This window comes from Protomyctophum bolini (genome assembly GCF_963924005.1).
Source record: "Protomyctophum bolini genome assembly, chromosome: 9".
Classification (NCBI taxonomy): domain Eukaryota; kingdom Metazoa; phylum Chordata; class Actinopteri; order Myctophiformes; family Myctophidae; genus Protomyctophum; species Protomyctophum bolini.
This window is the reverse complement of record NC_137870.1, coordinates 10,562,020-10,706,198: the sequence shown is the minus strand read 5'-3', so window position 1 is coordinate 10,706,198 and position 144,179 is coordinate 10,562,020. Positions and strand designations below refer to the sequence as shown.

General features: G+C 42.7%; 2 protein-coding genes and 1 long non-coding RNA gene across 4 annotated transcripts in view; 1 reads left to right on the top strand and 2 right to left on the bottom strand.

The window, feature by feature from the left end:
- Positions 1 to 1,776, bottom strand: part of LOC308320845 — a 2,031-nt gene extending 255 nt beyond the window's left edge. Inside the window, exons 1-3 of the long non-coding RNA XR_013964565.1 lie at positions 1,702 to 1,776; positions 755 to 815; positions 1 to 501 (exon numbers count right to left, since the gene is read on the bottom strand). The exon at positions 1 to 501 is cut by the window's left edge and continues 255 nt beyond it. This is a non-coding gene — a long non-coding RNA (uncharacterized lncRNA). The remainder of the gene's footprint in view (positions 502 to 754; positions 816 to 1,701) is intronic.
- Positions 1,777 to 40,996: 39,220 nt separating this feature from the next.
- On the top strand, positions 40,997 to 123,494 carry mtnr1ba (melatonin receptor type 1Ba). 2 transcript variants are annotated; one of them, XM_080771490.1, is made up of 5 exons: positions 40,997 to 41,761; positions 92,471 to 92,589; positions 93,343 to 93,687; positions 95,810 to 96,193; positions 123,229 to 123,494. In XM_080771490.1, exons 1-5 carry the CDS (start codon positions 41,518 to 41,520, stop codon positions 123,250 to 123,252), a joined length of 1,116 nt encoding a protein of 371 aa, XP_080627616.1. In that variant the 5' UTR covers positions 40,997 to 41,517; the 3' UTR covers positions 123,253 to 123,494. The 2 variants fall into 2 exon arrangements, with proteins under 2 accessions (XP_080627616.1, XP_080627615.1); XM_080771489.1 differs by lacking the exon at positions 123,229 to 123,494 and having other exon boundaries at positions 95,810 to 96,341.
- Positions 94,554 to 94,964, bottom strand: LOC308320811 (large ribosomal subunit protein eL27-like; the record flags this gene model as incomplete). The annotated part of the gene is made up of 1 exon (XM_080771491.1): positions 94,554 to 94,964. One exon carries the CDS (start codon positions 94,962 to 94,964, stop codon positions 94,554 to 94,556), a length of 411 nt encoding a protein of 136 aa, XP_080627617.1.
- Positions 123,495 to 144,179: the final 20,685 nt, after the last annotated feature.

Here is a 144,179-nt window from a genome sequence, read left to right as displayed (position 1 = left end):
GTAGGGACCCACAACCAGGTAGCCTTCATGATCATCTGACAAATACAGGAGGACAGTGTTGGCAGGTATGTTTTTTTATTCATTATTATTGTATCATATATGGAAGCTTTCTGTGTTCTGTTTGTTTATCTGTCTGCATGCATACTCCTGCTATACAAGTGTATGAAGATCTAAGTCAAGATGTAAAATTATAGGATGGACCTGTACTGATCAATTTGGTTCCATTTGTATGCTGGAAGTTGGATACATACTTGTAAATCAAACCTTTCACACATGAATGCAATATTTTGAAAATCTATTATTTTTCTAGGAATGGCAGTGGCTCCTTTGAAGTCATCCCTTTTGATGTTGACAAGCCACCTTGCCCTCAGTTCAGCATTAGCTGGGATGGCATGGAAACTGAGCGAACAGACTGAAGCTGATGTAGAGCAAAGAGGGACTGAGCAAAACTCTGCAGAACCACACGCCCTCTTCATATACTTTACAGTGCCTTTCTTCATCCTGGAGCAAAAAACGAGGCGCATATAGACAATTAGATTTTATAAAGAATCAGTCTTTTGTGAGAAACACAGACACAAAAATGCTGCATTCTTTAGGTACAGTGTCTTGACCAATACACATATGAGTACATAGAAGCACGGCAGGAATTCATTAAGATGTGTGTTTGGGAGAGGAGAGCGAGACCAGTGGATAACTGCACCGATCAGACAGATGTGGTATGATACAATAATACAAATGAATAAAAAAAACATACCTGCCAACACTGTCCTCCTGTATTTGTCAGATGATCATGAAGGCTACCTGGTTGTGGGTCCCTACACATAGAAACAGGGTTATTAATATTTGAATAATAAAAAAAATATCTACAAGACCACATTGCATTGTGACTTGTGAGCATGTAGATAGCCCAATTTCACCTTTTGTCATGCAATAATAAGAGTATGTAGGCCTTATAATATGAAAAAATAATAATAAAGTACAGAGTGTTTGTACAGATAAATACATTTATCTGTGATCAGATGCAGGCAGTGGTGGAAAAAGCAGACATACTGAACATATTTGGCATAACATTATAAAACATCACAAACACAAACATAATTTATCATTATGATGAATTGATTGAATTCACAGTTAACAGTTGTTGTATTGAGTTGTGCTTGAATGTACTGTAATTATGCAAACCGTTTATTAATGGCTATATGAGAGATTGGCTTCAGACGGAGCTAATCTGTGATGCTAAATGTCATGATGATGATGCTAATGTTGCTAACGTGTTCTTTGTCATTATCAAACGAGTCTAGGTCTAACAAACGTGATGATGTCTCATGATGATATGCTGTATATGCAGTATGCACAAACAAATTAAACCATCATAGGGTGCTTCCCCAAACGGGTCCTTGCTCTAACAGTAAACGTTTATTTTGATGTATATTTATTTATACATTAAATAAAGCCCCAAAAGCTTAAAAGACACCACTGATAAAAACACTTAACAAACGTTAGCTTATTAAACAGATTGTAGCATAATAAAAGGTTTACCTTAGAATCTACAGTAGCAGTGTGCACAGCCAACTAGTAGCAATCCACATCATTTCGAATGAACACATTTTTGGAAATAAACACACGATAAAACAATTCCGATAAAAACGAAAGGTATATTAATGAACCATACAAATAAAAGTAAATTTTAAACGTACCTACAGAATTTACCAGTGACGAGAAAATAATAATATTGTCCGTAGAAATGCAGCGAAATCAATGCACTGTGGATGGGCCGGAAGTGAAGAGACGGGGGATACAGAACCAGGAAGTCCCGTCTACTACATTGTGCAAGAGGAGAATAGCCCATATCGTACGGCATACTATAGCGCGCCGTTTTTCATCATTTTTGAAGATTTGAAAAAAATGACGAAATGACAAAAACGAAAGGTTATAGCCCATGTTTTTTTAAATTTTGAAAAAAAAAGTTAGCCTCGTTTCTCATCATTTTGGACCATGGGCTATAGCCCATATCGTACGGCATACTATAGCGCGCCGTTTTTCATCATTTTTGAAGATTTGAAAAAAATGACAAAATGACAAAAACGAAAGGTTATAGCCCATGTTTTTTGAAATTTTGAAAAAAAAAGTTAGCCTCGTTTCTCATCATTTTGGACCATGGGCTATAGCCCATATCGTACGGCATACTATAGCGCGCCGTTTTTCATCATTTTTGAAGATTTGAAAAAAATGACGAAATGACAAAAACGAAAGGTTATAGCCCATGTTTTTTTAAATTTTGAAAAAAAAAGTTAGCCTCGTTTCTCATCATTTTGGACCATGGGCTATAGCCCATATCGTACGGCATACTATAGCGCGCCGTTTTTCATCATTTTTGAAGATTTGAAAAAAATGACGAAATGACAAAAACGAAAGGTTATAGCCCATGTTTTTTGAAATTTTGAAAAAAAAAGTTAGCCTCGTTTCTCATCATTTTGGACCATGGGCTATAGCCCATATCGTACGGCATTCTATAGCGCGCCGTTTTTCAGCATTTTTAAAGATTTGAAAAAAATGACGAAATGACAAAAACGAAAGGTTATAGCCCATGTTTTTTGAAATTTTGAAAAAAAAAGTTAGCCTCGTTTCTCATCATTTTGGACCATGGGCTATAGCCCATATCGTACGGCATACTATAGCGCGCCGTTTTTCATCACTTTTGAAGATTTGAAAAAAATGACGAAATGACAAAAACGAAAGGTTATAGCCCATGTTTTTTGAAATTTTGAAAAAAAAAGTTAGCCTCGTTTCTCATCATTTTGGACCATGGGCTATAGCCCATATCGTACGGCATACTATAGCGCGCCGTTTTTCATCATTTTTGAAGATTTGAAAAAAATGACGAAATGACAAAAACGAAAGGTTATAGCCCATGTTTTTTGAAATTTTGAAAAAAAAAGTTAGCCTCGTTTCTCATCATTTTGGACCATGGGCTATAGCCCATATCGTACGGCATACTATAGCGCGCCGTTTTTCATCATTTTTGAAGATTTGAAAAAAATGACGAAATGACAAAAACGAAAGGTTATAGCCCATGTTTTTTGAAATTTTGAAAAAAAAAGTTAGCCTCGTTTCTCATCATTTTGGACCATGGGCTATAGCCCATATCGTACGGCATACTATAGCGCGCCGTTTTTCATCATTTTTGAAGATTTGAAAAAAATGACGAAATGACAAAAACGAAAGGTTATAGCCCATGTTTTTTGAAATTTTGAAAAAAAAAGTTAGCCCCGTTTCTCATCATTTTGGACCATGGGCTATAGCCCATATCGTACGGCATACTATAGCGCGCCGTTTTTCATCATTTTTGAAGATTTGAAAAAAATGATGAAATGACAAAAACGAAAGGTTATAGCCCATGTTTTTTGAAATTTTGAAAAAAAAAGTTAGCCTCGTTTCTCATCATTTTGGACCATGGGCTATAGCCCATATCGTACGGCATACTATAGCGCGCCGTTTTTCATCATTTTTGAAGATTTGAAAAAAATGACAAAATGACAAAAACGAAAGGTTATAGCCCATGTTTTTTGAAATTTTGAAAAAAAAAGTTAGCCTCGTTTCTCATCATTTTGGACCATGGGCTATAGCCCATATCGTACGGCATTCTATAGCGCGCCGTTTTTCGTCATTTTTAAAGATTTGAAAAAAATTACGAAATGACAAAAACGAAAGGTTATAGCCCATGTTTTTTGAAATTTTGAAAAAAAAAGTTAGCCTCGTTTCTCATCATTTTGGACCATGGGCTATAGCCCATATCGTACGGCATACTATAGCGCGCCGTTTTTCATCATTTTTGAAGATTTGAAAAAAATGACGAAATGACAAAAACGAAAGGTTATAGCCCATGTTTTTTGAAATTTTGAAAAAAAAAGTTAGCCTCGTTTCTCATCATTTTGGACCATGGGCTATAGCCCATATCGTACGGCATACTATAGCGCGCCGTTTTTCATCATTTTTGAAGATTTGAAAAAAATGACGAAATGACAAAAACGAAAGGTTATAGCCCATGTTTTTTTTAATTTTGAAAAAAAAAGTTAGCCTCGTTTCTCATCATTTTGGACCATGGGCTATAGCCCATATCGTACGGCATACTATAGCGCGCCGTTTTTTATCATTTTTGAAGATTTGAAAAAAATGACGAAATGACAAAAACGAAAGGTTATAGCCCATGTTTTTTGAAATTTTGAAAAAAAAATTTAGCCTCGTTTCTCATCATTTTGGACCATGGGCTATAGCCCATATCGTACGGCATACTATAGCGCACCGTTTTTCATCATTTTTGAAGATTTGAAAAAAATGACGAAATGACAAAAACGAAAGGTTATAGCCCATGTTTTTTGAAATTTTGAAAAAAAAAGTTAGCCTCGTTTCTCATCATTTTGGACCATGGGCTATAGCCCATATCGTACGGCATACTATAGCGCGCCGTTTTTCATCATTTTTGAAGATTTGAAAAAAATGACGAAATGACAAAAACGAAAGGTTATAGCCCATGTTTTTTGAAATTTTGAAAAAAAAAGTTAGCCTCGTTTCTCATCATTTTGGACCATGGGCTATAGCCCATATCGTACGGCATACTATAGCGCGCCGTTTTTCATCATTTTTGAAGATTTGAAAAAAATGACGAAATGACAAAAACGAAAGGTTATAGCCCATGTTTTTTGAAATTTTGAAAAAAAAGGTTAGCCTCGTTTCTCATCATTTTGGACCATGGGCTATAGCCCATATCGTACGGCATACTATAGCGCGCCGTTTTTCATCATTTTTGAAGATTTGAAAAAAATGACGAAATGACAAAAACGAAAGGTTATAGCCCATGTTTTTTGAAATTTTGAAAAAAAAAGTTAGCCTCGTTTCTCATCATTTTGGACCATGGGCTATAGCCCATATCGTACGGCATACTATAGCGCGCCGTTTTTCATCATTTTTGAAGATTTGAAAAAAATGACAAAATGACAAAAACGAAAGGTTATAGCCCATGTTTTTTGAAATTTTGAAAAAAAAAGTTAGCCTCGTTTCTCATCATTTTGGACCATGGGCTATAGCCCATATCGTACGGCATACTATAGCGCGCCGTTTTTCATCATTTTTGAAGATTTGAAAAAAATGACAAAATGACAAAAACGAAAGGTTATAGCCCATGTTTTTTGAAATTTTGAAAAAAAAAGTTAGCCTCGTTTCTCATCATTTTGGACCATGGGCTATAGCCCATATCGTACGGCATACTATAGCGCGCCGTTTTTAATCATTTTTTAAGATTTGAAAAAAATTACGAAATGACAAAAACGAAAGGTTATAGCCCATGTTTTTTGAAATTTTGAAAAAAAAAAGTTAGCCTCGTTTCTCATCATTTTGGACCATGGGCTATAGCCCATATCGTACGGCATACTATAGCGCGCCGTTTTTCATCATTTTTGAAGATTTGAAAAAAATGACAAAATGACAAAAACGAAAGGTTATAGCCCATGTTTTTTGAAATTTTGAAAAAAAAAGTTAGCCTCGTTTCTCATCATTTTGGACCATGGGCTATAGCCCATATCGTACGGCATACTATAGCGCGCCGTTTTTCATCATTTTTGAAGATTTGAAAAAAATGACGAAATGACAAAAACGAAAGGTTATAGCCCATGTTTTTTGAAATTTTGAAAAAAAAAGTTAGCCTCGTTTCTCATCATTTTGGACCATGGGCTATAGCCCATATCGTACGGCATACTATAGCGCACCGTTTTTCATCATTTTTGAAGATTTGAAAAAAATGACGAAATGACAAAAACGAAAGGTTATAGCCCATGTTTTTTGAAATTTTGAAAAAAAAAGTTAGCCTCGTTTCTCATCATTTTGGACCATGGGCTATAGCCCATATCGTACGGCATACTATAGCGCGCCGTTTTTCATCATTTTTGAAGATTTGAAAAAAATGACGAAATGACAAAAACGAAAGGTTATAGCCCATGTTTTTTGAAATTTTGAAAAAAAAAGTTAGCCTCGTTTCTCATCATTTTGGACCATGGGCTATAGCCCATATCGTACGGCATACTATAGCGCGCCGTTTTTCATCATTTTTGAAGATTTGAAAAAAATGACGAAATGACAAAAACGAAAGGTTATAGCCCATGTTTTTTGAAATTTTGAAAAAAAAAGTTAGCCTCGTTTCTCATCATTTTGGACCATGGGCTATAGCCCATATCGTACGGCATACTATAGCGCGCCGTTTTTCATCATTTTTGAAGATTTGAAAAAAATGACGAAATGACAAAAACGAAAGGTTATAGCCCATGTTTTTTGAAATTTTGAAAAAAAAAGTTAGCCTCGTTTCTCATCATTTTGGACCATGGGCTATAGCCCATATCGTACGGCATACTATAGCGCGCCGTTTTTCATCATTTTTGAAGATTTGAAAAAAATGACAAAATGACAAAAACGAAAGGTTATAGCCCATGTTTTTTGAAATTTTGAAAAAAAAAGTTAGCCTCGTTTCTCATCATTTTGGACCATGGGCTATAGCCCATATCGTACGGCATACTATAGCGCGCCGTTTTTCATCATTTTTGAAGATTTGAAAAAAATGACAAAATGACAAAAACGAAAGGTTATAGCCCATGTTTTTTGAAATTTTGAAAAAAAAAGTTAGCCTCGTTTCTCATCATTTTGGACCATGGGCTATAGCCCATATCGTACGGCATACTATAGCGCGCCGTTTTTCATCATTTTTTAAGATTTGAAAAAAATTACGAAATGACAAAAACGAAAGGTTATAGCCCATGTTTTTTGAAATTTTGAAAAAAAAAAGTTAGCCTCGTTTCTCATCATTTTGGACCATGGGCTATAGCCCATATCGTACGGCATACTATAGCGCGCCGTTTTTCATCATTTTTGAAGATTTGAAAAAAATGACAAAATGACAAAAACGAAAGGTTATAGCCCATGTTTTTTGAAATTTTGAAAAAAAAAGTTAGCCTCGTTTCTCATCATTTTGGACCATGGGCTATAGCCCATATCGTACGGCATACTATAGCGCGCCGTTTTTCATCATTTTTGAAGATTTGAAAAAAATGACGAAATGACAAAAACGAAAGGTTATAGCCCATGTTTTTTGAAATTTTGAAAAAAAAAGTTAGCCTCGTTTCTCATCATTTTGGACCATGGGCTATAGCCCATATCGTACGGCATACTATAGCGCGCCGTTTTTCATCATTTTTGAAGATTTGAAAAAAATGACGAAATGACAAAAACGAAAGGTTATAGCCCATGTTTTTTGAAATTTTGAAAAAAAAAGTTAGCCTCGTTTCTCATCATTTTGGACCATGGGCTATAGCCCATATCGTACGGCATACTATAGCGCGCCGTTTTTCATCATTTTTGAAGATTTGAAAAAAATGACGAAATGACAAAAACGAAAGGTTATAGCCCATGTTTTTTGAAATTTTGAAAAAAAAAGTTAGCCTCGTTTCTCATCATTTTGGACCATGGGCTATAGCCCATATCGTACGGCATACTATAGCGCGCCGTTTTTCATCATTTTTGAAGATTTGAAAAAAATGACGAAATGACAAAAACGAAAGGTTATAGCCCATGTTTTTTGAAATTTTGAAAAAAAAAGTTAGCCTCGTTTCTCATCATTTTGGACCATGGGCTATAGCCCATATCGTACGGCATACTATAGCGCGCCGTTTTTCATCATTTTTGAAGATTTGAAAAAAATGACGAAATGACAAAAACGAAAGGTTATAGCCCATGTTTTTTGAAATTTTGAAAAAAAAAGTTAGCCTCGTTTCTCATCATTTTTGACCATGGGCTATAGCCCATATCGTACGGCATACTATAGCGCGCCGTTTTTCATCATTTTTGAAGATTTGAAAAAAATGACGAAATGACAAAAACGAAAGGTTATAGCCCATGTTTTTTGAAATTTTGAAAAAAAAAGTTAGCCTCGTTTCTCATCATTTTGGACCATGGGCTATAGCCCATATCGTACGGCATACTATAGCGCGCCGTTTTTCATCATTTTTGAAGATTTGAAAAGAATGACGAAATGACAAAAACGAAAGGTTATAGCCCATGTTTTTTGAAATTTTGAAAAAAAAAGTTAGCCTCGTTTCTCATCATTTTGGACCATGGGCTATAGCCCATATCGTACGGCATACTATAGCGCGCCGTTTTTCATCATTTTTGAAGATTTGAAAAAAATGACGAAATGACAAAAACGAAAGGTTATAGCCCATGTTTTTTTTAATTTTGAAAAAAAAAGTTAGCCTCGTTTCTCATCATTTTGGACCATGGGCTATAGCCCATATCGTACGGCATACTATAGCGCGCCGTTTTTCATCATTTTTGAAGATTTAAAAAAAAAATGACGAAATGACAAAAACGAAAGGTTATAGCCCATGTTTTTTGAAATTTTGAAAAAAAAAGTTAGCCTCGTTTCTCATCATTTTGGACCATGGGCTATAGCCCATATCGTACGGCATACTATAGCGCGCCGTTTTTCATCATTTTTGAAGATTTGAAAAAAATGACGAAATGACAAAAACGAAAGGTTATAGCCCATGTTTTTTTAAATTTTGAAAAAAAAAGTTAGCCTCGTTTCTCATCATTTTGGACCATGGGCTATAGCCCATATCGTACGGCATACTATAGCGCGCCGTTTTTCATCATTTTTGAAGATTTGAAAAAAATGACAAAATGACAAAAACGAAAGGTTATAGCCCATGTTTTTTGAAATTTTGAAAAAAAAAGTTAGCCTCGTTTCTCATCATTTTGGACCATGGGCTATAGCCCATATCGTACGGCATACAATAGCGCGCCGTTTTTCATCATTTTTGAAGATTTGAAAAAAATGACGAAATGACAAAAACGAAAGGTTATAGCCCATGTTTTTTGAAATTTTGAAAAAGAAATTAGCCTCGTTTCTCATCATTTTGGACCATGGGCTATAGCCCATATCGTACGGCATACTATAGCGCGCCGTTTTTCATCATTTTTGAAGATTTGAAAAAAATGACGAAATGACAAAAACGAAAGGTTATAGCCCATGTTTTTTGAAAATTTGAAAAAAAAAGTTAGCCTCGTTTCTCATCATTTTGGACCATGGGCTATAGCCCATATCGTACGGCATACTATAGCGCGCCGTTTTTCATCATTTTTGAGGATTTGAAAAAAATGACAAAATGACAAAAACGAAAGGTTATAGCCCATGTTTTTTGAAATTTTGAAAAAAAAAGTTAGCCTCGTTTCTCATCATTTTGGACCATGGGCTATAGCCCATATCGTACGGCATACAATAGCGCGCCGTTTTTCATCATTTTTGAAGATTTGAAAAAAATGACGAAATGACAAAAACGAAAGGTTATAGCCCATGTTTTTTGAAATTTTGAAAAAAAAATTAGCCTCGTTTCTCATCATTTTGGACCATGGGCTATAGCCCATATCGTACGGCATACTATAGCGCGCCGTTTTTCATCATTTTTGAAGATTTGAAAAAAATGACGAAATGACAAAAACGAAAGGTTATAGCCCATGTTTTTTGAAATTTTGAAAAAAAAAGTTAGCCTCGTTTCTCATCATTTTGGACCATGGGCTATAGCCCATATCGTACGGCATACTATAGCGCGCCGTTTTTCATCATTTTTGAGGATTTGAAAAAAATGACAAAATGACAAAAACGAAAGGTTATAGCCCATGTTTTTTGAAATTTTGGAAAAAAAAGTTAGCCTCGTTTCTCATCATTTTGGACCATGGGCTATAGCCCATATCGTACGGCATTCTATAGCGCGCCGTTTTTCATCATTTTTAAAGATTTGAAAAAAATTACGAAATGACAAAAACGAAAGGTTATAGCCCATGTTTTTTGAAATTTTGAAAAAAAAAGTTAGCCTCGTTTCTCATCATTTTGGACCATGGGCTATAGCCCATATCGTACGGCATACTATAGCGCGCCGTTTTTCATCATTTTTGAAGATTTGAAAAAAATGACGAAATGACAAAAACGAAAGGTTATAGCCCATGTTTTTTGAAATTTTGAAAAAAAAAGTTAGCCTCGTTTCTCATCATTTTGGACCATGGGCTATAGCCCATATCGTACGGCATTCTATAGCGCGCCGTTTTTCATCATTTTTAAAGATTTGAAAAAAATTACGAAATGACAAAAACGAAAGGTTATAGCCCATGTTTTTTGAAATTTTGAAAAAAAAAGTTAGCCTCGTTTCTCATCATTTTGGACCATGGGCTATAGCCCATATCGTACGGCATACTATAGCGCGCCGTTTTTCATCATTTTTGAAGATTTGAAAAAAATGACGAAATGACAAAAACGAAAGGTTATAGCCCATGTTTTTTGAAATTTTGAAAAAAAAAGTTAGCCTCGTTTCTCATCATTTTGGACCATGGGCTATAGCCCATATCGTACGGCATACTATAGCGCGCCGTTTTTCATCATTTTTGAAGATTTGAAAAGAATGACGAAATGACAAAAACGAAAGGTTATAGCCCATGTTTTTTGAAATTTTGAAAAAAAAAGTTAGCCTCGTTTCTCATCATTTTGGACCATGGGCTATAGCCCATATCGTACGGCATACTATAGCGCGCCGTTTTTCATCATTTTTGAAGATTTGAAAAAAATGACGAAATGACAAAAACGAAAGGTTATAGCCCATGTTTTTTGAAATTTTGAAAAAAAAAGTTAGCCTCGTTTCTCATCATTTTGGACCATGGGCTATAGCCCATATCGTACGGCATACTATAGCGCGCCGTTTTTCATCATTTTTGAAGATTTGAAAAAAATGACAAAATGACAAAAACGAAAGGTTATAGCCCATGTTTTTTGAAATTTTGAAAAAAAAAGTTAGCCTCGTTTCTCATCATTTTGGACCATGGGCTATAGCCCATATCGTACGGCATACAATAGCGCGCCGTTTTTCATCATTTTTGAAGATTTGAAAAAAATGACGAAATGACAAAAACGAAAGGTTATAGCCCATGTTTTTTGAAAAAAAAAGTTAGCCTCGTTTCTCATCATTTTGGACCATGGGCTATAGCCCATATCGTACGGCATACTATAGCGCGCCGTTTTTCATCATTTTTGAAGATTTGAAAAAAATGACGAAATGACAAAAACGAAAGGTTATAGCCCATGTTTTTTGAAATTTTGAAAAAAAAAGTTAGCCTCGTTTCTCATCATTTTGGACCATGGGCTATAGCCCATATCGTACGGCATTCTATAGCGCGCCGTTTTTCATCATTTTTGAGGATTTTAAAAAAATGACAAAATGACAAAAACGAAAGGTTATAGCCCATGTTTTTTGAAATTTTGAAAAAAAAAGTTAGCCTCGTTTCTCATCATTTTGGACCATGGGCTATAGCCCATATCGTACGGCATTCTATAGCGCGCCGTTTTTCATCATTTTTAAAGATTTGAAAAAAATTACGAAATGACAAAAACGAAAGGTTATAGCCCATGTTTTTTGAAATTTTGAAAAAAAAAGTTAGCCTCGTTTCTCATCATTTTGGACCATGGGCTATAGCCCATATCGTACGGCATACTATAGCGCGCCGTTTTTCATCATTTTTGAAGATTTTAAAAAAATGACGAAATGACAAAAACGAAAGGTTATAGCCCATGTTTTTTGAAATTTTGAAAAAAAAAGTTAGCCTCGTTTCTCATCATTTTGGACCATGGGCTATAGCCCATATCGTACGGCATACTATAGCGCGCCGTTTTTCATCATTTTTGAAGATTTGAAAAAAATGACGAAATGACAAAAACGAAAGGTTATAGCCCATGTTTTTTGAAATTTTGAAAAAAAAAGTTAGCCTCGTTTCTCATCATTTTGGACCATGGGCTATAGCCCATATCGTACGGCATACTATAGCGCGCCGTTTTTCATCATTTTTGAAGATTTGAAAAAAATGACGAAATGACAAAAACGAAAGGTTATAGCCCATGTTTTTTTTAATTTTGAAAAAAAAAGTTAGCCTCGTTTCTCATCATTTTGGACCGTGGGCTATAGCCCATATCGTACGGCATACTATAGTGCGCCGTTTTTCATCTTTTTTGAGGATTTGAAAAAAATGAAAAAATGAAAAAATAAATCCGCAATTTCCGCAATATCCACAATTTCCATTTCCGCAAATTCCGCAATTACCATTTCCTCAATTTCCTCAATTTCCGCAATTTTGAAAAATATATAAAAAAATGAAAAAAAAAATGATGAGAAACGAGGCTAACTTTTTTTTTTTTAATTTAAAAAAACATGGGCTATAACCCATCGTTTTTGTCATTTCGTCATTTTTTTCAAATCTTCAAAAATGATGAAAAACTGCGCGCTATAGTATGCCGTACGATATGGGCTATAGCCCACGGTCCAAAATGATGAGAAACGAGGCTAACTTATATGCAGGCTTGATGTTTACGATAAGGGCCAAGAACATTCAGCATGAAATCATATTGCATCAAAACTATATTAATTTATATAATGTGTCGACTGTACAAAGTGAGTGCTTTTTAACTGCTTTTTCTTTGTTGTTTTTTTTAATTCAGTGCGGAAAATAAAATAAAAACTGTTCTTGATCAGCCTCGTCAATCGTCAATTTTCTATTAAAAATGTCAGCTCTTTTCCTGCTTACAAAACATAATTATGTTCATGCATGCTTCATGAGTTATACAAGGTAATTGATTAGACCAGGGGGGAAAGCAGCTTTAGGCATAGATTTAAACAAAAAAGAAATTTCCGCAATTTCCGCAATTTTTCAAAAAAATGAAAAAACATGGGCTATAACCCATCCTTTTTTTTCTAACACTCCGCAATTTGCTAATATTTCCCATCCTTTCCGGTAAATACAACACATTGAGCAGGGCACTGCAGGGAGTTGAACCCTGTTCCGGTAAACCAGAAGTCTGACACCAGTGCCTTAGTTTTTGTGTCGCTATAGAATGCCGTACGATATAGGCTATTTTCATTTTTTCAAATCCTCAAAAATGAAAAACGGCGTGCTATAGTATGCCGTACGATATGGGCTATAGCCCATGGTCCAAAATGATGAGAAACGAGGATAACTTTTTTTCAAAATTTCAAAAAACATGGGCTATAACCCATCGTTTTTTTTATCTTTTTCAAATCCTCAAAAATGATGAAAAACGGCGCGCTATAGTATGCCGTACGATATACGCTATAGCCCATGGTCCAAAATGATGAGAAACGAGGATAACTTTTTTTTCAAAATTTCAAAAAACATGGGCTATAACCCATCGTTTTTTATTTTTTTTTAATTTTGTCAAATGTAAAAAAAACGGCGTGCTATAGTATGCCGTACGATATAGGCATATTTCAAAAAACATGGGCTATAACCCATCGTTTAATAATATGAACACAATGTTTTGGGCCGATCAAATAATTTATAAGAAGAAAAACAAAACAAATCCAACTCGGATCGTGACAAATCATGACATATTATGTCATGATTTGTCACGATCCGAGTTGGCTTTGTCCGCGGCGTAACCGTCTTTAAATAAATACTTTAAGAAATGCCTATGGGAAAAATGCATTGGGATTTATTTCCTGGGCCACTCGTTGTTCTGAAAGGGGGAGGGACTGCGACGCTCTATAGTAGACCTTGACATGAAAAGGGTTGATAACCCTACCTCCCATGGACAACAGTTGGGAGGGACCATATGACTAAAGTAGGGATAGAATGCAAAAATCTATCAATCAATCATATTTTAATTAACAGTGATATAGAAAATGTAAACACAACTCAAGGTTATATGTGCCTTTAATCTGTGTAAGCACTGCTGAGCGTTCTTATGAATATACATTGCTGTGTACTATAACGATGGTGCCTTGCTGGTGAATTATTCAATGCATCATCTCCATAAATCACTCTAATTACATCACTGGGCACACATGTTTTATTCACACCAGGGTGATGTGCGTACATGTGATTAACCTTGTCAACATCCTGTGTAGGCTGTGTACACTGCAGTGTATGTGCATGCATATATACTGTGTGCACTGTCTGTCTGTGTGAGTAAGAAAGAAAAACACGTGACAAATCTCAGCAGGGAATACCAGAGCATGACCCTCCTAAAGGGAGGTCAGCCACAACATTCACCTCTAAATGCCAGTGATACGCTTCCTGCATTAAACGGATCACAAAAAAACCTTGTCCACAGAGGACCATGAATGTATAGTAGTGTACATGTGGCATTTATACAGTACAGTAGTGTTTCTCAACCTTTTTCAGGCCGGTCGTTGGCTCAGGGGTAGAGTGGCTGGATGGTAACCGCAAGGTTGCCAGTTCGAGCCCGAGCTCCCCCAGAGTTAGTGTCGAAATGTCCTTGAGCAAGACACTGAACCCCTAATGAAATTGTTCCTGATGTGCTGGTTGGTGCCTTGCATGGTTTCCGCCGCCATCAGTGTATGAATGTGTGTGTGAATGGGTGAATGTAATGCACAATCTATGTAAAGTGCCTTGGATAAAGGCGCTATATAAATGCACCATTTACCATTAAGGGCCAGTGCCCCCTACCCAATATATCCAGGTTCTTCCCCCCACATCCAATTAAAATATAACCTATATGTTGTAGTATGAATTGTGTCGCTTATATCATTTAACTTTTTTTTTTAATCTCATCGATTTCCAAATATTAGATTTGTTTTACATTAAACAGGATGGTTGTTTAGTATGTGATTAATGTTATGTTAGTCTACCGTATACTTCCCAGGGAGACAAAAAAAGAAGCCTGTTACGAAGTCGAATTGTATGTGGAATGTAGATACTAGTCTCATCAGGCCCCTCTCACGGCACTGAATGTTCAGGGCTGATTAGTCCAGGCAGAGTTGCATTTCCAGACAGACTAATTAAAATATATTTTTTACCCAGGGTAACTGGACTAAGCTCAAGAACGTGTTCACAGCCAGGCCCTGCTCATAGAACATTACATGGTAGAGGTTCAATGCCTTGTTCCGCAAACCGTTCGGCCACCGCGCTGACAGACAACACTCTCACAGGAGAGCAATCGGGTCACAATGGCATCATCAATGCAATTACATGCTTACACCTAGAAACCCCATTCAAACCTATTTAGGTGCATCTTACAGTGGACATGTTTGCCTGAAAAGGAATCTTTGAAATGTTTCATAGTTTTAGAAATATAGTGCTTTCAAATTTGAGACATTTATAATGGGGCCCAATGGCAGCTCTATGGCACATGTCACGGGTTGCTCCCATGGCTCGCTAATTAACAACAATATAGGAGCTACCCTGACCTAAAAGAAGTGGATGGACGTGTGTGCGTGTGAGCGTGCATGTGTCGTGATGTTGTATGCATGTGTCAAACTAAATCAAAAGCGGCACCGTCCCCTGTATCAACAACACCCCCCGGTCCACTCGACTCACCTGCTGGCTACGGCCAGCTCTGTCGTTGGCCCACAGCCGAAGCGAGGTGCTGGATCGGTAGTCGTTCAGGTGCGGGGATAACAACCTGTGTAGGTATTATTGTTATAGCTTTAGTTTGTTTTCTTCTTTTTTTTTCTTTTTATGTATTAGTCTTTGCACGGCGCCGACACAGGATGGCAACAAGGGACCGTCAGTAACCTTCCTCCATACGCGAAGCTCCACTACTACTCTCAACCCACCTGGGAACTATAAGCTAACGGACAGCGCTAAGTATCCATCCGTTGCTACTTGCTACTCAAGGCTTATCTTCTGGTCCAGTGCAGTTGAGCGGTGGCCTCCGTGTGTATGGGTCGGTAACACTGAGTAGGCTAAACACCATGCTTAATTATTTTCTCTCGGTTCTGTTTACCTTGTGTCTGCATGACTCAGGGGCCCCTATTTTGTGTGGCGTCTTATGCCTTATGAGTAATCTAATTAGGCATTTTGGTAACATTTTACTCTATGTACAGTATAAGGCTTCATAACACTCTTTATCAGTGTTTATTTTATCATGCATAACGTTTAGAAAGAATTGTTGCATTACATATTGAGACACAATTTACGGAGCCACGAAGTGGCCATTGACAGGATAAAAGTGCCCTCGAAATATTGACTCAAAATAGTTAATTTGAGTGCACAAAATAACTATTTTGTTGGTATTTTTTCTGTCAATGGCCACCCGAGGCTCCGTAACAACTTAGTATTACATCTCAAGAAATAACATACAATACTAAATACCGTATATTTTATTCTGCACTATGGGACGTTCGGAAACTATTTGAATACAATCAATCTTCTACATGAATCAGTCCTTCATGTGTACAGCTACAGCCTACAGCATATCTCAGAGACACAGTGTGCGAGTGTGTGTCTGGGTGTGCTTATGTGCATGTACTTTGTTGTTTTTCTGTATGTTGTTTCTGTATGTTGTTTGCCGATCTAATCTGCCAGCAAAGAGCCTGAAATGTATCCACTCCTCTGTTCACCTCCCACATGCCCTGTTTGCTTTCATCGAGGGCTTCTGCGACTTTTCTGCGACTGAGTTGCGGAGTGACTCATTTTCCTCAACTCCTCTGTACAGGTTAGAAAAAACAAGAAAGCAAGACAGGCAAAAACAAAGAAAAAAACAGATAATACAAGAACACATAACATTATAATGCATAACAAATGCAAAATTTAAAAAATGGGGCTAAAAGCATTTCAAATTACACAATCAAGCAGTGTTGAATGCCACAGTGAAGAAATCGGTCTTTAATAAGGACTTTAATGCATCTAATGAGGGATCCAGTGCCTCCCTGCTTGGCACTCAGCAACAAGGGTTGGATTGGGGCTAAGTCTCTGCGACATACTAGCTCATGTCCAGGGGGTGTACTTGTATATCAAGCTGCCTCACGCTACAGAAACAGGAGATACTTTAGGCTCCTGCCCCCTATGGGACTCATGGCTCAGTAAAGCTTACTATGATATGATATGAAGGGGCAGGTTGCTGCAAAGGCCCGGTCACCTCTGGTCTTATAGCTAGTGTCTCAGTCAAGAGTAACTGGGTCAGCTGACCTTAGTTCTAAAGAACCAGAACAAATCTGAGAAAAACAGACTTCAGCATGTGTACCCCTTATGTAAGGAACAAATGTCAGGTTGGTTTGACACTGGATCACTATATTCCCTTGGATTTTATGCTGGAATAGCCATAATTATACATTTTAAACTATGCTTACAGTGTTTTGTAAACCGTATTTTTGTAAATGTTCCTTTCTGTAAACGCAGGGCACTATAAAAAGAGACATTGGTCCCAATGGGTTTCCCTGAAATAAAATGAATTTTGGCAGCTCCCTGTGGTATTATGGAGGTGGAGAAATGGTAAATGGTGCATTTATATACAGTAGCGCCTTTATCCAAAGCACTATACATAGATTATATTCACCCATTCACACACCGATGGCAGAAAAATATATTGTTGTGTACTGTACATGCAAAAAACGTGATTTTAAAGGGCAACTGGTGCGTTACTGCGTTCCATTCTATTAAAAGTCCCTAGCGCCCACAAAACATCAGTCCTGTTTTCTCTAGGGAGATCAAATATTGACTGGGAATGTGCCTCAGTGTAAAAAATTGCAATCAACACTGAATTGTATTTCCCTCCATTAGTACTGAGCGACAGATTATAAATTCAGGATAGACCACCTTGGATTCTAAGGCTTGGAACTTCCTCGTAACACCTTCTGTTAATACTAATGGATGTGTGGATATGTGACCTTGTGTCCCATCAATACAGTAGGCCTACATTGTTTTTATAGACCCGGTTTGTCTGTACCTCTGTCTCTCGAGTCTCGATATCCATCTCTGTCTCCACAAAAGTCGACCAAACACAGCGAACCACACAGCTCAGATTACACCAGACACCAAATACAGCTCACCTCTCGCTGCTATACGTGCATATAGTGAACCACAGCGACCCGGGTGACCACAAGCCGAGCACCGTGGCTTGTGATGCTTAGTACACAAAGCTCATCATCATATCACCAGTGGTGCTTTGTTTGTTCACAAACTGCACACATTATTGTAACGTGCTATCCATAGCTATGAATTGCTAAAGTGTGAGAAACGGATTGAATGCTTGTAAATGTGGAGGTGATTGGTTAAAGAGGGGAGGACGAGGAGGAGAAAGCTGGAGAAAGCTATCCTGGCTTCCAGATGTTGTTTGCATGCTGGCTTGTTCATCTTCAACACGTCTGAAAATGTACTGAAAACTGGCAGAAATCTGAAAGAATTCTAAATTTTGCTGATATGTAGCTTATGCGCCATTCCGTGTATTCAATAAAAACAACAACAACAAAAAATCCCCCCAGAGAACCTTTGAAACCAAGCAATCGTATATGATGTTATGAGTGCCAACAGAAAAGACGTTGCTCCAACTCCCATCAGACCCATAATTATCAAGACCTTGATCTGAAAACCTCTAAATCATCCAGTTACAACCAACAGGGCTCCAGTTACACTGGCCAGTGCATCATCAGAGGCATGGGCTGACATTGAGCCTGACCTCCCAGGGTTGCCTAATGCCTTAAAGCAGGTGTTCCCAAACTTTTTTGGACCAGGTACCCCTTTTGGGGTAGATATTTTTCCAGGTACCCCTGTATCACATATACAGACGTCTAAATGTAGACGTCTAAATGTAGACGTCTAAATGTGTACGTCTAAGTGTAGACGTCTAAATGTGTACGTCTTCTCTTATGGGGGTCCCTGGCATATCTTTTCAAATGGGGGTCCACGGGCTAAGTAGTGTCAATTTGGGGGTCCTTGACATGAAAAAGTTTGGGAACCACTGCTTTAAACACTTTAGCACTTTATGAACATGAACAAAATAGATGGGTCCCCCCTGGAACTCCCTCGGGTACCCCTGGGGGTCCCCGGACCCCACTTTGGGAACCACTGCCTTAAAGGACCACTTCACAACCTATCTTGGTATAAATGGTCCTCACTAATAAGATACAACACTTTGTTTGAGAGGAGGAACTGGAGCAGCTCAGACAATTTAGGCCCTTTCTTTATTAACAGGGTGCAGGTAAAAAGCGACAACGTTTCGATGTTTCAGTTACCTGATGAAGATGTAACTGAAACATCGAAACAGGTACGTAGGTTTAATAAACAAAAAATAGATTTAAAAAAATATATATATATAATATTTAGATTTGTATTGCATTGCATTGCAACTGAAAAGTTGCAATACAATAATGGATAATGGTGCTATTTTATCATGATCATTAAAGGAGCATTCAGTGATTTGGGTGATTTGGAAAAAACCCCAGTCCTCCCCGGTAACAAGATGTGCACATGCACACGACCTTTCTCTGTCCCCCCTGTGGGGGACAGACAACAGGCCAACAGCATGTGCACCAAGGCCCGCCCCCACTCGATCATGATTGGAGGAAGCCCCCTCTCATCCTGATTGGATGAAGCCTGGCTAACCCTAGCCAAAAATGAATCCTACGGTTTTTTGACCCCAGGGGTTAACTGTGGACAGAGAGGATATACTCCTTATATGGTCAGCACAGCATAGTAGGTAGTATTATTATTTTTTAAATATTTGAATTAAGTGAAATCACTGAATATACCTTTAATGAGGACCAATTAAATGAAGATACGTCAAAAAGTGGTGAAGTGGTCCTTTAACTTAACACTGTTTATCCATGCTTAGGGATCTGATGTGATGTCCCACCGACAGCGACAGACATTTAGAAGGCCAATGAACCTTTGACCCACTGTCAATCACCTTGTCATTAGAAAACTATGGAATGGACTATGGAATGAACCTTTGACCCACTGTCAATCACCTTGTCATTAGAAAACTATGGAATGGACTTGGAATGAACCTTTGACCCACTGTCAATCACCTTGTCATTAGAAAACTATGGAATGGACTTGGAATGAACCTTTGACCCACTGTCAATCACCTTGTCATTAGAAAACTATGGAATGGACTATGGAATGAACCTTTGACCCACTGTCAATCACCTTGTCATTAGAAAACTATGGAATGGACTATGGAATGAACCTTTGACCCACTGTCAATCACCTTGTCATTAGAAAACTATGGAATGCCAAATGAGAAGTATGTGCACATTCTGAATTACAGCAGTGACACAAAAAGAGAAAGATATGAACCAGATAAATAAATAAAAACATTTCACACATTTCAACACATGGGTTTGAAGTGTCTAATGTTCACAAATGTTGTCTTTCCTTTGAAATAAAAATTGATTACTGGATGTGTTCAATGATTGAAAAGCACATAAGAGGGTTCGGACAAAAAGTAATCCTGGCGGCCTCCTAAGTTCACAGTGATAGTTTGATTTAAGTTCAGTTTGTACGGCATGAACTAGATAAATGCATATCAGCAAGACAGCAACAGGGTCCATGAGAAATGGCAAAAGCAAAACAATTAGAGGAGAGTCATTGTGTTTAACCGTCCAATACACACAGTGTCTTTGGATGCTATGGAGATAAAGAAGAGAGCGATGATAACACATAAAAGAGAGATAATTGGCAAGATTGTGAGTTCTCTCTAAAGTGCTGTTCTGGGTACTTGTATATATGTGAGTGCATGGGTGGAGGAATGTTTATCACAGTGCATGTATACATGCAGTGCATATAGATGTGATGTTTAGGTCCCCCACGGGCCTTTGTAAGTGCCTATGCTGCTGAGTCGACTGCATAATGTATTTGTCTCTGTGCAATGTCACTGTGACCATAATATTTCCATGTCAGGGAAGCAATTCTGAACAACGTAGATCATACAGTTGTCACCTGCCATCTGCCTAGAGCAGGAGACAATAATTCAGGCTGGGAGACATAAGCCCACCCAAGGGAGACATAAGCCTACCAAAGGGAGACATAAATCCACACAAGGGAGACATAAACCCACCCAAGGGAGACAAAAACCCACCCAAGGGAGACATAAACCCACCCAAGGAGGACATAAGCCCACCCAAGGGAGACATAAGCCCACCCAAGGGCGACATAAACCCACCCAAGAGAGACATAAACCCACCCAAGGGAGACATAAAACCACCCAAGGGAGACATAAAACCACCCAAGGGAGACATAAGCCCACCCAAGGGAGACATAAGCCCACCCAAAGGAAGACATAAACCCACCCAAGGAGGACATAAGCCCACCCAAGGGAGACATAAACCCACCCAAGGGAGACATTTAACCCACCCAAGCCACGTTACCTATACTCTTCCTGGGGTCCACAACAAACACAGCAATACATATAACACAACACAACACAACAAAAACATTTAGTCTTTCATTCAAGACAATAAAAGTCTGTAGGCCTACAGGCATGCGCACTTAAGCCTCTCCAACTGATCCAAAATGCCGCAGCTCGCTTGGTCTTCAACCAGCCAAAATTCTCACGTCTCCCCCTTCTCCGCTCCCTCCATTGCCTCCCGGTCGCTGCCCGCACAGAATACAAAACTCTGATGCTGGCATTCAACGCAACCAAAGGTATGGCTCCCGCATAGCTTGCAAGTCTGATCGAACCCTACAAACCCTCAGATCAGCCAATGCAGGGAAGCTGGAAGTACCTTCACTAAAAACGCCGGGACAACACTCCACACGTCCCAAACTCTTCTCCCTCCTGGCTCCAAATCTAAGGCGTGCACTTCCCATTACAATCAGAACTGCAACCTCACATCCAACCTGAAAGTCTGAAAACCCACCTCTTCAGACTCCATCATGGCCCTAGCCCCGACATTTTTATGTAGACTTAGATAGCATTTTATGTAGATTTATAGCACTATAAAGTATACATGCATAGTTCCATGCTGTAGATATTCCACTGTTACGTTCTTATCTTACATATGATTCATGATAACTACTGTTTATATATGTGATGTATTGCCATGCTTTTTTGTTCTTGCTTAATGTAAATCGCTCTGGATTAAGAGCGTCTACTAAATGCCTAAATTGTAAATTGTGAGCTAACAACAAGAGTAACTTGTTGTCAATAGCAGAAGAAATGCAGGCAGACTCAGTGTGAGGCCCCACATCTTCAGACTCACTGAGCACATCTTGACAAATGGCCTCATGGGTACTGTACCGCCCTTGACAGCAAAGCACCACGGAGTGTTGCGGTCAGCTCACAGCATCGTAGGAGGTGAACTTCCCTCCCATTCCTCCAGGACATACACGAGAAACGATGTGTTGCCAAGGGTGAGAATATAATCAGGGACAGACATCACACTAAACCACAGCCTGTTACTTCACAGTTCACACCACTGCTGTGACCATGACCTGGCAAGCGACACCAGAGTATCGAGACAAGAGCCACAACAAGACACTGATGATCCCGATGATCCCCACAGCAGGGACAACAACACGGTGTCTTTGATCTTCGTCACATTTTATTTCCCGGAGGATTCCATATGAAGTACAGTGGCATCAGCACAGGCAGGTCTTTCCAGAGCTACGAGCAGAGAGAATACTATTCAGTCAATCAGTGCAAAAGGATACCAATTTTGCAACAATCACATATTCCATTTCTTATTTCTTGTTGCCTGCTCATAAAAGACGGAATGCCTTGGAATCTTCTTCTTTGCAAGTCTGCATTTTACATCTTTTGGGAATTATAAGTAGTACTTTGAATAAAACATTTATATTCTGTTTGTACTGGTCAACCCCTGTGTTTGAACCACAGCCAAATGACCTGGCGGATAGGCCTGGTCAAGATCACCAAACTTAATTCGTTTCTTTGTAGGTCACGCTGCACAGTGTAAACAGTGGGCCAAATAATATGAGAATAACAAGATGTGTTTATCGGTTTCTTCTTTTTTGTTATCAAATGTTTTTTTTTATTTAAGACAATAAATTACAATAAGATGTTAACACCATGAATGAATAAAGAAAACAAAACACCTGTAAAAACAACACATAACAGCAAAAGCAAGGAACACAAAAACAAACAATCCCACCCACCCCTCCCCCCGGGACCAAAGATGCCACAAAAAGACAATGTCAGGACTCCTACCACTGTGCAATGGGAACATACAATAAATAAATAATAATGACTAAATCATGTCCTTAACCAAATCTGCAATACCAGACCAAATCTCAATGTTTTCCTCTTTTGCACCGTGCAATCTTGCTGTTGACATCTCTAGATAAATGATATCTAGAAAGGTCAAAGCCCATTGGCGAAATGTCAATGTATGAGGTGGTTTCCAGTGCGAAGCAACCATCTTCTTTGCGGCCGTTACGCCAGCAAAGAAGACACGAATACGGGTATTATTTAAAGGCAATTGGGATACATCGTTTAATAAGAATAGAGATGGGGAGGGTGTAATGTTAATTTGTAGAATAATCGAAAGTTTAGCAGCAACCAAATTCCAAAATGTGAGGACATCCGGACACTCCCACACCATATGAAAGAATGTACCTATGGTGTTCGGAGTGCAGAAAGTGCAGTTATGGTTATTTAAAATCCGCATAGCACACAATCTGCGGGGAGTTAAGTATGTCCTATGAACAAAATTTAGATGAATTTGCTGATGATCAGGATTCCTAGAAGATAGGGCAACATTAGACCACACTGTATCCCAGCTCCAATCTGGATCTAGATTTGGTATGTCATTCCTCCATACAGTATCGACAGCCAAGGTCTCATAACTAGATTCTAATAAATAATCATACAATATGGAAACAAAACCTCTTGATCTAACATCACAGATAAGTCTATGCAAAGGGTGCATTGCAAGGGGGGTCTGCCATGGAACCCCGTATGTCCTCATGGCAGTTCTCAATTGTAGATAGAAAAAGAAAGAGTTACCGGGCAAGTTAAAAATATCACATAAATTCTGGAAAGAACGTAAACCATTGACATCAAATAAATCACCCAAAGTATGAATCCCCTTGGAACTCCATCTGGGAAAACGAATAGGACGATTGTCCAAAAGCAAACCATCATTGTTGAACACTGGAGAAAACGAATTCCATTTCAAATCAATCTTGCGCAATTTTTCAGCCGCTCTCCATACTGTTACTAACTGAGAAATGATTGGCCCAAAGCGAACTTTGCATTGATTATTCGTTATGTTTGAATAGATCAGATCTCTCAATTCAACAGGATGAACCAAACTCTCCTCAAGCTCTCGCCAACAGACTTTTATAGTTGAGTCGAAATATCTTAAAAGGGGGCGAAGAGTGAAAGCCCAATAGTATAATTTGAAGTTAGGCAACGAGAGACCGCCATCAGCTCTGGCCCGCTGTAACAAGGAAAGTTTGAGACGTGGGCGTTTCCTATTCCACACAAATTTAGATATAGCAGAATGAATCTTAGTCCAATACTGTGCTGGCGGTGGCTATCGGTTTCTTCTTAAATGTGGCCCATTCAAGGAGGTGGCTCACTATTTTGCAGCGGTTTGGTTTTATGTAGATATCTCCTGACAACTTACAGTAGCAAATTGTTTCACATACAGTAGTCCCAAAGCAGACATTTGCATGTACGACAGTATGTCATGTCAACAGAACAGAAGCCAGTGATGTTGCTTTCATGCTCATTCACAGTTTGAAAATCCAAAGTATTATCCAAAGTATACTACATAAATGAACCGTCTCAAAGTAAACTAACACCAAACCAGTGAAGTGAGGTATTCCAAAGTGTTTAACAAGTGAATGCAAAAAAATCACACACGTGTGAACTGAGTGGTGCAATTCCCCCCCTCTCTCTCCCCCCCCCCCCCTCTCTCTCTCTCTCTCTCTCTCTCATTACACAGCACTACCCCTCCCTCTGTTTCTGCCGCCCCCTACTGGTATAAATCAGTAACATACTCAGGCTCATGTGCACAGGTACACACACAGGTAGGTACATGGACATTGCTGATTGTAGGAGTGGTTGCACCTGTTACAAAGTTCCAAGAGGCACGCTCCCGAAGCGCGTGCATGAGCGCATCCCGCAGGCATGTAGCGGGAGTGCGCCCACCTTTTCTTTTATTGATCAAACAACGTGAAGACAACAGATGGTGTTTTCTCCCGTCGGAGTTTATACAATACGAACTCACCACGGACATTCCCGTTCCTGTTCTTTACTTTCCTTTACCTGTGTGCGTCATTGAACAGTGAGACCACACACACACACGCATAGAAACTACCTGTGCATTCTGTATGCTGTCCGCTACCACCTTAACTCCCATTAAACCGTTGGACTCTGTATCTTGCCTCATCGTCCAGTGTTCTGACCGACACTCCAGAGCGAGTACAAACTGTTTCCCCAGCACCTATCCTTTCCCCTATACCTTTATTTCATTGTGGTCCTTCGAGCCGGATAGCTGTGCTTACCCTGGGTTATGATGGAGTCTACCGGTCCTGAGACTGACGTCCCCGAACGGTCTGTTCGACCTAAACGTCTGACTCAACCCCCAAGCCACCTCACAGACTACGTTCTGGGACGCCTCAGACGTAAATCTGCACCCGATTTACATCATGTAGCACAGCATACAGATACGCCAGGAGAAGAAGGAGTAGAAGAGGAGCCCTCACTGGAAAGGAGGACGAACAATCTACTGAACTTATACAACATGGCAGCATTAGTTGCAGCGAGCGGTCATGATGACTACCGTGACGACCTTGAAGAGGCCCAACTCAGCTCCAGGTCGACTAGGCAGTCTGATAACCGACCACCAAGAACGGTGGAAGAACGGGTCAGTTTGCCGCCAAACCAGCAAGCAGCCTCTAACGAGAGGTATGCTCTATCGGCCCAAGCAACGGCCTATGCACCCGTGATCAACCAACCCCATATGTCGACCCATCAGGAGTCCAGCGCTGTACGTGCAAGACATGTGCCTGCCGACAGAGGCTACGATCCTGCCCCCTACGTGGGAGAATACCATGAGCCCAGCGCTGTACGTGCAAGACATGTGCCTGCCGACAGAGGCTACGATCCTGTCCCCTACGTGGGAGGATACCATGAGTCCAGCGCTGAACATCCAAGGCATGCACCTGACGATAGAGGCTACAATCCTGCCTCCTACGGGAGAGCACATCGGGAACCAGAGGGACCTGCAGATGCCATGATGAAACAAATGGAGAGGATGATGCGTGAGCTGCAGACAATGAAGAGCCTCATGACATCCCCCTCTACACATTCCCCATACCATGATCAGCAACAGCCACCTCAGGGCTATCCGGTCCAGGCTAACCTTGCTGCCGCGGGAACCTATCAGTACGGTTCTTATCCTGCACCGCAGCTGCCTGACCACCAAGGCTGGTCTGCTTATCAGCCGCCACCTAGAGCGACGGCCTCATATCCCTGGTCTACTTCACGTCCTCAGTCTCCTATGTATCCTCAGGCAACGCAGGCTCAATCAAGGCCTCCCACTCAGGCTTATGCCTCCATGCGTACCCCTGCTCAAGCCCATACACCTCGAGGCAATCCCCAGCTATTGCCATCATCGGGTCATGAGAGGAGCTACCGTGGACCAAAGCCAAGCATACCGTGTTTCGTCCATCGGGACCCTGGAGAATTCGCCCGACTCAAGATCGCCTTGGAGAATCTCTTGCCACCCGACGGTACCGAGCTCTTCAAGTATCAAATCCTTGTGGACCACCTGAAGCTGGAGGACGCATGCCTTATTGCCGACTCTTACCTGAATTCAGCGACTCCATACACTGATACTATGTGGGCGTTAACTGAGAAATACGGGCAACCTCACATGCTGGCCTTGAAGAAGATAACCCAAGTGATGGATTCCCCTGACATAAGGCGGGGAGACACCGCAGCTTTTGAGAAGTTCGCTCTGCAGATCCGTGCCCTGGTGGGCATACTACAGACCCTCGGCCCCGAGGGGGATATCGAACTAAGCTGCGGGTCACATGTGGCAAGGCTCCTGGGGAAACTACCTACTGAGCTGCGCGCAGCCTTCCGCAGACAGATGTTTCACAAACCCGGGAACATATACACCCTCCTTGAGTTCTCCCAGTGGCTCCAGTATGAAGCCTGGTGCCAGGGCAATGAGGAGCAGCCTAATGACAAGAAGGAGAAGCCTGTCTCCCACAAGCAGGCACAACGGAAGGAGCCTTTTGCCCATCCTAGGACAGCGACCATCCTCCACGGCGCTGAAAACCCCTCGCAAGCCAATCCTGCTCCATCCGTCAAATCCTCTACTGGGGAGAAAGGCAAGAAGAACAAGCCTAAACCGTTCTGCCCCTACTGCGACGGTACAGAGCACTTCCTCAGTCAGTGCGATACCTTCAAGTCCTTCACAATTGAGCAGATCGCCAAATGGCTGAAGGATAACAAGCGATGCCATAGATGTGGTCGAGCACACTCTCCTGAGCAGTGCAACCTGAAGAAGCCGTGTAACATCTGTCAGGAGAAGCACCTTCAGATTCTGCACAACGTGAATGCGAAGGATAACCCGGTCATAGCCGCCCAGACGTCCTTGTATCTGGGCCGGCCAGCCGACTGCAGCCGTGTCTTCCTGAAGGTCATCAGAGTCCAGCTACATTCTGAGAACCGCACCTTAGACACGTATGCAGTCCTTGACGACGGCTCCGAACGCACTGTGCTTCTATCTACTGCCGCTGCCAAACTGGGTCTGCGGGGCACCCCTGAAGATTTGCCTTTGAGAACGGTCAGGCAGGACATCGAGGTCATCCATGGAGCCAACGTCTCCTTCAAGATCTCTCCAGTTTCTCACCCTCAACAGCTATACCACATTGAGGGTGCCTTTACCTCCGAGAACCTGAGCCTTGCGGACCATTCCTATCCCGTGTCTGCCCTACAAAGGAAGTACAAGCACCTGAGGGGTTTGCCCCTGGAGTCCTTTGACGGAGTCAGCCCTCTACTGCTCATTGGCAGCGATCAGACCCACCTAATCACACCAATTGAGCCAGTGCGCTGCGGACCACCAGGGGGACCTGCAGCCATCAAGACCAACCTCGGATGGACCCTGCAGGGCCCAGCCAGGGAACTGCCACAGTACTGCCAGTCACAGAACTGCCTCTTTACTTCCACCAACCCTGCTACAACAGAACTTCTCCGTAATGTTGAGCGACTCTGGCAGGTTGATACGCTACCTTTTCGTAATGAGAAGTTGGTGACACGGTCAAAGGAAGATCACGAGGCCATCGCTCTCCTGGAGAACAGAACGGTACGTGTCAACGTTGATGGTATCTACCGCTACGCCACGCCCATGCTCAGGAGGAAGACTGCACCCCACTTCCAAGCCTCTCCAGAAGCCGTAATGCCGAGTCTTAGGAGCACCGAGCGGCGGCTCATGAAGGACCCGGACAAGGCCACAGCCTACGAAGCTGAGATCAGCAAGCTTGAAGTCGCAGGCTCAGTCACCAAGCTGACCACTCCGGAGAGGGCGGACCAGGGGGAATCGTGGTTCATACCCCACCACATGGTGTCGCATAACCAGAAGAACCGCATCGTCTTCAATTGCTCCTATGTGTACAAAGGTCTGAACCTCAACGACGCACTCCTCCCTGGACCTACCCTCTGTCCTTCTCTCCTGGGGGTGCTGCTACGCTTTCGTCAACACAGCGTAGCCATCAGCGGTGATATTAAGGGCATGTTTCATCAGGTCCGGCTCCTGCCCGAAGACAGGCCACTCCTAAGGTTTGTGTGGCGCGACCTCAAGAGAGACATGCCTCCTGACATCTACGATTGGCAAGTGCTACCCTTCGGCACAACCTGCTCACCCTGCTGTGCCACCTTTGCCCTCCAGCGGCATGTTACTGACAACAGCAGCCCAGGTGAAGACGTCAGATTCTCCGTGGAAAGATGCTTCTACGTCGACAACTGCCTGCAGAGCCTACCCTCAGCAGAGGACGCCAGACAGTTGGTGGATAAGCTACGAGCTCTCCTCTCCTCTGGAGGGTTTGAGCTCAGACAGTGGACCAGCAACGTTCCCTCCGTGGTCAGTCACCTGCCCCAGGCAGCGCTCTCTAGCAATACAGAACTCTGGCTCTCCCAAGACCGTGTGGACATACAAGAGAGCACCCTTGGTCTGCAATGGCATTGCACTTCTGATGCCCTCGGCTACAAGCAGCGGACGGTGGACCACGGTCCACCTACCATGCGTAACGTATACCGCGTGCTGGCCAGCCAGTATGACCCTTTGGGTCTCCTCCTTCCCTTCACCACGAGGGCCAAGGTCCTTGTTCAGCGCCTTTGGGACAAGCCGAGAGAATGGGACGACCCGCTGCTTCCTGAGGAGCTCTTGGCAGCATGGAACACCTGGGTAACCGAACTCTCTTCCCTGCCCAAGATAAGCCTGCCTCGCTGCTATGTTCCTGCCCGGATGGATCATCCAGATGCAACCCATGATGTCCACATCTTTTGTGACGCCTCTGAGCAGGCCTATGGCTCGGTGGCTTACCTACGCACTGAAGACCGTGAAGGCAACATCAACTTGGCATTCCTGATGGCCAGGTCAAGGGTCGCACCACGGAAGCAACATTCCATTCCTAGGCTGGAACTCTGTGCCGCTCTCACTGGGGCCCAGCTAGCCAAGTTGCTGAAGATTGAGCTCACTCTGCCTATCCGAGAGACCATACTCTGGACTGACTCGACAACAGTGCTCACCTGGCTGCAGTCCGACTCCTGTCGGTTTAAGGTCTTCGTGGGGACCAGGATAGCTGAGATGCAGGAACTCACAGGCTCTGAACCCTGGAGATACGTCAACTCAGCTGCCAACCCTGCTGACGATCTAACCAGAGGAAAACCCTTGGTGGACCTGGCTGGACCCAATCGATGGAGTGATGGACCTCCCTTCCTGTTGCAGCCACCAGCCGAGTGGCCCAAGTCTCCGGTGAGTGAGTCAGTCAAGGATACCTCAGAGCTTCGCCGATCCCTGTTCTGTGGGTTGACCGCTATTCGTCCAGACCCAGCTGTGCCGGATCCAGAAAAGTACGACACATGGAAAGATTTGGTCAACGCCACGGCGGAGCAGCTCCACGGGGCGGCTGGCCAAGGGGCATCACCTTCCGCAGCCATGTACCAGCAGGCCGAAAGTCTCATCCTACAACGAGCTCAGATCGACTGCTTCCCTGATGACTACGCTCTACTGCGGGCAGGCAAGTCTGTGCCTACCACCAGTCGTCTTATCACCTTGTCCCCGGAGTTCGACACCGCCACTGGACTTATCAAAGTCGGAGGCAGGCTGCGCCGTGCAGAAGAGCTCGATCCTTCAGCAGCACATCCTGTCGTCCTGGATCCGCACCACCGCGTGGCTATGCTGCTGATCAGAGACTTTGACTGCCGACTACGTCATCCTGGGCCTGAGCGAGTCTTCGCTGAACTCAGGCGCTCCTTTTGGATTCTACGCGGACGCGAAGCCATCAGGAAGCAACAACACTCCTGCCCAGAGTGTCAAAGATGGAGAGCTAAGCCTTCAGCTCCTTTCATGGCTGACTTGCCACCTGCCCGACTCCGCCTGTTCAAGCCGCCTTTCCATTCCACCGGCATGGACTGCTTCGGGCCCTTCCAGGTTAAGATAGGACGTCGGACAGAGAAGAGGTGGGGTCTCATTTTCAAATGTCTCACAACACGAGCCGTGCATCTGGAGCTCCTGACCTCCATCGACTCCGATGCCTTCCTCATGTCTCTCCGAAGGTTTACTGCTCGCCGTGGAACCCCGGCTGAGCTTTTTTCAGACCAGGGCACGAACTTCCGAGGGGCCGATAAGGAGTTGGCTACGGCCTTTGCGGCTATGCACCCTGATTTGAAGGAGATCCTTGCCAAGAACCGGATTGAGTTCCATTTCAATCCACCAGCTTCCCCACACTTTGGAGGAGTGTGGGAACGTGAGATCCGCTCCGTTAAGTCTACACTCAGAGCCACGATCGGAGCGCAGACTGTCACAGAGGAGGTCCTCCGGACCGTCTTGATAGAGGTGGAAGGGATCCTGAATTCGAAGCCTTTAGGTTACGTCTCATCGGACATCTCTGACCTTGACCCTATCACCCCAAATCACCTGCTCATGGGGCGGCCTAGCAGTTCCCTACCTCCAGTGGTCTACCCGCGATCGGAGCTCCTGAGCCGTAAGCGCTGGAGGCAGAGTCAAATCCTGACGGATCACTTCTGGTCTAGGTTTGTCAGGTACTACCTGCCAAGCCTGCAACCACGGCAGAAGTGGCAGAAGTCAACGGATAACCTCGCAGTGGACACCGTCGTTATGATGGCAGACCCTCAACTGCCTCGCGCACTTTGGTCCATCGGCCGTGTCACCAAAGTGAACCCTGGCGCAGATGGAAGAGTCAGATCAGCGGAAGTGAAGATCGGAGATCGTGTCTACACTCGCCCTGTCGTCCGGCTCATCGTTCTCCCTGAACTTCCTGACGACAGCCCCTCGCCTGGCGATTCATCCCTGCCTGCTCCTTAGGGAGCACAATTGCTACTCAATTGTGGGGGCGGCTGTTACAAAGTTCCAAGAGGCACGCTCCCGAAGCGCGTGCATGAGCGCATCCCGCAGGCATGTAGCGGGAGTGCGCCCACCTTTTCTTTTATTGATCAAACAACGTGAAGACAACAGATGGTGTTTTCTCCCGTCGGAGTTTATACAATACGAACTCACCACGGACATTCCCGTTCCTGTTCTTTACTTTCCTTTACCTGTGTGCGTCATTGAACAGTGAGACCACACACACACACGCATAGAAACTACCTGTGCATTCTGTATGCTGTCCGCTACCACCTTAACTCCCATTAAACCGTTGGACTCTGTATCTTGCCTCATCGTCCAGTGTTCTGACCGACACTCCAGAGCGAGTACAAACTGTTTCCCCAGCACCTATCCTTTCCCCTATACCTTTATTTCAGCACCACTCAAAAAACAAAAACAAAAGAAGAGCCTTTCAGGGGACATGGGCTGGGCTAAAGATTCGATACCGGCCCTGCATTGACTCCAAAAGACCTTGGGGGACAAATAAAGGTCAAACTATCCAGCCAGCCGTGATATTGCTACTGTAATCACCGGAGAGGAAAGGATAGCGAAATATACTTCAATTACATAATGACCTTCTGACATCAAATGGAACCGGCGACATCATCGACATCAGAGCTATAGGGATGACAGCAGCTCAGTCCTTAGGGATTTGGCTTAGATACCTGAGAGTGGCTGGTTCAAGTTCACCATATCACCTCCTGGGCAATTAATTGCCCTTGAACAAAGGCACTGTAACTCCCCATAACTGCTCCCATTTGGCATTACATCCTTCCACCATCTCTCTTCATGTCTATTAGCCCTTTGTGTGCATGTCTGTATTTTCAGACCTACAGATGTGCCATTCCAACTCTTCGCGCTTTCCTGATCTTTTCCTGAAGATTTTCTGAAAAAGGTTTTATTCACTGATGGGCCTAATGCTAATTCTACTACTTTGCTACCGAAAAGAAGAGGAACCAGCTTTTTATCATGTTTGTTTTTTATTGCTATGTTTTGTGTCTTTGATTTGTTTTTTGATGTATTAATGCTGTAAAGTGCACAGAGATCCCTTGGGGTGATTTTGTACTATAAATAAAATAAACTGAACCTGAACTGACAGGAAATCTATCTATTCAGGAAATCTGAATAGAATTAACATACAACACCTTAGCAGATGCTTCCATTTCTCACTGATCGGTCTGCCGGGCCCAGGAATCAAACACCGGACTTGCGGGCAGGCATCACAGCCTGTATATTGTATGTGTTAGGCACCTTAACCATTCAGCTATCGCCACCTTCTGAAATATAATTTCTAAAATTAATAAAGGTAACAATAGTAATTTTGGTCCAATGAAGACTAATGTGTGAGAGAAATTAAAAACAACAAGTATAACAGGGCCATTAAAATGATCAAACGAGACTGGAATAATTGGCATTGGGCAGTGTGTGTGTGTGTGCGCTCGGGGGGGGGGAGGGGGGCTTAACCCAATAAAACCGGGAAAGCATCTGTGTCATTTTAGACAAGAAAACTCTTAGGAATAGGATTTAGAACAGAACAGAACTGTGGTTCTCAAAAATAGCAGATGCATCCGGATTAACATGTTTAATCAGTGATGTCATGTGGCAGCCACCGTGGGCACCTCTCACTTCACACCATTGTGATTAAAACACAAATAAAATAATAATAATAATAAAATAAATTTAGTTTTGTAGAGAACTACTGATTCAGAAGAAGGCATTTGTAGAATCGGCCTCAGGTCTCAATGGCTTAATCCTCCTCTCACACACATGCATGCTGGCTGCGAGAGCAGCCAGTAAGGCCGACATCAAAGGACGCAGCAGGGTTTCACATTCAGAGACATAAACCCAACCAACCAGCGAGATGCTGGAAGGAACAATTGAATCAACCCCCACTCCACTCCTGAGGGAGAAACTGAGGTAAGAAAAATGCTGAGGTAAGAAACATTATACACAAGTTCAGCTCAGGGGAAATATATAATACTATTTCTCATGTATTGTACAATATTGTCCCGAGGTCATATCAGTCTTGAGGAAAAAAAACCTTAATTTACAGTCATTTACTGTTATCATTCACATTAGATTTGTCCAACCGCAATGCAGGCTCGGCTCCAGGATGAAATGACTGAGAGGGCAATTGAAAATGGTGAGGGGGCTACATTTTTATATAGTAAAACAATATGTACATACAGTACAATTTAAACTGAGGGGGCAGAATTTGCAACTGAGGGTGCCAGGCCCCCTCTGGCACCCCTGTGGCGCCGGGCCTTCACCTAAATTGTTCATAGTGTGTCCTTAACCCATTCTGACCTGAGATCAGATTCATACGAGGTTTCCACTGGACACACACTGGTCTGATTAACCCATTCTGACCCGAGATCAGATTCTAAAAATGTCAGTCGCTCTTCGATTTTTCAAAAATAGCAGACCTACAAGCTCGTAGCGCGCCACTCGGTGGCGCGCTATGAGCTTGTAGATCTGCTATTTTTCAATAGCTAAAGCATGACATGATGCTAAACACCAAAATGGGTTCCCGGTCAGAATGGGTTAAAGGACAACTTTGGTTCATTTCAACCAGTGGCATATCTACAATAAGGCAAGGACAGGCGGGGCCGCCTGTCCAAATCCATTTCTGCCTGCCCAAAATCCATACACTGAGAAAAAGATCACACTCGTGTGGACTGAGTGGCGTCTACGTTTATATGGGGGGGGGACACGACACATCTTGCCTGCCCAAAATGTCGAATTTGAGGTCGGTGAAGCAAACGGTTCTCGAGTTACAGTATGTGCATTACATCCGTACACACACACACGCGCGCACGCACGTAGACAGAGACGTGGCGCATTTATAGTAGGATCTCAAGATGCCAAGGGCACAATTAAGCAGACACAGGAAGGAAGTGAGAGGTTGTTAACATGGTGTTATTTGATGTGCCAAGATGACAGTGTTGTAAAGTAACTAAGCACCTTTACTCACTGTACTTGAGTACAATTTTGAGGTATTTGTACTGTACTTGAGCATTTCCAATTTCCAATACTTTTACTCCACCACATCTCAGAGGTAAATATTGTACTTTTATTCCACTAAATTTATTTGAAAACTTAAGTTCCTTTTAGTTTTAGTATTGCAATGTCCAGCTGCCTCCTGCATTATGTGACAAATTCAAAACACGTGGTATGCAGGGCCGATGAGTGATCCAACGAGCACTTCCAAACTCCAACACTCAAAAATCGCCTGCAAAGAATTTCTTGACATAAAGTAGCTCATAACATGTCTACGTTGGAATTTTATGAAACAAACACTTTGCAGATAGAAAGAGGAAGAGCTTTCCGTATGTTGGTGAGTTTGTCTGTTTGGATGTATGGGCTCATGTCAATGGAAAATTGCGGCTATAGTTTCCACCCCGCCGTGTGCATATGGTCTAATATCTGTAGCTCCAACGGTTTAGAAGATAGAGCCATGTTTTAAGTATTATTTATTTTTCACAGTTCCTAAGTTGTTCGCAGGGGTCATATTATAGCCAAGAACAGTTGAGATATTCTCTCCTAAATTAAGTGCATACAAAACAGCCAGGTCCTCTATTATAGCTAAGAGCAGAGAGAATGCTCAGCAGTTCTGACTGAACGAGACGAATGAGCAAGCTGAAAAGCTTGTAATCATTGATCAGAGGAAGCATTTCTCCTGAGCTGATTGACTCTCTCTCGCTGGGCTCTACAGGAGGCTAATGTCACCCTGCACAAATAGTATTATAGTGACAACTGACAAGACCATTATAGGTAAGCCAACACAATCAGTGTGCTAGAATATATTGCTAATTGGAATAGGTAAATGGTAAACGGTGCATTTACATAGCACTTTTATTCAAAGCGCTTTACATAGATTGTGCAACCATACAAGTAGTACTAGTGACAAGACCATAATAGGTGAGCTAACGCAATCAGTGTGCTAGAATATCTTGCTAATTGAATAGGTACATGGTAAACGGTGCATTTATATAGCACTTTAATTCAAAGCGCTTTACATAGATGGTGCAACCATGCAAGGCACATCGGGAGAAATTAGGGGTTCAGCGTCTTGCTCAAGGACACTTTCACACTAACTCTGGGGGAGCCCGGGATTGAACTGGGAACCGCAGTTACGATTCGGTCGCTCTACCGGCCACTGAGCCACTCTACCCCTGATTCACTGCCGCCCCCATGTAGGTCAATATAGACCTATATAGTAACATTTAGCTAGCACCTATTTCTGCTACTTTTTGTGACACTGTTGCATGAAAAAGTGCATTAATTTACAAAACATCACACCTGTGTGAAGTGAGGGGCGCTCTTATCATCATATACGTCATCATGCATCATCTCCATCTCAACCCATCTCTCACCCAATCACAATTTGCATCCTCACTTTTGTCTTAAATGTTTGTGTTTACACAAACCCTCAAACTGCAGTCTATGGGGATTCACTTTGTCTTCAGTGTTACTAAACTTCTAATAAAACTATAGGATAAAACTATAGGATAAAACTCTAATACAAATATAGGAGAAAACTATAGGATAAAACTCTAATAAAACTATAGGATAAAACTCTAATAAAACAAAGACCGTTGGTTGTTTTGTCTATTTTATCTCATTCAGGGCGGGAACCCCTTTTGGTGTTTCTAGCATCATGTTATCCTTTAGCTGTTGAAAAATAGCAGATCTACAAGCTCATAGCGCGGCACAGAGTGCCGAGCTACGAGCTTGTAGGTCTGTTATTTCTTTTTTAAATGAAAAAAATTATGAAAAGAAATTGAAAAGAATGTGAAAGAATTGTGAAAACATTGTGAAAAATAAAACTCTAATAGAACTATAGGATAAAACTCTCGACCAAGAAACAGGCGGTAGAAGTTTACACAAACCCTCAAAGCTGGACATAAAAATGAATAAGAAAACAGGCTGAGAGGAGTAGGACCTTCTCCTGTTGGGGATCCAGTATGGAAAGACTAAAAGGGTGGAGCCAGTAGGTTGAGGCAATACCACATGCGCTCTAATGCGAGCCTCGACCTGGCGACCTTTGCTGCGTGTCACTCCCTGTCTCGCCCCCTGTTTTCTGTCTGTCTCTACTATCCAATAATAAAGGCAGAACATCCCTAAACATATGTGACCAGATTTGACTGAAAGTCTGCATGCCATCTCCAGCTTTTCACCAGAGGAGAAAAACTTAGAGAAAAAGGAGTAAAAAATATTTTTTTTATATTTTTTATCCAAAATGAGTCAATAGCACAGGCAGACTCTTCACATACACACATCTTGATTATGTCATCAAGATGTGATTCACCATGTTAATGATTTTTTTTCCAGACCTCCAGTTCTAGGAAACACAGAGTGTTTTTATTATGTCCACACAACAACTCTAAGGTAAATTAATGACATAGTAAAATGTTGAAAATGAGTGGTATTCCCCTTTAAGTAGATAAAGGCATGGTGCTGTCTGTCTCAGTCAAGCTGTTGCCAGACCTACCAGACAGGCGCGGCCGTTGTCTGGGCGTGTCTTTTCCGGGTTTTTAGACAGCTGGTGGATGGAAATGAAGCTCCACCCACGCGCCTGACTGCCACGGGGGCAAGCGTTTCCGGTAATCTGGCCGTTGCGGCATTCAGCCGCGTGCATGGAGCTTCTTTTCCATCCACCAGCTGTCTAAAAACCCGGAAAAGACGCTGTCAGATATGTCCTGTCGCTGTCCATCGGTGATGTGACGTGATGTGTCCATTGTAATGTAACTGGCAACCTGTTTTCTTTGAAGAATAAACGTGTAGTGGTTTGCTTGGCTCAATATACTGTGTCAACTTCCTGTGTCAACTGCCTACATTTTTTTATTGAAAGTTTTTGGTCTTAACAACTTATTGAGTTGAATTGAGTGTGCGTAGACGGTTTTATTTTATTCTTCTTCCTTTTCCATCCTCATTTTGGTTCCCTTCGGCTCCGACTCAACTCTTATTGACAGATGGATGGTGGTGGTTGTCTTCCGTTTAAAAATGATCTTTTACCACTGCCCACACTTCGAGAAGGCTTCAGCCATGCAGGGGCCCTGAATTAAAACGAGGCAATTCACCATGTCCAGAATATATTAAGATTTAAAGTAAAATGGCAGGCAAATATAAAATAAAATCAATAAGTAAAACTAACAAACGGACAAAAACAAATACATCTCCCCCAGCTTTCTCTGTTGCCTTGAGCCTCTCCCTGCTCTCTCTTGCAGACCCAAAACTAAGGAATATGTCCACATTTCCATGCTGTAGGCCTATTGATGTTGGTACCATATAGGAGAGATAAACAGGCAAACGTTGGTCAAAATATTAATTCTTCTACATTCTCTAATTGTGTAGACTAGAATTAACTCAGTAATGCAGATGTTTAACAATAACCTCCTCAACATCACCTCAAGACAACATGCACAGTATAATCAATAAACGCAGGTGGACCTGGATTGGCCATGCATGTCCTCAGAATGGACATCAACGCAATCCCAAGAGTCGCATTACACTGACTGGACCCCAGAAGGAAAGAGAAAGAAAGGCAGGCCTAAAATGACATGGCGTGGGACGATCGAGAGGAGCTCCAGCAACAACATGAGAGCTGGGGGACCATAGAGAAGATGGCCAAAGACATCAGAGTTGGGGTACCATAGAGAAGATGGCCAAAGACATCAGAGTTGGGGTACCATAGAGAAGATCGCCAAAGACATCAGAGCTGGGGGACCATAGAGAAGATGGCCAAAGACATCAGAGCTGGGGGACCATAGAGAAGATGGCCAAAGACATCAGAGCTGGGGGACCATAGAGAAGATGGCCAAAGACATCAGAGCTGGGGTACCATAGAGAAGATCGCCAAAGACAGATGCAAGTGGAGGAACTTTGTTGCTGCCCTATGCGCCAGCCGGCATAATGGGGATAAGTAAGTTAAAGCAGATGTTTAACAACAATTTAACTCTTGAGAGTGGGTCCATTTGGTTTCATTTTAGACTCTCAAGTGTTAAAGATATAAAAAGGGTCCATTTCGTTACCATTACCAACTATCCATCTTTTTTCTGGGGACCACCTGGAACCCCCTCAAGGACCACTGGTGGTCCCCGGACCACTGGTTGAGAACCACTGCAGTAGGCTACCCTATAGCTCTGGATCAGGTCAAAGAAAGGAGAGAGGGTAAAATCAGCCCCTACAGGGCGAGGCTTCCCTCCCCTATATACTCCTCCCCTACTGGGTCGGAGATTCGCTTTCTTTTTTACATGAGGTGGGCGTTGTCATCTTGTACTATACGAGCTGAAAAGCTGTTCTGCCGACCACCTCGATCAGTGGTCTAGTGACTCAACTTAACACATTTCAAGCCATACACGTTCATGTACAGTTTATAAAACCCAGCACTTTAATGTCAATATCGTGTATGCCCGTATATATATATATATATATATATATATATATATTATATACATATATACAAAACCATCATCGTTCAGCCCTCTTTTCGTTTGATATACGATCAACGATAGTCTTTATGGCAAATCAAATCGGTTTATTGGTCGTTAATTGGGTGCACCATGCAGGGGACTTAAATTGCAAAACGAGGCATTATCTCTGAGACTGTCTGTCATAGTGTCCTTTGGCCCAGAAACCTTTGGCCCAGAAAGCGGAACATTTTGGTGCCCTGCACACATGCGCATACAGTATGGTGTTCACAACTTCACAATCACTGACACTGACACTGGTCACTGTGACAGGTGACACAGGACAGCGCCTTATAGAGGGTATGCGTTTTTTCCCCAACTGTATTTGTTTTAAATAAAAACAAACCTTTTCAAACATGCATCACAATGTCTTGTGCGCTTGTAGATCGAGTCAGTCGATTATTTTTTGCCATCTGACGAATAATTACTAGGCAACAGGTTAAAATGAACCATTTATGTGACAGCTTTTATCTGTGAACATAATTGTAAGCTTGGCCTATACAATTAAAGTTTCATGCAGTTAAAAGACGTCACTATCTGAATATTAAGATTCGCTCATCAGGCTCAATTTTCCATAGCATATGGCAAATTGAACCTGAGCGAATCTTAATAATAGTAGCCTACTATTATTCGCGAGAGAAAGAAAGAGATAGCAGCACATGATACATCTAGTACTGGATGGAAGGTGCAGGACCAAATCACTGCAGCCCAACATGCACTGATGTCACGATGTGGTGTCTACTGTAGGCTATGTCTGAAATGGTTTATTTGCACCACCTCACCACAGACCACGGAGGCTATAGCCCTATAGGCTATATGCCATGGCTAATTTGTTCATGATAATCATGACAGTCATGTTTCAGGGCTAGCTGAGTCTGAGTGTCAAAAAACTACTTTCTGGCCTCCAAACAGAAAAGTCCTATCTGATTGCATTAAACAATGTTAAACTCACTTTTTGCCTGTTGCTTTGCCACTCGATGTGCCATTCACTTTAAGCATATACGCATACCCTCTATAAGGCGCTGTCCGTGTGTCACCTGTCACAGTGACCATGTGCCAGGTTGCACGGACAGTGTCAGTGATTGTGAAGTTGTGAACACCATATGCGTGCATGTGCAGGGCACCAAAATGTTCCGCTTTGTGGGCCAAAGTTTTCTGGGCCAAAGGACACTATGACAGACTCACAGATATTGCCTCGTTTTGCAATTTAAGTCCCCTGGCACCAGCTGCATGGTGCTCCCAATTAACGGCCAATAAAACGATTTGATTTGCCATAAAGACTATCATTGATCGTATATCAAACGAAAAGAGGGTTGGACGATGATGGTTATATATATATATATATATATATATATATATATATATATATATATAATATATATATATTTAAAAAGAATAGAGCGCAGAAGCGTGCGCACGTTCGTCCGAGTGTCCACGTGCCAGCAGGTCTGACACGCACATCTCTCCATCATGATCATGCTGTACAGCTGTGTAGGGCTACTTAAAGGAATCGGCGTGACTTTGTTTTTTCCAATAGAATACTGCATAGGTTGGCTATCTGCAGCTGGAAAACACAATGCAACTATTAATCCCAATTGTGTGAGAACGATGTAGGCTAAATTAATTATAGATCGACGCGTTGCATTGGATTATACGCACAGAAAAGAATATCATATGAACATAAAATAAACCAGTGGTCTCGTCTCCGGCAGGCTGGACGTGAAACAGTAGCACCTTCTCACACATCGCATGGTCCCCTGCATGCCCAACAGCACAGGTTGCTTTTCAGGCACGCGTGGTTGAATCCGCCTCCCTGCCTACTGGCTACTGGTATATTTATTCTGAACGGGAGCCAGCCGGTTGACTCTGGGCTGGCGCCCCAATCGCGCACTCACTGTACTGAACTACAAACAAAGAATTCCGACAGACCCCCCCCCCACCCTCCCGGGCCGGCCGACAGTCTTCAGCCACCAGAGGGAAAGAAAAAAAAAAAGCACTAGCCTATAGGGCGGATTTGATCCACTGTCTCCAACCTCCAGACAGACAGCGCTGCTTATAACAAAGAACATAAATGTAGAAAGAGAAAGAAACTGCAAAGGAATCTGGAGATAGAGGCACACGGCACACGCACGCGGCGCGTCGATCTCTGGATGGAGGGATAACAGCTGGACTGACAAATGAAATGATTAAGCGGGGGGTTTGGTTTTGGGGCAGGAGTAGGACGCACCACCACCAGGCAGAGAGAAGAGACCACCAGCTCTTTCTCAAGAAAGAGTCAGATTCAGGGATAGCCTGTAGTCTGTAAACGGACCTCCTGGACTGGAGGAATTAAGGGACTGGTTGGGCGGAGGAGAGGAGCGCCTCAGCCGGTGCTCGGCGCACCCGATTCGGATAGCGAGACAGTTGAGTCACCGCCTGCATTTTGGCGCCTGACAAACAACAGACAAACAAGACACAACTAATCCGTCCTGTAGTAACACTCGTTTCTATCTCATCTGGGCAAGACAACAGACAAGAGTCGGCATGCCTGCTGCGTTTTGGTTGTTTCACCATGACCACAGCAGCGGACTTTGAATGAGGGGACCAGCGCACACGCTGCTGCTGACAGCCCCAACGGTGTCGACATGCCAGAGAATGTTTCGTTCTTCAGGAACCGCACGGATCTGGGATTCGGACAGGGAGTGGGACAGGGGGGCGGCGGTGGTGACCGCGGCGGCGGGTTGGAGGGTCCGGTTCCGGGAGGAGCGCGTCCCGCCTGGGCCGTCACGGTGCTGGCCACGGTGCTGATCTTTACCACCGTGGTGGACGTACTGGGCAACCTGCTGGTCATCATCTCCGTGCTGAGGAACCGAAAACTCAGAAATGCCGGTAAGTAATTTTAGAGATAAAGAAAATATTTATTGTTGTACTAAATGTATAGGAGGATGCGCGCGAGAGAGGTACAATACGCACGCGTAACGCACGTGTAACGTATAGGTAGCCTGCTTGCTTGCTGAGTCCAACACATTATAGGCTAAATAGAACACATCTGTGTGTAATGAACCCTATCATAAGGATACTGAAGCCTACAGTCTACAATACAGCCACCGTCTGTCCCTACTAACTAAACAATACATTTGATAAAACATGTCTTGTTGTCTCAAATATTTAGGCTATACATATAGGCTATAACTGCACTATATAGTAGTGACTCATAACTGCCTCATTCATAACTGTTTGCAGCCATGTATAGGCAGTCACGTGGTGCGGAGGAGACGGCACATGTATTATAGTGAATGAAACCGTGCTGAAATGAATGGGCTGTTCAGTTGTATCATAATATGTTAATGCCATGCAGCCATACAGGGCTGGTCTGGTCCTGATGCTGTGATCATATCACTACACTTTGGTGCGCTGGCTTGGCTGGCTGTACATCCTTTCTTGGCCATGCATCAAAAATGTCAAGTGATCGTCGATACAGATATCGATTAGATGTCTGACTTGTCTGTGTTTCCTGGACCACCGGCATGGGTCTTTAGGCTATTTTACATATAACATAGTTGGATCTGCCCTGTCATTTGTCTGTTCATCCTTTGCACCTACCGGTAGTTTAAATTCATATGGGCGTCTGTTATATATTATTGATTGCATATACTTTTTTTAGTAGGCTATATGCACGGTACATTTAAGGCTAAAAGGATGACACAAAAAAGTCCTATATACCGGTAGGGACTTAATTGTTTCCATTGTGGTCCTATTCAATTCATCAACATTACATATGCATGAAGAAAATAAAAAATGTCATCAACAAAATACAGAACACTATATAGCCTATAGGAGGAAAAGAAAAAACGGCAGCAGTGAATGGCACCTATAGCTCTTTTCAACAGGAATTTTCATTACCCGATTAATTATGATATATGTTGGGTCAGCCAATTATTTGTTTATGCTATACGTTTTTGTCATTAGCGTATGCAAATTGAGTATAGGCTATATATGACCCGACCGAGACTGATTATGAGTTATGACTTATGACTGAGCTGATAGATATACAACCTATGAGTGATGCATTGTCCCATCGTGCAGGTGTACAGCCTATATGAGCACGCGCCAAACACTGCCACCAAATTAACCTAGAGCACTTTGAGGTTGGCTTTTCAGTGCCTGTCATTCAGCATACAGGAAGGATTACAACTGATACAGTAGTGTGTGTGTGTGTGTGTGTGTGTGTGTGTGTGTGTGTGTGTGTGTGTGTGTGTGTGTGGCTGTGTGCGTGCACGGCTGTGCGTGTGTGCGAGAGAGAGCGCGAGAGAGAGAGAGAGAGAGAGAGAGAGAGAGGTGTGTTCTGCCAACTATGCACTTTGTAACTGCCAGCTGCTCTCATATTGTCTGACAGCACTGGCAGTGTGTAGGATATAGTCATTTGACTATACTTTGTACAAGGCATCCTTGTAAATGTGTTTATGTGGCTATGAATGAACATTTCAAACATGTCCATTCATTCATTCATGTGTGTGTGTGTGTGTGTGTGTGTGTGTGTGTGTGTGTGTGTGTGTGTGTGTGTGTGTGTGGTGTGTGTGTGCGTGTGCGTGTGCGTGTGCGTGTGCGTTTGTCCAGCGAGAGAATACCGGTAGACTAGTGTAGCTGTTCAGACACAGAGAGCATGAAGCACTGTCCGGAGGCGTCTGTCGAGAATGACCTTTATAACGACCTAGCATCTGGTCCCGACTTAATCAATTTGGGCTTAATAGCTATGGAAGGAGGGACATCCGTGGCACACACTGCCGGTTCTGCTGGTTCAACAACATTTATTAGAAATGCAATGTTTCGGTCTTGCAACCTTCCTTCAGGCATCAGGGCTTAATAGCTATAACCATCTGGAAAACAGTGGTTTTGTAAAGTCGTTTTGTAAAGAGGACTTGAATGGATCGCATGCACGTCATCCACCATGTGTGACGTAGCCTACCGTTAGCCCCCATGTGACGTGACACAACCCAGCTGTCTGTGTGGAGTGAGTAAGTGACGGAACAAGGGAATGTGGGCAGAGCAGAGCTGCCGCTGCAGGCACTGGCACTCTCTCCCTCCCACAGTAACTTTAACATTGTGTGTACAAGCTGAGCTTGTACAGTAGATCTGCAATTTCTCGTGAAAATGAAAAATCTTTGAATATATTTTCTTTCACAGCAAACCTTTTTAAACACAAAAGTTTTGAGCGCCACTGATACATTTTTTTCTCTCCAGAAAACGGTCATGATTTAGAAGACATATTGTAGAATCTGGTCTCAGGTCTTGACGGGTTTATTTAAGGGTTCCATGACATGAAACAGTTTGAGAAGCACTGCTCTACTACAGTGTAACCAATCTCCATGAGCCTGTGCCTTCTCCGTGCTTTTCCCTCACCATTTCCCTCTGTTCCCATGTAGCTCCCAACAGTACTTCATTCAATCTCCTGTCCTCTTCAGTAATTCTCCTCACTTCTATACTCTCTTCGATCTGCTCTCATTCCTGCTCTCCTCCTCCTCCTCGCCTCACATCCTCCGCTCTAAATAGAACCACTGAGGTTTATTGCGTTAATGCGAAGGTGGTGGACAGTCACATGCGGAGCAGAGGGTGCGAATGTGCATGAGCCAGGACCTGAATAGAAACAAGACCGCAAGGACTTTTTTCACCTCTGTGATGTCATTTAAGACTAGTTTGACTGTACTCTGCACTGTTAACATTTCTGCCTAATAAAGTATTCAACCAATCAATCAAAGATGTGTTGTGCCACGTACACCTTAAAAATACTCTGTTATTTTAGTAGTCTGCAGCTTATACCCGAATGGGGCCATATTATTTTGACCAGTCAATTAACACTCTGGATTCCATTGCATGGTGGGCATATGCAAGCAAGCCGCCCGCTTCATGACCGATCACTGACAGGCTGATGTTGTTGTTGCGCTACAGGTGTGAATAAATAATAATGGGTAATGGACACAGACCTTAGACTGCCCCTGTGGTCATCAGGGGTGATGGGGTGGGGTATAGGGGTAGGTAGGGGGTTCTCATTGATATGCACAGGGCATTTCACAGACCTGAGAGCTCTCTTGGCTTCCACACAGCTCCTAATGAAAAGGAGCCAATTAGAGTGCATCAGAGACGGGAGTGCAGGGGACTCCTCCCGAGGCACATAGACTGGGCGAGAGGAGAGACCTTTTATAGAAGTAGTCCACAGAGAGAGAGGGAGAGGGAGAGGGAGATAACACTCTCAGCCCACCTGCTTTTTCAAGCCTCAGTCACTGCTATACTTCTGCGCTCCGTTTCCCTCTGAGTCTATATATCTCACACTCTCCCCCTCTTCTCTGCTTTACTCCCAGAGCATCTGTCTTTCTCTCTCCGTCATCATGAACTCTCCCTTTACTCATTCACAAGTCTCTTTTCCGCCCGTACCGCTCTCTCTCTCTCTCTCTCTCTCTCTATCGCTCATTGTTCTGCTCTGTTCTTCCTCTGTGTCATGATTCTATTCCATCTAGTCTCAATCACACGCCCTTTGTTCATCGCTATTTCTACATTAAGGCCCCTTTCCCACTGAAAGCAGTAAGTACTACATTGACTGGGAGTGTTCCATATTGCATAACGTCTCGACCTAGTATCATTTATGTATCTCTTCGTGAAGTTTGTAATAAGAGAGAGAGTGATCAGATTTCACTAATGTATGAACGAAGTTTTGTTCTCTGAAGAAAACAGCTTCATAAGAATGTGCATATATCTAAGAGATTAGCTGATCTTTTTTTTTACATGCATAAATGATCAGCAATAGACTAAGTAAGTTTCACATTCTCCAAATCACTTCACTTAATTTCATAGAGACAAGACCTCAGTTACGTAAGTTCAACTACAAACTTCAAAGTAGGCTACTTTTCCTTTCGGACACTTCTTTTGTGCAGTGGTTAAAAAGGCAACAAAAACATACGTATGTGTACTATGTAATATATACTTTTTACAATCATAGAATATCAACTGTAATGCAACTCTACAAGATAAAGTTGTTACGGTTTTAACAGACTCTTACATTTAAATCCTCCTCAAAGTGCAGGGAGTAAATCAACGCAGGGAATGCCATGTTGTGGCAAGTGGCATGACATTAGGACATGTAACTGTAGCCATATCAAATTATAGCTCAGATTGCTCATGTCAAATGCCACAGTGTCACGTTGGTTTATCACACCAGCTCACATGAATTATGTTGCTGCTGAATCATGATCATCTCTGGGGCTCGCTCGCGCTCTCTCTCTCTCTCTCTCTCTCTCTCTCTATCTCTCTCACACACACACACACACACACACACACACACACACACACACACACACACACACACACACACACACACACACACACACACACACACACACACACACACACACACACACACACACACACACACACACACACACACACACACACTATTCTGGAGTGGTGGAAAAATGACTCAATTGTTTTACTTAAGTAAAAGTATCAATACTGCAATGTTGAAATACTCCATTACAAAACACAGCAAACACAGGGATATATATAGAGTGCAGAAAAGAGACAACAGAGAGTTAAAATAAGAGTATCAATTATGTACATGCGCATGTTTTCCTTGTAGGAGCAAAGTTAGGTGAACTTTTGTGAAGGCTATGTTCCATAAATATACAGAAAGGTGCAATACGAGTTTACTAGTGCGAGAAGAGGGCAATTACACACCAGCGCTTTACACAGACAACCACAACAAAGTTCAACTCTTTCTCTCCCCACAAGTCCACCCTCTCTGTTCCTCTCTCTCCCCTTCTAATCCTGTCACTCTTAAACACCATCATAGTCTATTATTAAGTATCGGAAAGAACTGGTGGAGAATCTTTTCTATTAATACCTGAGCAGCTGAGCATGCCCAGTTTGCCCACATCTATAATTGATACAAGCATGGCAGCATGCACTTGTTTTTTGCTATGTGAAACTCTGCTATAGTGACACTACACACTGGCCTAGTGTGTTGTCCTTCTCCTGTCCGCTCGCAAGCACATTTGTCGGGTAGAGACGGTGTGCGCTCGCACGTGTGTGTGTGTGTGTGTGTGTGTGTGTGTGTGTGTGTGTGTGTGTGTGCGTGTGTGCTTGCGTGTGGCGCGTGCTAGCGCTTGTCATTGGTAATGGCCCCCCGGGGAAAGATCTGCCTCTTCATTTGCCCGCCGTCTACCCTATCATGTCCCGTATTACCGCCTTCTTTGTCCCTCCCTTATTCTTCCTTTCCTTCTCTCCAGCCTTTATCTCCTGACAGCCGTCCTCTTGTTTCCCGTATCTCCCCTCCCCTCCCCTTCCCGTCACGTCCCCCCCCCCCCCCTCTCCTCCGCTGCTATCCTTCCTTCTACCCTGGCCTGTCTCCTCCTGTTTTCCCCGTCCTCCTGGCTCCCTTCCAGTGTCTCACTATTTTTGTTTTCCTGTCTCAGAATGTTATTTATTGTTATTTAGCCCCCGTCTAGACGTTTTAATCCTCTCCTGTTCATTGTGTACACTCATTATTAACGACCATGCTGGAATCTATAAATGACAGGTGGTAAGAGGGTACACAGTAAAATCCTTATCCTAATCCTATCCATTTGTCACAGAGTAACACTATTGTCACTTTTTAAGGGAGTTTGTTTGCAATACAGCGGTTATCAAACATGTTCATGTCAAGGACCACCAGGTTGATGTATGTATTTGGCCATGCATGGACCGGACCCACATCTGAAAAGATATTGTGCCAGGGACCTGGGACTAGTTTTTACAAAGAATTTTCGAAAATAGCAAATTTACAAGCTCACAACAACACCGTTGTGAACATGTAGATCGGCTATATGTACGCACATCCTCTTCACTGTCTCAACAGAAAAACTCAAGAAAAAACGTTTTAATCACTTTGCAAAGGTATAAGGCATCTGAAGTCGCGGATCAAATGCATGAAGAATAAAATACACACATTTATCGATTGACCAAGTGTAGCGATATTGAATGGAAATGTAATTAAACCCCTCTTTCTTTCTAAAGAGGGGTAAATACAACGCACAAGTACTTAGTATTAATTTGATACAATCGATTATTTGCATTGCAAAATGATACGATATCTTGCTTTTTACATATCAATGTACTTCGATTCTTGAAATTGGTCCCTATAGTCGAACCTCAGATTCAGGAGGAGCAATGTGGATTCCGTCCTGGCCGTGGAACAACTGACCAGATCTATACTCTTGCAGGGATCCTGGAGAAGGCCTGGGAGTATGCATATCCAGTCTACATGTGTTTTGTGCATTTGGAGAAGGCATATGACCGGGTCCCCCGGGAGGTTCTGTGGGAGGTGCTGCAGGAGTATGGGGTGAGGGCCATCCAATCTATGTACACCCAAAGCGAGAGCTGTGTCCGTGTGCTCGGGAGTAAGTCAGATTAGTTTCCGGTGGGGGTTGGCCTCCGCCAGGGCTGCGCATTGTCACCTATCCTGTTTGTGATTTTCATGGACAGGATCTCGAGGCGAAGTCGTGGCGGAGAGGGTATTCGACTTGGTGAGCTAAGGGTTGCATCACTGCTTTTTGCAGATGATGTGGTCCTAGTGGCACCCATCGGTCCAAGACCTTCAACTCTCACTGGACCAGTTCGCAGCCGAGTGTATGGAGGCTGGGATGAGGATCAGCGTCTCCAAATCTGAGGCAAATGGTTTCTCAGCAGGAAACCGGTGGATTGTGCAGTCCGGGTAGGGAATGAAGCATTACGAAAAGAGAGTTGAGCCAGAAGGCAAAGCTCTCTGTCTACCGAGCAATCTTCGTTTCTACTTTCAATATGGTCATGAAGTGTGGGTCATGACTGAAAGAATAAGCTCGCTAATACAAGCGGGCAAAATTAGTTTTCTCCGACGGGTGGCTGGCATCTCCCTTAGAGAGAGATGTTGCTCTAGATAGAGGGAAGTCTGGAGCTCTCTGGTGGAGCTGTAGCCTCCGCGGATAAGCGGTTGAAGATGGATGGATGGACAATGCAGTTACTGCATCGTTACACCCCTATACTGTCCACCCACAGCTCCGAGATCCACAGAGAAGCATGTCATAACCAAACACTGTTCCAGCTGAAAATCAGTTATCTTTGGTGAATGTCAAAGTATGAACTATAGAACAGTGTGCTCCTCTGAGTGCAGGTCTCCGCCAGGCCGGGTTGCCTACCCAGGGCCCATACATGTTAAGTCAGTCACAGTTATATGAACTAGAACAGTGTGCTTCTCAGAGTAGTATAGCAAAAAGAGCGTGGTGGAAAATGTAGTCTGGCGCAAATGGCCCGCAGCCTATATGGGGAGTTGTGAGTGCACGTGTGTGTGTGTAGGCGGCTGCATTTGCTTATGCTTATGTGTGAGAAAACATGCATCTCAGCTGGGTGTCTCTGCACATTAGCTGTCTGTCCTGTGATTGTGGCCAGTGCTACCAAGCTGCTTGACAATTCCCGGAAAGCACGTAATGGCTGTGTTCTTCAATTTGCTCAAACCACTCTTCTCTGGAACAAAAGAAAAAGTTCAGCCTAAAACATTTTTTATTTTATTTTGTGATCTTTGTATTACAATTTATAATTTATAATTGAATTTCATCAGTTCAGTTTTATCAGTTAAAGGTATGGCTATAGTAGCCTATACTATATCTCTGAAGGGGTAAGATGTTGTGATGGACAATCATCCCTGAATCATATACAGTAGCATTGCCCTCATACCAGTAGTATAGGTATTATGCCCATTTTGCTCAAACTAGATAATAAAGGATTATAAATGGATTACAATGCGTCACACAGCATTCTGCCAGCTGTTCCAGCTGTCAGTGAATGTTCGTATATAGCCTCTCTCCCCTCCATTGGCGTTGCCAGTCACCTCCACACATCTGGCTAGCTTTCCAATGCTTTCTTAGGTTTATAAATTCCACGTACATCGGTGTGGCATTGTTGGCTCCCACACAGCACAGGTTTGTTGGCTGAGTGCTCCCAGCGTCTGAACAGCTGTCCCAGCTGGCAGGATGTTGTGTGAAGTACATTTGTAATACATTTGTTTTGCTTCATAATACATGACTTCCTTCTGTTTGCATTGTTGCAACATTTTGAGAGAAAAAAATAATAATTAAAAAAGAAAATGGGCATAGGCCTCATATCTACCACAGACGCACCGTTCCGTAAAGTCGGTAAAGCTTTTGAATAGGTTGCCAAGGACAATGGCATTGTTCCAATAAACCTGCAGGAGAAAGAATGCATTTTTTCCCCCCAGGAAATTAAAGGACCACTTCAGCACTTTTCTGCCACACTTTTCAACCGAGGCTAAAAACACATATTTTCTCTATGCACTATACGGTTCCGCGTAGTTTTATTCTTTGATGATCTATAGCTATTCACATTTTACCATATTTTACTATGTTTTCTGTTTTGTGTCTTTAAATTATGTTTTTGATGTATTGCTGCTGTAAAGTGCACAGAGACCCCTTGGGGTGATTTTGTGCTATAAATACAAATTGAACATGTCTTCATATTATTGGTCCTCAATGACCATGATAAAATAGCAGCATTTATTTCTGCTCAGTGTGTGTCTCATAGGAGGGCTGTGGCTGGGCAGGTCATAAACCATTGATGGGGAATCCAAGCAAATAGAAACGGCAGGCTTTCTATTCCTGAAAAGTTGCAATGAGAAAATGGAATCGTTCTCCCAATAATACAAATCTAAATATTGTTAAAAAAATCTGCCTAACGATGATGTCACTGTTGGACGGGTTTCTGAACTGCCCACAGCCCTCCTATGAGACACAAACTGAGTAGAAAAGAATTGTGCTATTTTGCATGAACATTAGTGAGGACCAATTATACGAAGATAGGTTGAAAAGCGGTCCTTTAAAACGTATATTTTTAAAACAAAGCATCTGCCTCAAAGTTTGGTATTGTGACATTTATTCAACTGTTGAAGTTAAGTGGTTTTCTACAGATAGCGATGATATAGAGCTTGTTGTTCCAACGTGTGTGCAATTCACTGAGGTATGGTGCAACTACACTGAAGTAATCACCATGTTATACTGTAGGTAATGCTCTTGTCCAGGTGTAAGACATATTCCCAGTCTTAGTTTGCAGAAGACGTAATTAAGTCAAGATGGTGCAACCAGTGTATAGGACTTAAAATACCAAGCGGTTAAGACACATGGTGTAAGTTCTGTTGGTGCAACACAGACCAGGTGATTACATGCATACTGATCTGTTTAGCAGAGTGTACCATCTATACCGCAGGGGTTTTCAACCCTTTTCATATCAAGGTCCATTATTTATTCGGCATTTGTTGAGATTTAGGGCTATATCTTGCCACCCCTTATCCCTAAAGGTATTTGTCATTTTTTACTACAGTATTTAAAACCTTTTAAAATAGTTAAATTAGCCGATCTACAAGCTCACAACGTGTCGATGTAGATCGGCTAGTTGAACTATTTTAAAATTATTTTCAAAATAGTAAAAAATGGCAAATACGTTTAGGGATAAGGGTGGCGCAAGATGGAGCCCTTAGCCTCTCAGTCCCAAAACGAAAGAACATTTTGTTGTCGATGGATCGATTTTGTCTATGCAATTCAATCCATGCTTTTGGCAAACGCTGACCAAAATAAAAAAGTCTTCTACATTATCTAATTGTGTAGACTTCTTGTAAATGAAGTAATTCAGATAATGATTTAACTCTTGAGAGCGTAAAATGAAACCAAATGGGACCCGTACAGGCTAAAAGTAACTATTTACTTATACTTAACTTTTTATCTCTCGCCCACAAGTAATTGCATCTTTTGTCCCCAAAAGTCTCACACTACCCAGTTTAATCTGGACGTCCCATTCCGCATCCGATACTTCACACGTACAAGTGTGCAGCGTTTCCATATTGGTTCTATAGTCTCTAGATATACACGGGATCAGCAGCGGATCAGCAGCCTGCAAAGCAATTCCATCTCAACCCAGTCTACCATTATAACCACCAAGGCTTGTGAATATAGTAGTGTAGCGCCGGCCGCAGCTAGAAGACTCTCTTTATAAGGATGGATGACAAAGAGTTGTAATCATTGGAACGCCACCGGTCGCTCTGTTTATTCAAACCTCCTCCAACCAGTTAACAACATCAACTCTGACGCACCACAACACTGCGTCATCCAAGCACGACAGCCTTCAGGCAAAACCACGATCCCCGAGCCTACAGTATAGTTCCTTTTGAAAAATAGTAAATGTATAACATTATTACTCAAAATGTGACAGTAATTAGTTATACTAGAGCGGTGCCCGTTGTGCACTGACCTACTCGGAACGATGCAAGTTGGAAATGCATGCCCCACCCAGTTATTATGTCCGTGTCCCTTTTATGGTCCATATATGGAGTTCTATGTCAGGCATGCCCAAATAAGGAGTCTATGCAGATGTCAGAACACATTGTGATGTCAGAACAATCATTGTGGCCAGCTCCATATATGGAGATATAGGGGTGATCAGGTCCAGAGCGGGGCAGAGGCTTTTGTGCTGGTTCTGGACAACCATGTATCTGACCGACCCGACACCGCACTCCCTGTGGTGGTACGTTTGTGTCGGTGGGGCGAACGGTTCTCGAGGTACGCATGTACGCACAGTGACTTGGTGCATTTATACAGTAGATAGATTACTAGCTACTGGAAAAAAGGTAATAATAATACTTTAAGTAATAAGTTACTCTGTGTGTGTGTGTGTGTATGCGCGCACGCGCGTGTGTGTGCGCGTGTGTGTGCGTGTGAGGTAGAGCTTGTAAAAGTTGCTTTGCGTGCACGTTTGTTGTGAGCCTTCATGAGTTGGTGCGTGCATGCGCGCCAGTGCATGTGCACAAATATGCATGCGGGCACATGTGAGATTTGCGGTTTGTAAAACACCAATGCTAATATCTCAACCCCCTCAACCGTGCGAGTGCCTAATTATATATATTATGCGTACAAGTGTGTATGTGCGTGCGTGCATGTTTCAACAAATCTTATGTGTGGATTTGTATCAGTTTAAGTAGAGTGCGCCAATACAGTACATGGTACATCTTTTATCCTCCCTCCCTCTCTCTCTCTCTCTGATGAGATGAGATGATTCACTAATGCAGCACGATTCGTTGGATTCACAATTTATCTGAAAGCACCATGCAGGCTCCCATCATTTCCCCAGTGTCCGTACAGCATTCCGCCAAGCCCCCCCCCCCCCCACACACACACTCCACCCCCCCTCCCGCCCCAGTGCCCGATGACTCAACTGTCTGGCTGCCACACAGCGCCTCCATTTGTATTATTGTATTCATGAAGTGTACCCAGCGGGGGATCATAGCAAGGCGACAAACACATGGACAAGTGCACTGAGTGGCACAACACTGAAAGGGAAACGGTGGCCGGTGTGTGTGTGTGTGTGTGTGTGTGTGTGTGTGTGTGTGTGTGTGTGTGTGTGCCACAGCAATATTCTATTCATACGCATACAGTACAGTCCTTCTGCACACTGCACATACCGCATTGAGCTCAATATACACTTGAGATATGTACAGTATAGCCTATATTATGTACTGTATATAGTATGTGTGCACGTGCATCCATTTGCGTGTGCGCACACACACACACCAAGAGGGACAATGAAAGTTCCTCTCGCGCTGGGTTGTGGAGTTCGCTGCAGTATACGTCTCACGGCAGTGCTGAGTTTGTCCTCGGAACCCTGCCATAATTCCAAAAGGTACAGTACATCCTCTGGACATGATTTACAGTACACCCTCTGGACATGAGGCTAGCATGTCGCAGGGACTTACCCCCAATTCAACCCTTGATGCTGAGTGCCAAGCAGAAAAACATGGGTCTCATTTTTCATTTTTCTTTGGTATGCCAACCTCCCTGTCTCAGGGCGGACAGTCTACATAGTGCTAAATCTACATGTCTGAAGAGGTGGATTTTCAGACTACGGATTTTCAGACTACAGTCTGAAGAGGTGGATTTTCAGACTACAGTCTGAAGAGGTTGATTTTAAGACTAGTCTGAAGAGGTGGATTTTCAGACTACGGTCTGAAGAGGTGGATTTTCAGACTACGGCGGAAGATTGTGAGTGAGTCTGCAGTTCTGATTGCAATGAGAAGTGCTGTAAAGTTGGCTCCAAAAAGTGACAGAATCCAGCAATACCATTTAGAGTGTTTTATTTCCCCCCGCTGCAGCAGTATTTACAGTGGAAGGCATAACAAACAAAAAAACACTGAAGACTAAACTCACAAAAAAAGAGGAATTTAGCTCGAAAGCAAATTAGGAAACCAAACCCAGAACTTAAGAAACTGTAATTAGGCTATAAACCCTTCCATAAAGGGATCCCTAGCAGCTCTCCCTGGGTGTTACCTGCTTGTTGCCCAAGCCATTACATCCTGCAACCTCCCTTTTATACTGGGTGAGACCATACCAAGAACACCAAGCTAATAATTGGTAACCCCTTAACTCAAATAAGGCAAACTAGGCCCATGAGTTGATTTACACATACGGTTTTACTAAACCTATTCCAAATACATGAAAACATTTCAGGCGCAACATCATTAACATAAGTACTTCCAGCTTCCCTGCGTTGGCCGATCTGAGTGCGCGGGAGGGTTTGTAGGGTTCGATCAGACTTGCAAGATATGCGGGAGCCATACCTTTGGTTGCTTTGAAGGCCAGCATCAGAGTTTTGTACTAGCCAATGGAGGGAGAGGAGAAGGGGGTGAGACATGTGAGAATTTTGGCTGGTTGAAGACCAAGTGAGCTGCGGCATTCTGGATCAATTGGAGATTGACATGCCGGTAGGCGAGTAAGGAGAGAGTAGTCACGTTTTGATATGACTGATGTCTGGATAAGGAGCTGGGCTGACTCTTGGGTGATGAAGGGTCTAATTCGTTGAATATTATAGAGTGTGAACCTACATGATTGAGAGACCGCTGTAATGTGTGCTTTGAATGAGTGGTAATCAGATTGTTGTGTTGAATTAAGACGACAATACACTATGATGTATGAGTGCATGAGTATACAGTGTGATTCATGTAATGTACTTTGTCTGTGTTAATAGCACCTTGGTTTGGATCAGTACATCCCAGCAGATAGATATTCTTTAGAAGCAAGCAAGGGATTGTGTGTCTATTCAATGTTTTTTAGAGTCCCACTCCCATTGGGATGTGACTGGCTCTGGGAGAGCTGGCTGTTTTTGATGAGCTGTCTTATACCAAGCTGAATGGTATAGCATGGTCGGTTTACACTGCATCTGGGAATTTCTGCCTAAAGTAACTATAATCGGAATGTAATCTAATATAAGGCATGCGGTAATGTAACACTTTATTTAAAACGACACTGCCGGACGTGAAACTGTGAGACGACCCCCCCCCCCCCCCATACATAGTTTATACCACGACTTCAACAAGATTAGAAATATGTTTTTATTGAAAAACCATTACCATGATAAATGATTGGGCAAGGAATGTTAGAGTATGGTCATTGGTCATTCATTTATGCGCATGAACAGCCAACGAGGGACTGGGAATGTGTGAGCATGAGCATCTATAAGAGCGTAGAGTGTGCTGGGTGAGGCTGCATGACCATCTATAAGGGTGCACTGCGTGCAGAGCGTAGAGTGTGCTGGGTGAGGCTGCATGACCATCTATAAGGGTGCACTGCGTGGAGTGTGCTGGGTGAGACTGCCTTGCTAATTTAGCCTTGTTTCCAGCCTGATCTGCTGCGTCTGGAAAGGGTCCTATCTCCAAGGTAGGCGGGAGGTTGAGACAAAAAACCCCAGTTTGACTCAATGCCAAACTGGGGTTTGGCAAATGTGTTTCCCTGCAGCGACCCTTATCATTCACTAATCTCACCTCACAGCCATCTTTTTTTTGTACTGCTGAATCTGACATATTTGACTACTGAATCAAACTATAAATGCACTCGAGGGTGCCAACTTGCGTCAGAAAACACTAAGCTAGTAGAAACTCATAATACTAGACACAATCACAAATCATAAAATAATGAGAGGCAAACTGACTCAGCACCAAAAAAATAGGACTGCTGTTTTATGCTGAGTGAATTCCTACACTCAGCAGCTATAAAATGCAGAGAAACAAACGGGTGAAAACTATGACAAACACATTGGCTATGTCTCTACTGGCCACAAGCTCACACCAGTGTGCAGGTTTAGCACTGGTGAATCAGAGAGTGCCTTGGACACTCTGAGATAGCAGCCATGACAAATCATAACTTTTTGAGAATTTACTCATTGACAAAACTTTCTGTTCAGCTCCATTCATTACAGCCATATGCGAAAACAATTAACAAGTCTGCAACGCTGCACTGCTTGGCTCTGTGTTCTATTACTGTTGAGTAATGTATCAGTCTAATATGATAATAAGATAGTACTTTATTGTCAGCTTGCACCTAAACCCAGCAGCCTTGCATGCAACACATACACACATTTGACAAACAAAATTACATACATACTGTAGAAACATAAAGACAAGAGCACTGTCCACAGCTCAGTCTAGTCCTGGCCAAACTCCTTATTAAGCCTCAAAGTCGAGTGATGGACAAAAGTCCTCTTCTGTCTGATCTTATTGTATGCTGGAACACCATATCTCCTTCCTGAAGGCAGCAACCTATACTATACAAAACATGGCTAGTATTTGAGGTGATATTCCTTGCTAACTTTAGGATGTTGTTATCATACGTGGATGTATAGTAGATGTATAACATTCTGATTGGCCATTGCAGTCAGCTGGATGACGTTGCAATTTCCCCGCCGAAAAACGTAACCTACGTTAATCATTAGTCCCGGTATGTATGTATACGTATGTATTTGGTTAAAATGGGTGGGGTTTAAAAAAAGGCTGTATGTATGTATGTATGTATGTATGTATGTATGTATGTATGTATGTATTTGGTTAAAAATTAAAATGGGTAGGGTTTAAAAAAAAGGCAAGAGTTTGCTCTGGTGCACTGGCCTAAAAGTGGGTCCTTAAAAACTGCTAAAACTTCTGAAATGTATGCATTGTAGATATGTATGTCTGTATGTATGTATGTATGTGTGTAGTATTTAAAAGGGGGGCTTTTTTGTAAAAAGCCCAGCCCACCATACCTTAATTTATTTAAAAATACTCCAAGATATGGTTACCAGTGAAGGGCAAAATGCCTATTCACTGGGGACTATGCAAGGCAGAGGCGTCCACCCCCCTGAGTCCAAGTTAGGCTAGACCGCATACCTATGTATGTATGTATTTGGTTAAAATGTATGTATGTATGTATGTATGTATGTATGTATTTGGTTAAAATGGGTGGGGTTTAAAAAAAGGCAAAAGCTTGCTCTGGTGCACTGGCCTAAAAGTGGGTCCTTAAAAACTGCTAAAACGTCTGTAATGTATGTATGTAGGTATGTATGTAGGTATGTGTGTAGTATTTAAAAGGGGGGGCTTTTTAGTAAAAAGCCCAGCCCACAAAACCTTCATATATTTAAAACAAATCCAAAATAAGGTTACCAGTGAAGGGCAAAATGCCTATTCACTGGGGACTATGCAAGGCAGAGGCGTCCACCCCCCTGAGTCCAAGTTAAGCTAGACCGCATACCTAAACCAATGTCCGAAATGTCCTCTAAAACCCAAGGGTAAAATGGATATAAAAATAGACAGTAATAAAACAACCTAAAACCATAAAGGAGTAAAAGTTCACAGCAAGGCCTGGAAACCATTTATTGATTGGACAGATAAAAGAACAGAAAGAGATAAAAATCAACTTCTTTCATTAAGACCAGTGGGTGTTACAGTTAGTAATTTTTTAATCCATCTGTGTTCCATGAGTTTCCGCTGTATGTATGTATGTATGTATGTAGACAATATATATACAATATTTAGGCCAATAAAAAATACTATATTTCCCACTTCATACAAAAGAAGCCTGTTGGATGCCGGACTAATGCGAGAAGCTTTCTACTCTTACACGGGACAACAAGCATGGGAAGTTTGTGGGAAATGTTTGGACTGTCTTGATCGGAACCTGTTCTTCAGTTGTTTTCACCTGACCTTGCAGAGAGGGCTTGTAAAAAGCTAAACTATGGCTGACTGTACTGCCCCAGTAAATCCTCTTGAATCTTTGAAGTCTACCGTAGCTATACTTACAATCCATCCGAGCATGAAACTGCAGCACCATGCAAACAACAAACATGGAGACTTATTTTTTTTGTTGAATGAATCCAGAATTTGTTACAGTTCACTCTTCTTATGCTACCTCTAGGGACCGTCATACACTGTAAGTATGACTTTGATTTTCACTGTTACTTGGATCATGACTGCAAACCCAACCATGCAAATCGTTCTACCCACCCACACTGCCCCAGTGGGAATACCATGTTGTTTCACCAATTAGCATAACAAAGACATTTGTTATAAGTATAGGCTGGACTGGATGCATTTGCTCTCAGGTATCACCTCCAAAACAAATCAATATCAACAAGGATCCGGCCAGAATTTCAAAATAGCTCATGTTATCTCTCGTGTTATATACTGCTATTACTGGAGACCATTTCGTTTTTAGAACAGATTTGCTATAGTGTGCCATGGATAGGTGACTGGAGAGTGTGTTGGCCATTTCACAACGTCTCCTGTTCAATTCCAGATGGAGACCTATGTGTTTAATGTCTTATCCCCCTAGATAAAAAGCAAGGCTTTGTTTTGCACACCTGCAGGTGACAGGTGTGTATAGGAGATAGATAACAAAGGGCCCAACATAATGAAAAAGGAAAAAACTCAGATCCCGCAGCACTGTCTTCAAATGCAGTTGAAAGGTTTATTAAGGGAAAAGCAACGTTTTTGTCTATTCTACCTTCATCAGGCTATCTTTATGTAGGTCTAAAGATTGATGAAGGAATAGACTGAAATGTGGCTTTTTCCATTAATAATAAACTTTTTAAGAGCATTTGAAGACAGTGTGCAGTGTTTCCCCTTTTTGTAATAAATAAGGAATATTATGTCTCTGTTCTGTGGACTATTGAAAGTTTGTGAAAGTGTGTAACCGGGGCGACCATTGTGTGGTATAACTAGAAAGCCCTCTCAAATGCACTCCCAATCCACTTTACATCTATAGTAATGGATCATTTTCAGGCGGCGCACAATGTCCCCAAAAAGATAAAATAGGTGCATATTTACATTTAGTGCTCACGTGATGTGGACCAGAGTGCTCTTAGTTTGAGTGTGGTACGGAACACTGAGTGGCCGGTGGTGGCCATGCACGCATGCGGCCACAGTGCACGTGTCCACTGTCCTATAACCACTGAATGATGGATGTGGAATTCTGATCTTAAAAGGCCACAGCACTTCATCATCACAAATGACGTCCTCGCAAAAATAAATGACAGGCATGTGGTAGCAACTTCCACCTGCATGCAGATTCACACAAAAGAGTGTGCGTGCGCACACACACACACACACACACACACACACACACACACCCACCCCTCTGGGGTTTCCTGCTCGATAAATCAATAAGAATCTCAGTCTAAGTCAAGCAGCATGAGGGAGAGTCAGACTCTCTTCACAGTCCCTTGGCTTTGTCTTCACAGAGTTGCATACATTGTGTCGGTTAGCGTTCTCTCTCTGCGTTAAATGTGCAGCGGTGGGAAACGTTTTCACTCAAAGGAGCCATTTTCCAACATAATATATTCATATAATTGGTCCTCACTAATGCTCATTATAATTAGGTACGTTTTTTCGTTTTTTTTCCTATTCGGTCTGTGTCTCCGAGGAGGGCTGATGTGGACAGTTCAGAAACCGGCCTATAGTGACAACATCATTGATTGGGAATCCAAAACTGCAGGCTTTCTAATCCTTTTTTTTTTAATATATCATTTTTTTGCCCACGATTTTGTAACCCATTTTTTCACGCAGTGTCAATTATCTAATGTAATCCTGGGCTCTACACTCCCTCTGCCAACCTGGGGAGAGCAACGGACTGACCTCATGCTTCCTTCAATGCATCAGGAGTCCAAGCCGCTTCTTTTCAACTGACAGGGGGGGAGTTTCCCCGGCCGGACGTAGCATGCAGAAGGAACATGTTATTCCAACCACTTCCTTTACTCTCCATCTGGCTGGCCAGGGAGGCAGTTTAGAGAGCAGGATTACTGCATGTTTTTTGTGAGGGTACCTACCCTAGGGGACACGGGGAGAACATGCAAACTCACACAGAAAGGCCCTTTCGCCTGAGAGTGATGATAGTAGAAGGACTGAACTGTCAGGGGACGCACGCACTCACGCACGCACGCACGCACACACACCTCAAGTCACACTTTCAAAACAGGCACACACGTATCTGCATCATTATCAAATTCCATTCCATTCCATTCCTTTAATTCCTGCCTCTCTCTCTCTCTCTCTCTCTCTCTCTCTCTCTCTCACTCTTACACACGCTTGCTTTAGATGCAGCATAGATCTCCTTTTTGAGGGTGTTTGGGCTTTAGATGCAGCATTGATCTGCTTTTTGAGGGGGTTTGGGCTTTAGATGTAGCATAGATCTGCTTTTTGAGGGGGTTTGGGCTTTAGATGTATAGCATAGATCTCCTTTTTGAGGGGGTTTGGGCTTTAGATGCAGCATAGATCTCCTTTTTGAGGGGGTCCCATAAAAAACACCAACATACACATACAATACAGATTCATTCATACACAGATACAGTAGCTTGCTCAGCCTCTCCCACCACACCATCAGCTGTTAAACAACAAAAGAAAGACGGGCGTCAGTGTATGTCATTCTGTAATATGTCCCTACGGGTATACAGTCAATTTAGAAGTGTAAACAAGTCAAATCAAGATGTGAATATAGGGAGGCCCTGAAGCAAAGGATGAAATGGATCTAACCCACTAAGACCTGGAACACATATGTGTCACCTTAGCTTTTAACCACTTTAACCATTATTTTAAACTTCAGCTGTTGAAAAATAGCAGATATACAAGCTCGAGTGCCGCGCTACGAGCTTGTGGATCTGCTATTTCTTTATGTTTTTAACTCAAATCCTTGCTTCTGGGGGGAGGGGGGGGGGGGGGGGGGGCAACACATTTTCAGATGGGGGTCGGCAGCCAAATATACATATAATTGTGGGGGTCCTTGACATGATTGTCTAAAAACCACTTCGAAACATATTTCTTTCCGAAAACTAATGATTTAGAAGACTTTATAAAAAGGTCATATAGGTAACGTACATACTACAACAGTAGGCCATGTCATACCATTGGTAAACTGCAAGTGGCCGGTCCTCACGTGCGTGCGTGCGTGCGTGCGTGCGTGCGTGCTGCCAGCACTCGGCCATGCATGCAGCCCCTCTGCATGCACACACCCAGCCGCGGTCAGCCACAAGGTGACTTTGAAATGCCAGCTTCATTAGCATGGCATGACGAACACAGAGGGGCCAGCCTCGCCGCATCATGGCCTTCTGTGGTGTGAGACACTTAGCATATATAAGTCAACTCAGCACCACTGCGCTCGTGCGCGCACACACGCGCACACACACACACACACACACACACACACACCCCCCCCCCCATGGTGTAATTGGACCGATAGAGCTCATTTAAGCAGCGAGCGAGGCTCCCAAATAAGACTGTGAGGGTTGACTCATTAGTATTATATCACTGTCCTCTCTCTCTCTCTCAAACCGGATGCACCGTGTTAGATTGGGACCCCCATGCAGCCTCCGAGGTGGTGGACAGCTATATACTGTACCACTGTGTGCCCTTGTTTCTATGAGGGGCTGTAAGGTCGACTCCAAATCCCCGTTAAGTGTTTCAATTTATTTTATTTTAGCCTGGCACTAGCCCCTTCTATATGTCCAGCTTTTAGTGTGTGTGCAAACACAAACATTACATGCCATTGACAATGAATGGCCAATTTAGATTTTTCGCGTAAACATTGCATAATACAAACATCGAAGACAAAAGTGAGGAGGCAACTTGTGATTGGGCGGAATGAGATGATGTACTGTATGATGACCTGCTCAACACATAGGGATGCTAAGTGTTTCAAACTAAAAGGAGGGCATGCTGGGCAAGTCTCCCACGTCTGATGCAACAGCTTAAATACAGCATTCGTCAGCCTCTGCTCATTTATAACCTCTAACCAGCACATGGTTTTGCTGAGCACCTACTCTTCTGCAGCATCATGCACTCACACTGCCCAGCAGTCTGTCTATATCATTTTTGAGTGGTGCAACCACTCCATTACAGAGCTATGTGTGTCCCTGGGTCTGTCCGAGCACGAGAGTAGCTTGGTTGGTTTTCACCATTTCACAACCGTTTCGGACGCGGGCGGCTCAAATCATCCAATTGCCATCCAAGGCGTGGCAATATTTTCTATACTTTTCGACCCCATCGGGTCTTGATCAGGGTCGACCCGATGGGGTTGAAACGTTGAATCCTAATAAAATACTACTGGGAGCTTAAGAACGGTGTGCAGACATCCTACCTTCTTTCTGTACAGTATGTATATCTTTTGTTCAGAACCCGTCAACCTTTTTTGAGATGTGCGTCCTTCCATTTTGGATATTATCTAGTATTCCCTACTGTATGTTGTAGTCGGGAAAAGGGGGTATTTGAATTCAGAAACCGAAAAAAATAAGAAAAGAAAAAAGTGAGAATCACTGCATACAACCAATTCAATTTAGACATTTAGCCAATTCTCAGATTCTCGAGTTAGTGCTTGGTTGGAACCTAACTTACTGCATAGTATTAATATTTGTTATATCGTCTCTGTGAGGTGTAAAATGTCCAAAGCTGTTACTTTTGGGGATTTGGGGATTTTTCGGGATCAAAACACGTTGCTTTGCGTCGTGTTTCGAGCTTGCAGATTTGATACTTTTGTGTGACGCTGCAGTATGACCAAGTAGCGCATTCATTGTATATAAAAAAAGAGAGATAAGGTTTCTGCTCGACAGCAATGATATGTAAGCTGATAAAAGGGATAAAGGGACATTAGTGGAGAGGAGTAGTGGGAGAGAGAGTTGATGGTAAAAGAAATGCAGAAAGCTAATAGATGCGCACAGCACAGTTGGGCGTGCATGCAGACAGCAGATTTATCTCTGGGATGCTGAACATGTTTACTGGCGCGTATCCATGAATCCCTCATCTACCATTTCAGGAAGCTTGCCACAAGCCCTGGGGCATGTGCTAGCATGTGCTATAGCACAAAATCACGCATGTTTGCATCCAATGATGTATGATTCTTCTTGGCGGCCCTGGCACCTTGGCTGTCTTCACTGATAAATGGTTTCAATTAAAGCCGCTGTGACTATGCTAATGCTAACTCCCATCTATAAAGTGTTGGGGCTTAAACAAACGACCATATAGCCTAGCCCCAGCCTTTAACAGCTCTAGTGAACTTTCCAACAAAACTTATTTGCCTAGCCTTTTGTCCCTTTGTGCTAAAAACTATTTTTGAGCACCCAGGGGATGGAGAAAGTGCTGGATGCTCATTGAGAACTGATTGCATAATTAGCTCGTAATGGTAATCTTCATTCAAGGTTGTCCTTAAAATATATACTGTAGGCATTTTTCCCATTAAGTTCAATGTTCCTTGAAAGGTCTATAGTTCCCAAGCACAGAGACAAATCTCTGTGTTCCCTCTGCAACCTGGAATCAGAGGTGTATCTACAATAAGGCGAGGGCAGGCGTCCGCCTGTCCAAATCCATTTCTGGCCTGGCCAAAATCCATACAATGAGAAAAAAAAGAGGACAAAAACTATTAATGGACAGCTGATTGGCCGTTGCGGTAGAGCGCAACCCTCAATCACCCATTGGAATGTAAATGCATGCCTTTCAGCCTTTGTATCCTACTCGCCTGGCAGGTATATCTCTTTGAAAACCTTTAGTGCTACGATTGTGCGCGGGGAGACGACAATTAACACACCTTGCCTGCCCAAAACGTAATTCCTGGATACGCCACTGCCTGGAATCTGTCACAAATGATATTTAGTCAATTAAAACTAGACTATTACTAAGACCTTCCAGGTGACTAGAATGTGACAAAAAATGTAATGAAAACTATGACTAAAACTAAAATCAAAATTTGTTGTCAAAATCAACACTGGCTGATGTCCTTCTGTCACCGTCTGTTCTCTATAGTTCCATTCGTCTCACTTGGTGGAGGCCAACATGTGCCTGGAGCACTCAGCTCCTGCTCAACCACCAATTTGCTGTTTTCACAGTCTTTCACATCGGCTGTCTCACTCGGTTACAGATCATTCATTCGTCCTTTCCTTCTTTGCCATATTGTTACTGTGCAGGCACCACTCGCATTTCACTGAAGGGCCCTTCCGTCTAATGCACCGCTGTGAAAGACCTTTCGCCCTTCTCAGGCAGCTCACTGGGGTCCTGTTTCTTCGAAACGCTGTTGTGTGAACATTAATCAATTGGGCTTTTTGTGTAATTACAGGACCCGTACAACTCAATGGCCTTGTTAGGTCCATGTCAGTGTGACACCATTACACGCTATTGCTGATGTCGACGCTGGAAGCTTACATAAAATGTTACACAACACAACATGAAAATATAATAAGCCGTCGTCATGGGCCCTCCATTCACACAGCCGTGTACAGTGTTGGACATGTTCGCAAAGAGCCATGAATTATTCCTGTTATGGAAAGTCTCTTTAGGTGAAGTTTTATGTAAGCTCGTTGAGTTGATACTACTGACGGTAGTTGCTCGTCATCCACTAGAACAGTGGGTGGGCAACCGTTTTCTTCTTCCCTCTACGACTCTACGTCATTATGATGATTGGGCCATCGAGGTGAACAATTACGTTGATCATGTTATGCAATATGCATAACAAATGTCTCTGCAGACACACTACCCAGTCAGAATGTATCTTCTTAACATATTAAACATATTGAATTATCATCTCATACTTTGTTTACTTTTATTAAGTTACTGACTTACTTACTTACTGACTGACGTACAATGTCATGCAGGCAAACGATCAAAATAACAAGTCTTCTATACGTTCTCTAATTGTGTAGACTTCTTGTAAATTAACTTAAGCAATGCAGATGTTTATGGTTTCATTTTACACTCTCAAGAGTTAAAGATCTAGAAGGGTGCATTTGGTTAATGACCAAAGCATTTTCGGGGCTCCCCAGACAAAAACGTTGAGAACGAAGAGTATTGTTAACTCCATAGGCACATACAGAGCAGAAAAAGTACAAAAATCACGGCAGTCTATCTTTAACATAATTCCCAATGGACAGTAATGTCCTATGGGACGCAATGTCCGTTGATTACACACCCTTTAGTAAGGGTGTGTGCTCACAGTGACCCCTCATACACACACACACACACACACACACAGGGGCGGAGCTACCGGGGGGAAGGGGGGGTGGTCTCCCCCCGGCCCGGACCCCTTGGGGGCCCGGCCTGTCAGATGATCGATGGACGATCTTTTACACAGACAGATAAAACCAGCATCCTCCCGCAATTAACCAGATATAGAGCTTATAGCTATAGCCTATAATAGCCTACACTTTAGCAAAATATCATGTCTATCATGAGAATGTCAATGTACTGCGCTGGATAAGCACCGTGGCGTCTGTCTCACACTCTCTCCAACAGACATCCTCATCCACGCTCCCAAAGTGGCAGCACCTGTCAATCATTAGTAGGGTAATCAGTCTATGTGAGAAGTGCATGTGTGGAGTTCCTTTTCTCCACAACGGACTTGTTCGCTTCTAAACCCCGCTTCTAAAATTTTAACATGCACCACCTCTCTCTCTCTCTCTCTCTCTCTCTCTCCACCCAGCATGTGTGCACGCTGCTGTGCTGCGAAATGTCTGTGACTGTGAGACTGACAATATTAGTGTCACACAAATATTATAGCATAAATAATAGGCCAAATATAAGACTTTCCCTGTATCTGTGACTGTGAGCTCCTCACACACATATAACTCTCGTGCATACATGCCTGCTCAATCTCAGCAACTGTGAGGGTAAATGTATACATTGTTTTCCCTGATCCCAATGGAAATATTGCTAATAACGATACAAAATGATACAATTGCGGGATGGTGCAGGAGGATAGGGGGGGGGGGGGGGGGGGTTGTTGGGAGTCAGGTTCGGCGAGGCCCGTTCGTGCGGTCAACGCCCCGGCTCGGTACAAAGTTGTTCCGCCGCTGCACACATGCGTGCGTGCGTGCGTGCGTGCATGCGTGCGTGTGTATGTGTGTGTCACCTGTGGTATATAGTTGCGTCTCTCCTGACAGACAGCGTGGAACCAGGCCAGAGAGAACAGGGACTGGGCCCGGGCCAGAACACCTCCTATAGAACCAACACGTGCACACACGTGCACACACACACACACACACACACACACACACACACACACACACACACACACACACACACACACAGTAGTTGTAGTTGATGACATCTGTGATGATCACTAACATTAAAAAAAGACTGCAACTCTCAGTTCTAATGTATCCATTTGTAACTGAGAGGATGTTCACTGTGTGAGACCATGAGCGATGTTGACAATGGTGAAAGCATTGGCAATTTGACTATAATTAGAGCCCTCCGTGAGGTAACAGTATCTTGTCTCTTGCAGCACACGACACTGTTAGCCAACAACACATTGTTGTCGGCCAACTCGTTTTACACACCGGTGGCATTCCCGAAGCCTCGCGCCATTCCGACCAAGCCCCCGGAACAGCTGGCCAACGTTAAAGCGCTCAGGCCTTGGCCAGCCGGGGCGCCTGATGGGAGGGGAAAGGAACTGGTTGGAATAACGCGTTCCTTCCACGCGCTACGTCCAACCAGGGAATACTCCCCCCTGTCAGGTGTATAGGAGCAACTTGGACACTCATGCAACAGACTTGAAACATGCATGAGTTCAAGTCTGTTGCTCTCCTCTCCCCATGTCCCCCATATAGGGGGACTAGGTTGGCGGAGGGTGTGTAGAGCCCAGGATCACGTTAGATAGTTGACACAGGGGTGAAAAATGAGTTACAAAATCGTGGGATAAAAATTAAAGAATGAAAAAACCACTCAGGCCTACTGGTCAAAGCTGGGACTACAGGCGGTCCCGTGCATATATATAGCACAAGGAAACCCCTGTGCCGCTGGGGTTTAACATTGAACGCTCGTTCACACTTCCTACGAGCTACGAGCTTGTAGGTCTGCTATTTTTGAAAAATCGAAGAACGACTGACATAGAAACATAGCTTTTTCAGAAAACTGTCAGGATGTAGAAGACATTTTTAGAAAGCACGCATGTCATCATAACATAAGTTAACCGCACGCGGAAGCCACATACAGTATGCCGGTGGAATATGCCACGCTGTTCCCAGGCCACTCATACATTGTCATAACACTCCTATTTGATTACCAGTGGTGCAAAGTAACTAAGTTAATTTACTTAAGTGCTGTACAATTTTTAGGTATTTTTTTACCTTATTTTTCTACTCCACTATAACACTTTTTTGAATAATCTTTATAGTTTTCAATGTTGCAACACTTAAAATGTAGAATATGACATTTGAACGATAATATCGTATATCATATCGATATCGCAATATTTGGCACAAATACGGAGATACCATGACATTTTGTCCATATTGTGCAGCCCTGCTTCACGCCCAGCGCAGACGCTCTTTCTGCTGTGGCTTAAGTCCTCTGCAGAAGATTGCTCAAGTTTTTTTTCAAGTATTCAGTGTAAAAGAGAGCAGCCCCCACTAGCATATCCCACGGCACCAAATGGAGCGGTATACGGTAGGTAAAAGTGTGGTCTCCCTCCCACCATGCAGTACAAAGGATCGGCAAGAAGGAATCCACTTTGGCCTTTCACGGATAAGCAGCTGGAAGGTGGCTTTTGCTAGCTTATAGCCTGAGAATCCTAAGGCATTTGTAACACCGCTGGCAGTAGGCGATATCTCGGAGAAAACAAACCTCTCTTTCTCCCTCAGCCCACCTGAGGGGACCAACAGGCCTTGTTTCTAGATGTATCCTCCGTGTCATTGTTACATAAGGATTACATATTTATATTTTCAGACTCAACTCCCTGCCAATGTTTTCCCAGTGACCCGCCGTATCATTGTTACATAAGGATTCATTTGATATTTTCAGGCTCTTGATTCCTGCCAATGTTTTCCCGGTACATAGCATATCCCTCCTGCTTGTCGGTAATATTATATCATGGACCGCCAAACCAGTGACTTTATTACTGTTGTCAGTGTTGTGAGACGTTTGCCAGATCACTTTGTGTACAACCTCAAACAGACAACGTCTATATTTAGTCCTGCCTGTGCCATCATGTTCGATGGGGACATTGTATTTTTCATTGCTTAAAAAGCATGTGTGGGCAACTGGCGGCCCCTGGGGCATCAATTAATGCGGCCGGCAGGTTAATATGACCCCCTTTAATTACAGTCTATGTGTGACCAGATTTGACTGAGAGCCTGCCAACACGCAAACTGAAAAATAAGAGCTGAAATCGACATGAAATAAATGCTTAAACATGTAGCTACGTGTAATGTTAGAGACCACAGAAGTGAACCTTTCATGCCTGTTTTCAATTCAAATATAGCATAAATAGCTGATCTACGTGCTAAAAACATGTCGCAATGCGACGCATTTTGAGCATGTTGAGTGTATATTTTTGCTGCGAGAGTAATATGCAATGTGGAGTGTGGAACTATAGTGGCCCTCTGGAGTGAGTGTGGAACTATAGTGGCCCTCTGGAGTGAGTGTGGAACTATATATAGTGGCCCTTTGGAGTGAGTGTGGAACTATATATAGTGGCCCTTTGGAGTGAGTGTGGAACTATATATAGTGGCCCTTTGGAGTGAGTGTGTCTCTCCATCATCAAAGTTGCCCAGCCACGTGATAAAAGGATTAACAGCATTTGCTGCAGGTAAGATGAGAGGGAGGAGCAGCTAAGGTGCTCTGGAAAGGTCATACGTTTGGGCCGGGATAAGTTTTGATTGGCTCCCGGAACCAAAAGAGATGACAGGGAAAGAGTGAGAGTTGACTGCTTTGCCTTTTTGCTGTACTGTCTGCTTGCGCCCGGGGACCGACTATAGTGTCACATATCGCTGCGTGTGTGTTTCGCTGTCCAGGGGGTGTGTGTGTGACGTGTGTGTGTGTGTGTGTGTGTGTGTGTGTGTGTGTGTGTGTGTGTGTGTGTGTGAGATCTTGTCACAGATCACTGTGTAAAGTGACTAGGTACATCTACCTAAGTACTGTACTTACAGTAAGTACAATATTGACTTATTTGAGGTATTTGTACTTTACTTGATTATTTCCAATTTCCAATACACAATTTATACTTCGACTCGACTACATCTCAGAGGGCAATTTTTACTCCACTACAATTATTTGAAATGCGACACATTGTAAGCTTGTATAGAATAGATCTGCTAATTTCAAAAGATAATACATTTGAAAACTATAAATGGGACATTCTGCACAATTAGTACTGTAAGTGCATTTTTAAGCCAATACTTTTGTACTTTTACTCAAGTAAATTCTGGACTTTTACTTGTAGGTTTACTTTCCAGGTTGCAGTATTGATACTTTTACTTAGGGACTTCTGGCCTGTGCATGCGTGTGCGTGCGTGTGTGCGTGCGGCTGTCCAGGGGACTTCTGGCGTGTGCGTGTGTGTGTGTGTGTGTGTGTGTGTGTGTGTGTGTGTGTGTGTGCGTGCGTGCGGCTGTCCAGGGGACTTCTGGCCTGTGTCAGAGGCAGAGCGTTGCCCTTGTCCGAGGCCACTGTCATGGCTCACATTTCACTGATTACCAATTGACTCATTCACTGCTGGATAAAAATAGGCCAAGGTGCTGGGTGGTAAATGAGTTACAATTACTCAGTTACATTTTACTTAAGTACGAAGCCCCCGAGGGGAAATATGTGGATAGATTTCTTACAGGGGTCACTTTATTTTTGAAAAGGTAGCGGTTTCTGTTTTGTGAAGAAAACAAATATATACAGTATATTTTGGCAGAAAAAGAAAAACGGGGATGACATTTTTTTATAAGGGATTTTTTGTAGTGTAGTGGTGTAGGTTTAAGAAAAAATATGTAGCAGGAAAGATACGAAAAGGATATTCTTTTTTATTTTGGTAAAGTATTTTTTCTCTCAAAAAACCTCATTCCTTTAAAAAAACAAACTCGATCATTCCTTCAAAGTTCTAAATAATATATAACTCATTTTCTCTCTAGTTTCTCCACCGTTTTCGGCGCGGGATGGACTGTTGGAAAGAAGAATAAATTAAATTAGCCTAAGAGAAAAGGGTAGCCTACTTTTCGAAATGTAAATCAAACTGAGGAGTGCCAGACCAACCTCCCTTTCCAGGCTACTATTTTGTAGGAAGTAGATCTTAACTGGTCAAATCCTGGTCAAAATTTAAAACAGCACCCTCTGCTGTTTGTTTCCTTTGCATTTACCTCTGGGAGAGCTCATATAGTTTAGGATAGAGGGCGTACTGCCCCACCCCCTGCTATTCATTTCAATGGAAGTTTCTCAGTGGCGTTTTGAAGCACCCAGAAGAACAGTCTACTTCAGCGTTTTTTGCATTTTCGCATTTCGGGCACCAAAATGTTGTGCCCAAAATGTGGAATTGCTCAATGTTAAACCCCAGCTGCATGGGGTTTCCTCGCGCAAAATGCAGGGGGACAGCCTACAGTTCCAGCTCTGACCACTATGTCTCGTGGCTTCAACGTTGGCCAGCCTTATACTGGGGGGCTTGGGAGTGGCGAGCATTGCCCAATAGAATGTGGATAACAGGATGCTGAAATGGTGACGGCCAACCAGATTCGTCTTGAAACAGGCTATAACCAACCAGGGCCCAGTATTCAAATATGGGATAATAAAAAATATCTAACACTGAGAGGGACGAGATTAATATTCACACAGTGATAATAGTATCGCTGTGCGAGGCTAGACAGATTCAGCAGCGCAGCTCGGAATCTGTTCTCGAGAGATTCGTTCGTTCCTGACAGGCACATGGCAGAAGGCTGACATACTGGTTACAGTGACTTTTTATTTTATTTAGGAAAGGTTCCTGGTTCATTCTCTAATAATGCAACACATCTGCCAAATTATACATGAGCACAACTGGCCTTTCACATTCACACAGAGCATATACGGTGCTGCTGCAATATGTGTAGAAACAACCAAAAAACCACAAAACACATCTACTTTACAGTGGCTGCAGCTCGTTACTCAAGCTGTGTTGAGAGCCTCGGTCTCTTTCTCTCCTCAACTGTGCCTATGGCAAAACATAAAGCACAGTTGAATGGCAAGCACAGCCAGCCCTATAGAGCAGAGCAGTGGTTTTCAAGTAACGCTTTTCATATACCAAGTACCATTATTTATTCAGCATTCGAGCCACGGATCACCTCAGACCCAAAGCTAAAGACTATTTTGTAATCGTTGGATACGCTTTTGTCCAATTCCATGCGGTATTGATGTGGTATACCATAGGAGAGATACAGGCAAATGTTGATCAAAATAACAATTATCTTACTTAATTGTGTAGACTTCTAGTAAATTAAGTAATGCAGATGTTTGACAATTTAAGTTAAAGTTAAAGATCTATAAGGGTCCATTGGGTTACCAACGCTCCTTCATTTAGCATGGGGACCACCTGCATTCCCCTCAAGGACCACTGGTGGTCCCCGGACCACTGGTTGAAAACCTCTGCAGTGGGCGTGGTTTACTGGACCAGTGACACATATGCCATTCATTCTTCCCATAGAGATTTACACAAATATTTCTATCAATTATTTTAAGGCTATATAATCCAGCCATCCAGGATACTGGTGAGACCATAAAACCTTTGATTCTGTGAAACAAAATGTTTGAATAACTAATTATATGATATACATGATACTAGCCTTTGTTTAGCAGTTTTCATTGTTCTTTCTTCACAGAATCAAAGGTGTTCACCTGGATCCTGGATGGCTTTATTCTAGGCTTAAAATAATTGATATCAATATTTTTTGTAAATCTCTATGGGAAAAATGAATAGATGTTTCACACAGGCATTATTTTTCTTAATTTTTCCTACATTTAGAGTAGCCAATTATTTATTCCCACTTTTCTCCGCAATTTTTGCCATTATGCCAAGTGTGACTTCCTCTCTGCACTTATCTCTGTGTGTTGTAGCCTATAACCCTATACCTACCGGCACACCTTGCCATCACAGTATGTATTTATAATTTATAGTACATCACCCCCCCCCCGGGGGGGGGTGATGTACAGTATGTGCTATTCCAACACTCAACAACAATCTTTTTCAACAACAAATGCCCCCTTTTCTCACTGATGGTGTTCTGTTACTGACATGAAATACCAATGGCAGGACATGTGACACACTGCCTGGGTGTGTGGAACAGCCTACAAGAGCACGTAGTTGACTCCATCACAGACAATGGCCTTCAAGCCTTTCAATAGAGGGTATGCGCATGCTTAATGTAAATGGCACATCGAGTGGCAAATCGAGTGGCAAAGCAACATGCAAAGTGAGTTTAACATTGTTTAACGTTGTTTAATGCAATCAGATAGGACTTTTCTGTTTGGATGTATGGGCTGTCAAGGCCAGAAAGTAGTTTTTTGACACTCACAGTAGGCATTCCTGCATAACGTCCGGCTCGGGTTTGATGATAATGTCACGCTCATACCCTCTATACAGAGTTCATAGACATCTCCTGACCACCCCTCACACTGACCGTTGAGCTACAGTGAACAGTATGATTGGTCAATACGTATTTTGGCTTACGTACTTAAAAATAAATACAAAAATAAATAAATGTGAAGTTCTAAAATGGCACATCTGCATCTATATTTATCTTTACTGAACACAATCATTGCTACAGCCAGGGGTGTGATTTGCCAGGGGATGAGGGGACCCCCCCCCCCCCCCCCCTCTGGACTTTATACCCATGCATGCATTCGGTGACTCGTTTTCACACCAGCCGGGAATCTAAATGGCATTCTAAAAACATCCCACCCTCTGTTTTTATCACTAATCGCACCCTGACTACAGCAGTGTTTATGTATGTGTGGTACGTAACATATGTTATCACCAGTGATGGAAAAAGTACTCAGTTGTTTTACTTAAGTAAAAGTACCAATACTGCAATGTAGAGTTCAAAATGTGTACAAAGTCTATTGAAAATAGCAGATCTACAAGCTCACAATGCGTCGCGTTGCGTCGGCCATATTTTCAAATGGCCGAAATGTATAGGGTTGAAGTGGTTGCTGTATGTTGACCTGCATGGTGACCTATGATGAACGTCCATGTAGTCACCTAAGTTGTAGGTCAAGAAATTCAACAGAAAAAGGGAGTTAGAATCTCAAGAAGGGGAAGTGCATCGTGGATTGTCTGGTTTAGTCATTATTATTAGGAAATGATTAGTAGTCAGTGGACCATTGGTTGAGAAACAGTGGGATGTATATACACATGGGATGCAAGTGTTACAAAAGCACTAATCTTAGTCCATAGACCCAACACAACAGTGGTCCCCAGGTTGATCCTCATTGGCGGTGGTCCCTCATTCACAATCAGTTGAAAACTAGCTGCCTTAGACAGATATCTTCACATGCAAAACCAGCACCGTTGTCCAATCTTAAGTGAGAAAACTCCCCCGCATCCATTTGTCGAATCTTTACACACTCCACACATGCGGACATGTGCCACTATCTTTACACGATACCTTCTTGTGCGTAAAAGCGTGAGGCCAAATGCCAAACATGTTTGAAGGTATCATCACCCTTCAAGCTGTGACTTTTAGAAATGATTGGTCACTTTGTTGGGCCGATCCTGCATGCATGGGTCAGGGGAGGATAGGGATTAATATGACCCCCATTGGTCACATTAATATTGCCTGTTAAAAGGTCTCATTTCAATGTCACCTTGCTACAGCCATGCAGTCAGCGAAACCCACTTGGTAATTTGATTACATGCTCATGAGGGGAAGAGTGCTGGGTCGTTATGTTGTTTCTTGTCATTTCCATCGCGGAGCACCACAGTGGTATGTGTGTGTGCGTGCACATGTGTGTGCATGTACCTGTCAGAGGAGCAGGGCAGACTGATATACAGCGTAGATTAGAGAAATGGTGAAACGTGTTTTATCCGCTCACAATTTATCTGACAGTTTGACTTGCTCTTGGTGGAAGAGTGCATACATCTCTCTCTCTCTCTCTGAGGCTCTGACAGAAATGCACGCACACACACTCTCTCTCACTCTGACACATACGGCAGATGCCGTTTTGAACCCAAATTGCATGCCAACTGTCTAATCCCCTGCTGGTTCTGAGGACACTCCATGCTCAGAGGCGCGCGCTCTCTCTCTCTCTCTCTCTCTCTCTCTCTCTCTCTCTCACCTTTATTTAACCAGTAAAAACCACATTGAGACTGAAGTGTGAACTGGCCAAGAGAAGATAATAAGTGCCACAGTTCTGCCAGTAACAATAAATACTAAACAATAACGGGACAAACATGCAACGCTCATAAATACAGTACCCACTACCGAAGAAGCTCAAAGGGAGAACAGGAACGGAATATATAAAAGGAATATATAAAAACTACCCGGTAAGCAACGCAATTTGCTAATAAACAAAAAAGCAAGAGAACGAACATTTGCTATGTCAAAGCAGGAGCAATGTTTGGAAAGTGTGCCCATGGCAATCCTTTTAAAGCTCACTAGGGGAATTACAGAAGCCAGTTTGAGTCTGGTCTGTAGGTCATTCCAAGACCAGGGTCCAAAAGACTTAAGCTTTTTTTGCCAAGGCATCAATGTGGTGTTTGAAGTTTAACTTGTTGTCCAACCAAATCCCAAGATATTTATGCAAATTCAATGGATACTCCATCCAGAGTGGTGATGTTTGAGGGGACATTGACTAGGGTATTTGGAGAAAATAGCATGGCTACTGTACTAAATGTGGCCATTTAGTAGGCTACAGTAGCAGTTTGCTATTTAGCAATTCATGCTGCAATGAGACAAAGTCAGAGGCCAAGTTTGACTCACTGGCACATCACTGCATCCGCCTCTCTCTCTCTCTCTCTCTCTCTCTCTCTCTCTCTCTCTCTCTCAGAGTGTATTGAACCAAATGGACCCTCGCAGCAGGTCTATAACTCTGAGAGGGTACAATGTAGAACCAAATGGACCCTTGCAGGTTTATAACTCTGAGAGGGTAAAAAATGGTAAAATGGTGCATTTATATAGCGCCTTTATCCAAGGCGCTTTACATAGATTGTGCATTACATTCACCCATTCATACACCGATGGCAGCGGAAACCATGCAAGGCACCAACTAGCACATCGGGAGAAATTAGGGGTTCAGTGTCTTGCTCAAGGACACTTCGACAGTAACTCTGGGGGAGCCCGGGTTCGAACTGGCAACCTTGCGGTTCCCATCCAGGCACTCTACCCCTGAGCCACCGCCGCCCCAGAGGGTACAATGTAGAACCAAATGGACCCTTGCAGGTTTATAACTCTGAGAGGGTACAATGTAGAACCAAATGGACCCTTGCAGGTTTATAACTCTGAGAGGGTACAATGTAGAACCAAATGGACCCTTGCAGGTTTATAACTCTGAGAGGGTACAATGTAGAACCAAATGGACCCTTGCAGGTTTATAACTCTGAGAGGGTACAATGTAGAACCAAATGGACCCTTGCAGGTTTATAACTCTGAGAGGGTACAATGTAGAACCAAATGGACCCTTGCAGGTTTATAACTCTGAGAGGGTACAATGTAGAACCAAATGGACCCTTGCAGGTTTATAACTCTGAAAAGGGTACAAATTGAACCAAACGGGTGGTTTGAACAGAAGATGAAAGCAGTGCGGTGGAGGGATTCACATGTCATAACTGCAATGTAGAAATACTCTGTTAAAAGTCTGGAATTCAAACATTTACGAGTAAAAGTACAAAACAAATTACTTAAAGTGTCCCATTTAAAAACATTGAAAGTAGCAGATCTACAAGCTCACAGTGTGTCACATCGTGACACATTGTGAGCTTGTAAATCGGCTGAAATGTATCCATGGGCTAAGGTGGTTAGTGTATGTTTGTTTTTTTAATAATAATTATAATCAAAATGAAGTAACTAGTGACTAAAGTTTTCAAATAAATGTAATAGAATGAAAGTACAAGGATTTCATCCCAGAATGAAATACATTCAAGTACAACTACCTCAAAATTGTAGGAAAAGTACAGTTTCTTTACACCACTGCCTGAAAGGCACATCAACTCAACAGACACTTTCTACAGCCCTTTGAAAACTGTTGTTTGTTGTTGTTGTTGTTTGTCTACGGCTTTCTATCTGCCAGAGCTTTTATCCCACTTACGCTTACACTCAAGACTTAAATGAACACTGAGGATTTGACGGTGTGAGACAGGCGTGGTTGGAGAGCCAGAGAGCTTGAATCCTCTCTCTGGATGTATTGCAGACGCATTGAGATATTTTCAGTGCCAGCAGTTCTCGGATGGAAGAGGCTATACATCATCTGCCCACTCACACACTTCGTCTGGGGCATAAGCACCTCTGAGTCTCTCATTTTCCCTCACACGCACGCACGCAATCTGGGATGTAATATTGTCGCTCTATTATTGCACACATATAGGCCAGTCGGTATCAAAGCTTTTGTGCCCAAGGCACACCAATGGGCAGGCAAAAATCTGTAAAATCAAAGACACCAAACCTTGTCATATCATCTCCATATATGGACCTGACCTGTACTGACATTCCATAATGTTGATCGGACCTCATCAAACCCTGTACACTCAAGACACGCTCCATATATGGCCAGTACAACAGATTTCATAATGATGTTGATCTGACCCTCCATGCCAAAGCGCCAGCACAGACAGTCTGCTGTCACCCAGGCGGATGCGTGCACGCAACATTGTTGCTTCTCACCCTCAGGGAGTCTTACTGGTTAAAACAAGAATGACTCAATAACAGCCAGGTGCAGAAAGCTCTCATTATGATCATCTACATTATAATCAGTATGTGTGCTGCAGCCTTTGCCTCAGCTCACAGCTTCACGTTGCAACGTTCAGACTAATGCTGCATTCACATGGAATCAGGCAAGCGGCAGACGGCAAAGAGCTGTCATTGACGACGAAATTCACCACCGCATAGGGTGTGCCAGTGCAGCTTTTTGCTAGGCTGAGGAAGAGGGTTTTTCAAGCAAGGCACTGCTCACCGATGGAGTATACCGACAGAGTAGTCCTTCCCGTGAGCATCTACCGGGAAGAGAGGTGTGGGACCTGGCCTTCTAGCGGTGTCTGTCCACTGTCGGAACAATAGTGGGTGGATTTTGGGCCCACGGGATCAGCCACACTACGGAGAACGATATGACACTGGGTGACAATACAGGAGTGGACTAGGAACATTGTGTCCTTTGGTGGTCCAGCCTGGGACATGGCCGCCCGTGGACTGGTTGTTGGAGGGGGTCACGTTGTGAGCTTGTAGATCGGCAATTTTTGGTAAAGAGACTTTCAGTTTACTAATGTATGGTTTATTGTTTTAAGTTTCATGAGGTCCCGTTCAGCACAGAAAGTTTTAAAAGGTAAACAGTATTGCCAAATATATATATATATTGATGGATGGTTCATGTCAAACGCAAATTAATACAAATGAGTTCTTTGGAAGTACAGGAGACTTGAGGCCCTAGGCATAATACTGTAATAAGTGGATTTTCAGGGGCTTTTAGAAAACGTTGCAGATTAACATGACAAAAACTATGATTCATTGTGCCCTTTCACAGTCATAATCCATAGACCATGCTTTTGTTTATACCGTCTTCAACCAAGAAACAAATATTCCACTGCATGCTCAAGGTATACGACTTCCCCTCATGGTCAATACAGAAATCTTGGCTGCAACCCACTTTTGGGGGAATAATGTGTGTCAAGACAATAAGCACTGTATTACCTGTGAAGGATACTCTTTTCCTGACCTATAATAGCATTGTCACACAGTATCACAACGGAAAGCCAATGTGTTCACCACTTACAGTAGATCCTATTATTTAGGTTAAAGGAGAGTATAGAGTCAAGGGGGACTCTTTAACCGAAATATCTTCACTGAGAATGGCAGATACTCTCACGGAATGTTCTCCCCAAAATAGGGACGCTAGAGGGTTCATTATATACATGGATTGAATAAAACAATGTTAGCGTATAAGCTTCCAAAAAAAAAATGGGATCGGCTATTTTTGTGGCCCTCTGGAGTGAGTGTGGAAATATATACTGTCCCTCTCCATTGTCAAAGTTACCCACCCCTAGCTCTACACAGTCCTTTCATCTCCTCCTATAGCCGTCATGGCTGTTGAACATAGTATGCCTTTATAATGAAGATTCTGACGCCGTGAGCGATTTAGACTGTGGCAAGGATTTGCCTGCTGATGGTTTGGGCTGCACAGTTAGACAGAAAGAGAACCGACTGTAGCCTTGAACTCGGACCAGCGCCGTCGCTACGTATACACGCAATATGCCGAGTAGGGCAACCAAATGGTCAGCGGCGTCCCTGCCTCTGACAGTGGTGAACAAAGAAGGCTACTCAACCCCTATACTTGAGTCAAAGTATACTCCTAGTCAAATAATACTCAACTACAAGTGAAAGTTGCTCAGTCAAATTGGTACTGGAGTGAAAATAATGCTGGCATTTCATAAAAACAATTCCATAAATATATATTTTCTTAAATCACACCGGTGTAAACTGAAGTGAGGGGCGCTCTTATCATCATACATAAAACAAAGCTATGATGACGGGTTAAAACTCCCCTCCTACATTTCCAGAGAAGCACTTTGATCTGCTCTTTATCGTTTCCTTCTTGCTCGGATGATCCTTCAATCTCTGTTTTCCTTGGTTGCTAAAACAGATTGACTTTGCCCCTTTGTGATTCGATCTGTGAGCAGTGTGAACCTTCCCGTCAGCACAATTTATGCAGTAGTAGGAGGAGTATGCAACTCCTGAGCGATGATCTCTTTGGTCTTCAAATTGCAGTTGAAAAGTGTATTAAGTCTTTCTCTCCCAGGTCCCGTATATATACGTAGCCCCCAGCCTATGGGACGTTATTTTCTAGGTCCGTATCCCCTCGTATACTCTGTGTATATAATGGTTGAGCCCCACGACATCGTTAAAAATTGATCCGTTTGCTATGTAACCCCATCCGTCACCACCAGCTATGGGATGTTAAAACTTTTCTCCCTTTACCTCAGTTCAAATCGGAATCTACCAGAGCTGTCCTCTGTGGATCTTCAGCCATGCAACATTCGGTTGTCATTTGTGACTTTGTACCACATCGCTCCCGACATGTAAACGTTTCTGGCGAGAGGTAAACAGTGTGCGCTAATGCTAATGATAGCAAATGTTTACAGTGTGTGCGTGCAGGGGGGGGGGGGGGGGGGGGGGGGGGGGGGGGGGGGGGGGGGTGCTGAAGGGAGGAAACCCCATCCTGTTAAAGTGGACGCAGATGGTGGCACAGCTTCACTACATTTATGCTACCAGCAAAAAAAAAGAGTTAAGGGAAAAGCAACTTTTCTACTGCATTTGAAGACAGCTGTGTGGGAGTTTTGTCCTTTTTCAGTATGTCTTGGTTCTCCTTCTCCTACGCACATCTGTCACCTGTAGGTGTGCAAAAGCCTTACTTTTTTTGTGCTGAAGTCTACAATTTTGCTTCTAGGGTGAGCAGCACAATTGCACCAGAATCAATCAAAGTCCTCCATTTACACAAATTTAACTGATGTCATTGTTTCGAGTCAATTCAGGGCCCCAAGTATGATATGTTTGTGCTGCCGCCATACGATACGATGCGATGCCAGAGTGTGGTCTATAGCCAACACCAACTTGCAACTCCAGAATCGCTGCCCTCCACTCTCCTTTCAAAACTTTCAAACTTTGTCTTGCAGCAAAGTTTTGAGCTTCGGTGGTGCACTTCTTAACTTTCCACATCAACATACACTACGCTATAAACTCCCACAGGACTGAGAAAATACTAGCTACTGTATGCTATGCCTATAGCTTTATTTTTCTATATACCTTTTTATAGCTAAATCCAGTGCTATAGCCAGCATAATTACTGCAATGTAATCTATAATCTATTTTTTTCTGCGTCCTGAAGTTGAATGTCAATAACTCTCTCTCTCGCTTCAAGTGTTATAAATCCATAATCACCAGTAGGTTACTCATCAAGACCATGCAGAGGAGCATGTAGACTAGGCTCTTCTGCGTCCTGAAGTTGAATGTCAATAACTCTCTCTCTCTCTGTGTGTGTGTGTGTGTGTGTGTGTGTGTGTGTGTGTGTGTGTGTGTGTGTGTGTGTGTGTGTGTAAGCGTATTATTGTATATGCACTCACTGTCCACATCTGAGAGCTGCACACATGGCTCCTTTGTGGAGAGCGAGAGAGAGAGAGAGAGAGAGAGAGAGAGAGAGAGAGATCAAGTAAAGTTTATCAGATAGTTTGGTAGTGTATGTTTCCAATTTCATCACCGCTCCTATCATCTTCTTCCTAGTTTGAATGTTATCTCTGGGTTCTGTATAAGAACCCGGAGATAGTGCTTATTCCCATAGTGCTTTATGCCTGCCCACTACAGTATACCAAGACAACAGAGACACATACAGTACTTCCCACCCAGCCATTACGCACACAAAGTGAATTATGACCAACGACAAAAAACACCCATACCTATTGGGAGAAATACAATGTGCAAACACAGCAGCAAATTGTGTGAACTGTTAAAAGGTTAGCCAATGTACCACCCATAAGGACTACCACCTTTAAACACAGTTTTTTTTGTATACTATTTATTCTTGAGAACAAAATGTTGCTATTTGTTATGCATGTTTATAACATGCATATAACGCCGCAATGTGACATAACTGTGTTTACATAATGCTGTACCCCTCATATACTTTTCCCATTTTCACTGTTTTTGAGTGGTGCAACCACTCCAAGGAACAGCAATGTCCGTGTTCACCTATGTGTTGTTCACCTATGTGACGTTAATCAGCACCAGTATATCACTATGAGTACCAGTAGAGGGGCGCAGAAAACAGAGAGAGGGATAGTGCTGCACTGTTGCCTGCTAATGAGAGAGAGAGAGAGAGAGAGAGAGAGAGAGAGAGAGGAGGGGGGGGGGGGGAGTTGCACCACTCTTATTATAGCTTTGGCTATGCAATTTGTAAACGTATAGGTTTTCTCATGCCAAGAAAGTTACTTTGAATTGAATTTCCTTTAATTAAACAAACATTAAACCTAGCAGCCACTCGCCCGCTCCTCTTTTCTACTACACACAGATAGGACTGGAGCAATAGTCTCCGTCAACTTCCTCAACCCAGGACCTCTCTCGGGTATAAACACATCTTCCTCAGCCCAACCCAGGACCTCTCTCGGGTATAAACACATCTTCCTCAGCCCAACCCAGGACCTCTCTCGGGGTATAAACACATCTTCCTCAGCCCAACCCAGGACCTCTCTCGGGGTATTAACACATTGCCATCTCCGTTTTCTATAGACCCTCTGCATCAGCTTCTTTCTTATTCCATCACCCCTCCGGGTCCTTATCAATCTGGAATCAATCTGTGCTGCCGTTGGAGCCGGCGGATTTAATTCGAATGGAATGATCCACGGGGCCCTCGCTTGTGGATCCCAGGGGAGGCGCGCTGGCACTGTACGCAGCTAAATCTAGTGTTCAAATAACCCCGGGAGAATTGTTTTCACACTTCAGACAGTTTCAGGAAGACTTATTCCCACGTTAAACAACATGGGACGCATAAATGTGATTCAGTGGTGGAGGAATGTGGGACGCATGCTGGTGAATATACAACACATGCCTGCTTATATTAACCTGCACACTGGTACTACTCACAATGTCTTTGTATACCCGTCAAGATGAGTGACACGTTGTGAAGATCGCATCCGGAGAGAAATGTAACGAGGTGCCACTTTGATGAATGTGTGAAGTCACAGAGTAACCATCGCCCCTCAGTGTTTCACTCTCTCCGCTTCACATCGGCGAGAGTGGTTCACTTTTACAGAGCTGAGAGGATTAAACGTTAATGTGTGGCAAAGTCGGCCAGACAAACAGATTGCCTCCTATACATTATGGCTCTATTCATGAATGGGTAATACACCCCTACTGCCCTACACATGATCAATACTCCCATGGAGAAGAATGTATTACCTATTTTTACTTGAACTTGTAATGTAAATAAGATAAGAGGGACCATACGGCTGTGCCATTTTGTAAATCCGTTTATAAATTAGCTACAATAGACCCTATGAGTGTCTATAGCACTGCGAGCATCCATAGCACTGAGCTACTGGAGCATTCAATGCTCTGATTAAATGTGATTGTGTCCCTTTCAATGCATCAGACTTCATTCATAAGTGCTACAACTGGTCAGCCTGGAGACACAGGACAATATATTGTAACGTATATAGTGGGCAGCCTTGATGTACTGCGTATATCTGGTGGGACCAGATTCTACAAAATGTCTTCTAAATCATGACAGTTTTCTTTAAAAAAAAGACATTATGTCAGTGGTGCTCAAACGTTTTCATGGCAAGGACGACCCCCAGAATATGTATTTGGCCACAGACCCCCCCCATCTCAAAATATGTAAATGTTATAGCAAATAAACTTAAAAATGTTTGCTGTGAAAGAGTATATATACTGTATATATATATATATAAAAAGAAAATAGCAGATCTACAAGCTCGTAGGGTGGCACTCGGTGCCGCACTAATGGCTTGTAGATCTGAGAGCCACATGTAGAGCAAGGGGTCCTGTACATATGGCACTCAATGCTCCTCTAGGTTAGTATACTTCGACCCTAGGGTCTAACCTGTCTAATTAAAAACCTTATAATTAGCTACCTAGGGTCTAACCTGTGTAATTAAAAACCTTATAATTAGCTAAACTGTACCTCTGAGGGTTATTACAGTGGTGGACCGGTACAGTACGAGTGGGGGTTCCTATCGAACACCTTCAGCGCACTCAGTTCAATGGGTTTGAGGATCATGATTCATATATACTGTACCTCTGCAAGACCAGTGTGTGAAACATTATTTAACATCACGCATTGGAGAGGAGGATTTAGCAGCACTAACTGTCAGGAAGGGTCAGTGAAGGTAACAGGGGAGTTTGAATTACACTCTGACTCATATCTTACATTTATTATACTTTGTCGGACTTCAGCTTCCTCTTGCAACACTGTCTACACTGCAGTGGTTCCCAAACTGTGGTGCGTGCACCCCTTGTGGTGCGCGAGCGCCTTCTAGGGGGTGCGCGACATGCAAAGGCGGTGGTGGTGGTGGTGCTATGGTTTTATTTAAAATATATTAACATATTATGCCAATATATGGCAAGTATATGAAGAATACAACCTATCCAGCATGCCATATTCAGGTTCATATATGATTATATGTGCATATATGTGGATAAATAGGAAATATATGTCTCTATATAGCTTATGCCATTTATATTTCCATGTGGGGGGGGGGGGGGGGGGTGCGTCAGCTATAGGTCGGATCGAGGTAACAGGGGGTGCATGGGAACCACTGGTCTACAGTAATTACTGTAATAAAGCAAAAAAAAAAAAAAAAGCTGAAACATTATAGCTTTAAAAATGTATGTGCTCTTTTTATGTGCTACTCATTAGTGTTCATATAGTAGACTAGATTTGGGTGGCAATGACTGTGCCTGTTCTTTCTTTTTTTCCCCCCCACATCCCCAGCTGCTATATAGTTTTAGGGTGTCATTCATTAGTGTCTGCTGGGATCTGGGAGTGCCAGCATAATGTCTGGCCAACGCCAGGTTGTGATTCTCAGTGTGCGATTCGATTGGCCATGCCCTCCTTTCCTAAATATCAAAATGCTCGTGTATTAGGCAGTGGTGGAAAGTAACTAAGTACTTTTACTAAAATACTGCACTACAATTTTTGAGCTATTTGTACTTCGGCCAATTATTCTACACTTTTAATCCACTACATTTATTTGACAGCTTGACTTTTGTTGATTTTTGATGATTATTACAAAACACACATTAACCACTTCTGCCCTATACATTTTGGCCAATTGAACATGGCAGATCTACAATCTCACAATGCGTAGCCATGCGACACGTTGTGAGCTTGTAGATCGGCTTTTTTCAAAAGCTTTTCAATTTGCATATACATTTGAAACCTTGATATTCTGCACAATGAACACTTTTACTCAAGTAAAATTTTAATTATGGGCTTTTATTTGTACAGTAACAAAGTATTTCTATATTGCAGTAATGATACTTTTACAAATTGTGCATGAGTACTTTTTCCACCACTGGTTTGACACCCAAACGGCCACCGATACAAGGCTGTAAGACAGAGAGCACTAGGGCTGTACGTCTTCCAAATGAAAGCCTCCAATCTAGCTAGCCTTGTCTTGTCATTATGGCTCGTGATGTACCGCCAAATAAATTGCCTATTCTTCTTTAATTCGACCAGCCTAGTGTGCACGGCACGCATGATCGCACATAATGCATGTAAAGTCTTACTAAACTTGAAAAGAACTTACCCCGACTTGAAGCGTCAGTAAAACACTTATGATAGCACAGCTTGCATGCAAGGCCATCGCTATAAGCTGTACTACTCTTATGGGGATCGAACATAAATAATCTTGTTTTTAAAAGGCTTTACTGACTGAGCCTGCCACATGTCGTGTGTAGCCTTCGCCAAACGAACTCTCAGCCCTCAGATATGGACTTGGTGGAAGTGATAGATGTATAGGTAGAGCTCAGAGTGTGAGAGGAAGGGGAGTATACATTAGAATTATAATTTATAAAATACAAGCGTATTGTGCAAGGTGCTTGCTGGGGTTATTGCGCTGACAGTGATTGATCAATGTGTTCGGGTTTCGGTACCCAGGCCAGCAGTCTGGGTTGTTCCGTGCGCACAGTATAATAGGCTTTCCCTCTCTTCCATTCCGTATCTCATCAGCTCTGTCTGGTCTGACTAAAAGATTAAATGAAGATTAATTTAGGTGTGACACATAAGTCACGCTCACACCGCACCGCAATGGAAAAAGACAAGCACTACAGTGAAATAACTGGTTGAAATGACCAGCAGTGTCAGAGTAATTTCATTTGTAGGTTTCCTAATTCAGTGAGCCAAGCACTTCAACGTAAGTGAAACAAACCACACACAAGAACAACATCACTGCTTCTACGGCAGTTGGAATAAATTCCCATTACACCATAAGACAGGCAGCCTCTGTAGATAACTTTAACGCACAGCTCAAGACCCATTTCTCCACTCTGGCTTTTAGTTGATTTTTTATTCTCTGTGATGTCTGTATATTTCCTCACAGTTTTGTCTTATCCACTGCCTTTTTGTACTATTATTTTAATGTTTTCTTTTTTGTTCTTCATTGCTCTGTAAAGCACTTTGAGCTGCATTTCATGTCATGAAATGTGCTATACAAAGTATTATTATTAGGCTATTATTGTTGTTAACAGCGCAAGACAGCATGGGAAATTGACGCGTATGTAGTGTGTAGTCGCAGCTTATAGGCCTATACAGAAAATCCATTTCCAGGTCAGGATACCAATTGTATCTAATCAGGAGAGAGAGAACAAAAAGTGAAATACAAAGAATACATAGAAATGAACTGGAATGCTATAAAATGTAAGCTGAACGTGGGTTTCAAAGAGTTCAAGTGTGCCTTCAAGCTCCAACAAAAGAAACTAGAGTAGGAGGGGTACTCAGTCAGTCACAGTGGCAAATGAATATAATCTGTAGCTCTTGCATTGTTCATTATTAAATGTTCTGTTTAAAAAACCTTTCACACTACACCATGAGTAAACTTTAAAAGCATGCAAGTTCGTAGGCAAACAAGATCATGCGTCAACAATAAAAGCAATACACCCAACGTGATTCTACAAAATGTCTTCTAAATCAGGGGTTCTAAACCCGTGGGTCGCGACCCCTCGGGGAGTCGCCAAATTATCTTTGCAACTGAATGGCTGGGAAAATGGGAATGAAGAGTTTACATAGCACACATAATGCATGCATACACTTTCCTTAATGATTATATCTGCAGGTTTCAGTATTTATTTAGGATATATTTTCTCTATTATTATCAGATACAGGGGATGGTATTCCTGCTGGGCATTGCTGCCTGACGCACCTCCTCCAGTGCCTTTTGAACAGGTGCGCTGTGACACCTCACTGAACACCTCTGTGGGCCTAAACGGGTCATCAGCTGGGGACCTGCACCATTCATCAACGTTTCGAAATTAATTTTCCACATCATTTAGGTCACATACATTACATAATCTATTCTCTTCTGGGCCCTGCTGAAAACCTCCCTACCTCAATAGCCAGAGGCAGGATACCAGTTCTCAGCTGAGCACACAATGACCGCTGGTTTCTGGTTATAGAAAGGATTTGACATACAGTTCTGTACCAAAACACTGCTTCATCTGGACTTATGATCAAAGTTTTGGTTTAGACCATTATGTCATTTGACCATTTATCTTTGTAATGACTAAATAGTTTATATATATACATATTCTGAAAGATATAAGACAGATCTGCCTCTCTAAAAATAGAAATAACTTCCTTTATCCTGGGGCCAGCTATATCTGAAAAGCTAGCCGGTCAAACTGCACAACCAATATGTCAATTTGAAGCTATGATTTAATGATTCCCTGCTTTCCTATGCCTGGACAAAACGAAAATAAAGAATAATCCAATGATTTACTATCTGTCAGGTTTGGTCACATTATCGTACCAGTAGTTTAACCCATTCAGGACGGGAAGCCCTTTTGGTGTTTTAACCATTATAACCGCTCTTAAAGATTCTACCAGAATGACAACGCTCCAACTGGTTATTAATTAGAAAGACACAAAACAAATATATTTCTTAACACAATGAATTATACATTTGATGAAATATGAATTATGAATGTCCCTTTTGACAGTTGAGCTGTCCCTTTAAAGTGTCCATAATCATGAAATTGTCCATGTTCACAACCAAACTGGAACTACATATTTTCAGATGGTGGTCCGCAGCCAAACAATAGATAATTCTGGGGGTCCTTGACATGAAAAAGGTTGAGCACCACTGACATAGAAACATAGGTTTTTCAGAAAACGGTGTACCACTGGACATAATAAAGGCTCCATACCAAGCTGTCTGTAAATATATCTGACTGATAGTTATGCCACGACACACCAGGCACAAACAATAACAACAACCATAATGGTAAATGGTGCATGTCTAGCGCTTTACATAGATTGTGCATTATATTCACCCATTCACACACGCATTACACATACACTGATGAACCACTGCCGCGCCTTGCCGTAATAAGACCTACTTATGCATGCACTGTAACATAAATTTCCTGCACTGTAGTGGCTGAGTAACCATGAGCATTATTACAACAATACAAAACATTAAATCAAACATAGTTGCCACAGTGGGTGTTATGATTGCATGAGCTCATTTATGTAGAAATAGCATAATTAGCATAATTACAAAATGCATAACTCTAGGGTTGCCTGGCGGCTCAGCCAGTTGTGCTGAATATCATGATTCTGCCTCGCATGCAGTGGTGGACAAAAAGTAAAAGTAACAATACTTTTACAGATTGTCCCATTTTAAGTTTTCAAAATGTCATCTTTTGAAAATAGCAGATCTACAAGCTCACAATGGGAATCGCGACGCATTGTGAGCTTTTATATATCGCCAGAAACGTGTACATGTCGGGAGCGATGCAGTACAAAGTCACCAAGGACAGCTCTCGTAGAATCCCACTTGTGGAGGTTTGAAAATCCTCCTTTGAACTGCGCTAAACGGGGATCAGATGTAATGTCCCATAGCTGGTGGTGACGGAGGCATATTGCATAGCAGCCGGATCTACTGTATGTTAAAAGCTGCCGTGGGGCTCAACCATAACAGAGTATACGTTGGGGTTCCTTACGTATAATACAGTACAGTATATGGACCTAGCAAGAATTAAGTACAGTTAAATGTACTTATAGTAAGGGCATTTTATCAGGTATTTGACCAATCTGGGAACAAGAAATTGGTGAAGAAATTTCTTCACCAATGTGTTTCTAAAGGTGTCTAAACATGTACTAAAAGTTTGAAATTGAACTCCCGGGGGAAATTGAGTTATTAGCATAATATGTGACCATACCCATAACATCCTATATAAAGAAAAAAAGTCAAAAATTTAATCATTCTTTCAGTAGCATGCGACATATGAAACTAGGGGGTTTTCATGATTCTAAATCCATTCCAAGCATAAGTTTTGCACAAAAAACACTCCTTGGGAGGAAAACGGCCATAGCCGTCGTCACAAACATGATGAGGTCAAGTGGATATGGCCTAATTTAGCCCAATGAGTGTTTTTTGTGCAAAACTAATGCTTGGAATGGATTCAGAATCATATGTCACATGCTACTTAAAGAATGATGAAATTTTGACTTTTTGGCCTTATATAGGATGTTATGGGTATAGGTCACATCTTATGCTAATAACTCAATTTCCCAAAGGAGTTGAATTTCAAACTTTTAGTACATGTTATTAGACACCTTTAGAAACACATTGCTGAAGAAATTTCTTGGTAACGATTTAGTTCCCAGATTTTCATAGATTTCTCTTACTATTAGAGTAAGTTTCCCCCACTGCCCTATCTTTACATTCACCCGCTGGGAGTTTTGCACGATTCCTTTGGCTTTCCATTGAGTGGGGTGATTCATATACATCAAGTGCTATATACACTCACCTATATATACAGTAGCCTACGTAAAGCCAAAAATAAAACAAATGGACAAACACATACATACTGTACGCACCAGGAACGCATACACACAATGATTCTGTGTTCTGCTACTTAATTAATAAGTCAACTGTAGTTGTCTAAAAGTGTATTTATAGTCAAGTACTGTACACTCTATTCAGCGCAATCCCGGTTCACCTAAAACAGTGGCTTTCACCCACAGAGGCCATGGACTAGATGTGTATTATAAGGCTGCACAATATATCGTTATCATATCGCTATCAAAGAATGAACATGAGTGCAATATCAGTATCGCAAGGGTATCGCAATATCGATATATCGTCAATATACAGCAACATCCCTCTGTTTTAGCCTGTGCCCCTCGGAACATAAACCACCACTCACAGTCAACTCACATTCCACTGTAACTATAACATTCAACGAATTAGACCCTTCCTCACCCAGGAGTCAGCCCAGCTCCTTATCCAGACATCAGTCATATCAAAACTTGACTATTGTAACTCTCTCCTCACTGGCCTAGCGGCATGTGCACTTCAGCCTCTCTAATTGATCCAGAATGCCGCAGCACGCTTGGTCTTCAACCAACCAAAATTCTCACATGTCTCCCCCTGCACAGAGTACTAAACACTGATGTTGGCCAACAAAGAAACCCTTATTTGATGTATTACCATGTGTTGCTCTTGCTTACTATAAGTTGCTCTGAGCGTCTGCTAAATGCCTAAATTGCAAAAGAAAAAAATCTGAGTATGATAACATGAATATCCCGAGAGTCCTGAGAGTATGAGAATGTCATCAAACAGGAACTAGATCATGATGCTAATGAGTGGCTTGTCGTTTACTCCCATGCCCTAGGCTCGGATGAAGGATTTGCATGCACGCACACACCTGCACGCGGACACATGATGAGTTCATTTCAGCAGCTGTCTGCTGACACGCACTCAGCACACTGCATATGCCAACATTTATTGCGGTTTATTGCCACATGAATCAGATCTAGAGGAAGAGTACTTCAACTGTTCTAGTAGAAGAAACTGAAAGGAGAGATAATGAAAAAGTCAGATGATGATGATGACGATGATGATAGAGTATTATCTCCATGTTGTCGTTCAGTGCCTTGCTTTGTCCTTATAACTGGTATAGCAGGGAGAAGAATGACATTGTTGAAGTAGGGGGGGTTACTAAAATGGCACTGGGGGACAGGGACAAGGAGGTTGATTGCTCTGGACGTGCATTCAATTGCGTATGCAAATGGTAACCTCTGGGACTATACGTTGTTGCCCCAAATCAATTCAAGTGGCGTATATGGAGCTTATCATGCCATTTAATAGCAGAAATATTAAAGTGGAGGACAGTAAAGCAGGTATACCAGTGACAGACAGCAGTGCCAAATGCGGTGGCTTAATCTAAATGCAAATTCCATGTAAGTGGCCTTATGATACATGGGTTCTGGGTCGTTGCCTAACCAGATCGAATCGATCAGCTTCACCTTTATTAGCTTATACGACTTGGTAATTGAGTCACCAATCTTTTTTTCCAGCAGTAACTAAAGAAAGTGTCAGGCTCTCACGGGGACAAAGTAGCCTAACAAGATTGCTGAGAGAGAGGACGACAATAATAAAGCAAATGTTGGATTCCGTGCTGTCAAGCAAATGAAAAAGCCGTCACTAAATGTGATAAGTTTAGTATTAACAACCTCGAGATATCTCGAGAAAAGCTATTATTACTTTCTTGGCCATTCAAAATAATTGTTTTACCTAATTTTAGCTTCCGTCGCTAGCCTCCATAGACCTCCCATGGTCCACATACCAATCCTCGGTGCACGCCTCACGTTACCGCCTATGGTAATGGGAGGGAATGTGTTTTAAAGCAAATAATTCAATAATATTGGCAAGCACACTACTATTGTTCATTCTTTGTTGCGACAAAATGGTAGCAATACAATTACATGATAGCTTTCACGAGGTAATTAGATGCCGTGTACCCGTTGTCATCCAATTATAGGTCAGAGACGCCAGATAATGAGCAGTGCGACACAAGTCATTTGGCAAAATCTCCAATTTAAGTGCTCCATAAATGTTTTGATTGTTTCTTTTTTCTTCCAAGTGATAAATGCATGAACTGTCTCATTGACTGACTTGACCGGTGGGCAGCACACATGCAACAAACTGGAATGGAATGTGATACCGTTGGAAGGAAATGAATGAGCATTAGCAGTGATGGACAGCAACAAAGCAATGCTTTTCTTTCTATTACAATCTAATCTGAATGTAATCTGTAACCTACTTAACTTCTTGGATACTTCTGACTTTCACGCCACTACATTTCAAGACATTATTTGATTCCATTACATTTATGGGAAGGGGAAAAAGTAGACCTACATTTATCAAGTACATTATTTCCAACCACTATGTGGTCGATGTGAAATGGCAGAAGGTACCCTGACCCACATCTTTTGGACATGCCCAAAACTGTATACATTTTGGTGTGATAAATGTAAATGGTTTGGTGGCATCAACGTTAGGCAGATGTTTTTTAAGCAAGATCTTTTTTCTTTACATGATGATGGCTTCGATTTTCGCATTGCAATTCTTCAGGGCTAGAAACTAAAGCCTGCTGTTTCTATTAGCTTGGATTACCCATCGATGATATCACTGGTGGACAGGTTTCTGAACTGCCCACAGCCCTCCTTTGAGACTGAGTAGAACACAGTGCCCATTATATGAAGATGGGTTGAAAAGTGGTGAAGTGGTCCTTTAACTGAACTTACTTGTAGGTCTATAGGCTAAATATGGAGAAAGTTCTATGGCATATGGCAGCCATTCTTAGATCACATGCTCAAATGTCACACTGAACCTACTCTGTAGCCTATTTAGTTGTATGTCCTCCACTTTTCATAGTGTAACCTATTGTAATGACTTGTTCTGAATACCCTGTTCTTTTCTCCATTTTTTGTCTTTATTTGAAAAAAAATAAACATAATAAAAATAAGTAAATATACATATACTTGGATGTTTCACAAAAAGTTTGGGTCATTTCATCGTCTATGCAGGCTTTTGTGAACGCCACCGGGCCGTTTTTAAGTTGCTTGTTTCAGTATTTAGATATTATTCAATATTCATTTTAGCTGCCCCGCCCCCTTCCTATACAAATCCATCGTAACTTCAAACACCATTTTAACCATTAGTCCACTTGCCATAATGTGAACCCAGGCATGTTGAGTACACCAACGTTTTATGTTTATGTTTTATGTTGACGGCCATACAGTACGTAGCTGTCAACACAAATGTAGCCTCGGAAACCCAGACGTTTTTATTTCCAGGGACGAAAAAAAAGTCTGGGTCCGAGTCCACTTCAATTTGGCATAGAGTAGCACAAACGTCGATCACTCTGCTGATTTCTGATAGTCTGCGCCTTTGTTAAATTGATGCACACACGCACACCCGTACACACACACTCCTCTCTCTCACTGTCGCTCTAATGAATTAGTCTCAAGTCCAGAAGCTGTGCACAGTTTATCCCGGCGGATTCCAGGCTAACACAAATGTGATGACGGCTATGGCCATTTTTAGCCTAAGGAGTGTATTTTGTGCAAAACTAATGCTTGGAATGGATTCAGCATTATGAAAACCCCCTAGTTTGACATGTCACACGCTACTTAAAGCATGATGAAATTCAGGTGTCTTTTTTTCTTCCTTATAGGTTGTTAATGGTATAGTCACATTACTCACATATTATTCGCCAATAATGAAAATTGCTCTCTCTCTCTCTCTCTCTCTGTAAAGGAAACGTGTTTGTGGTGAGCCTGGCATTTGCTGACCTGGTGGTGGCATTCTACCCTTACCCGATGGTGCTGTACGCCATATTCCACGACGGGTGGTCCCTCGGCGAAACCCAGTGCAAGGTGTGTAACTGTAGTGCTGCGTTCACACGAGGCATAATATTATGCAAAGATGACAACGTATTTGGTCGCTTTGTATATCTGTTGCTCACACGGTCGTTGACGGCATCAAGCGTGGTGTCCGTAGTGACATGTGTCGGAGGCACAGTGACCATCAGGGGAGATTGAAAAACCACAACTATCGAGCATGGAGTCTCAACTGCGAGCCCTTTTGGACCTAAGCATTATTTATATGCATCGGAAACAACGGAAACGGACTAGAAGAAGACGCCGCAAGTTTGTCAGCAACAATTGCAGCTACAGTTGTAGCTTTGTAGCTTTTTGCAGCAGTTACAAACTTTGGATTTGCTTCGTATAGCTTCATGTCGCTGGCTTCCATTGACAATGAATGGTAGACTGAATCTTTGCATCTGCCCGTGTGAACGCACCATATGACTCAAAGTTTTACCGTATCTATACAGTATTATCCATGCTGTGATCCGTTTAGTTTGACCTTGAGTCTCTCTCTCAATTCAGGTCGGTTATTGTATGCCAGTAATGTTGAAGGGAATTCGCCAATCAGGATGGAATTTGAAAAGTCTAACCTAAAATTGATCACATTGATGAGAGTAATATAATATACAAACTGTTAATACAAATCAAGCAAGCATATGAGTGCTAAAACTCAAAGTTTGACTGTATCTAATATACAGTGTTATGCATGCTGTGATCCTTGTTGTCTGACCTCTTTCTTTTCATTCTCTCTCCCTCTCTCAGGTCAGCGGCTTCCTGATGGGCCTGAGCGTCATCGGCTCCATCTTCAACATCACGGGCATCGCGGTCAACCGCTACTGCTACATCTGCCACAGCTTCGCCTACGACAAGCTGTACAGCTTCCGCAACACGCTGCTGTTCGTGGCGCTCATCTGGGTGCTGACCGTGCTGGCCATCGTGCCCAACTTCTTCGTGGGCTCGCTGCAGTACGACGCGCGCGTCTACTCGTGCACCTTCGACCAGGCCGTGAGCACGTCCTACACCGTCACCGTGGTGGTCATCCACTTCTTCGTGCCCATCGCCGTGGTCACCTTCTGCTACCTGCGCATCTGGATCCTGGTGATCCAGGTGATTTCATATAGCCTAGTTTTCTTTTTGTCATATAGTCTCTTGAATGGTTTTCATTTCGTTTTTCAAGTCACGTTTTAGTCACCTGGAATGTTTTAGTGTTAGTCTAGTTTTATAGTCGATTAAATATCATAAGATTTTACACTTGCAGAACATAGCCAATTTGCAAGCTTGTAGATCTGCTATTTTCAGCATGCAACCAAGTGCATGTAAAATGACTTATACTGGATCTCTTGTCCACTAGTCCCTTCCTAACATTTTTGTCTATATATTTGTTGACGAAATTGTCAATATATTTAGTGTTATTAGTCAGTTTTAATTTAGTTTCCATTTAGTTTTTGTCAGTGAAAAACATTGTCACAGTATTAGTGGATGAAATCAACACTGCTATCATCACTTAAGTTGTGTCCTGGTGATCCAGGTGAGTTGGGAAGGAGCTCGAAACCAAAAGGCCCACTCAGATAGTAGACAGAGACTTGGTGCATGTGTCAGGCATGCCCAAATATGGAATGTTGTGTTGTCAGAGGTCAGAGCAGGCCAGCTCCATATATGGACCATGGGCAGGGGCCCTGAGCCGGGGGGTTCTTTGTCAGGTATGCCCAAATATGGAATCTGGCGGAAGGAGCTGGTCACTGTTTGTGTCTGAGATCTAGTCAGATAACCTCCAATGATGTAAGTAGCCTTGCTGAGCCATGGGGCCCATAGGGCAGGAGCCTATCTCCTGTTTCTGTAGCGTGAGGCAGCTTGATGTACAAGTACACCCCCTGGACATGACACTAGTATGTCGCAGCTGAGCTGGTCTCCAATGAGGTGCTAATATGAAATTCTCTTTTTTTTTATCTTATTTTTTTTCTCCTTCTGTAGACCTAGAATCTGAGCTTCTGGAAGAACCACTTGTTCTTGCCGGCCTTGTACCTCTCCTCAAACTTGACCTTGGCTTCCCGCCTGGCCTTTCGCTTCAGGGCAGGGTCCCCAAAGATGTCCTTATTGACCACAGTTTTGTCGAGGGGGATGTCTAGAGAGTATCTTGTGGGCATAATGTGATTGTAGTTGAACATCTTTACAAAGGCCTTGATCTTGGACCTCTTGGCAATCTTCTTCTTGCTCATGGATGAGGTCACCTTGCGAGGGTAGCGGTCGATACCTGAGACCAGAGCGTGGCTGTAGGGACGGTCAGACGTGCCATCATCGATGTTGCTCACTATGACGGCTTTACGCCCGGCGTAGCGTCCAGCAAGGACCATCACCACCCTGCCCGCTTTCAACAACTTGCCCATAATTATTGGTGTTGTTGCATGAAGAGCGCTATCGGTCTTTTCACCTTATATTAACGTGATGTGACGTCATATGCTGTCATCCGTTTCCGTGGCGATATGCCGTGCGAGCCACTTTGCACAGGTGTTTTAAGAAAAGTGATGATATACGTGAGTGGGCCGTGTTTTCTTTATTACTTTTTACTGTAATCGGCTGCTTATGTCGGTGGTGTCGCTCTGCCAATTACGGACCAAGTATGTATGTATGTCGGTGGCGTCGCTCGGCCAATCAGGGACCAAGAACAGTGATTGGCTGGGTATGTACTGTATGTCGGTACATATGAGAAACCACAGCAGTCGCACCAGCAGTGGTGAGCGCACCTCATGGCGCGCTCTGCTTGCGCACTACTTGTGTGCAATGCGCATGTTGGCAGCTCGACAGAGTGCATTTCTAGTTTATAATGCATCCAGCATTGCTAGTATGACTTTTTTTTACCAGTTCTTGGTGTCTCCATTGCCGGGCAAGGGTTTGCTTCCGCGTTGGTGACGTCATTGATAATTTTACCTCCGTCCACATCTGTATCAACATCTTTAGCAGCATTTATCTCAGAATTGAAGGTGATCATACCAAACATCGATGTTTTAGGAGCTCAATAAAAAACCCTGCGACCTCGCGGTACCATATCAGCCTTTGTGATGAAAATAAAAGTATCTATCGAGTAGCGATTGCCCCGGCAATGATTGATTGTTACTTCCGGTTCATCCAATCAGCTGGTGGCTCTTCAACAGAAGAACTCAGCGGCTGAAAAGCGTGGCACGGACAGTACTTAAGTAAATGTACTCAGTTACTTTTTCCCCACCACTTGCAGGTGAGGCGCAAGGTCAAGTCGGAGATGCGACCGCGGCTCAAGCCCAATGACATGAGGAACTTCATCACCATGTTCGTGGTGTTCGTGCTGTTCGCCATCTGCTGGGCGCCGCTCAACCTCATCGGCCTGGCGGTGGCCATCAACCCCGAGGGGGTGGTGCCGCACCTGCCCGAGTGGCTCTTCGTGGTCAGCTACTTCATGGCGTACTTCAACAGTTGCCTTAACGCCATCATATATGGCCTGCTGAACCAGAACTTCCGCAAGGAGTACAAGCGCATCGTCACGTCCATGTGGAAGCCGCGGCGCTTCTTCCAGGAGACGTCGCGGGGCGGCACCGAGGCCATGAGGAGTAAGCCGTCGCCGGGGTTCAACAACAACGACCAGGTGAACGGAGAGGGAGAGACGCTGTGATGGAAACCCTGACTGACCGACACACACACACACACACACACACACACACACACACACACACTATACTAGCGGGTTTGAGTGTCATCAACCCATATCAACCAGTAGGTTACCCCATTTTGACCTGAGATCAGATTCTAAAAATGTCTGTCTGAAAATGACAGTTTTCTGAAAAAGCTATCAGTCGAAGTCAGTCAAAATAGCAGACCTACAAGCTCGTAGCGCGGCACTTGGTGCCACGCTATGAGCTTGTAGATCTGCTATTTTTCAATAGCTAAAGCATAACATAATGCTAACACCAAAAGGGGTTCCCGCCCCAAAATGGGTTAACAAGACCATACAATGGAGCCAGTAGACCACTCTACTGGAGCGGAGATGTTGTCAGCCATAGTACGATCTGGCCTTGGTTGCACTGTCTGACTACTATCTCTAACCCTAACCTCAATCTTAACCGGTCACGTACGTAAGTAAACATAAAGCAAAGTTCTTGTATACTAGCGCAGTTTCACAATGTTTTCGCTTCGGCGGCAGCAGTTAGTTTCACCAGTATTTCACCTCTATAGGCTCCAGTAGAGCCTCTACTTGCTCCACTGCGTGGTCTTGATGAGTAACCTACTGGTGATTATGGATTTAGAACACTTGAAGCGGGCGCACACACACACACACACACACACACACGCGCACACACACACACACACACACACACACACACACACACACACACACACACACAGTATACTCGTTGTTATTCCTCATCATTCACAGCGCCCCCGCCGGCCTCCCAGCCTTGTGTCAGCAGTGGAGTGCTGTCTGTACTCAATCTTACTCAGTGACTACGCAGCTCCACCGTGTGCCGATAGAAGCCTCGTTGAACTCTGGCTATGTTGTGGGTCAAAGAGGCGGAGAGAGAGTGAGAGAGAGAGAGAGAGACGGCGGTGGGAGTAAATGAAGCACACAGTAAAATGTTCTTGGTTAAATTAACTCTGAGGTGCACAGATGGAACCAAGCGTTCTTGGCGTTCTCTCAGGCTTAACCCATTTTGGGCGGGAATCCCTTTTGGTGTTTTAAACATTATGTTATATTTTAGCTGTTGAAAAATAGTAGATCTACAAGCTATGAGCTTGTAGGTCTGCTATTTTTGAAAATTTGTTAAAATGTGGCGCAAATCATTGAATATATAGGTATTTCAGAGCGAACATTTCTAACTAAAATATTTGCTTCTGGGGGGGTCCCTGGAACTACATATTTTGAGATGAGGGTCCGCGGCCCAATAGAGATAATTCTGGGGGTCCTTGACATGAAAAAGGTTGAGCACCACTCAGAAAAATGTGATTTTTCTGAAATGTTAGGACCCCAGTCCAAAATGGGTTAAATGAATAGAGGACTTTACTGTGTGAGTAGGGAAAGAGAGAAAAATAATGGGAACGCAAAAAAGACAAGTGTGGCGATTGAGATTGTTTTTTTGAAGAGTGCCATTCATAAAGCATTATATTCTCTAACTTATTATTGTATCATAGTATGTACAGTACACCTCAGGGTGCCTGCCTCCTCTGCTGCTTGGGCAATATACATATGATGAAAGCGGAGGCACCAAGAGTTTATTTGCGTATATTTTTTACACCATATGGATCTCATGTTGTTGCTCCAAAAGTACTTGTCACTTTCATTATCCTCATGATTTCTTTCTGTACTGTACTATAAAGTATTTGGCACTCCAAATTATCATAAGGGTATATATAGTGGTGTACAATGTTGATTGATTACTGTGTCTCATTTTGACCAAAAAGAACTCCCATCAATTATCTCATGCCTTTAAAAAAAAGAATAATGACATACATAGGTTTAGCTAGTGTCCCACAAATTGGTAAATGCCTCAAACTCGTTAATGAGCATTTCCATGGTTTGTCAAAGGTGCCTAATTATTTTGCATATCGCCTCAAAGTGAAGATTTTGCCAAAATAAAATATAAAATATATAAAAACAAACAAACCATGCTAACAACAGGAACATTCTAGGGTTATTATTTGTAGTCTCAGACCATTGTGCTACAGGCTACACATCATCAGCAGACCAGGTCGTTTCCAGTGCTGAATCGCCTTCGCCTTTGAGCAAGGACGTGCTGTGATTGGCCAGTGCACTTGTGCAAGGACACACCGTGATTGACCAGTAGCCACTTTGAGTGTCAGTCGGGGGAAAACGCATATTCTCTGCCTATCGGGTTGCAACTCGAACGGGGCGGAGTCGGCTCTAGCGAACTTCGCCACGTTCGACGCAGCAACTCGCGCGCTTTAGCTCTCTCGGTGGTGTCTCTTGTGGCTCAAGTTTGCTTGAGACGGCGCGCCTCCATCGCGGTCTGAAACTGCACTTGGAAGGGGACGTGACCATTTACTCAAACTCGAAGGTGATTCAGCACTCGCGTTCTAACACGATCACACACACTGGGTCATCAAGTGGTTCCCAGCGATCCGTGTTCTCGGAAAACCTGTGCAGAAAACCAAACGGCAGATCAGCACAATTGATCTGCTATAGAGCACCAAAGTCCTGACGTCACTGTCAGTAGAGGGCGCCAGTCCACAGGTTTGTGTACTTTTTATTTGCATTGTAATCCCCATTGGGGGATTTTAGATCTCTTCACATAAGAACTGTGTTTGAAATATAAACCGATCATCTTCACTCATATGGATATGAAGCATCGACTGAAGGTGGACATGTACAAATATGCCCAAAGAGTAACACAATAAGCGCTAGAAACGAGTCAAACAACCCAGAGACTACATTTCCGGGTAGGCTGGGTGGCTGCAGCTGCCCGTTGCACAATATTTTTTATTGATATTTAATGTTTCATGGTTAGTACGAGTCGAGTGACCGCCACCTGAGCTTACGTCAACGAGGAATCTCAGGAACGCAATGTGTTGACAGCTGGGCGTGACGTATATTAGCAGCGACATTGCGTTCATAATAGTTTCAAGGCTTTTGCGGCAAAATTAATTAAATTTTCTCCAGAAACTGGCTGTATCAAATATGAATGGACATCATTAACGACGCACAGCCACCCCTGACAGAAAGGCTGGGATGATCGGTTATTTTTCAAACACAGTTCGTATATGAAGCGACCACAAATCCCCCTATGGGGATTACAATGCAAATAAAAAAAATACATGAACCTGTGTACTAGTGCCCTCTACTGAAAGTGACGTCAGACTTCGGTGCTCTATTTTCAACAACGATATTTAAAGACGGAGTGCCGTGAACCCTAAAACATGATCATCAGTTAATATGATTATACTAGGAGGAAGATCTTTTAAAAAGAAAGTCTACAGAAAGTGTTAAAATTATGTTATGTGGCCCACATCCACTAGTTCATTAAGTATACCTGGTTTTCAATTTAGCACCACCCACCTGAACTTAAGCCTCACCCACAGCTGTGTTGTACGATAACGGGGGAGGGGTTAGGGTTATGATGAATGGTGTATTTTCGATTGAGCCTTTTGACTCAAAGGCTTTCAGCTTTCAGGAAGAGACCAGAAATACACAGGGAAGACATATTTGAATATTCTAACCACACATGGGGGTCAGGTCTATTAGAGTAACGTTAACTCCATAGACACATACTGTACAACACAGAAAAGGACGGCAAAAATCACGGCGCTCCATCTTTAATAGAGCGAAAACAGAAAATTAGCATAGGAAAAAGAAAACTAGTATAACCCATTCTGACCGGGCACCCATTTTGGTGTTAGCATCATGTTATGCTTTACCTATTGAAAAATAGCAGATCTACAAGCTCATATCGCGCCACCGAGTGGCGCGATACGAGCTTGTAGGTCTGCTATTTTTGAAAAATTCGAAGAACGACTGACATTTTTAGAATCTGATCTCAGGTCAGAATGGGTTCATCAGACCAGTGTGCGTCCCGTGGAAACCTCGTATGAATCTGATCTCAGGTCAGAATGGGATAACTAGTATAGAGCCCTGAGGGACTCCGGAGGCTCAACAACTTATGGGGTTGCTGTGGAGTCGCGACAACAGAAACCCCCGATATAAGCACAATTCAGCAGTCTAAAGTCGGCCGACAGTGTTCTTACGCAGTTTACAGGTTTCAAATGTACTTCTTAGTAATGATGAGAATCAACAACCACTTCCTCTATGCATTTTACACTTCATATCATGACGAACCGAACAAGCATAATCAATTCTACACGTGAACAAATACCGTTTTTATATGAAGTAACTTAGTAAAACTTTTAACTTAGTAATAAAAAAGAAAAGAAAAAAGAAAAAAGAAAACTGAGTGAATCGGTTCACACTCTAAGCTTGTGATTCTGGTTTTGAGAAAGGAACATTCTGAATGTGCATGAGCTTTTTTTAATTTATTTGATTGCTTTATTTGACCTCTTTTTAAATTCCTTATCAGTTTTGCTTTGATTCTTTTTCTTTCTTTTCCCCCCCCGTTTTTTGATGAGGTCTCTGTTTGAAATTCGCTGCTGAAATGATAAGGAGGATCATAATGATTATGGGTGGGTGAGGGAGTTGATGCTGCTTATTGGGAATTTCTGCCTGTGGGAAATCTATGGAAGACGAGCTTATGGATCTTTCTCTTTTTCTATAAAAGTGGGGGAAAAAATCAATAATAAAGTGAGGTATGTTGTATTTATTGCTGTGACTTAAATTAAATATTGCTGAGGATACAATTTCAAAAGGTTGTCATTGTAAAAGAAAAAACTATATTCAATGTTAATAAAAAACCATACTTTTTTAATGTTGTACTTTTATTTGATGTTGCCGTCTCGAGGATGAAATAGTCTAAATTTAACGCTCTTGAACTTGTATAGCCGACACTGCTATTATATTCTTTGCAAAAGGATTTTTACAGACCCCACAGTACAGGAGGGGCAACTTTGAAGATGAAAGGGCCACAATACTCATTCCAGAGGGCCACGTTGCATATACTGTCAGGCAGAAACCTCTTATCTCTGTATTTGAACTCTTTTTGCCCAACTTTGTCATTCTATGTCACACAAAAGTAGCGAAAATAGCTGTCAGCTGTTTTTGCCATTATTGAATTGGATCCTAAATATCTTTTTGCTATACTTTTGAATTGGAATCCTGAAAAGTAACATTTTTATCCAATTTCAAATGCATTTAGTTATAAGGAGCGCCCTTGTTGCCGAAAGGTTGCCGGTTCGATACGCCGGACGGGCAGGAAAAATCTGGGTGGGGAAGTGATTGTCAGATTGTGTGTGTGTGTGTGTGTGTGTGTGTGTGTGTGTGTGTGTGTGTGTGTGTGTGTGTGTGTGTGTGTGTGTGTGTGTGTGTGTGTGTGTGTGTGTGTCTCTATGTGCAGGGCGTTGCTGAAAATGAGCACTTGTGCTCAGCTACTACCATCTATTCTAACAATTGTAAAGTTGTCACGTGGCGAAAAAGATGTGCGCACCAGCCAATGAAAAGATGTGCCCATAAAAGATGTGCCCATAAGATGTGGCCACCAGCCAATCAGAGCCAACATGTGCTCACCCGTCACTAGCTCTCAGCCCCTCCCCCTTTGCCTGCTGCGAGCCTGCAATCTGATCTCCCTCTCTCCGAGTCCGGCCGCAGAGAAACATCTTCGCGGAAGGAGTAATAGTCGGCTCACCATTTTGCTTATTCCTTCTAAATCTCTGTATATAAAATTATAGCTCCAACAGCGAATCTCTTAGTTACATCAACATTGTTATTCGACAGTACTTGGTTTGTGCCTAACTATTACAATTTCACCGTTCGCCGAGTACTTTTGCTTGCGCACACACACACACACACACACACACACACACACACACACACACGCGCACGCACGCACGCACGCCTGGAAGCCACGATCTCTCTCTCTCTCTCGCCATGCCACGCACACACACACACAGAAACACACACACACAGGAATAGCCATGCAGGCTATACACTCTGTCTTTCTCCGCACGCGATCGCATTGCTGGCGCAACTATCTCTCCGCCTCGCATTGGTGCTGCTGAAAAGAAACCGAGTTGGAACACAACGCATGCAATTTCCTTCTTCCCATAGTGCGCGGCAAAGTAACTCTGGGATGAGCGGCCGAATTCTAGTGGGTAAATAAATGATAAAAAATAAACTTTATGAACATGAATACTAAATCAATAACATTATCATGAGCCTATTCCGATATTAACTTGGCAACCGGTAGATGGTCACATATTTTGGCAGGGTTATCAAAAAGGTGCAGCCAACGGAATAAACACTGAATAATAAGAAGAGTACATCCGCGCACACGTGTGCACGCACGCATGCACACACACACACACACACCCCCCCCCCAGATGAGTTCAGACAGAGGCAGGCCCTTCTGTGGTGAACATAACTAAAGGTGAGTGACAGGTGATTAACATCCAAGAAGAAAAGCTCTGCTTTGTAGAATGCACAAATAGGCACAAAAGGTACCCGCCCTGCATTTTGTATCCCGTCTGATCGATGCCTTAGGCCATGTTGTTCACACGGCAGCAGTCTCTAGAGAAAACCCCACAATAAAATATAAGATGTGCCGCCTTTCGTTTAGACGGCCATGGCGTCGGGGGTTGAAAACTTAACGTTCATTACATTGGTGCAGATTTCGCAGGCAATATAAAGAGTTCGTATAGGATGAGCAAGCGCTGTCACCGCTCCCTCGCCCCGCTCATCCTAAGAATACAAATGTATAGTGAGTCACGGATAGGGATGGAGCTCGTTATTTTTTTATTGATAACGATCACCTTATCAATGAGGCTTATCTTTTTAGTTCTGGGAGTCTGGTGCAACGCACAGGTGCTGGACCTGGTGAGAGCACAGGAGTGGACCTGGTGAGAGCACAGAGTGGACCTGGTGAGACGTATAAGGAGGACAGAAGTCAACCAGTGCCTATAGTCCTTCCACGCGGCAGACTGATCTACAGAGTAGTTCCGGAGCAACGCATTGTGTGGCTGGTTTCTCCCCGACAGCAACAATATCATACAGTTAACACATAGTGTAACTTTAGTTGCATCATCACAGGCTGAGCGCCTTACAGGCATTAGCTCTGCTTTGTGGGGATCAAATCGAGATGAGTTAAATCACAGAGAAGCTCTCTTGGCTCAATTGGTACTGATACTGGTACAGGCTGTGCTTTTCCATGGCAAATAGTCAATTACATATATTTCTTTCCAAGTGTAGCTGTGTGAAAATGACATGTTCTGGCTGGTATTCTCTCTTCCTTTTCAGACACAGAATTACACTTTTACACATCCATCAACCATCACAGCTGCATTATTCGCCTTGACGACATCAACCCCCGGTTTTAAAAACATGAATCCTATAGCGTAGTAGCGTCCCTTATCTGAGTTTACACTATGTCATAATAGGCCAACATTTGGCGAAACTACACGAACATTCAGCGAAAATAGCCGGTCAACAAGCTCAGAATTCGTTTAACCCATTATACTGGGGACTATTCCCTACACCAGTGATCAGGTGTTTTAAAGAAGAAAAATATGTTTTTCACACTTTTAGACCATATCCGTGGTCATCATATGGTCATACTTAACAGTGGATGCCAACATTTTCATTTTGTGTATTTTACTATTTTTATATCAAAAGTCCATAAAAATAACCTCCCCCGGTGCAGCACACCTAAACCTAACCCCAACCCTCGCCCGACCGCCAGCGCACCTTGGATCATAGTATGCCTCCCGGCCCAGACAACACAGGTGTGAGCAGTTTTGCTGCAATCAAGCCAACGGTGGTGGAGATTAGCTGTCCACAGACCGAATGACGGACAGACGGACGGACATAGTGCAAAGCATAGTCTGCGCCCATGCCTGTTGGCCTGACGGAGACAATCATTGTGTTTTTAAGGGTAACAGCATTCTTCCTGTCTCATTATGCTGTCTCTTCCGCCAAAAAATATTCTGTATTTTGCTGAAGCTGCAAAATCATTGGAAAAGCAGCCCCCAAGGTTATCAGAAGTTAAAACGTTTTTCTGCTGTGCTCTGTGGAATCTTTTGGAACACATTGAAATGTGATCCATGAATGTGTTTGCGGACGAGCATAAACAAACATTGTGGTGTTAAATATTGAGTATGATATGAGTCTGAAATGCAGTCATGCACACAGAGGACATTTTAATATTCACTAAGCCTGCATTATGATAGGCCAGCTGAGGTCGTCCAAGTTAACTTGGACGACCTCAGCTATCTTCCTGTATACTGTAAGATAACAGATCTGCTATTTTCAGCATGCAACCAATAGGTGTAAAATGTGTGGGTGTGGGGGTGTGACTTAAACCAGGCTCCATCTATGGACTTAAACTCTTTCTGTTTCGGTAGTGACATGAAAACATGGGACAGCATCAAGTTTTGTAATTAAAAAAAGATCTACAAAATCAATTTAATTATTTCAACTTTCCTATACAATAAATCAAATGGCGGTATTAAAAAATATATATTTAGGAAAGTTTTTTCATGAATTTAAATTTAGGGGTTAGAGGTTGGGACAGCCACCTTCCAATTGGAAGTAACATAATATAAAGGATGCTTTTTTATATATTTAATTTTATATTATCTCAATGAATGTATTGTGATTCATTAGACCATACTATGACATTACTACAGTGAAAAGTCTGAACACTAAATTGTTTTTTTAATATGTGTTTTTCATTGTGGGACTGCAATTTGAACTAATTTGGTAGAACTAAATGGCCCATATACATATTTTAGCCCGATGATTAAGTTTAAAACAAGTAATACACTGTCTGGATGTCATCTTGAATTGGATTAAAAACGGAGCAGTTCTTTAATCAAAACCAGCTGTGGAGGTCGTCAAATGAAGCATGGGAACCAAACCGGTGAGCTTCATTTTTATTGGCTTTTATTGATGTGTATCTCTACACGTCATCACGCAGCACGTTTTCGTTTTCCGGAAGTAATTATGCCACTTTTGATATAAAACCCACACAAAAATTAGAATTTGCCAATTTTGTTGGCATCCATTGTTTGGGTATGCCCATATGAGGAGCACGGATATGGTCTAAAAGTGTGTCATTTCACTACGCCTTTAAGGTCTATGGTCTCACATAGCAACAATGCAGACATTCTGACAGGGTGATTAATGCTGAGAAAAATTATATTCCGGCATTCAAAATCAGTGCCTGTTCCCACAGAAAATGTAATATAGCCTACAGTACCTTTCAAGCGAGTGCAAACAGGGTTTTAGTTTGAATGTCAGTAGTCCATGAGCAAAATTAAAACAATACGGTTATGCAACAAACATGCCAACAGGATATAGAAATTATAGTGCTATTTCAGAGCTACATAATTTTTTTCTTGCATGTACACAAAATGTAATTTTTAAAATATACTATAATTACCTCAGCAAAATTGTTCAGTGTGCAGGATTGATTTAATGAGCTAGGCTCATACTGTTTTGTCTTTGTTCACTGATGGAATTGCAAATAAGAGCAGCTTGCATAGAAAACATTCATTATACCTTTTACTTTAGGCGGGAAGATGTTTCATACTGTAGTTGCCATTTATAAAAAGAAATATGCAGGCCTTGTGTAACAGTATTATGCTGATTACTGGGTCTAAAAATAACTTTGTATTTGTCTGCCGCACACACACCTGCATGCGTGTGTGAGTGTGTGAGCGCGTTCATGTTCTGTGTTGTTGAAGATCTATTCTTCAGGCTGGGAAAGTCAAAGTCGTACGATTTGTCACACACGTTACCGCAGTGTTGTTCTCCACATTTTAACCCATCTCTTGGAACGGTGTGACGCAGCCAATGAGCGGTGAGCTGCAGCCGTGCTGCGCTCGGGAATCATTTTGATTAGTTGATTTGACCCCATCCAACCCATTGATGCTGAGTGCCAGGCAGGAAGGCATTGGGTCCCATTTTTACAGTCTTTGGTATGACCCAGCCAGGGATCGAACCCTGACCTCCCAGTTTCAGGGCGGACGTCACTAACCACACAAGGCCACTGACTGGGAAGCCTCTCAGCACCCTAGCTTCTCTATATAATGTACTTTTTGGGCAATAAAATAAAATATTTTTATTTAGAGCTGCCTCTACAGATCTGGCCAAAGGCAAAGGGTAATTTACAATGACCAGATCTGTAGAGGTGGCTCTACATAAAATATGTCTGGCGAACATATTTTACTTTCTGCCTCCAGAAGTTACTGAGAGAACTCGCCAACGCACTGGACCAGGGCTATACTGCTACACCAGCAGCAACAGACAAACTGTAATCTTTCCTAAAATCCTCCAAATTATATTTTTTATTTTTATGACGATACATGGTGAGACACTTAGTTATGAAGCACTGTAATGGACACTTTATTAGTTTTTAGTTCCATATATATACCGTTGCTCTGTTGATACTTCTTGCTTTTCTTTTTGCCTTGTATTGCTGTACACACAATTAAGAGTACTTTTCCGTACCCTTTGCCTGTAACTCTGTAACCTCAGCTGCTCTGGGCAGCATGCTCTCAACATGCTGCATCGCTTTGCGTTGTGAGCTTGTTGTATAACCTATGTTGTATTTTAGCAGTTGGCTCAGCAGGGCCTAAAAGATACATACACAGCCAGAATACATAGCCAGAGAATACCTATTTTGGCACTTGATTGAAAGCTACTTTTTGATAGGCTATTTTCCAAGTTGGAGCTTTGAACAGAAGTAGAGGGCCTACACAATATAACTTCCACTGTTGAAGTTATATTGTGTAGGCCCTACATGGAAGTTCCACAAAAGATTCAAGGTCAAAAGTTCAAAACCCACACAGCTGCTGCTTCTGCTAGACGCCCTAGACCACAAATCGGAAAATATAAACTCACTCCGTCTCCACATGTATAATATCGGCAGCCAGAGAATGCGGTCTGGTATTTCAAACAGCTGGACCCCGCTATTATGTGCTGCTAGTCAATCACACTCTGTACGAGACATTTGACATTCCTAATTTTCCCGTCAGCGGCGCGTGTATCAACACCCCTCCCTGGGGTGAAGGAGTCTGCAGTAACAATCACAATCACAAGTCACAACAACAGGTGGGATGGAAACCATCAGCAACGCTCACCATCAGATGCAGGACAGTGTAAATTCTCACATTAAGATAAAAAAAATGAATGCCGCTGTGAAAGAAAAGAGAAAGTGGAGTTGTTTTATGACCAGATGAGAAATCGACCAGAAACATTATTCATTGCGTGTATTCATTGGTTATGATGTCCAAAAGGGAGCCGATGGTCTAGTACAATATAGGCTATATTTCAAATTCAAATAAATAAATCAAATAAATAATTTAGTGTATGGCAGAACAAAACTCCAGAGTGTTAATTAAGCCCTCTCTCATTTTCAGAGTTATAGATTAGAGCAGTACGTGGTTCTCAAACTTTTTCATGTCAAGGAATTGGCACTAATTAGCGGACCCCCATTTGAAAATACACGCCATGTTTTTACGGCTCTAGCAGTGATTCTCAACCAGTTTAATTTGAAGGACCTCCAGTGAAATATGCAATAGGCTACGGCGGACCCCCATTTAATGGCCTTTTCTACCTATGGGACCCCAATTAATATTGTAAAATCTATGTTAATTTAACTCTCAATTACAGACCCATAAGGGTCCATTTGGTTCCAAACTATATCATTTAGGCGGGGCTCCCTGGAACTCCCTCAAGGAGCCCATTTTGAGAACCACTGCGTTGGCCTTCCATATTTTCCTGTGTGGTGCCATTCCTGACTTGATGAGTGCCACTATGGAAAAGACACCAAAGTGCAGCCACCCCACTATATATTGTGTAGGCCCTACGCGTGGAAGTTCCACAACATATTCAAGGTCAACACAGCTGCTGCTTCTGCTAGACGCCTAGACCACAAATTGATTCGGAAAATATAAACTCACTCCGTCTCCACATGGATATACTGTAATATATATGTATATTATCGGCAGCCAGAGAATGCGGTCCGGTATTTCATCATTTAGGCGGGGCTCCCTGGAACTCCCGCAAGGAGCCCACTTTGAGAACCTTCCATATTTTCCTGTGTGGTGCCATTCCTGACTTGATGAAGTGCCACTATGGAAAAGACACCAAAGTGCAGCCACCCCACTATAGCCTTCTCTTTTTAATGTTCTCTTTGTGGAAGAGGAGGTTATTAGGGGAGCGTGCACGATCCACACCAATTTTCCGCAGCTATTTCTGATCCCAGCTAATCCCATATGATATGTGCTTTGGAATACTATGAGCCCTCATTGCTGCCCCGCCCGTGTCCTCAGAAAATTACATTTGAGAGCTGATAACGGAGAGCGGTATGCAACCGTCCAGACAAGCCTGCACATACATCGACTTCACATAAACACAGTCAGACACAGCTTCAGATCTCTCACGCGCACACGCACACGCACGCACACGCACACGCACACGCGCACACACACACACACACACACACACACACACACACACACACACACACACACACACACACACACACACACACACACACATACACACACACACACACACACACACTCTAATCGTCTTAATAGGCACTTTAATTACCCTATCAAGTTCCCACCGACAGCTTAAGAATAGCTTAATTCCATGCAGATGACGTTCGCATTGCCTTTTCTCAGAAATTGCCTTTCAGCCAGGCAATACATGTATATCTGGAAGGAAAAAAAGGCCTCTCGAGATCCCATGGAGTATCAAACCACTGGTTATTTTAAAGCTAAGCTACAGTACATTGTACGATATGCACCCAATGCCCATTCACTAATGGCAAACTAATTTCAGCCAGGTTTCAAAACAAGAAGTTAATTCCTCACCTCTCCCTGAGGCACATCCCACATCCCTTCATCAAAAAACTACACACACACTCCGTACTGTCGTACAGAACTCCCACCTCTCAAACCCCTTTTTGTTTACCGGTATGTTTATACTATACTCCCTCCTGTGTGATTGACTGATTGAACATTGTATTAAGATTTATTCATGCACAATGGGTATACAGTTCAAAGAAAGTCAATACAAAATCTGCCAAGAGGATAAAGTCAGAAAAATGATGGACATGCATACTAAACACCACCACTTGACAGGCATGCATACTGCCGTCAAAATATGACCACCAGGTAAAAAACACTTTGTGTTTGAAATAGACATTTATTTCTAAGGGGTCATTTGGGGCCCTAAGGATGAATACAAAATGAATATCAACATCCTAATACTGTCCAATACTTAGATAGGGAGGGGGGTGATACCCTGTATGCATTACTCTGTATGTTGGTATAACCCCCAAATTATTTTAGGTATTTGGGAAGCACTGCCTAAGAGGGAAGTGTGCACCTGAAATGTAGCATTTTATGTTGAAAGACTGCACTGCTTATGTAGTAGGCTACATTTAGTATCACAACTCACAAAGACATAAATATGTTGCTGATGAATGGGAACTATCAACCAAACAAGCTGAACACATGGCATTCATTGATGCAGTTGAGTGCGCACACAGCCACTCATAGTATAGGCTATGTCATGTCATTGTCAGATGTCACGTGTGTGGACAAAACAAGTTTTATACTTATAGTTACAAGTACTGTACTGTTCATTTCAAATAATTTGTATTTTTTGTCACGACCGAACGCGGGACCTCTCTCTTTCGGTCTCTCTCTATCAGACTGTTGGGTAATTTGCTAGTGTTTAAAATGATGTTCCTCTAAATCTGGGTAGAACAAAATAAAGGTGCCTTTTCAAATTCCAGCCCCTGCCCTTCAAATTCCCTGTGCGTGTCACTGGTGTCTAGGGATGTTTGCGTGTAAATACTTGTCAGCAGTATATGTCTCACGTCATGGATTCAAGACAGTGTGAAATTGACTTCAAGTTAACATTCAACAATCTCCGTGGGCCATAATTTTCCAGGGAGCACATTATGTTGACGTCACCCGCCCTACATCTTGAAGCGTAAGTAATTGAGCTGGGTACTTCGGTTTATATCTGCATGCGTTATACTGACAATCAGCCACAGTTTAGATTCTGTGTGCGAGTGTGACGAACCAAGAAGAAAATGCCTACCAAGGCTGTGTGTGTGTGTGTGTGTGTGTGTGTGTGTGTGTGTGTGTGTGTGTGTGTGTGTGTGTGTGTGTGTGTGTGTGTTCATACTTTGAGCAGTCTTCTACGCCACGTCCTCAGCTGTGTAAGTGATGGCCAGGGTGAAACGTCTCTCTATAGTTCAGCCTCGGACGAGCCCTCCAGAAGAGCAGCATCTCCAAACATCTCGCATATACACTGTATCCTGTCAACACATACAGTATACACAGTTTAGAATTCTAGAGGCAGGTACAGTCACTGAACAGGTTTAATTTCCAGCCAGTCAATAGGTAAAGTTTGTTGACATCGACAGAGTCATATAGGCTATATTCAAACAAGAGAGCAACTTAGGGCTGTCAAAACAAATCGAAATGATTACATTTTTTAAATGTAATCATATGTGTTGGACAGTGTTGGAGCTACAGTATATGAGAACAGTAAAGTTAATAGCTATCGTCAATAGTATTTTGGATGTGGATTACCATGTGTCTGTATCAACTACTAATTCAGATCAAAGATCTGAATTATTGCATCTCTGCAGAAGATCAATCAAGTGGGACGTCACTTATTTCACCCTCGTTCAACACAAACATGCAGGCACTTTATGTTTACATTTTAGGATATGATCAGCTTTGCATTAGCTGTGCATTAGCCAGCCAGTATCATCTGATCCATGGTGAAGGGAAGTCATTCACAAATAAATAAAGCCATGTATTGAACTACTGAAATCCCTCAAGTGGGCCTATTAGGATGTGCCATGAGGCAAAGACAGATTTATTTCTTCCTTTATGAGAGTGAAAGGCAAAGTGGTGAGAGGGAAATGAGGAGTTGCGTCAAAATTGCCGTGCTGCCAGCTGCGAGCCGAGTGAATAGAATTGTGAAATCAATTATCAGGAGTGATACGTAGCATTTATTGCTGTGAATACAAATGTTGCAATCGCTAAAAGGGCTCACTTTTATATATAAAAAAGGAAAAGGCACCTTGTCATGAATGAATGCATGTCATCTGTTTAATATTAGATACACGGTTCAGCTTCCTGCAGCCCGGAATGCTTTTTTTTTGTTTAACTCTTCGATAACTACTGGTACCTCCTTTTTGTATTTGCAGCTTCTGCTACGGAGTAGCAGAACTCCATACTACCTATGGAGTTACATGGACTCACCCCTTCATTAATACCCATTATCCAATCTTGAAACACGTACAGACTTGAGACTACAAATCACCAACATCAATTTAATAATTGGACCAGAGTTTGGAGACACATTATCATGGCATACCGAAACCCAAATCATCAGTATATATCCAATTCAAATGTGTCCATACAACATATTTAACCCCTCAGAAAGCTTACAGAATGAGACTTGCTACATCACCAAACCGTACACGGTTCTTTAAATACAACTGGGTTTTTTTTTTATAATGATCTGTGAGTGTCCCACAGTTTCTGGTAACAAATTATCTATCTAAAGTAGGCTATTACAAAAACATTATTAAAATGTAAGTACAGTCCAGAGATGTTTCTGGCTGGCAGGAAGCACAGCTGCAAATAGAGATGTCACTTTGATGGCAAGCTCCACATTCTCTGACTTTTAATCACTGGAAACAGTTATTAAGTGATGTTGTAATAATAGAGCTTTCTACAGCTAGATTAAATTGTGCTCAATATCAAACAATAGACAGCTGGAACCATATTCTCTAAGTATCAAGTTAGGACCCAGACCTCTACTATATAACTAACATTACATTTTTATAGTGGCCTTCCTTTTGGTCTTTGTTGAATATTTTACTATTTCTTTCAGACCTGTATGCCAGGGTGGGTTGGGAGAAATTGTTAAGACACCTGTTAGTGTTAGGTCTGAAGAAACATATTTCATGCAGGACTATTTTGCTCCGCCAGTAATGAAGACAGGGAATAGACTTGCTGCCTGGAAGTGTTGCCATTCTTTCCAATACATACAGCATCATGAAAGTCGCATATGCTTCCTGGGCTATCATGGGATCATAACTATATTTTCTCACCCCGCAGGTCCCATCCCCCTGAAGTTTGAATGATGTTGTATCTAAACTAATAAACTGTAGCAGATGTACCACTCTGTTCTCTACTGAGAAAACATGCTGGGGAGGGACATAAAGTATAGCATGTCAGTTGCAGCCACAACATGTTCATGAAAATGGATTGCTTTTACAGATTGTGCTTTGCTGTGTAAAGCGCTAGCAGGCACGTGCGTGCTCAGGGGATTTGGATCCTTCCTGTGTGACTGAACGTTCAGCCTTGTCTGCACAACTCTTTTTGCAAAAAAGTCTGCTGCTTGTTTTTGTGACATATTTCAGACAGATATAGTGGCTTTTCCGTCGACGAGGCCTGCCAGTACAAAGTTATATCATCTCATTCTCCTCGCTGTAGCTAAAAGAGCATTTCACTATTGGTAAAAAAAAATAAAAAAATAAAGAATAGAAGGGATAATTTGCTATCCTTTTAGAAGAAGGAGAATACCAGCACTCACGGAGTCCTTTAAGGCACTTTATTTTTACGAACGCGTTTCGGCCATGGGCCTTCGTCAGCGTTGAAAATGTTGTAAACAAGGCAAAGTGTCACATTTATACTGTCCGACAGTGCGACATCCTCCCCTGTCCGGGTTGATTCATAATTTGCTATCCTCCCAGTTTCAGGGCGGACACTAACCACAAGGCCAGTGAGCTGGTCAACTATGAGACAATGCTGTTCAAAACACACAGCTGGGGGCATCACAGGATCCAAGGATGCAGTAGCAAAAGGATTTTCAAAACATTGGCAGGAACATGGAACAAATGGACAGGTTACACAAGAGAAAAGCTAGCCTGGTTTCCAGCCTGCGTTCCGTGATTTGATTTGTCACTTTGCTACTCAAGTGACAAAACAAAAATCACCTAACGCAGTGAATCAGGCTAGAGAAAAACCTCTCTCAGCCTAAGATAACTGGTTGAGGGTCAAGACACAAAATGAGATGGAGCAAGAAAAGGTACAGGTCTTGGATGCTGACAAGACAACCAGGCAATATCCCAGAATAAACCTCTGGGTCCTCTTAAAATATTCAATGGGCTATATATGCACACAGAATAAGTCTTCCTACTGTACTTCCGATGATGCTAATTAAGGCTCTATTCCATTTAGTGTGCAGTGGTTCTCAAACCATTTAATTTCAAGGAACCCCATAACTCTGTGAGTTACAACTAACTATAACTCTCAGAGTTATAGACCTGCCATTTGGAACCCACTCAAGGACACTTTGAGACCCACTGGTGTAGCAGAGTGTTTCCAGTGAGCCAAATGCGCAATAGCAGCACCCTGACTCTGTTTGGCCAGAATGGAACAGTATCAGCGTAGCCTGTGAAGGAAGTAGGAAAGGGGTTCAAGTTCTTTCCAAAATAGCATGTGTGCAACTGTGCATAGAGCCCATTGCTTTATCTGGCAAGCGTGCAGTGTGTTTCAACTTAATTTGTTCAACACACCTGGGAAAGCATTAATGATACAGACCTCACAAAGTCCATTAAGATCATTAAGACTATGTATTGTAAATGACAAAAACTCAAGCTAGAGGAACAGATTAATTTCCCATCAATGCTTCAATTCATCAACACTCAATTCAGCTGAGAGCTACAGTGAGCTGAAAAGTGTCATCCTCTCCTCTCCTCTCCTCTCCTCTCCTCTCGTCTCGTCTCCTCTCCTCTCCTCTCCTCTCCTCTCCTCTCCTCTCCTCTCCTCTCCTCTCCTCTCCTCTCCTCTCCCCCCCCCCCCCCCCCCCCCAGACAGGCATACCACAGCAAAAGTGTCTGGACGATAACAAGAAAGAACTTAATGCGACAGGATAGGAAATGATCTGGAGGCTGCCCAGAAGAGATGATAAGGCTTTCAGTTGAACATGGTGAGAATGATCAGTAGGCCGCTACCATAGTGAGATTAAAATGTCTGTTGAAACCTTTTTTAACCGGATGGAATTCTGTTTGTGATATTAATCAAATCCAACCACCACGTTGTCTATTGTGCATGGCTATATCATGACATGGGGTGGGCCTTTTATGTGCACTAAGAGAAAGTGAGGGACAAGGAAAAGGACAGACACAGGGAAAAGGACAGACGCCCGGCCATGTACTTACTTAATCCTCTTCATGCCACGTGGGACATACAGTAAGGCTTCAACGATCTGCTTCTACCGGGACGTGTCCAACGCTGCATGTTGTGCCTCGCCGCATCATGTAAGGTTAATCTGTTTTAGCTCAGCTGTCATGGTTCGTCGCCAGGTGGTTTTGGGTCGACTGTCCTTGATACCTTGTCACTACTGGGGGTCCATCTCAGTGCAACATCCTTTGGGATTCAGTCCTAGGTCATACAGAGCACATGGCTCCAGCCATCGTAGACGCCGGCGTTTGATGATTTCCGACACGACGCACCTGGGGGAATGACAGTAAAACAGATACATTTTTGTGTGAATGAAGAAAGCGATGATCTCCTGAGCAACAAGAGTGATACAGAAGCCTAACACCACAGCAGGGAGGATAGATGATGGATGATGTGTTTTGTGTTCAGTTATTGTGTCTGTGTCTTCGATGTAAATTGAATTAACTGCTGAGGAAGACTGCTGAACTACGCTGAAGGAGATTGCACTGACCGAGAGACAGATGTCAAATTGGGTGCACTGTGTGACATACAATATACTACTGATGTGTCTGTTATTGAACAGTGTTTCATGTTCCTGGATAGTGATAATAGTATTAGGACAGTAATAATTGAGTTGGCGTGTAGCATGGTTTTAATAACGCGTGACAGCCCTGGGCCTGCGTACGAAGTACAAACATGTTTGTTTGGCATTTCTGCATGCATGCTGCGTGGAGGCTTTACAGTGGCAATATAAAATACAGTAGACCAAGAACAACTTAATTATTTTCCGCTGAAGCAATTCAGCGTAGAATTTAGAAACAGATGGTAAGATAAACAATAAAATCATTGCAGCAATAAACAACGGAATAGAATTATTGTGATCTAATAATAATGTTATCTAAGAGAAAGCCTTGGTATAGAGTTAGGTTTTATAGGTAGGATTTTAAAAGTATGCAGTATGCATCCCTCAGGTCCTGACGTATAGGGCGTTCCAGAGAATAAAGGGCCCTATTTTCACCATGCTGCCTATAGCCCTTATTTCTAAAATGATTTGCCTTTTCTTTTTTTACTATTTTGGAAATATTTTAAAATTGTTCAAATAGCCGATCTACGACATGTTTTAAGCTTGTAGACTGATGTCAAAGTTTTCCAGACTCGCACTACTCAGTGGTTTATCAATTTGTGATTTACCTTTTTGATACCTAAAATGGAACCCCTGTGCAGCCTCACCATTACTTTTATAGCTGTTCCTGTTACCTCACTTCCTGGAACTATTGCTAACATGCTTTTTTTCCCCACAGCTCCCCCTATGATCAAACCTTGTCAACAGAAAATTAATGACATTCAACTCCACAAAACATAGCATATTTTCCATACACTACATTTCAGGGTTAAATATTCAACCATATTTTAAGTTTTTAACCAATATATTCCCTTGTTATCACCCAGATACTCTCAGAATTGTACTTAAGTGCAGTACTTGAGTACATGTACTTAGTTACTTTACACACCACTGAAGACAAGTAAAACAACAACTCTCTGATGAGTGAGGGTATGAATGTATGCAGGACAATGATTATCCAGCATTATCCCATAAAACCAGTGCTTCTCAAAGGGTCCTTGAGAGAGTTCCAGGGGTACCCCGGCTAAATGATCATTAGGAACCAAATGAATCTCGCACACTCGCAGAGTTAAATTCATTTAGATTTTACAATATACATTAGGGTCCCAGAGATATAAATGCCATTAAATGGGGGACGGTATAGCTTAATTCAGGTCAAACCTGGGATCGTTTATTTGGTTGAGAATCACAGCTAGAGCCATAAAAAAAAATCAAAATCTTGTGGGGGTCCTTTTCTAATGGGTAGGCTAATGAGTGTCAATTTGGGGGTCCTTGACATGATACAGTTTGAGAACCACTGAGCTAAACAACAGTATAACGAGAAGGATTTAATTTCAGAACACACAATGCAGATCTGTGTCATTTAATCAGTGCTATAACAGACCACCATCTGCGTCCTGGACCTGACAGACCGCTATGGCTGAAATCAATCTGATGAAAATGAGAGCACAATTGGGATCAATTTATAAATGGTAAATGGTGCATGTATGGCTGTTTAATCCAAAGCGCTTCACATAGATTGTGCATTACTGTACATTCACCCATTCATACACAGATGGAATGGCAGAGAAAACCATGCAAGGCACCAGCCTGCTCATCGGAGTCTTGTTCAAGGACACTTCGACACTAACTCTGGGGGAGCCCACAGGGATCAACATGGGAACCCCACGGTTGCTATCCGGCTGCTCTATCAGCCACTCTACCCCTGAGCCACGGCCGCCCCAACATTTACAATGATGATTCATCAAGCATACTGTACATACAGTACAGTACAGTATCTTATTGAAGACTTGTTGTACCATGTGGCCCAGTCAGGGACGGGTTGTCATAGGCCGTTGTGTGCAGCTGCCCTGGGGCACTTTCAATTCACCATATTGATGTGCTTATCACTGTATTTTGTTTTTACGGCCGGCCCAGGCCGAGCTGTGCTGCGGCCAACTGCTGCTGAAAATGTTATAGGACCGATATGCCTATTCTATTGTGTTCTGCTGTGTTCGGGGATGCGCCATGGGGGGAACAAAAAAATGAACTGCACAGGGCCCCTCGTGGGGGATACTCCGGCCCTGGGCTCAGTTAACCAGACCATCTGTAGTGGTATGATTTAATCACTTCCAGCATTTGGTTGATCTCACCGGGGGCTGCCACAGCTGGCAACTGTCAGATAATGCTACCAATATTAGTTTTTCACAAAGTCAGCCGACACTCTAATTTAGTTACTGGTTATGTTGAAAATCATTATGATCAATTGTAATTATATACAGAATAGTGAGTTTAGTTGACAGGTTTTTTATCACAGGCCAACATGAGATGCATCGATCGGAACAACATGAGAGCACACTCGATCATCCAGATTAACTACCCAGATTGCAGGCCAGATTAACATCATCCACATGTTGCGGTTCTTGGGTCAACACAGTCTAATTATTTAGATTGGATGCAAATTATTTTAAGTGTTTTCCATGTAGCTCAAAATCTGTGGTTATAGTTCAAATGTAAATATAGTGGGTAACAGATTCATAGGCCATGCATGTTATTGCGACCGTAGGTTCCATGTGTCACGCCTTGTGACATCACACCTCCATATATGGTCATGCCTCGTGACATCACGCCTCCATATATGGTCACGTCTTGTGACATCACACCTACATATATGGTCACGCCTTGTGACATCACGCCTCCATATATGGTCACACCTTGTGACATCACACCCCCATATATGGTCACGCCTTATGACATCACGATTCCATATAAGGTCACGCCTCGTGACATCACACCTCCATATATGGTCACGCCTCGTGACATCACACCTCCATATATGGTCACGCCTCGTGACATGTCACGCCACCATATATGGCCATCTCTATATATGAAGATCACGACACTGACCTCATCTAACCCTGGATAACCATACATGGAGAAGCCTCCATATATGGAGCTGACCTGAGCTGACATTACATATGGCTTGTGGATACTGGTTAGGGCAGTGAGGGGAACAGTGGAAAAGTTCTTACAAAAGCCACGATAGTACCCATACTATACCTCATCATAACATTTAGAGATGTACAAATGATACTATTATAGCCAAAAACAGGAAATCATCATAGAGGAGGTAAAAAGGGAAAGAATTTGCTTCAGAAAAACATTTTGTCAAAACCACGGAACACGTTTTGGATCAATACCAAACTGGCATTATAATATTTTTCATTTGTATAATTTTTTGGCTCACATCAATAACATCAGTCTTCATGAATATGAAGAGGATGGAAATCGTGCATGGCTGTTTTCCTCACAGTATTGAACTTAATTGAACTCAGCCACTCTGCCAGGAGGCCTATAGGCAGCACGCCCTCCATCTGTCAGGGGCATGATGAGTCTGTAACGTTTTGGGCTTTGTGTTTGTGTATGGAAAGGTACGGGGCAATGGGGGTGAGGGATAATGATGAAGGACTGTCATTACATCATTAAACATCAAAACAAAAAGGTATCATGTTGTCATTACAAGGACAATGACTTCACCAATGAGATCCAATTAAACTACTTCACCAGAACAATGTTGCTGAAACTAATGTAGTTGGTTGAGCTTTGCAGGTTACAGTATATGCCCCTATAGTTTTATGTGGTATAATTTAACAATAAGATTGTAGTCGAACAGGTGGGTTGGTGGGTAGGCTGCGTTTGGGTTTTTAGCTCATAGTGCATGATAATTGTCTGCGTGTGTATTTCCATGTATCTGTATCTTGACATTATGTGGTTTTGGATGCCTGCCTGGGCTGTTGGGAAAGCCAGGATCTGTGATCTCTTTAATAAACAACATCATGTATTCACTCCTTCAAAGATCTTTATATTGATGGGTTATTTCCGACCTTTGAACAAATACGACGCAAATTCAATTTACCCCAATCACATTTCTTTAGATTTCTACAGATACGACATTTTTTAACACAACACACTGATTCATTTCCAAACATACCTCCCAACTCATCAATGGAATCTATATTTCTACCTGACCCATTGCTCAAAGGAGGTGTTTCTATTATTTATAACTCTCTCTCATGTTTAGATAATAATGCCTCCTTGGAGTATTTAAAAACTGCTTGGGAAAACGACTTAGGAATATCTATCACTGACGAGCAATGGTCTACATCTCAAAAGTTTGTGCACTCTTCTTCAGTATGTGCCAGGCACGGTCTTATACAGTTTAAAATATTACACAGATTACATTTGTCAAAGGAAAAACTCAACAGAATGTATCCAAATGTGAATCCAGCCTGCGACAGATGTGGCCAGTCGCCGGCCACTCTAGCTCATATGTTCTGGCATTGCACAAAACTAAGATCATATTGGCAAAATATATTTAAATCACTGTCAGACATTGTTGAAAAACCTTTTGACCCGGATCCACTAACAGCAATTATGGGAGTCACAGGGCCCGGGGTCAAACTGTCTACTTTCCAATATAACATGGTAAAATATGTGACTCTACTGGCTCGCAGACTGATACTGTTGAATTGGAAACAAGCACAGGTTCCAACTCACACTTCACTTATGAAGGATGTTATGCATTACTTACAATTGGAAAAGATTAAATTTGAATTGAGAGGGAGTGAAGATAGGTTCTACCAGACATGGCAACCCTTCATTGAATATTTTAATAGGTGCACGCTAACCCCTCCTACACAATAGATAGCACAATAGAAAATTGGAAAGAAAGAAAAGGAACTGAAAGAAAAGGAACTGAGTGTTTTTTTCTTTATTTTATTTTTTATTATTTAAAAAAGAATGTCTAATTTACTTAATTCACAACATGTTGGTAGTTTGAGAGCAAGAGTGTCTGTCCTGTTGTCTGTTTTGTTTGTCTGTTCACACTTGTCATTGTTTAACTGTTTTTTTTGTTTTACACTTATGTCTTTTTTTATTATACTGTATGTGGAACATTTACATTGCCTGTTATTTTTTTCATTTTTATTTAACTGAATTACTTATTATCATTGTCTAAATCTGAAATTGTCTTTCAAAAATGCCTAATAAAAACAGTATTAAAAAAAATAAAAAATAAACAACATCATCTACAAAGCAGTCTTTCGCTCATCGCTTTGTATTCCTCACGCGTTAGTTCAGTGCAAAACTGCCATATCAGCGGTTAGACCTCTTCCTTTCACTCCCTGCCTCCCTCCTGTTTGCAGGACACATTCGAAACCCCTTTAGAATAATTTAAATAATTTCTATGCTACTGTAACTGCTACTTCTATGATCACTCAATATCAAACAATGCACGCCCACAGCACATGTTCCTGACCCTGGTCTAGACCTGTGCTGGTCGGTCGGAGCTTTTTTTCACCGCCTGATGGAGTTTGGAATAACGTATTCCTTCCACGCGCTACATCCAGGGAAACTCCCCCTGTCAGGTGTAAAGGAGCGACTTGGACACTCATGCATGAAGGAAGCATGAGTTCAAGTCCCAAGTTGGCAGAGGGTGTGTAGATCCGAGGAGAACATTAGATAATTGACACAGGGGTGAAAAATGGGTTACAAAATCATGGGAAAAAATATATATAAATGATATGAAAAAAAGAAAAGTTTAGATTTTAGGGGATTTTCTTTTCATTGTTTTAGGAAACAAAAAAAGGGGATACCATATAAATGGTAAAGCGCCTTTATCCAAGGCGCTTTACATAGATTGGGTGAATGTGCATTACATTCACCCATTCACACACACATACACACATACACCGATGGCGGCACAAACCATGCACGGCACAAACCAGCACATCAGGAGCAATTAGGGGTTCAGTGTCTTGCTCAAGGACATTTCGACACTAACTCTGGGGGAGCCCGGGTTCGAACTGGCAACCTTGCAGTTACCATTTCGCCACACTACCCCTGAGCCACCGCCACCAGTACAAGTCTATATGTCGGAGGCATTAGGTAATTTACAGTACAAGTCAATTTCAACTAAAAGTTGAAAAGTTTCAGGGCAGATCAAAACCATTGCTTATCAATGGCAGGTGAAACATTGAATAAACTTTTTAGCTCCAGACTAGTACAATATGCCAAGACTTGAGGAGTCCTTGACCTGGTTCAGAAGCTTCCATTTGACAGACGATTAATGGGTTTTCTGGGGGTGACAAAGACCTATGTTCCCATCAGGGAGGCAGATATAATGCTCATTGGTTTGAGGTACATGGGCTGATGTTAAGCCAGGGTCATCTTCAAGTGTGTGCGTGTGTGTGTGTGTGTGTGTGTGTGTGTGTGTGTGTGTGTGTGTGTGTGTGTGTGTGTGTGTGCGTGCATGCGTACGTGTGTGCACGTGTTCCACGTGACGTGCAGTGTCATCCATATGGGCTGTGGACTGCAGTCCGTCTTTCTCTCTCTTGTTATCACTTACAAGCATGCTTGCACACATATACGCATGTGTACACACACACACACGTCACACACACACACACACACACACACACACACACACACACGCACACGCACACACGCACACACTAATTACTTTTGGTGGAACAGTCAGATTCACATTTTCTATAATTACACATGTGCGTGCATGCAATACTGCATGTTCTCATTTGGAGAGAGTGCTTGTGCTTGTGCTTGTGCTTGTGCGTGCTGTGACTGGGCTGCGACTGAGTTGCGACTGGGCTGTGGCTGAGTTGTGACTGAGTTGTGACTGAGTTGTGACTGGGCTGCGACTGAGTTGCGACTGGGCTGTGGCTGAGTTGTGACTGAGTTGTGACTGAGTTGTGACTGGGCTGTGACTGAGTTGCGACTGAGTTGTGACTGAGTTGTGACTGGGCTGTGACTGAGTTGCGACTGGGCTGTGACTGAGTTGTGACTGGGCTGTGACTGAGTTTTGACTGAGTTGTGACTGAGTTGTGACTGAGTTGTGACTGGGCTGTGACTGAGTTGCGACTGAGTTGTGACTGAGTTGTGACTGGGCTGTGACTGAGTTGCGACTGGGCTGTGACTGAGTTGCGACTGGGCTGTGACTGAGTTGTGACTGCACTGTGACTGAGTTGCGACTGGGCTGTGTCTGAGTTGTGACTGAGCTGTGACTGAGTTGCGACTGGGCTGTGACTGAGTTTTGACTGAGCTGTGACTGAGTTGCGACTGGGCTGTGACTGAGTTGTGACTGAGCTGTGACTGAGTTGCGACTGGGCTGTGACTGAGTTTTGACTGAGTTGTGACTGAGTTGTGACTGAGCTGTGACTGAGTTTTGACTGAGTTGTGACTGAGCTGTGACTGAGTTTTGACTGAGTTGTGACTGAGTTGTGACTGAGCTGTGACTGAGTTTTGACTGAGTTGTGACTGAGCTGTGACTGAGTTGTGACTGAGTTGTGACTGAGTTGTGACTGAGCTGTGACTGAGTTTTGACTGAGTTGTGACTGAGTTGTGACTGAGTTGTGACTGGGCTGTGACTGGGCTGTGACTGGGCTGTGACTGCGCTGTGACTGGGCTGTGACTTGGCTGTGACTGGGCTGTGACTGGGCTGCGACTGAGCTTTGACTGGGCTGTGACTTGGCTGTGACTGGGCTGCGACTGAGCTTTGACTGGGCTGTGACTGCGCTGTGGGTGGGCTGTGACTGGCAAGGTGACATAAGACAGAGTCATTAGACATTCCCTGCCTATTTCTCCTATACAAATCTCACACACACACACACGCAAACACAGACAGAATGTCAGTGTTTGCAGACACACATTGGGAAACATACACGACACACGTGTCGTCTTGCTACTCCATCTCTTGCACTGACCAAAACAAAAAAAGAATGTGCACGCACGCACACGCACACGCACACACACACACACACACACACACACACACACACACAGTGTGTGTGCTTGATAGCTAGGCCTATAGGAGCTGGAAGTAATCACGCGTGTCAGACTGTCAGTCAGTCCCCGCCCGGAGCCTGCCTTGTGAAAGGAGCTTCATACAGTATATCTCCCTGGAGCCACTCTGCTCCATTATAAAGACTGACATTGACCGTGACCTTGTCTCCAACCCCACACCAGCTTATACCGTTAACCCACTGACACGCCACTAGAAGGATTAGCACTGCACCGTATGTACTGTTTGAACAATGTGAGGACATTAAATGTGATTTATGAAGTTTAGGTTAATTTTGTACTTTTTTTGTTTTTGCACTTTGCACTTTCTATTGCAGTGGTTCTCAACCAGTGGTCCTTGAGGTGGTTCCAGGTGGTCCCCAGCTAAATGATGGAGTGCCCTTATGCATGTAGATCTTACTAATGGTACCAACAACATCAATACAGCATGGAATTGTGGACATATTCTTTAGTTTTGGGTCTGAGAGGCTAAATATCATGAAATGGTGGTCCATGGCTCAAGTGCAGAATAAATAATGGACCTTGGCATGAAAAGTGTTGAAAACCAGTGCTTTATTGCACTTGAATTGTATCTCTAGACATGCACCACTATACACACACACACAGAATGTTAAGCCACCTCCATCCTCCAAGAAACCAAGCTGCAGACACACATTGAGGCACGCACACACACACACACACACACACACACACACACACACACACACACACACACACACACACACACACACACACACACACACACACACACACACACACACACACACACACACACACACACACACACACACACACACACACACACACACACACACACACACACACACACACACACACACACACACACACACAGGATAGTGAGGCATGGAAATCTTGTTGGAAAGAGAGTCTTGGATTATCAGCATCATGCCAAAAAGACATTCAGCTCGTGTGATGTACTGTATATGTAGGCTACTGCAGTGTAGCATGAGGCACACACAATCTGGGAATGGGCACCCCCCGCCTCCATCCCCCTTTGTTTTTTAATCTGTTTACTCTTGAGAGATTATACAGACATACAGGAAAATGTTTAAATAATTACATTCTGGAATTCTGTAAGCATGACCTTGGAAAAAATAAATAAGAAAAAAGCATGACCTTGAGGAAGAACATAATTTCTGACTGAACATGCAAAACATGAAGAAAATAAACGATATGTCTTCCATTGATCCAATGTTAGTCTTGCTAGTACTATCTATTGGTAATAAAATCCACAGAGACACTTAAACTTGAACATTGAACACAAAATGTGAACAACATTGCTAAAATACCCGATTTACAAGCTCACTGCAAGTGCAACGGCTTAAATCAGCCATAACCCACACCACAGAACGTAGTCAATCGAAACCAATGGAAGGTTCTCACAAGTATAGCAATGCAAATGTGTGTAGGTTTTGCCTGCTTCAAAACGTTTTTCTTTAGTTAGTCTTAAGTCAACTCGGGAGGCATACTATGATCCGACAGAGCATTGGTCCGAGGTGCGCTGGGGGTCGGGAGAACCCAGTCAACTCCCCCGCTAATGGCATTATAAAAGGACCAAATTGCATGCCATGTTTAAGATCCAGCTCACGAGCTCTGCTGAATCAATAGCATCCGCTTTCTCTTCTCCGTTTTTCCCCTTCACAATGCACACTGTGTGTTAATCAAATGAAAAACAATAAAACATTTACAACTCCTCTAGCCTGACTTTGTCATTTCATTTCCATGTTCGTTTATTGCATTTGGAGCTATTGTCAATCTCGCAAAGACAGTCCTCCTCCTCAACTTAAATGATATTTAAGTAATTGTATAGTCAGTGGATTTCAACCAGTGGTCCGGGGACCACCAGTGGTCCTTGAGGGGGTTCCAGGTTGTCCCCGGCTAAATGATGCAGAGTTGGTAACCAAATGGACCCTTATAGATATTTAACTCTTGAGAGCGTGAAATGAAACCGATTGCATTTCATTTTACGCTCTCAAGAGAAGAGTTACATTATTGTTAAACATCTGCATTATTTAATTTTCAATAGGTCTACACAATTAGAGAATGTATAAGAATTATGTTGATCAAAGTTTGCATGTTATCACTCGTACCAACAGCATGCAATTGTGGACAAAATATTATCCAATGACAACAAAATATTCTAAGTCATGGGTCTGAGAGACAAATGTCATCAAATGGTGAATAAATAACAGGCCTTGATATGAAAAAGGTTGTAAACTACTGGTATTATATAGCGTAACACTTGATGTCAATTTTCATACAATCCACAAAGAAAATGCGCTTCCTCTCCGCGCAACAATCTCCATCACTTTGCAGAGGAGAGTGGGACGTCTCCACCACCACCTCCTCCTTGTTATTTGCATAATTTGACTCATTATTCTAGAGCATGAGGTAATTAACCTGATATATGCGATCGGCCAACTCTCTAATTGGAGCAATCTTTCCTCCGTCACAAGGCAGCCGCATAGAGGATAGGGATATATAGTGATGGACGGAGCAGGGATGGGTGGGGTGGGGTGGGTGAGGGTGGTGAGGGAGAGATGTGAATGCGTCACTAGAAATGGACAGCCCATGTTAAAACCATATGCACACACATATATCCAAGTGCTCATATGAATGCAAGCGCATGGTGCGTGTGGTGTGCGTGTGTATGTGCGCGAGACAGTGATTTGATATGATTCTCATGTTTCGCGCCTCTTATCTCCATTCATCTCAGCCTCGTTTCCCATGTTCTTTCATGCGCTGTAAAATAGCAATTATATTATGCATGAGGCACGTCCCAAAATGTATGCAGGTGCAGCGGAAAAATGAATCGACTCTGTCAGATATTCTTTTATATGCCGGTCGTGTTATGTTGACACTTTAACAAGCATTCCATCATTATGAAAATGATCGCACGCCTCCCCACTTGACTTTATTGCCAAAAGTAGTGATGTACGTATACGTTAAATGCAGAGCAGTGTGTGCAAACATTGGCTGTTTACCTTGCTTCTGAGCCGACCTGTCAGTGCCAATCTGTGAATCTCTCTAGCACAGTGGATTTCAACCAGTGGTCCGGGGACCACCAGTGGTTCTTGAAGGGTTGCCAGGTGGTCCCCAGCTAAATGATTAACAGATGAACAGTAACTCTTAAGCGTAAACTGAAACCAAATGGACCCGTAAGAGTTATATTATTGTTAAACATCTATATACTCAAAGTCTACAAGAGAATGTAGAAGCATTGTTATTTTGATCAATGTTTACCCGTTATCTCTCCTATGGTACCACATCAATACAGCATGGAATTGTGGATAAAATCTTATCCAACGACAACAAAATATTCTTTAGTTTTGGGTCTGCGAGGCTAAATGAAAACCTTAAAAACCACTGCTCTAGCAAACAGGAACATCTGAGTCTCTCATTTACGCACAGCCTTGTACAGTCTCATTCAATCACCACTGTCACCACCTTACAGTACAGCTTAATGTAATGCTCTCTTTCACTCTCCCATCACTTTCCCTTTTTCTGCCTGCCAATCATCGTCAAAATGTACACGTTCCTTCTCCTCTCCCCCTTCGCCTTTTCTGCCAGTGATCTGGACATCTCATTTAGAGAAGCTTTACTAGACCGGTGCACGACGCTAGACCTGCATGGGAATGATGCAGGTTGGGAACGATTGCAAAATGGCAATGTATACCGTACAGGTATACATACCGCTTACAGATATTTTTTAAGCATTTATTGTTTTATTTGTGACCTTATGCACACCTACGGGGGACAGGTGCGTCGGATAAATAAACTGGAAGAGTAGGCAATCAAGCGATGCCTGACTGCCACCGACAGTCTTCCAATGTTTGGAACTATAGCCCATAGACCCATAGTCATGATAGAGCTTCCGTTGCTCCAGACTGTATGACGGAACTTCACGGAAGCATTTGAAAATCGCGAGAGGCAACAGTCTGGCAACGGGAGACTACTGTAGTTTATGCTGAACATGCCCGAAACATGAACATGCCCAAAAATCTGGCTTTGCCGCCCTATAGGGTCCATTCGGATATTAACACGGTCTGTGTTTTTTACTAAATATAGAGGGTTTAAATGGTTCAGGGACTGAGAGGACAATGTCAGTCATACAGTCACACCACACTACAGGTTCTTATAGCCTCTTAAAACCTATTATGTTGAATTGACCGGAGTCCCCCAGGGGTCTATACCAGGCCCCCTCTTTTTCCCCCCAGTCTACACCCAATCTCTTCACCTAACATCTACAAGATCTGCTATTTCCACCACACATCTCGCATCCTATCCATCACACATCCCCTTAATAAATCATCCATTTAGAAGCGTGAATATGGGAATGAAAGCCAAAAAGGAAGTGATTGCAACAAATCATAAATTACGTTGGGACCAAGCGGGACAGGCAGTGGCACTGAGCCGAAACCCCTACAGTGTGAATGTGTCATAAATATTACACCCCACACCAGGGGGTAAATTGGGCGGGCGCTGTCACACTGAATCCAGTTAATGCAACAATGGGGTTGTGAAGCAGAAACCTATCTAACAGCTGCTGCTAAGTAATGGCCTATTAAAATACTATTGTAGGGTAGAGTCAGTGGGAAAGTCTTGGCAGCTGGACTGCATTTAGCTATAACACAGCCTATATATACTGTAGGGCCAGAGGAGAGATCTTTTATTAAGAGGAAGGGAGTAGGCGAGTACAGTATGCCATTGGGAAGTACATGTTGGCAGTGGTGAAAAGTAACTAAGTACATTTACTTACGTTTTATTGAATCTGTTATTAATGTTTTGTATGTGTGCCTGGTCGCCTAATCATAGGCAGATCTAGAAATGATGGGCCCCTGGGCCACCACCATGCTTTCTTTTACTGTCTGCACACGTGTACGCATAACAATGATGACATATAGGGCTGCGATATTCAGGATTCACAGCAAGGGGTTGCTTAAAAATAATAAACAGCCAAAAACCAAGCCAAATAAATGCAAACGGAGGGTTTAAACACACAGTAATGTACCGTATCATGATGGTGTAGGACTTTCGGGGTTATTTTATTGGCACAAATAATAAGCCCATTGTTAATAACAGTGACAAGGGCCGTGTGCGTCACTGTTATACACTGTTACCCATTTTTTGGGCCCCTGAGATTGAGCCTCTTCGCGGTCACGCGGACGCTCAAGCTCAGGGGCCCCTCTAGCTCAGGGGTCCCCCTAGCTCAGGGCCGAACATGCCGTTGAATAATCCTCCCCTGGCGGTAATCTGACCCTGGCGAACAAGAACATGCCCAGCAGCCTCATCAAAGTGGCCAGTAAGATTTGTGGGAGAACCCAAGCCCAACTCATAGACCTATACAAGAGGCAGATGCTTAACCCACTTACAGTCGGTCTGAGTTTGAACGGTTGCCCACCACAAAGACTAATCGGTTCAAACGATCCTTTGTCCTGGCTGCTATTCAGCTGCTGAACAGCAGATAGCACTTTATTCTTGCCTCTTTGCACATATTGCCCACTAATGCACTTTAAATTTGCTGACTTTGCTAAATGTCATGAATTTGTTGTCTCTGTGCCCTGTTCTTAGATCTTAGTCTTGTTTTGTACGTTGTTTGTTGTGTGTATTATTATTATTATTTTACTATTATCTGGCTGCAAACCAATTTCCCGCAAGGGACAATAAAGCGAACCTTGAACCTAGATAGAACCTAAAGTACATTTATATATGAATATATGAAATATATGAATTTGTACATTTAACTTTAATTGTGACATTTAATCCTGCTGAAGTCAGCTGCAGATATACTCCAATACTTTACAACAGTGTACTTCTGTTACTGTCCATCACTGCAGATTTGAATAATTTATTTAACCATGCTTATAATTCTCACCACCAGAGAGACCTGTTGCCCCTCATTTAACCCACTGAGACCAGATTAAAAAAATATGTTCTAAATCCTGACAGTTTTCTGAAAAACCCTATGTTTCTATGTCAGTGCATGGTCCTCAAATTTGTTTTTTTTCAAGGACCCACAGAATGATCTGCATTTGGCCGTGGACCCCCATCTGAAAATATGTTGTTCCAGGGACCCCCAGAAGCAAATTGAGTTAAAAACGTTCACTGTGAAAGTATTTTTAAATAGATACAGTTTAAACTAATGGTTAAAGTGGTTAAAAGCTAAGTAAAGGTGACACAGATGCGTCCTCAGGTACAGTATACAATAAATGAGTTAAGATGTCAGCTGTCACATTCACAATAGGAGTGCAGGCTAATTGAGATGCGCGTGAACATTAATGTAGAACACGTATCACACTTCTTGATTTCCTGGGATTGGCCATTCTCTCATTCTTTCTGTCGCGGCAAAAACCATAGAAGAGTAGTTATACTCCAGACAAAAACGTGTCTGTTATATAACATTCCTCTTTGCACATCGTCACAGTTTGGAGCCTATGCAATTCCTCCCTATCAGTGAGCTCCTCTGCCGCCCTGCTTGGGCAGAGGATAGTGACGTGCAGTGGGATTCCATCCCGTGAGGTGTGGATTGGAGGAGGAGGCACGCTACCGAGCTGGCTGCCAGAATCACTGTTGAGTTTTTACAGCAAATTTAGATTTTAGTTGATTTTAGGAATTCATTTAGACTATAGTTATATTTTAGCCATCTGAAATGCTTTAGTGTTGCAGTCTAGTTTTTAATCTGTTGACGAAATTGTCAGTATATTTAATCATAGTTTCATCGTGGCTTAGTTTATATTCCGTTTAATCGCTATGTCTTTTTTTTTTTGTGGCTTTCGCCTTTATTATTTTATATATTTTATGGAGGGACAGACAGTAGGCTGACAGTAAATGGGAAGAGAGATGGGGGAGTGACATGCGGTAAAGGCTGTCGGGATCGGGAGTCGAACCCGCGGCACACTGCCAGACTAGACTACCAGCCAAGGTGCCTGGACCACTGAGCCATGGCCCAGGCTGTTTTTATGTAGTTTTTGACGGCGAAAAAAGTTAGTTGACTTAATTTTAGTCGACAAAATCACCACTGGCCAGAATGGGGTTTTCTGGTGAGAATGCCCGGCCCCGCGAGTGTCCTACTCTGTGAGCTCCTCAGGCCAGACGGGCCTGCTTGGGCCAGTTCCATCTGTCCAGTGCCAGGAAGGTGTTAGAGCAGACGTGTGATCCTGTGAAAGTTCACATGGGCTCTTCATTTAGCCTGAACTCTTACTGTGACCGTGACATATACTGTGCATGGTGTTGGTAACTTTTAACTTTTCCAATTGCACGTCATCATACTGTACATAATGGGGCTCTTTTGAAATGCTTGTCCATGTTTTGTTTTAGTTTTTAGCTTATATGTTTTTAAATAGGCTCTATGTTTTATGTTGCACTGCCAGTGACTGAGGGGAAACAGTATTTCATGTTCTTTTGTATGCAAGTACAGGAAAATGACAAATAAAGTGATTCTGATTCTGATATACTATGACAGGCAGGAGTCACTCCTATAAAGTGACTTATACTGGAACACACTACAAATAGTCTACTTGCCAGAATGTGAACCCGGACGTTTTGAGTACCCTAAGGTTTTGTGTTAGAAATGTTGAGTATATCCAGCATTTAGAAACTGCAGGATGCTAACTTGCATATGTTGGGCAATTTCAAATTAGCATAATAAGCTGGGGTACCATTAACCGGCCATGCATGTGTCTTCACCGGCCACACATGTTGGAGCCACGGTCAGTGATGGACAGTCTGGACAGTCTGGTGATACTTAGGCACATTCAGACACTTCTACTTTGTGCTTTAGATATACCTCCATGAAATTATACATTGTACACATGAAAAAACAACACAGCAGAAAACCATAGGTGATATGTTGAGTATTTCACAAAGGTTTCAGTCGTTCATAAAGAGTGTTTGTTCATAAGTTGGTCCATCTGGCACTCATTGACTCTGATGTACTCCACGGCATTTGCCTCCCATTAATTATACCGCTAGTGCCGGAAACACTGCACACATGTGCACATGGGTGCATGTGTATACATAAACATATTGACTAACATTAAAATAAACCGGAACTGATATGTGAAATGACAGGCCAGCCACCAACGTCATGAAGCAACCATCTGTTCTCTCCAGACAGTTACAGGTCTCTCCCGATCACAATTCACTCACTCCATCTTCACTTCCAGCGGACACAGGGGGACGGATCAGCAAGGAGGCCTGATGCCAGAGTTCCCTGATTACAAAAGAGTGTGTAATGTGTATGTGTGTGTGTGTGTGTGTGTGTGTGTGTGTGTGTGTGTGTGTGTGTGTGTGTGTGTGTGTGTGTGCGTGCGTGTGTGCACATTACAAATGCTCTGTCCTAAGCACTGCTGCTGGTCTCCCTCTGTTCCCTCTGAGCTCATTTGAATGTGGGATGCTTTGATGATGTTAGCGAGTGAAAGAGAAAGTGTGCGTGTGTGCGTAGCTTGTACGTGCTTGTGCATGCAGGGAGGGGGAGGCATGCGTGTGTGCGCGCGTGCGTGCGTAGCTTGTGCGTGCTTGTGCGTGGGAGGGGGAGGCAGACTGTACACGTGTTGTTGCATGCTATGTACGGCGGTTCTGGAATGTGAATGAAAATCTGCTGCTGAATGGAAGGTTTCTGAATGGTGTCTGTCATTCATAAACAGCTGGGGCGAGGATGCTTTGTTTTCCTTTGCTTCTCTTCAGGATTAAACCTAAATGTATTAAAAGGCTGGACTATATATGGAATACAAATCTGAATCTGAATCTGAATCTGAATCTGAATCTGAATATTACTATTAATATGTAAAATAAAGTAATGTGCTGGAGCTTGGTAAATGGATTCTTCTTTTTTCTGTCATGAAATGGAACTGTTAGATGGGTAAAGTACTATATAAATAACTAAGTAATGCCTTAGCCTATGCTTAAAAACGAATTCATCGACCGTGGGAGAAAGAAATGCAACCTCAACCTCAATGCAACCTCAATAAACACATACGAAAAATCATTTCAACGTGTTTTCTTGAGATAAAAACAGAATAATATTAATACCACACATCATTTATTGTGCAGAAAGTACTACTGCACACCATGATACATTGGCAGAGTAGTAGTAGATACTGTGATAAGTAATATTATTACCATTATGAACTTCCCCGCAGCATCCCAGGCAAAACATTCAATTGTTTCGACTAGTTGAGATTAAACCACTTTTCAAAAATACTTCCAAAAGATAGAGAAAATAATAACAATGATGTGCGTGTGCGTGCCTGCGTGCTTCCGTGCGGATGGCCATGAGGTGTGTGACATTTCTCAGAATTATGGCCAAAACTGCTGACTTGACCTCAGGTGTAAGTGAGCCTGTTAAGGACACTCAGTGCATGTTCAGGATGAACAATAAACAGGCCATCGTCATTGATTCCGCCTCATCTACTGTAGTGTCAGCAAGCCATTCAGCTCACTCACTCCACATCAGAACATGGAGGAAGAGGAAAGGAAACCTTTGTTAAATACCCCGCCCCAACTCTCTCTCTCTCTCTCTCTCTCTCTCTCTCTCTCTACTGATGTGACGGCACATTGTTGTTGTGCAGCATAAATCTGTCCAGATCTGTCCAACCAGAGGAGTCACCTTGAGAAACTCAGACAGACAGTCACAGACACAAGACTTATTCATTCTTCGCTCTATCTCAGTGAGTATCTCAGGATTTGCTGGTGTATAAAAGTGGCTGAAATGATCCGTCCGTGGCTACACAGGGGACGGGAACACAATGATCTGTCCATGGCTACACAGGGGACGGAACGGAACTGTACGCAGCTAGGTGGCTGCACCGAAAATGTGTCCGTCCTGCGGAGAGTTCCGTATTTACATTTTTTGTATTCCTCTGAAGGCGAGGCAAAGAGCTGCGTATTAACCCCCGCAGACATGCAGAAAAATAGAGCACTAAATAATAGAGAAAGAAAGAACAGGTCATACAATGTCATACAGACATCCTAATATAATATGAACAATAGAGTAGACCTATGGAAGTCCTGATGTTAGCCCTGGGCCCTGAGACAAAATCCCATAGATGGTTTTGTTTAATATATATAATGTAATAAATAATATATGATCATGCATGATGAAACATGATGAAACAACTATATCTGTACTGTATCTCGAGAACCGTCCAACAGACTGCAAAACTCTGCCCGGACTGATTGATTCGTTTATTGAACTATTGAATTTGACTGAGGGACTGCCATTGGATTTTTTTAAAATTTTATACATATACATATACATTATACATATGAAAGCAGGGAATCATAGCTTCAAATTGGCATATTGGTTGTTCAGTTTGACCCACCAGTTTTGGAGATATGGCTTATAGAGTAATGTCTTGCAGAAAACAGCGAGTTGAGAAAACAGGCTTGAAAGGTTCACTTCTGTGGTCTCTAACATTACACCTAGCTACATGTTTGGGTATTTATTTCATATTTACATGTCGATTTCAGCTCTGACATTTATTTCAGACATGCTCTAGTATGTGAAGAGTCTGCCTGTGCTATAAACTCATTTTGAAAAAAGAAAAAAAAAGAAAAGTTTTTCTCCTCTGGTGAAAAGCTGTAATTTGCATGATGGCAGTCTCTCAGTCAAATCTGGTCACAAATGTAATAACAGCAACAGAGCACAGTCAAACACTCAGTCCAAAAGGTATAGCACCGGTCTTGTTTCCATTTAGGTCCTATGCAATCAATCACAGATGACCCGAGGAAGCGGTCCTCATGGGAAGTCGGTCAAATCATCACTATGACATAATAACACCGATGTCATTGACCGGCATCTACTCCATATTGTTTCTCACACATGCTGCACATCATCTCTGGATTAACGCGCTAAATATGTATTGTTCAGATGTTTCATATTCCATTAATTCATCATATGATACTGTATGCTAGAATTGCCTTCCAAAGTATGCAGGAGACAGCCTTATTTTTACAAACAATGCCCCAATTAAGTCATGAACGCATTGTCAATGTGTGATTTATTATCAACCCCAAATAAATCACACATTGAGGTTACATTGAGTCACTAAACCGTGGCTTCCCTGTGAAGTTAGGTTTAGGGTTAGTTCATGTGGAACAATGAGTCATCGGACTAGTAATGACACAGCAACCAAATCATCTCAGAAGTTATTGGACAATGACTGTCAAACAGAGCTTTGAAATCCCATATGTTCCCTTCTCACTGCTTCCAAAATTCGTGAGAGAGGCCTATTTGTTACATTCTCTACCCACCTCAAAAGCACTTTCATTTTATATTTATATATATATTTTTTATTATTATTATTTCTTTGCATACTTCTATTATTCTATTATGTCTATGTATATTTGTATGTGCCTTTTATTTTCATATGGTGCAAGATACCGGGGTTGTGGCTCTTTCAGAGCGTGAACTCTGGGGGGAGGGGGGAAAAATGTTGTATGAAAAGTTAATGAAAAAACTTTGATAAAAAAAAAAGCACTTTCACTTCTGACTATAGGGAGCACCAGAAATGCAAAAAAGTTACTGCTGACAGTTGAGGAACCAAAACCGAATAAGTTTACACTGATGTACTTGCATATAAGATGCTCGGGTGGTGCAGTGCTAGTCGCTTCCCATCACCGTGGTGCACCAGTGTACATTGGGGTGAAATAGGGGGTTAAAAATATATTGTAATAGTTTTAATAGTCTAAATGTATACAAAAGAACTTTAATATTGGCAAATTTGTGTTTGGCCACGGAGAGTGGATGGATAGGTGTGGGAACGTAGTTCCATGCAGGGATGTCAACAGAGCTGTTCAATTAAGACTTTGTTTTATAGGAGTCATATTAACTCCCCTGGCAATCAACCAGGCTTTGAAATCTATTTAAAATCTTAAAGTAGCAAGACAAGGAGGCATGACTTGGAGGCATGCACACTTTTCGCACCATCTCCCACACAGCCCAGAAATGAAGAAGATCTGGTTTAATGAGACGCTTCACAATGATGGCAAAGCAGTAAAAAACAAGCTCTCACCCTCCGTTTACACTACAGCATCTCACCCCACCCGGCTGCAAAGCCATAATGACAGAGAGAAATGACATGTAGCACTCTGAGTCTGAAGGACGCGAGAGCTCGACAGAATCACCATGTCAGTTTAGCGTTATAAAGAGTTATAAATAAATAGAGACGACGGTCACCGAGATTAAACACTGAAGCGGAATGGGCATGGTATCATTTTATGGTATCATTTAAATGGCTACTGCTCAGCCCATACTACTGTACTACTGTAATTAATGTATCCTCCTTACTTATGTATGTTTGCACCATTGGCGAAAATACTTTTCGCTGTGCTGTGCTGTGCTGTACTTGTACTGTACATTGACAATACATTTAATCTCATCTCATGGTACCCCAATGTGTGAATGAATGGACCATGGTAAAGCGCTTTGAGTAGGCACGTAGTGCATAGAAAAACGCTGTATAAAAAAATGCAATCCATGGGCCCTTTTTTAAACTAAGCCACTCGCCCTACACACTTCCACTTGGTTTGAGCATAGATATATAAATAATAGAGACGGCACCGGGATTCCCCTCGCCTCCAGTGGCATCTCTATTATTCATATATCTATGCTCAAAACAAGTGGAAGTGTGTAGGGCGAGTGGCGAGGAGCTAGTTTCAAAAAGGGGGATGGTGTCCGAAATTATAGGTACTGTGCAGCTACTGGGCCATACATGAACGCACATACTGTACATAGCCATACATACACATGAGCCAATACACAGAGGCGGTGTATGTTCGTTCATAACTCGCACACACACACGCACGGTGCTCATTCATGTTTTCAGCCCGGCACGTTCACGTCATTAGAGATATAAAATAGAGACGTCAAAGGATTTCTCCTCCCATCCACTTGCATTGAGTTGCTCACCCAGCGCATGAGGCCATTTCAACCCCTTCTTCCGGGAATGGAACAGAGTGCATTCTGGAATGTATTTGGGCCGAAAACACATGAAAGAGTACCGTGTGTGCGTGCACTGCGAGCGAGACGTGAACTAGCGCCGCCGTTGTTGTGTATTGGGCTCGGCCACCTCGGCGCGTTCATGTGATTGTCCCGAATGCCGCTCGAGCTGCAGTACCTACCTACCTCGGCCACCATGTCTTTTTCGCTTCAGTGTTTCCGCTCAGTGACGTCTCTATATTAATATTTACTCTAAGGTTCATGTCTGGCCCAATTCCAACCCAGAATGCACTCTGTTCCAACCCGGCAGAAGTGGTGAAAACGCCTCATGCACTGGGTGAGCAACTCAACGCAAGTGGATGGGAGGAGAAATCCGGTGCTGTCTCTATTATTTATAACTCTATTGTTTCGCTGCATGTGGCAATAATTAACCAATTTAAAACCTGGAGAGCATAATTTATGTGTCATTATAGATTTAATTATAGCTCTTTAACATTTTTTCAGAATACTGCAGGATTTATAACAGTGGTTCTCGAAAATAGCAGATGTGCAAGCTCGCAGCACGGCACAAAGTGAAAGTGTTCGAAAAACATTTTGATTAATTTAACACAAATCTTCTCTGCTGGGCGTCTCCCTAGCACTAAAGATTTTCGATGAATGGAGCGGGGGTATCTCAAGCACACTTACTGTCAGTACCTAAAAGAAGGCCTTAATTTAATAAAGTGTCTCACTGCCTGCACGTCGTTACTGCCTGGTGTATTGGGAGCATATATACTGTTGGGCGAACGAATGGAAAAAAGCACAAATACATTTTAGGAGCTTAACTTGATGTTTGGATACAAACAACAAGTAAGCAGAGCTGCAGGCAGAGCTTTGCATTGTATCCTACTATCCATATAACCTGCAGACAGTAAAGGGCTACGTAAACATAATTGTGAAGTGAATAAAACAAACTAGTAGTACTAGGGTAAACTGTTACGCGCTTCTTTGTCCTTTGTTCAGGGTTGCAGGTGCGGTGGTCTCAAAAACAAAAGGACAACGGGCAGGAAAAGACATGCTCGCTGCATAAACTATTAGGTATCATATCATGACATGCTGTTTAACAAACTATTCAAGTCTTAATTGTGGTCCTTCAAACATGTAGGTTAAAGGTTTAAACAGAAAAATACAATCCAGTGAGCCATGGCATGTTTTTTTCCTCTCTGTACAATTTAGGCATTTAGCAGATGCTCTTAATCCAGAGCGATTTACAGTATGCAAGAACCACACAGGATCATACATCAAATACATAGAAATAGTCATCAAGGATCATAAACAAGCTAAAGAACCTAAAATCCGTCTAACAGTAGAATATAATTATGTACAATTCAATGAAACTAGTATACACTATAGAGTGCACTGCTATGTCTATAAAATATCTAAATGACATAAGTTTAGCTTTTGCACACGCCTGTAAGGTCGTCGAGGCTAGAGTGCAAGTGCTACGGAAAGTGCTGTGGGCTAAGATGAAAAATGAAGAGGCAGTTTCCGAGACTACGGCAGAAGATTGGGAGTGAGTCTGCAGTTCTGATTGCAATAGGAAGTTCATGGAGCCAGAAGGGAGAGGAGTCTGGGGGACATGTGGAGCGTTGTCCTGGCTGTTTTAGTACAGGTTCCGCCAGCCTCCCTGTGTTGGCTGATCTGAGCGAGCGTGGAGGGGGGGGGGGGGGGGGGGGTTGTATACTCTGCACAGGGGGGGGGGGGGGGGGGGGTACATGTGTTCTGAGGGTTTTCCAGCTGCATAAATTCCTATTTGCAGGAACCTGACGTCGCAGAAAAGTTGCATTGCAAACGTTTTGTCGGTGCATCTTTCTTAAAGGTCATCGATGATGACATCGATGACATTTTATAACCTCAATTACACCCACATGACTGTAATCAGTGGATTTTCTGTGGTCTGGGATTTTCTGAATAATTAGGCTCAGAAAAGTGCTGTGATTTGGCCTGTGGACTTTGATGTCAAAGTCGACTAATCCTGCCCCCTTTCCACTAGGGGGCAAAGTCTTTATCATGGTCCTTCAGACGTGTCTTAAAAGGTTTTAACCAAAAAAATCCACTCCAGTGAGTAGTTTTTTTCTCTCTGTGTTCTGAGGATTGATGAAAAAAAATGTGGGTTTCAATGTTGAGGGATTTTGCCTGTGAATCATTTTTCATATTCTATCCTGATTGGCAAAGATTTGCTTCCAAAGTTTGCAGGAGTCATGAATGCAGTGTGCGATTGCCGTGAAATTTTGCACGCACATTCCTATACTAGGCCAAGGAAGAAATTCCACTCCAAATGTTTCAAATCAGATGGCACTATAAACAAACATCAAGATAATTGGTGCACATTATCTCTATGTGGTGAAGACAGATCTATATGTGACTATTAGTACCAGTAGGGGCGCTGTTGTGCCAGAAGCAGAGAGAGATAGTGCTGCACAGTTGCCTGCTAATGAGAGAGAGAGAGGGGGAGAGAGAGAGAGAGAGAGAGAGAGAGAGAGAGAGAGAGAGAGAGAGGACGGGGAGAGGGGAGTTGCACCACTCAGTTCACATGGGTGTGATTTTCATATTACATCCTGATTGGCAAATTCAGAACATTGCTTCCCCACAATAACTTCCTGACCTGCTGATGGGAGTCCTGAAACTGAAATAGACTGAAGGTTCATACTGCCTCTATTCATCCTCAGATCAATTCTAATTTAAATGGATATGATTGGACCTTGGTTATGTTTCATACCACACACACTTAATAACTGAGTTCTGTCAGTCAGGGCCCGGGGGCACACGTCTGGGAGACCATGCACACATGAGAAATGAAGCCCATTTCTTTGCTCTGAAGTGTTACCGCTCGCGTTAAGGAGTCAGTGAAGCGAATATAAAATACGCTTAAAAAGGTTTTTTTTTTAGGCATCCTCAGGTTTTGATGGACCTCATCAATAGTCTGCTTTCTCCTGCCAAGAAGTGTCTCATAAATCCAAGGTGCCAGAGGTTTCAGAGGAATACGCCTGATGGCTGATGGCATTGTTCAGATTGAAAGGGCCGGGGCTTTAAAATGATAACACATGACCTCAATGGGAAGGTGGGAGCACGTTTTGTATAACAGTGTTTAACCAAGCCTGGGCCCTGAGAATCCATTACTGTTTAGAGGGAGACAGCGCAGGCCTTGGCAGCAATCTGTCATATTGTGAACCTATGGCAACATCTGACTGTAATACAAAGTTCTCCACACTCTTTCACTTTCTGTGAAGTGCCCAAGGACAGTGGACACCATTCTGCTTTTCCGCGATAAAAGCTGAAAACCTTTGAGTCAAAAGGCCAAAATCAGCCAATCCTCCTATACAACAGCCACAGGCGTAGTGTTGTATGGATGGACCTGACCCCCCCCTATATCTCCATATATAGAGCTGGCCTGTTCTGACATCATTCTGACATCTGCATAGACTCCATATTTGGGCATGCCTGACAAAGAACTCCATGGGCATGAAAGGGACACAGACATAATAAGCGGGCCTGTTCCGACATCACAATGCTTTTCTGATATCACAGTGGCGCACGACCTCGCCCTTTATTAGCCACCAACAGGCACTGTTCTAGTATGGTTATGAAAGGGACACAGAGAGACAGGCAGAAAGACAGATACAGATGCACAGACATGTGAATCTTCAGTTATAGCTTCCAACTTCCCGCTCGGCTGATCACACTCTATGGCCCTCGGCAATACACACACACACAGCAGGTTTGAAGTCAATTGGTTCAACGGTTTTCTCGAGCTGTGTGTCGGGAAAATCGACAGATAAATAGACATAAAAAAGGGCAGGGTCTAATAAGGTGAGTAGAGGAGATTGCTCAGCAGTCAGCACACACACCGTATCAGTGGTTGTCATGTGACGGTGCCAAGAGTCCTGGCTCTACGTCAAACGCTTCATGAGCTACATACAGCAGTGGTCCGGGGACCACCAGTGGTCCGTGAAGGGGTTCCAGGTGGTCCCCAGCTAAATTATGGGGAGTTGGTAACCAAATAGACCCTATATAGATCTTTAACTCTTGAGAGCATAACATTAATTTTACACTCTAAAGACTAAAATTGTTAAACATCTGCATTACTTAATTTACAAGAAGTAAATTATAGAGAATGTAGAAGAATTGTTTCAACGTTTGCCTGCCTGTTATCTCTCCTAATGGTACCAACATCAGATCAATGAATACAGGAATTGTGGACAAAATATCTTATTCAACGATAACAAAATATTTTTTTAGTTTTGGGTCTGAGAGGCTAAATCTCATCAAATGGTGGTCCGTGGCTCAAATGTATAGAATAAATAATAATACATTTATATGAAAAGGGTTGAAAACCACGGAGATACACTCATACAGTATGCCTGTTTTTTCATTTTTCAATTGAGTTTAACGTCACACTGAACCAGCATGCGTGCACAGCAGGCCGGGGCCAAAGGAGCCCAAGCGCACTGCATGCGCTGTGCGTGTGAAAGTGGTCACAGCACTCATGTGTAAAAATGCATTCCATCAAACTTTCAGATGCTGTTTTCCTCCCAGTGTGGAGGAAGAAGGTTTAGGATGCATGTTTACTGTGGTCTCTGGCTCTCGGTTTATGTTGTGTGTGAACAATTATAGCGATGCTCAAAGCAGGTCGTCCTCCAAACGCCACCTCCAGTCGCTGTCATTCGAAGGACGGAGTGCTCCCTATGATCACGGCACCACGAGCCTGCTTGATCGCACTACAGCTGTATCCTCTCAAACATAATTGATGCTCCGCCGCAGGTGTTGCGAGGAGAGAACGACCGAGAATAGCAGACCTCTTTACGCTGACAATGGTTCGAGAATAGCAGACCTCTTTAAGCTGACAATGGCTCAACCAAAACAACAGGTTTGGGGATCTGTTGGGAATTGATCACATGAATCTGGCACCTGCACTCGCAGTCTCAATGTTTGTAAACAATAAATCAGTCTATAGCGCCACCCTTTGTTTGGTTATGAGTTTCGTTTCTTGGCCTTTTGGCATTATAGCCCGGCCCTCGACCATATATATTATGTAAAAAACGACTGCATGGTTAATTCAGAGCTGCAAAAAGTGGTGGAAGGAGAAGAAAAGAAACAATTAAAAAACAAACAAAGGGGTAACTACGCACTGCCCCTAATAACTAGCTGCCTTCTCGGCGCCATCTTGTAACCTCATCAATATTTAAACATAATCAATCTAAAAGTGTAAGCCGGGAACATGCTATCATACTGATGCGATGTGATATTCCTTTTCATCCCGTAGTTTTAACATCAATTATGCCAGCAGTGCGTCGATTACGCAGACACAAAATAGCACAATGTGAAATTAACAGGGCTTCTTTGTTGATGATTATTGCCGTGTTTGCTTGAAAATTGCTTTTATGATTATGAGCGATTACCTCCGTTAATCAGCAGATTAAAATGCTTTTAGTGTTATAGAGATCACTCTATTCCCTCATTTATCTGGCAAAACATATACATCATCATCATCGGCTTAAAGTCCACTTTCCAGGCACCGCTGGGTTGGACTGGTTTCTCGCTATATGGCTTTTATCAACCGGGAACAGTCCATGGCCACCTCGAGACCAAGCTTTCGCTGTGGCCGGACCCAGTCCCTGGAACGCCCTGCCGCTCCATATTCGCTCTGCTTGGTCATTGACGGTTTTTCAAGTCCTTACTAAAGACTAATTTATTTCTCACTCGCTTTCAATGTGTAATTAATTTACCCTTGCCCTCATAGCCTATACCTCTGATGTACGTACTGCTTTTACCGATATGTTGTTTTGATGTTACTTTGACTTTTTATTCTCTTCCCTATTGCTTTCCTCTGTCTTCAGCTTTTTCTGTTTTGCCCGTTGTCTGTTATGCTCTGAGAAGCACTTCGGTTTGACCTTGGTCGTTGGAAATACAAATAAAGTTTGATTTGATTTCATGTAAGCCAACACAGTCGTCTGCCAAGGCCACTGCATGGGTCTTGTCTCCTCTAAGGTCTAAATCAGTGGTTCTCAACCAGTGGTCCTTGAAGGGGGTTCCAGGTGGTCCCCAGCTAAATGATGTATAGATGTTTAACTCTTGAGAGCGAAAAATGAAACCAAATGGACCCGTACGCTCTCAAGAGTCAAATTATTTTTAAACATCTGTATTATGTAATTTACAAGTGCAGCCCTAGATCTTATCTTGTGGGACTGTGTGTAATAATTGCATGAAAAGTATAGCCAACATTCTCAGGATCATCAAAGCTCTCACAGTAAAGTGGAAGACACTGCTCTGACAGCTACATTCTGGCCTGCATGTAAAGGTGGAGCTAATTACCTTTTCATGACAAGATCTGGCTTTACAGCGACTTGCTATTGACTTAAGTGGAAGTTAACGGCTTGCTAACTTTACCAACATCAAGTGATATTTATTATTTTAATCATTATATAGTGTGAGACTAAGATTCCTCCAATAAGATGTGTATGCTGATCTTCTGAGAGGCCTTAGTTTAATTTCCCTTGTCAGTGTATGAAAAGATTTTTTTTTGGCAATCTCATTCATTTTACTATTAATTAAGTGGAATGTCTCCTTCTACATTGTACAACATATTGTCTCTCTATGGTTGTACAGTACATACTGTACAACATATTGTCTCTCTCGTCTACATCACTGTATGTTTTCTTTCTGCTTCCTCCCTGAGCTTGGCTGGATCGAGCCAGCCGTCGCCCGATGTCTCAAAATCTTTCTTTTTTTTTTCCTTTCTTTTTTTAAGCTGCTCTGGTCTAAATTTAGCAGCCACAAATGTATTTATAGCCTCACGTTGCAGACAGACCCTCCCTGCTTCTCTCTTCTCTCTCTCTCTCTCTCTCTCTCTCTCTCTCTCTCTCTTCCCCCCTCCCTCCTTCCACAACCTCTCTTCATTTGGCCACCCTCACTTCATCCCATTTTCTCTTTCATATCTCTATTCCCCCTTCTCAGTAGAAGCTTACCCCCCCAGCCCCCCTCTCTCTGAGTTTCCCTATTCTCGGTCTTTGATCGCCCCCGCTCCTCTCTTGCTCTCTCAGTCAGAGCTCACGTGCCAGTTGTTGACTGTACCTGTGCCGGAGTGGAGTGGAGTGGAGTCTGCGCATGATAGGCATGCAAACAAGTCTAGCAATGACGCACTGTCTGATGACAGATGAAAGATGATATGTGAGATTGAACGGATGGATTTAAAGGATGTTTATTGCTCTGCTTGTGTCGACTACTGCAATGCTTCTCCACTCCTCCCCTACGCTGCGCTCACACGCATGCACGTACGACTGCATGTGAGAGACACATGCGCGCGCACACACACACACACACACACACACACACACACGCGCACAAAAACACCCCACCCACAGCCAGGGCTGATATCTTTGAATACCAAGTGATACAAAGAAAACTCATGCACACAATACAGTATTTGAATGCAGAGAAGAAGCGCTGCGTGGTCCGTATGGTTATTATCACTAAGGTGCTCGTTGGAGAGGGTTTCATTAGTCAAGTCAAGTCAATTTTATAACAGTAGTTGACCCAAGATGCTTTCCAAAAAAACAGCTAACAACAACATACAATAACCTCAAACTGTGTTAAAAGCCAGACTAAAAAGGTGGGTTTTCAGTTTGGATTTAAAAATCTCCAGGGTGGCTGTGGGGCTAGCCTTAATGTGGAATGGGAGAGGTTTGACTGCAGGAAGTTTCAGAGTGGAAGATCTACAGTAAGTACCCTATAGTGGCAGGGGAAACTGACCGTTGAGAGCTTTGAACACAAAGACCAAAGTTTTAGATTGAATTCAGAAATTATACTGTTTACAAGTAATCAAGTCCCTTCCCCTGTGGTAGTGGACTGACGATCATCCAAGTGCAACAAATCCAAGGCTCTGTTCGGCAAAGTTTAAAAAGCCTTTATTTTCATGGCTCAGCTAGGCAAAAAAAGTCAAATAAATAAATAAAAAAACTACCTACACGTTTCGGCTATGAAGCCTTCATCAGGGTCCAATGCATCATGCATTATTTATTGGACTATAGTGACTACTATCTATGCACATTTGCGAAATATAATGCTCATAGATTTTCCGACTAGATGCAATGCCAACTGTAATGCATTATACGGACGGAGGTATTAACTACTGCCATTCAGATGACAAATATGTCACAACCCCTCCAATATGATTTCCATAGATTAATGTCAGTGTCCTTGGGCAACACATTGAGCCCCCAATTGCTCCCGACCCGGTGATTAGATTGGCTCTATGCATGTCTGCCTTCA

Bases quoted from the DNA above. Each gene is read 5' to 3' on its own strand.
- mtnr1ba (XM_080771489.1), top strand. From the start codon at position 41,518: ATGCCAGAGAATGTTTCGTTCTTCAGGAACCGCACGGATCTGGGATTC. The intron at 41,762-92,470 runs GTAAGTAATTTT...CTCTCTGTAAAG, and splicing joins CCGAAAACTCAGAAATGCCG to GAAACGTGTTTGTGGTGAGC. The intron at 92,590-93,342 runs GTGTGTAACTGT...TCCCTCTCTCAG, and splicing joins TCGGCGAAACCCAGTGCAAG to GTCAGCGGCTTCCTGATGGG.